Source organism: Nuphar pumila, chromosome 7, assembly GCF_984573655.1.
Source record: "Nuphar pumila chromosome 7, dmNupPumi1.hap1.1, whole genome shotgun sequence".
Taxonomy (NCBI): domain Eukaryota; kingdom Viridiplantae; phylum Streptophyta; class Magnoliopsida; order Nymphaeales; family Nymphaeaceae; genus Nuphar; species Nuphar pumila.
The window spans coordinates 108,823,993-108,950,070 of NC_143255.1; the positions used below are offsets into that span (position 1 = coordinate 108,823,993).

General features: G+C 38.1%; 3 protein-coding genes across 3 annotated transcripts; 1 reads left to right on the forward strand and 2 right to left on the reverse strand.

Moving 5' to 3' along the window:
• Positions 1-8,370: 8,370 nt before the first annotated feature.
• LOC149832861 (putative 26S proteasome non-ATPase regulatory subunit 3) lies at positions 8,371-30,424 on the forward strand. The gene is made up of 8 exons (XM_090012617.1): positions 8,371-8,471; positions 8,583-8,773; positions 28,385-28,522; positions 28,631-28,767; positions 28,942-28,996; positions 29,068-29,178; positions 29,254-29,493; positions 29,569-30,424. Exons 1-8 carry the CDS (start codon positions 8,393-8,395, stop codon positions 30,079-30,081), a joined length of 1,464 nt encoding a protein of 487 aa, XP_089868743.1. The 5' UTR covers positions 8,371-8,392; the 3' UTR covers positions 30,082-30,424.
• Positions 30,425-32,273: 1,849 nt separating this feature from the next.
• Positions 32,274-78,459, reverse strand: LOC149832862 (uncharacterized). Its single transcript, XM_090014754.1, has 14 exons — positions 78,128-78,459; positions 77,583-77,788; positions 74,930-75,000; positions 68,852-68,940; positions 53,267-53,317; positions 52,749-52,844; positions 52,591-52,667; positions 50,587-50,779; positions 49,679-49,753; positions 34,259-34,509; positions 34,018-34,087; positions 33,850-33,945; positions 33,527-33,605; positions 32,274-33,424 (listed from the first exon to the last, which is right to left on the reverse strand). Exons 1-14 carry the CDS (start codon positions 78,410-78,412, stop codon positions 33,366-33,368), a joined length of 1,698 nt encoding a protein of 565 aa, XP_089870880.1. The 5' UTR covers positions 78,413-78,459; the 3' UTR covers positions 32,274-33,365.
• Positions 78,460-80,546: 2,087 nt separating this feature from the next.
• On the reverse strand, positions 80,547-102,131 carry LOC149832863 (protein S-acyltransferase 8-like). Its single transcript, XM_090014755.1, has 5 exons — positions 101,352-102,131; positions 99,649-99,834; positions 89,362-89,664; positions 86,238-86,471; positions 80,547-81,312 (listed from the first exon to the last, which is right to left on the reverse strand). The coding sequence occupies exons 1-5, from the start codon at positions 101,415-101,417 to the stop codon at positions 80,794-80,796; spliced, it is 1,308 nt and encodes a 435-aa protein (XP_089870881.1). The 5' UTR covers positions 101,418-102,131; the 3' UTR covers positions 80,547-80,793.
• Positions 102,132-126,078: the final 23,947 nt, after the last annotated feature.

Genomic DNA, 126,078 nt, shown 5'->3' on the forward strand with positions numbered 1-126,078 from the left:
GTCCATATGCACACTAGTGGAGTACTATAGATTTTTGTCAACTCATGAATCTATGATAAAGTATGATTTTTCAACCATAGCAATTACTTTCACTATTCAAACGTTCACCATAGTTAATACTTTCACTATCCATGTGTATCATCATCATATGCAATATTTTAAATTTTTATAAGGTTAACCACCACCTGATTATTTGGGATCAATATATATCAAGATTCAAATAGTCATAAATAGAACTAAAAACATGAAAAATATCGCTTCATGCATTCATACAATAAACCATAAGGAACATGACTTATGATTATTATTTATCATTATATGCAAATAAAATATATCTACATGTGTGTGTAAAATTATAATTTGGCTCTCACTTTTTTAATGCATTGTATTTAAGCAATATATGCATTAGGTCATTATCAACTAGAAGTAATATGCATTAAAAAGAAAAACATAACATAAGTCCTTATATCCATATCTAATTTGGATATGCATCAGATCTATAATCAATGAGAGTTATCCCATTACCATTTGGATATGCCAAACCTGGTAAGCTCATTCTAAGGTTTTAATCTCATGATAATAAACAACTTAAACAATAAGTATATTATCATACAAGTTCAGATCCATTATTGGGTCTACACAAAAAAATTATATCCAAATCCATTGAATTTGCATGAGTCCATATCCAAAACCGACTTGAGATGTTATGATCAAGTCCAACATGATCCATAAGAAAAATGGATTTCCATGCAAACTTAAATAATTCATGCAAAATCATGTATCACAAGTGATTTGTTCATTGTCCAAATTCATATTCATATGTTCAAAAGTCAAATGGATTCACATCACACATCTAGCATTATACTTATTTGGATATATCCGGGTTAAACCAGAATTCATGCAGAATATATTATTAGGTCCAAATATCTGGCTTGATATTATCCAAATCTATCATAAACCTAGATCAAATCTAGATTCATATAACATATATGCTAGTATATTTTTTAGATCCGTCTGATGATCAAATATAGATGTATACAACATATCCAGTATTATACTATCTGGATAGATTCATCCAGTAAGAGGATCCAATAAGAAACTATCCAAATTATACATATATCAAACCATACATAGTTCCACATAACAAAGTTAAATAAACTTGAATATCATCCGTAAAACACATGCAATCACATAAAAAAATTTTAGATCTCGTATGAATCCAACTCACATGTATCATATACGACACGATGAGTTTTAAGTCATAAAATAGTTCCAAACTAGATTTACATAATTGATCTATGTTAAGTTATTTGCTCAACATTTAACTAACCTCAAAGCTCATAAAATGACTCATTCAAGCATGATTATAGTGTAAACATGTTAAAAAAAGTTCAACATAATCCAATAGCATTGCATGGATGCAAACTAATTCAACTAGATCTATTCAGATCCATTCAATTTCAATCGGACTCAATATGGATCCAACTAAGTCTATGTCACCTTACTTGATCCAAATATCAGATCCAATAATGTTTGATCCAATCCAAATTGATCCACTATAAAATTGGATCAATACTAGGCATATTATATCTATATATTAGTAGGATCAAAATAGGATCCACACTATAAAAGCAAAGGATTATTTACATTTGGATCCAAAACATATATAGCATGCTACTATTCAGATCCAAATAAATATCATACAAAGCACATATAATGGATCAATTGTGCCAATATAAATAAGTTTTGGATCTCATCATGTTAATCTTGATCTAAACGTACCTTTCTTAAGAAGCCTCAATCTGGATCATAACTTGATCCAAACGAGTTTTGTGTCGAAATAAAGCATCAAGAGGTTTTCAGTAAATCAAAACAACTTTTTGTAAAATTTGAAAAGTTAAGAGACTATTCTGGACAAAACTATAAACCAGAACACTAAAACAAAATTTTAAACTTTATGTGTTAAACAAAACATTATAAGTGCTTTTCTATAATTTCAAAAAAAAAATGAAAGTTCTATAAAAATATAGATGCAACAACCATGTCTCGGGTATTTTCTAGAGAGCAAACCCACTTATAAAATTACCTAAAAATAGAACATGTTGGTTGTAAGTGGGTCTTTAAGACCAAAATAGACTCTAAAGGGCGAGTGAAGAGGTACGTGGCTAGGCTCATTGCAAATAGCTTCACACAGATAGAAGATATTGATTATAATAAGACTTTTTCTCTTGTCTCAACTAAAGAATCGTTGAAAATAATCATGGCCCTCGTAGCTCATTTTAATTTAGAGCTGCATCATATGGATATGAAAACGACTTTCCTGAATTGGGATTTGAAAGACAAGGTATATATGCAACAACCTCTTGGTTTTAATATAGATGATTCAAATAATTTAGTCTGCAAATTGAATAAATCAATCTATAAACTTAAGCAAGTCTCATGCCAGTGGTATAAAAAGTTTAATTATGTGATTTTGAACTTTAGATTCACTGAAAACATTGTTGACCAATGCATATACCGTAAAGCTAGTGCGAGTAAGTTCATAATTCTGGCTTTGTATGTTGATATTTTTCGTGCAACTTATGATTTGAGTATGTTACATGAGACGAAATATTGTATTTCCTTTCATATTGATATTAAGGACATGTGTGATACCGCATATGTCCTTGGAATTGAGATTCATCATGATAGAACTAAATGTGTCCTTGCCCACTCTTAGAAATCATATATCCTTAAAGTTTTGAAAAAATATGGGATAAAGAGTTGTTCTCCTGGATCGACACCCATAGTAAAAGGAGATAAAATTGAGCTTAATGGAATGCCCTTAAGATAATAATGGAAAAGCTCAGATGACAATTGTCTCATGTACTTTGGTGGTTGAGAGTTTGCAATATGTGCATACCTGCACACAACCAAATATCGCATTTATTATGGATATGCTTGGTAGATATTAGTCTAATCCAAACATTATGCACTAGAAGGTAGTGAAGAAGGTCATGTACTATTTGTAAAAAATGAAGAACTATATGTTGACCTATAGAAAGGTTGAGCACTAGAGGTCATTAGATACTCTAATATAGACTTAAAAGGATGTCTCGATAGTAGAAAGTATACTAATGGATATGTCTCCCTACTAGCAAGTGATAGAGAAACAAAAAATAATGTACAACTGCAACTCATACCGTGAAGGTAGAATTTATTACTCTATATGAGACTTCATCTCAGGTCATTTGGATAAAAAACTTCATTACAAGTCTTGGTATTGTTGGCTCTATTGAGAGGTCATTGAAGATCTTTCGTGATAATGAAGTTATAATATCCTTCTCGAATAACAACAAGAGTTGTACTTCATATCGACACATAAAGTTAAAATACTTTATTGTTAAAGAAATGACTGTGAATCATTTAGTGTGTATTAATACAATTTATACAAAAAATGATGGTAAATCCTTTTACTAAAAGACTATTACCAAAATTATATTTTTAACATGTAATGAAGATGAGTCTGTTTGGTTCCTTTTGATATATGATAATACATTATGGTTATATGTGATTACATTTATGAAATTAAATTGATTCTCTATAATTTTATGCATTGTTGATTCTATATAAAGTACCTCTCATTTGGATAAAGAGAATAACAAAATAACAATATTAGAAATGACCAATAGAATGGGTTAGAGACCAACCCATTTATAAAAATAATCTTAACATACTAAAATACTGAAAATGAATAATATTATAGTGTATGAAAATATGGCATCTCATATAGAGGTGTTCATCTTCATAACTCATGATTCATTATTGTGATACATGGTAGCATGTGAACCCACATAAAAATTGAATTGAGATAACAGGTAAAGAACCTCGATTATGTGTTTGTCCATGTCAATGGATCAAGTGGAAGAATGTTAGACTTTTAGAGCGGGTCCAACCGAAGGTGACCTAGTTTGACACATGACACATCAAAAGACAAAGGACAGTAAGGAGGGCTGTTACGTGATCATGAAGAGCTCACATTCAATATGGGAATGTTAGTGGTTCACATGCATGAATGCCATGCATGTAACCCCACTCTCTCCCATATATAAAGAGATGCATGGTTGCTTGATGAGTGCACTCAAGGTGATGTCTCTTTTACATTGGATTCAAGGGTCTTGCTCAACTTTTGACTTAACGGCTTGGGCTCATCGAGGTTGTTGATAGGCTGAGGAGAACACTAACTACCCACATCAACACAAGCTTCGGCCGGACCAATGATGGTGACTTCCGATAAGTAGTGTTCTCCATGTTGGTTACACCAACATCTCTCTCTCTCTCAAAAGCTGGGGTTAGGCATATTGCTACCAGTTACATCCAGCATGCAAAGGTCACCAAAAATTACACTTCTTTTTTTCATCCAGGGTGCATTTGTTACATTACTTTTGGTTGGATCACATGAGATTCATTTCCTCATACATTTAAAAAGTGAATGTCATTTGTTTTTTTTTTCAAAACCAAACACAAAAAGTACCCTTATGAGCTCGTTTTAGAAAGTAAATCTCATTTGTGTGAGAACTCGAATCTCATGAGATTTAGAAAGTGAATATTATTTGCACAATCCTCCACAAGCAACCAAACTTACCCCAAGGCTCATCCTTTCATATGCAATCCTGCCCAATTATGTCTGCATTAGCAAATTTCCTAGCAATGTAATTACTTTCTTTAATAAAACCCCTCACTTAAAATTATGAAAGTTGTGCAACTACAACAATGTGCAAGGGAGCCTGCTCGTTCCACCTCTACCTTCTAAAACCATACTAACCAGGCTTACCAATGCCACTCCTTATTCAAGGATCACTTACTATATGAATGTATGGATATGGTAGATGTCTACGCACCTTTTGACCTAAAATCTAGTTTTTTTTTGAAAGCTTCTCAAATGCATTAAAACTCTGTTTGGCAGCTGAGAGTTGGAGGAAGTTTGTGGATTTGAAAAAGTGAAACCCATCAATTCCCGAACTTGGCATTTACCACCTTCTACTCGACAAATTCTAGTTTCGAGTGCAAATACAAAAGAAAAACATTGTCTCGCCTCTTTTATCATTTCTACAAATTATCATCCAAATGTCATTATCCCAAACAACTGCCAACGTAGTAGTTTGATCATATTTAGAGGAATGACTAGCTCAAATTTTTTTTTTGAAAAATAAGACATTTTTTATATTTACACGAAAAAAGATTAGAGACCTAGCTGGCTCTGCCTGCTGTACTTACTGTCACCGTCCTGAGAGTGTAAAACTCTGTGGGCTTGCCCTTTGCCCTCATAGAGTCGTCACCCTTTGGCTTGCCTAAGGAGTGACACTCATGGAATTTGAACCTAGACCGTCTGTCTAGCTGCCTAGGTCCCATCCCATTGCACCAAAACATAAATATTTTTATTACAATAATTAAAATTTATTAATAAATATCACATTACTGGCCGCACATGTCTGGATGTGTTGGAGCATGTTATAACATGTCAGATCTTGACCCTTGGACATGTGTAAGGTTGATAAATGAGCCTAATGAACCAAGCTGAGGGTGTTCAAGTTCAGCTCATTCTTGTGGTGAGTCAAACCGAAATTCAAGTGGATTGTTTACATAAAAAAGAAATTTTTAAACTTGAAAACAACAAAATTTAAACTCTAAATCTACTGAGCCAAGCTCAAATTGGCTCATTTATAAAATAAATGCATTGTTTCAAAGCTGTATAAGCAACAGGGTTTGAACTCTCGACATTCCAACGTATACACTATGATATAAAATATGTGTGGAGTCTACTTATAACCAGTTAACGAGCCTATACGAGTCTAGTCACCCTGTGTTTGGCTTGCCAAGCCTATTTCATGAGTTCAAAAAGGTTCTTTACAAGCCGAAGATGAGTCGAGCCGCAAGCGGCTTGTCTCGTCTGCGAAGCCCTAGGGACAGGAGTCCGGATCAGGTGCAATCACATGGCACAAAATTTTATACATTAAACGCCCCACAATTAGGCCTTGGGTCCACACTGACAGGCCCTATCCCCAAGATGGAGGGTGATCAGGTGCTTAATGCACAAATATTTGTGCAATCATATTGCACCTGATCTTTTCACTAGGCACAGGCACTAAGTGGCATGACACTTACATAAATTGCATGTCAAACACAGATGTATGATCAAGAATCAATATACCTCACCTAAGATGATACTTCCATGAAATCATAAGAATGGGTATCATGTAATACCATGTTTCCCATAGATCAGGTTTGGACAAGATGTCCCACCGACCAGTAAAGTTTGCATGGATCAGGTAATGGCCTTCAACATCAGTTCGCAGAATCGGTTCAAACTTTATATCCAACTCCAGAAAATTAAGTCTAAATCCGAATTGAAATCTCATGTTCTATTATACCGATTTTACAAAAGCTTATACCAAACTAAATCGTACATTTATTGGGACCCAAAGAAATACATAAGCCAGAAGAATCTGGGTCTGGTAAGCACTCTTTCCATCAAGATACTGAGTAGGGATGCACATAGAGCCGAACTCAACCCGTTTAAGCTCCAATCAAGCTCGTTTGCAAAATAAACAAGCCGAGCTTGAATAGAAGTCCAGGCTGGGTGTTGATAAATGAGTTGAGTTTGATCAAGTTGTTGAGCTCGATTGAGCTCAAAAAGCTCGATAAGGCTCGCATTAGAGTGTATATATATATATATATATATATATATATATATATTTGTTTTTGCAAATTAATAAATGGTTAGGGTGTTGGTCTATTTTCTAAGAGGTTTTGATTTTGAACATTTTGATTTTTTTTTTACTATGTGTATATTTTCTGGGCCATATTATTCTCAAAATAAAGGCTGGCTTAATGGTGGGTCGGTTATGCTCGGTCCAGAGAGATTGAAGGATTGAAACCTGTCTATTCTGGCAATTTTTTTTTTTTGAATAACGGTCAAGCTCGGCTCCGCTCAAGCTCAGAACTGAGCCGAGCCCGAACAATGCTGTTCAAGTTCAGCTCCGAGCTCGAGACAAACTTGAACGTATGCATTTTGAAGTGAGCCAAGTTCGAACATCCCAGGGTCAGCTCTAACGCGACTGGTGTGCATCCCTAATACTGAGTACCAACATGTAAGAACCATAGTCACAAATCTCGTTCTCAGGATTTATTGGCAAGCAAAAATCTTCACATAAATTGATTTTTTTTTTGTTTATCTTGATAAAATATCAGGTAAATCTTGCTACATTTATATCAAAATTTTTATGAAAACTAAAAAAAAGTATGTAAAGCATTTTTAAATATAAAAGACCTTAACAATTGCATTACTGTGGCAATGTATATGGGAATTAAGTGAGATTTTGCCCGTAACATGTTTATGTTCTCCAAGTTAAATCAAAGGGCAATGGATCAGACCTGAATATGAACTTGCGGTGTTATAGTTGTACTGTTTTGGGGTCCATGTCCTATTGATCCATCTAAGGTAGGACTAGATCCGGGTCAGGGTTCAGATAGCAAGAAGCGGACTCAGTAATCTATATTTTTAAACTTTTGTATATAGAAAAGTTCAGATCTTGATTGCATCTAAAGTTGGATCTGACTTATACCTTCCAAATCAGAACTAGGTCCATACAGTGACTCGGATCTTGTGAAATCCAGTTTAACTTTTGAAACAGAAAAAACAAAATTTACAAGATATTTAACGGGTAAGTAGGGCTGAGAAATAAGATAAGCCACTAGTGTCTCGGCTCATGTTCAACTCGTAAAGAGATCGTTCGAACTTGTGAAATAGGCTCGATAAGCCCGAGCATGAATAATAACCAAGGCTTGTACAGGCTCGTTCATTAATAATATATATATATATATATATATATATTTATATTTTTTATATTATAAAATGAAGATGGTTGAAGTGTTTGGCCTGCAAGTTATAGGTTTAGAGTTCAAATCCTATTGCTTACAAGTTTTAAACAATTATTTATTTTGTAAATGAGGGAGTCTGAGCTTTGCTTATTAGATATAGGGTCCAATTTTTTATTGTTTTTAACTTTTTAAAAGTATAACTTTTTTGTAAATGAGTTGGCTAGTCTAGCTCAGGCTTTTTATGAGCCCAAACTCGGCTTGACTCGACAAAAGAAACGAGCCAAGCTTGAACACCCTCTGTTCGGCACGTTTACCAGCCCTGCGTGTAAGCACATGGTTCTGTACCACGTGTCTGTTCGGGTATTTTGAGTGGCTCAGGTGCAGTTCAACCCAAACCCAAGATCGTCTCGGGAAAACGACGATCCCAAACCCATATTTTCCGATTCTTCAAATATCCGAGTCTTGAAGCGGTACTATATTAAAGAAACCGAGCGAGTTGCCCTCCCTTAGCTCTCAGTTCGCAGAGGAGAAGATGACTCAAGACGTGGAGATGAAGGACCAGCCCGCTCCCTCTCTCTCTCAATCCTCCTCCGCTTCCCCCATTCTTCAACGTAACGATCCCAATCTCCCCAATTTTTTCTTTTCTAGTGTTTCTTTTGTGGATTTCTTTTTTAGGGTTCCAATCTCGTCCTGCTGATTCATTTTCTGTTGTTCCGGTGAAGATCTGAAGGAGATCGGCGTCTTGATCGAGACGGGAGCGTACACGAAGGAGGTCCGCCGAATCGTTCGAGCCGTCCGCCACACGATCGCACTGCGGCGGAAGCTCACCACGGCCGTGCTCTCGGCCTTCCTTCACCACATCTTGGTTCCGGGGTCGGAGGTGTTGGTCCGGTTGTCTTCCTACCTTCCCAAAGTACGTCGAACGATGCCTTCTCCTTTGGTTCTTTGAGCTGGTATTCTCTTTTAGGGTTAGGGTTTTGATTCGGTTGTTGATTGGGCGCGTTTTCTTCTTTATTTGGTTTTATTGATGTATTATTGCTCTTTTTAGGGTTTACTGCTTGTTTAATTTTGTACTGAGATAATTCTTGGGTTTGTTTAGTTGTTGGTGAGACAAAGTTGTTGGAAACGAACTGAGATTGTGCTTTTTCATTGATTCCTGCAATGGGTGTGACCATATGATTGATTATTAACATGCATTTGGTTTACTTGTTATGTAAGTTATGTCGAATGTAATGCTAATCTGGTCCCAAAAAGGGGATCTTTTCTTTTGCTGGCGTAGAGTTTAGGCATTCTTGTTTTATCAGAATTTCACAAGCCATTTGCATTGATATTCATGGCTGAGATTGTTTGTTTGGGAATGGGGGAAAGGCACTAAGATTCCTAGAAAATTCTTTTGGCGGGTCTAAGTCGGTTGAGGTAGTACAAGACACGGAGGTTTTGAGAACTTCGGAAACATATTGTTAATTATTATTTATAGTTTATTGATATTTTGTCGGTTTGCAACATGGCGTTGGGTGTGATGTATGGGAACTCGTTGGGCTGGTGGATGGGTAGCGGGGTGTTTTCTAGTTTGCATATTCAGTGATAGCTACCAATGTCTGGCTCAGGCTTGGTTTGAGAAACGGCGCTGTGCATGGGTATCTCTGTTTTGTTCTTTTCAAATGTTTATTAGTTGTAAGATAATCCACCATCTTTGGTGTTGATCATGCTATACAAGCTTTTTAGGTTTATAATGTGGTTTGCAGCTTTGGTTCTTGAAGCATGGTTCTTCCTTGAAGCATTGGTTTTTTTAGATTGCTTTTCTTTGGAACGACTTGCAATACTTATTGATGAGTCATATCTGAGGGTCCTGTCATTTAGTTTGGTCATAATATTTAAGCTCTGTCCTTTTCCTATAATTGTGGCTCTGTTTCCAGTTATCCACACAAAAAGCAATTCTAGGGTCACACGATTGTGTATCATTTTAGTTATTGAAGATGGAAGGAAACACCTACTATATTTTCTTTCTGGTTTTATCTTTTTGTCTCTTCTTAGGCTTGAAAGTACCAGAAATAGATATGCGTAAAAATTGAAAAATGGAAGCTTGTGATATGATTGTTCATGTGTTTTCTTGAATATCTGGCCCTCTACATCTTGAAAGTTGAAAGTAGTCATTAGGTGCTCACAACCAAAAATCAAGAGAAGAAAGGGAACTGAAGAAGAGAGAAATAGGGAAGAGAGAGGAAGATGGTGATGATGATGGAGAAGTGATGGTTTCTATTGGTCGACCCTACTCATTTTATTATTAGGCTACTAAAATATTAGGACTAGAATGCCCTCTATACCTCACTACATGTTTTTACAAAAAAGGCCAAACCATACTGAGCTTGTTCAAGTCATCGAGGATGAAAATGTTCCTCTTGCAACACACTCCCTCAAGTTTTTTTTGTTTGTCATAGTTTGAGAAAGCTGTCAATTTTCTGTCTGTCAAAAATACAATTGGTTGACCCGTGCCTTGTTCTCAACATCTGTGAACGTAAAACCCCAGGTCTCCTTTGCCCACCAGGGAGAACACCTAGTTTCAATCTTGCAGTGAAGGACGTGGACCACATATTTTGAACTCATGATGTCCCTTCAACTTGGTCCCTTTATGATCCATCCCTTAGCTAGACGAATGGAGCCCTCATGGGCACACTCTCCTTCGGGTTTTGGATAAAAAACATCTGTCATCCCTAACTTTCCTACAAGTTCCATATTTCTTGCTTTATTGACTGCCTTTGTGGCGATGCCGGCTAATTGGTCTTTAATTCTTATGTGTGGAACTTTTAATATGTCATTCTCAAATTGTTCTCCAATAAAAGGACAAGCTATGCCAATATGCCTTGTCTATTCATGATGTATTAGATTTGCATCAATGTGTTATGGCACAATTATTTTCACAATAGTGGATGGGTAGTGAAACTTTGATAATCATCTCACTTAAGATAGACCTTATCCATATTCCTTCACATGCATTGTAACCCACAACTTTGTGCTCGGATTTTATACTAGATCTAAATACCACATCTTGTTTTTTATTCTTCCATGAGACGAGGTTACACCAACAAAAGTGCAATACTCAATTATAATCATTCTATACTTCTATCATCAAGGGCTTAACCCAATTCATCTGTATGTAGCTTCACTTTTGTAATGTTTATTGTTTCTGTAGATGATTCTTTTCTTGGGATTCTTCCTTCAAGTATCTTAATACACTCAACACACATTGAATATGACGATGACTCCGAGAATGTTGAATTGATATTCAACACACTGACGTCATACATAGTGTTTGGCCTTGTGATGGTGAGATATATCAACTTTTTCAAAAGACCTTAATATCTATCTTTGTTTTCATATGGTGCTAATTTGTGGTTTTTTATAGGGGCATCTATGGGCTTTAACTCCAACATATTAGTTTCCTTCAAAAAGTGTAACACATTTTCTTTGGAAGATCACTATTTCTTTATGTAACCTTAACCCCTCAATGTCAGAGAAGTACCTTAATAATCCAAATCTTTGATATCAAATACTTGCTTCGAGTAATGCTTCACCCTTGTGATCTCTACCTTGTCATGATCGATTACCACAGTATCATCCACATACACAATAAGAATGGTAACTAGTTCATCTTTCTTTATTAAAAAAATGGGTCAAATGTACTTCTTTGGATCTCAAACTCTATGGTATCCCTACTATATCTTTCAAACCAAGTATGAGGTAGTTGACATTGGATAACCTTTTTCAATTTGTACACATGTCAAATCCTTTTTAGAAACCTGGGTGGAGCCAAGTACATTTTTTCTTGAAGATCTTCATGGAAGAAGGCATTCTTCACATTTAATTGGTATAATAGCCATGGTTTGTGGGCAACTAGAGCAAGAATAACTCATAAAATTCAACTTCTCCATCGGTGCAAAAGTCTTGATATTTTTTACCACATATTGGTGTGTATTCCTTTGCAGCTAATTGATGCAGCGAGGATCGGAGTTTCGATGCTACTTAACTTGTTTATTGAAAGGAACGAATTACAATGAAAAATAATGGAGAAAATAAGGAATGAAAATAATGGCCGCAAAAGAACAAATGCTGGCAGCAAAGCATAAAACAGAAAAAAATAAAAGAAAAGAACAAATCTTCAAACTTCTTCAACTGCACGTAACCCTAGAACTGGGCACTTAATAGGTTGCGCACAGGGTCTGGATCTCTGATCCGGAACCCTTGACCGAGAGCTTTGATGCGCTCAACTCTTGTTGGGGCTGTTGACGTGGGCTGCACAGTTTTCATTCTTCGCTCGCCTGGCGTAAGTGCACAAGGGCACGCCCCTGCATCGTGGTGCCGGACTCGCGATCGGATCCATCACCTGGGTCCGATCGTCCATCCCATTGGAGCCGGGTTCCCTGGCCGTGCTTGGGTCATGCGGTATGGATCCGGGTCGGTCCTGCTCTGCATCATTCTCCCCTGGTTGGGAAGAAGTCGGCTCTGACGACTTGTTACCACAGTAAGCATATATATCAAACACATTGAAGATAGGCGAAATGTGCCAATCTTCGGGCAGTTCAAGGAGGTAGGCATTCGGACCCAATCGCCGGAGGATCTTGAAGGGGCCATGCTTCTTAGGACTCAACTTACCATAAGTACCTATTGAGAAACGCTCAAGACGCAGGTAAACCCAAACTGTCCTACTTGAAACTGGACATCTGGACGACCTTGGTCCACAAAGGCTTTGTAAGCTTCGTAACTTTCAACAAGCGTGGCTCTGACTTGTCTGTGAATATCACACATGTACTCAACGACATCAAATGCGTCTGGGGCTGGGTCTTGGAGACTAGGCACAGGTGTTGGATCTACTATATGGGTTGGTGGACGGCCATAAACCACTTGAAAATGAGACTTGCTCGTGGACCTCTTGATGAAACTATTGTAGGCGAACTCGGCTTGCGGTAAGACTAGGTCCCAAGTTTTGACATTCTCCCCAACTAGACTCCTGAGTAGGTTCCCTAAGGTGCGGTTCACGACTTTGGTTTGGCCATCGGTCTGCGAGTGGTATTTACTGCTGAACTGGAGCTTGGTTTTCAATAAGGCCCATAATGATTTCCAAAAATGACTCATGAAGCGGGTGTCACGATCTGAGGTGATCGTATGAGGCAATCCATGAAAACGGGACACGTTCTTGAAATAGTATGAGGCTACTAACGAGGCGTCAGTGGTTCGCTTACATGGGACAAAGATAGCCATTTTGGAAAATCGGTCAACCACAACTAAGATGGAATCAAAACGACGTGAGGTTCTGAGAAGACCCACAATAAAATCCATGGAAACGTGTTCCCAAGGCCTCTCAGGGATGGGCAAAGGAGTGTACAAGCCACTATTCCGACGTCGACCCTTGGACACTTGACATACTCGACAACTTTGGACAAACTTGACAATATCTTTGTGCATTTTGGGCCAAAAGTAGCGTTCATCTAACAGGGTGAACGTCTTATCATGTCCAAAATGCCCAGCTAGTCCCCCCTTCATGTAACTTGGAAATCAATTGTAGCCTAAGAGAGAATGCTGACACACATAACTTATTATCTCGAAAGAGGTAACCGTTATGTATAACGAACCGTGGGTCTGTTGTGCTGGTAGAGGAGAGGCACCCTTCCCAGACCGACCGAAAATCAGGGTCCGTTGGGTACAACTCCTTGCATTGCTCAAACCCAATGACCTGCACGGACATAGTCATTAAAAGGCTATTTTTCTTGCTAAGTGCGTCAGCTACCTTGTTCAGATTACCTGATTGATGACGAATCATAAAAGTGTACTCTTGCAAGAAACTGACCCACTTGGCATGTCTAGCACTTAACTTCTTTTGCCTATTTAAATACTTCAACGCCTCATGATCCGTGTACAAGACGAACTCTTTATAAATGAGATAATGCCTCCAGTAACGAAGGGCTTGCACAACGGCATAGAACTCAACATCATAAGTGGAGAACTGACACCTCGCCTAAGTTAGCTTTTCACTAAAGAAAGCAATGAGCTTGCGGTTCTGACTCAAGACGGCACCAATTCTCACTTTAGAGGCGACACACTCAACCTCAAAGACATCGCTAAAATCAGGAAGGGCTAGGACGGGGGCACTAATCATTTTCTCTTTGATGAGCGTGAAAGCTTTGCCCGCGGCCGAAGTCCAATGGAAACTAGTACCCTTTAGGCATTCCGTGACAGGGGCCATGAGGGTGCTAAAGTTTCCCACAAAACGACGGTAGAAAGTGGCTAGCCCGTGGAAACTACGGACCTCTCCTACAGTCCTTGGGGTAGGTCATTCTACAATCACACGAACTTTGGCGGGATCCGCCTTATCTTCATCAGACGACACAATAAAACCCAAAAATACCACACTTGACGTCATAAACTCACACTTTTTAGCATTGACATACAACTTCTTCTTCCTTAAAATCTCTAGGACTTGACACAAATGATTCAAATGATCAGACAACGAAGAACTATAGACCAAGATATCATCAAAATATACTACGACAAACTTCCCTATACACGGACGCAACACTTGGGTCATCATGTTCATGAAAGTGCTCGGGGCATTTGATAACCCAAATGACATGACTAACCACTCGTACAACCATCACGTGTCTTGAATGCTGCTTTCCATTCGTCTCCCTCTCAGATACGGATTTGGTGGTACCCACTTTTTAAATCGATTTTAGAGAAAATAGAGGCACCAACCAACATATCAAACATGTCATCCAACCGAGGAATGGGGAAACGGTATTTGACAGTGATGTGATTGATCGCTCTACTGTCGACACACATACACATGGACCCATCTTTGTTAGGAGTGAGCAGGGCGGGCACTGCGCAAGGGCTCACACTCTCACGAATAAAACCCTTTTGTAGTAACTCTTGTACCTGCCTCAACAACTCAGCGTGCTCGAATGAGTTCATTCGATAGGCGGGGAGGTTAAGCAAACTCGACCCCGGGACTAAATCAATGGCATGTTGCACCACCCTCATCGAAGGTAGGCCATCAGGAAGGTTGTTTGGTATAATGTCGCGAAACTTTTCAACAAACGGCGCGATGTCCGCGGTAACGGGTAACGACGTACTCATAGGTGGCTTAGCCAAACCATCCTCCCTACAATGGCTTAAGAAAGTCCGGTATGATAGGCCGACAAGTCGGGGAACTCGCTCGGGCTTATCCACAGTGGAAAAACCGATCTCCTTGATAGGGAGGAGGACTATTTTATGCCCCTTAAAAATAAATGATTACGTGTTCTTACAGCCATCGTGAATGGTCTTGCGATCAAACTGCCAAGGGCGTCCCAAAAGAATATGACACGCACTCATAGAGGCTATATCACACCACACCTCATCGTGGTAATGCTCCCTCATGGAGAACCGAACTAAACAACGCTGGGTAATGGGAACCTTGTTTCCTCTTTTGAACAATGCCATCTTGTATGGTTGGGACAATTTCTCCATTTTCAGGTTCAGGGTGGACACAACACTCTCGGAAACCATATTCTCACAAGCTCCAGTATCAATGATAACATCGCACGCATGTCCCCTCACAGTTGCACTGGGTCCTAAAAATGTTATTCTGCAACCATCTTGCAGGGGTCGACTCTCGAGGTGCGGTCAAAACATGACGGATGGAAAACAAATTTTTGATGTTATCGTCGAACTCTATGACTTCCTTCTCATTCTCTCTCTCAACCGACAACTCACCCTCACTCTCACTATCGGATGCGGACTCAACAATACCCTCGATGAAATGGGCGTTCTTGTTCACGGTGGGGCACTTGGACGCTACGTGTCCTAACTCCTGACACCTAAAACAACGGATGGTTGACTCACTAAGTTTGGACTTGGACCTGGTATGGTAGGCTGGTCCGAACTGGTCTGCTCTTGGGATAAACTTTGAGTCTTCTTTCCTTGGGGAGCTCGATCCCCTGGTTGGGAAACTCGACTTGGGTCGACTGGACTGGTCACTTTGGGAGACTCTATACTCTTGCCTTCTTTTCAATTTTTCCTCCACATTCATTGCATAACTACTGGCCTGATCTAATGACTCGACTGTGACACAACTTAAATCATCAAAAATAGCAGGACGGAGACTAGAAATATACCTTGTGACCTGCTGGCGGGCGGTCTCTTCGATCTGCACTCGAAGGGATAGACGATGGAACTCAACAGTGTATTCCGCCACGGTACGGGTGCCTTGGTGCAGGGTCAGGTACTTCTTGTAGGCTCTCTCGGCATGGTTTGAAGGCACGAACTTGGACTGCATCAACCTTTGCATCTCTTCCCATGTCTGCACACCCTCTTGCCTCTGCCGTTCCCTCGACCTTTGCAGCTCAACCCACCATGTATGCGTTAGGCTCCTCAATCGAGTGGACGCTAGAGAGACACGCAGTGCTCAGTCACAGTGTGGTAGTCGAAGAAAAACTGCACGGTGTAAGCCTAGTCGAAGAACTGCTCGACGTCGAATCGTCTCGCGAACTCTGGAAGGTCCAGCTTCACCCCGTATGTTGAGGGGTGCTCTGGCGCTCTGTGTTGACGAGGTTCTACCATTCCTGCAGGGTGCTCGTTCCATAAGGCTTTATCGTCCATCATGGCAGCGTCATTTTCATCACGGTATTGCTCAACTGGAGGCTGGTGTTAGCGAACTCCCATGATGTGTGGTCGGTGCTCAGGCCACACCGGTCCCTGTTGAATCTGCCTCGGTCGGGCCCACCCGTGGGTGGGAGCCATCTGCGGTCGACGTTGAGGCACTGGTATAACAGGAGGCACTACAAAAGGTGGAAGGGTTGGTCGGTTCACGGGTTCTAGGTTGGTGGGAATGGGATAATATGGGTTCGGGTTAAGGGTTGTGTCAGGGTAGAGGTAGTGTGTCGGGTAGGTTACTGGGTTCTGTATCGGGGACGGGTTAACGGACTGGGTCTGGTGTGGGTATTAGATTTGATTGGTGTAATACTGTGATGATTCACTCGATTGGATCTGGATCGAGTCAAGTCCTAAATTACTCGTCGGACCCAGAATGGGGTAGGTAGGATCAGGGATCGAGTTGTGGTGCAAAAAGGCCTGGTTAGAACTCTATCCTTGATCCATAACAGGATGGGTATGGTTTTGACCCGACTCAAATTCAAACTGGAGCTCCGTCCAGGTCCGATATAGGTTTGGGTCGGTATTGGATCTATTTTGGGGCTCAAGATTAAGGGGTTGGGTCTGATTCGGGGCGAACCGCGAACCGAACCCAATTGGGTAGGTCGGGTATGGGAGTTCAAGACTCGGACCCGCTCCTTGGAACCCAAAGTATGGTCTTCGGGATCCGGGTCCCGCTGTCATAAACTCCGGTCTGGACCCTCTCGGGTTCGGACCCATCCACAGGGATCCCCCCTGCTCCCGCTTGCGGGTGTGCTGCCACAGGGCCTCCACGCGCGGGCTCAGGAGGGAGGGGGAGTTCCTTCCTGGGTTGGGCTGACGAACCCGGGCATGCAGCAGGGCCCAGCGTGACGCTGGGGTCCTACAGACCAGGCTCGGCCTACGACACAACCACCATAGCTCATGGCCAGGGTTGTAGCACATCCGAGACGTGTGGGGGGAGGGGGGGGGGTCCTGTCGTGATCCCCTGGTTCGGCTGGAAGGTACCGGCTGTGTGATTCACAACCGCTACCGATTCTGGATGGAGAGAGGGTACCAGATGCAAAATGGTAGTGCGGATAGAATGAGGGTGCGTCGACTGGACTGATTCCGCGAGTATTGCATTCACACGATCAGCTGCACCGTCATCTAGCTCCACTCTCGTTCTTTGCATTGACGTCGCGCGTTGTTCCACCGGCAACTCAAGGGCGACAATTCGGCCTTCGATCCCATCCATACGTTTTGACATGCCGGCTACGTCTTTACTCACACATAGCAGATTTTCTTGGATCTTGGTCATCATGTCTATCATCTGCATCATCGGATCCTCGTTGTCGGTTTCCTCCCGCTCTTTCCCGCTCGTAGGATCGTTCTTCGTTTCTTGCGCCATGTCGTTGACCAAGTAGGAGGGCTGGTGCTCTGACACCACTTTGATGCAGCGAGGATCGGAGTTCTGATGCTATTTAACTTGTTTATTGAAATGAACGAATTACAATGAAGAATAATGGAGAAAATAGGGAATGAAAATAATGGCTGGAGAAGAACAAATGATGACAGCAAAGCAGAAAACAGAAAACAATAAAAGAAAAGAACAAATCTTCAAACTTCTTCAACTGCACGAAACCCTAGGGTTGGGCACTTTATAGGCTGCGCACAGGGTCTGGATCTCGGATCCGGAACCCGGGATCGAGAGCTTTTATGCTCTCAACTCTTGGTGGGGCTGTTGATGGGGGCTGCATAGTTTCCATTCTTCGCTCGCCTGGCGTAAGTGCACAGGGGCACGTCCCTGCATCGTGGTGCCGGACTCGCGATCGGATCCATCACCTGGGTCCGATCGTCCATCCCATTGGAGCCGTGTTCCTTGGCCGTGCCTGGGTCATGCGGTATGGATCCGGGTCGGTCCTGCTCTGCATCACTAATCTAACATTCTATCATTTTATAGTTCACCATTTGGCTTGAACTTCAATGTATACATTCATTTACACTGTACAACCTATTGCTTCCAGTTCTTGTCATGAATGAAGTTTAATCACAAAGTTTGATCATGTTTAGATATCAGGTCCATGAAGATTAGATATTGGAAAGCTCAAATAATCTTTCTATGTTATTGAAAATGAGTAGTTTGTGAAAAGGACCCTCGGACCTTTTTGTCAGATTGAGCTGGGGTTGTTGGGTTTTCAATTGTTTTTATCATCTTCAGCCAATGCATCATGAATTTATTTCATTTAAGAAACAATCTATGAAGCTCCATAATAAGTTCATTTGTTTTGATATTTGTAACTTTGTGATCAGTTTGTTTGATGGGTATTAAAGAGCACTCTTATCAATACTTTTAATTACAAGTGTGTGCAATCAATCACAATGTATAAGCGAATGAGTTGCTAACTGCCCTTCCAAGCTACATTTCTTGACAGCATTATTGGAATTTATGAACCATGTGGGATGCCAACTTAAAGCAAATGGATCTGTTTATTTTACCTATCCTTATATTTGAAGTGCACTCTAAAACCATGGTTTGCTCCATGTAATTTCTTCCAAAATCTCGTGTAAATGTGTATTGATATTAACCAGACAACTCATTTGTAGGATTTGATGCCACCATATGCATAGTTGCACACCTTCTCCTTTACCTAGGCTATGTGACTGGCTATATTACATTTGTTTATTAAGTCTTCGCTGCGAATAGGACCTAATGAAAGGAAACATTTGCCTTTTTCTACATACTGTATGGCGTGCATTTATTTTGTAGGTTCACTACCTGCTATACTTGCCTAAGTTGCCTTTGTCCCTTGGTATGATATCTTTGTCTTGAACTGGTTTGTCTCTTCAACGATGGCTTCAACTCATTGTCTGTGTGAATGTGCTTTCTTTCTTGCTTGAATTGGTTTGCCTTTTTAGTTTGGGGCTCAAGAATTTTGGTTAAAAGATATCTTCTTCTTGTATAGAAATTTTGGGAACAACTGAAATAATTTAATGTATCACTGAAGTGACCCACATGATGCTGCTTATAGAGAAGATTTAAGCATAACTTCTTTATTAAGGAAATGCAAGAGCACTAAATTGCCGTTTGAGATGGCTCTCTACTATCTTTTAAGCATAACCGTTTGAGATGGCTCTTTAATAGAATAATTGGGAAGAGTCCAGCTTGATGCTTACTGTTTGCTCTGGGTGCTAAAGAGATGCAATAAACAGGCAACATATTGAAAAAATATGAAGTAGAACCGAAAATGGTAAACTGAAGAAAAATTTTGTTTTTCTCCCTATTTTCATGAAATTGAGTTCTCTTAGAACTTGAACATAATCTTAGTTGCTTTAAGCTAAACCTTTGTGAAAAAGGGCAGAAAAAATCACATCCCTTTGAAATGGATACCAGGACATAAGATGTTGATGAACCCATCAAGGGCTAGATGTGTATGTTTTGATTATACCTTAGTCGCAATGATGGGAGAAGAACAATGGAAGCAAAATAAAAGGGTGATACTAGAGGATGGAGTGATAGCCTAATAGGCCACTGAGTGTGTGCCACTATGGACTCTCGTCAAAAGCCAAGATGCAACCAAAGCAACTTAGGTCATCATTAGAAGTACTTTAAGGCTATCGACACCAACTTCCTTGCAAACCTACACGTGAGGCTGTCACAACAGCCGATTCTTCACCACCTGAAGGGGATTCATTTAACCAATGCAATCTACGAACTACTACGACTCACTCAGAATCTATTTGGGGGTGGGGGGAGTCATTGGAGAATGTCACTGGAGAATGTGCTCGAGTTGTAGTTTGCAAGGTGGTGAGAGGTGTTGATTCCCAAGGTAGTGTGGTGGCTCTATGTGTTTATCCCGAATCCCAATCTTCTAGTGAATCACATGGTCTCCCTTGATCGGGTAACGGGATATTATCCAATCCAAAGTTCATGTCTCATTGTCCTAATACAAGCATTTCTGCAATTGTCCCCATCATTGGTAGAGTTTGACCAAGGGTTTAGTAGTTAAATATCATTTTGTTCCCCTTTCGAGTCCTAACTTGTCATCTTATGTTCAATCTAATGCCATGAGGGTGCTTATGTTTCTCTCTCTCTCTCTTCCTCTTGCCCCTTCTCTCCCCTTGGTTGGTGTACTCCTTGGTCATTATTGCAAGGTAACAAAGCTTGGAGTTGAAAGATTTGAAGTTCTCATATTGGGTGGCAACAAAATGGTGTTCAAGACTATTACTGAAGGAGGGCTTGTTGGTTGGTGCCTCTTCATCTTCTGACTGCAAGGTAGTAGAGGGGTACGGTAGTGGGTTCAAGAGTAAACTGTTGTAATGACCTTTCTGAAAGAAAGTAGGAGTGATTGGTAATTTCCCTCTTCCCCTTGCAGCAAATTTGATGTGACCTAGGATTTGCCCCTTTTCAGTGGCTATGATGGTTCTCTTAGACCCACTGCAACTCCAAACTCTGTAATGAGCTAGCAGGTTTTCCTCTCGCCTTGGGAGTGAAAGGCTCCAGTGTCTCAAAGGGGTACACCATGTCTATTACCGATCTGCTTGGCTGCGAGGTGGGTTGTTTCTTCAAATATATTAGGGTTTCAGTTTGACCCTCAATTAAAAGAGCTAAATGTCATGTTAAATGGCAAAGTGAGGAGGGTGGAGCAAATCTTTGTCAGGATACCAGCAAAGAAGAACTAACTGCCCAAGGAGTTGAGACCATTGAGCTTTTCGAAGGACCTTAGCAAGTTGACCAAGAAGTCTAGGGCTGATTCATTAGTTCTTCATGAAGGTTTCTACATGGATATTAGAGCCTTGAACAACTAAAAAAAGCAAAGATTCTTGGCAATTTGGCTCAGACAATTGATGTCGGCTATAATGAGTCGCAGAATACAAAATGGAGGACCTACCTACATAGTTCGTGTGTTATTATGACAGAGAGGATGCTAGTTTAAGTATCTTCTAGCAGATGCGTCCTCTAGCAATATTATTTTAATGTGGAGTGAAAAGTTGTCAAGGACTGCGTTTAAGGTGGGTGCTTTTTTTGTCTCCATTCTTTTCGACAGGGGATTAGGGTACCATAGCTTCCTTTTCAGTGTGTTGTATGGCATGGTCTTTGGGGTCAGAAAGACTAAGTTCTGGCTTGAGCTAAACTCCATCCGTGTGGCGTTCGAGGGGCTTTAGTGCATAGTGGGTGACTTCAACTTTCTCTCAATCCGGAGGATGGGAACAAATTGCTGCTACCTAGCTCAAGAATGTGTTGCTTTATGAATTTATGAAACAACGCTGTTCAATTGATGTTCCCCAAAGGGGTGGAACTTTCACTTGGTCCAACAGATCATTTCTCTGTCTCAAGGTTGGATCAATTTTGGAGCTATCCCCAGATATCCACAGTCGGATATGGCCCAGAACCATCTTAGATCGTAGTACTATTAGAATGCAGTGGGTAGTGGTATATTAGTCAAGAATTGTTTCATATTCAAGAAGTGGTAGCTCTCTGTCTTAGATTTCAGAGAGAAGGTCGTAGTCTTGGGTTGATGTAGTCGAAGGGAGGTGGGAGGGTTTAGACTAGCAAGAAAAATTTGTCAACTTAGGTCTCACATTATCCATTGGACCAGTGAGAAGGGCCAAGCTAAATTTAGTATGATAAAAAATTGGAAAGTACTTTATCAGCTTGTTCTCTTTGCCTAATTAGGATATCCCATCTCATGTTGATAGCAAAATGGAACTCTTCATTTAAAATATTAAAGATTGGTGGGCCCATGAAGAGACAAAGTGGAGACAGTGGTCTTGAATGAACTGGTTAAGTGAAGGAGACACTAATACCATATACTTTGACCAAAAGCCTCTTGGAGATGCATGGTAAATCCCTAAAATTTGGTAACTCTGTTGTAGAATGGGAAGAGATTTTACTGGCCATAATTAGTTATTACCACAGCATTTTTGGTGGTTGTCAAGGATTGGGGCCTTGGGGGTTTCTTGTATAGCTTCCTCTGCAATACCGGATTGGGCACAATCAAAGGTTTTGGAAGCTGCCTTCACTAAAGAGGATTTAAAATATGTGATTTAAGCCCTATCCAAGTGCATGACATTGGGTTCTAATAGGCTTCCACTTGACCGTTTCAAGTGGTTTTGGTAGGAGTATAGAGGTGTTCGAATGGACTTCATAGGCGAATTCCATGCAAATCACTCTTGAAGGAACTCAAGATGTCCCATTTGATTTTCATAACTAAGGATGAAGATGCTGATGATATTCGAGGTTCTGGGTGTATAATATTTGGTTGAAAGTTTCCAAGTGTATATTGGTTCTCATCATTACTGCTTCACTGGCAGCCATGGTCAATGGAAAAGTGGGACAATACTTCAATTTTGAGAGGGGTCTCCAGCGAGGATGCCCCCTCCCTGCCCTTCCTTTTAACATTGCTAGTTGCCGCCCTTTTTCAAAAAGGCTAATAATCTTCACATCCTATCAAAGTTTCTATTTATGGAAGATGGATCGCTCTTATATTCGGAGAAGCCTCAGTAACACAGATGGTTAAGATTTGGACTATTTTAAGGTCTTTTTCTATGGTCTCGGGCTTGGCCATAATGAGCATGAGTGTGGCCTTGTTTCCCATGTTGATGGGGTTCTGCCCAATGCAACAAAAACTATTTTTGGTTGTTAGTTCAGCAATTTCTCAATAAAATATCCAGGCATGACTGTATCAAAGAGTTGCTTGAGGGATTCTCAATGGGCCGACGTCGTAAGCCAAATGTCTATGAGACTCCAATCATGGACTGGCCAGTATCTCTCATATATGTATATATATATATATAATAATATATCCAGTGTGTGCATATATGTGGATATTGTCCTCTAAAGTTTGGCACCAGCATGAGTGTTTTTACAAACTTTGCAAATTGTACTTTTGCTGTTGCAGAAAGGGGGGTCCGGGGGCTCCCCGCGGGCGGGGGTCCAGGGGGGGGCGTAGGGGGGCAGCGCCCCCCGGAGTTTTTTTTCCTGGGGCTTATGTTTGAGACTCATGCTATATATATATATTTTAAAAATATATATATATAAAAAGATCATTTTTTTGTTTTTTGCCCTAAAAATGAACATTTTTGGACTCTGTTATCATTGACCGAGTCCAAAACGAGAATGGACTCGGCCTCGATTCGTTGACCGAGTCCGGGCCATGTCCATGTCCGCACCCGTGTTGACTCGGGTGCGGCGCCTCCCTAGTCGAGTCCGTGTGACTTAGCTTCTTACCTTATTTCACTATTTAAGTTGCTCGAGAAGATCAGGAGATGCCTCAGTCAACTTATGAGGACTTTTCTTTGTGGTGTCAATCACCATAACAAAAGTTGGTTTAGTAGGACCTTGTCACAAACACATGGGACCTAGGGGCCTAGGAATCAAGAGACTTGATGCATTCAAGTAGACCCTCTTTGGTAAGGGGCTGTATTCATTATGTATGGAGACAAAGCCTTGGATGTAGCTTATTAAATGCAAGTACAAATTAGTGAGATGGCCATGGCATTGGAAGCCAAACTCTAGATGGAAGCGTGGTTCAGGGGTCTGGTTAAGCTGGAAACATGTTTGGCGCCATTGAAGCAATTTATCTGAACTAAGCTGGAGAGAGCCGACCAACTGCCTTTTTTGACTGGAAGTGTGGTGTGGTGATCTGCCCCTTTCTGTCACATATTCATCCCTTTTCAGGTTGGCATCAAACTCTAAAGTTAAGGTCTGCCAATGCTAGGATAGAGGTGCCGGCTGGTCAGTTGGACCTTTCTGAGGAAGAGTTCATGATTTGATGGCTCTCATGCCAGATGATTTGGTCATGTTCTTGCTCAAGTATTTTTACAATGACATCCTTTTTTGGAACCTTGCTTGAACTTGGTATAGCATTTCTTCCTACATATATTTTGTGGGGTTGGGGCTCCTTCACCTATATCATGAACCTTTTCATGGCTTTTATCTCTTGATAAGGTAAATATTCAACTTACCAGGAGGTCCAACCGATTCAAATTGTTAGTAGATGCTTGTCTATGGCCCATCTTTTTTGGTTTTGTCAAAGTTTCCAGCACTTAGACTGCATTGGCTGAGTTTGCGAATTGTGGTAGCTGAAGCTTCCTGCATTAGAGACCTTTGGCTTAGTCCTATGGAGGTTCAAGAGGAGTGGTGGATCATGTTTGTGTGGTGGTCAGTTTGACTCGAGAAGGACAATACTGTTCTCGGATAAGTCTTTCCAGAAGTATTGCTTCGGCAGATTCAAGCTGAGATTTTTTCATGCTCTTCTATTTGATGTCCAAATTCAGACCTCCTGGATCAGCTTATCTAGTTTTGGCTCTGAGCCAGTGTTATTAAAAACGCGCCTCAAGGCGCAAAAAGCGTGCCTCGCCTCAAGGCGAGGGCCTTTGTGCCTTGAGGCGCTGGTATAAAGCGCAATACCCATGAGGCGTGCGCCTCATTGGCCTTGAGGCGCACGCTTTGAGGCGAGGCGCGCCTCGGACTGAGGCGTACACGCCTCTTTTTGCTGTAGTTCATGCACAGAAAATGCATTCAACTATTCTAATTTATTCTTTTTGTTTTCAGTTAATGTGGAAAACCATACGCCCCTTAGTAAAGGTGCTGCATCGCGCAAATTTATACCCTCCCGCAACCACACACCCAAATTTTTTTAAAGTGCCGCAACCACGCACCCACACCTATGTGACATAGATGATCAACATGGGAACCTGTGGAATTTCTGTTTAGGTCTGTCGACATGGGCTAGGTGACATGTTGACAGGCCTAAAAGAATGAGATAGCTGGATTGTAAAGTAGCACTATCACAACAAAGAGTCTCATGTTCAAGAACTGAGAGGCTAACCCCAGCCTGCATATCATAAAAAAAAGGAAAATTAAAAAGAAAGGGCTGGCTGACATTTTGCCTTCCTTCAATGGCTTTTGGATTATCAGCTTTTAACAGTGTGAAGGACTTTTGTTCATTTTAGAGCTTCTGCTACTTAAGGGCATAGTCACCAATCAGTCATGATGATGATTGTGGAGTGCCACAGCTCTTCTGCTTCTGATGAGCCTTTTGACATGATTGACTGCAGTCACCTTGGTTGAGGTGCTATTGTTGATCTTGTAGCATGTTTATGCTAAACTTTAACATTTAAGTTAAGGGGATACATAACCTACTGACTAAGATATAATTTTTGAGCTAGTCATGATATCACTATCAATGTTCAGTGAGTCGATTAGATGAGATAACTCAAGCACACCTATTTTCCATGAGAAAAGCTTAGCAATTGTGGATAGAGAGAAAAAATGGAAAAGTCAGGAAATAGAATAGAAATAGGCCGTCTTTCATGCCAAACTATGGAAAATAGAAAAAAGATAATAGATAGAAATAATATGAAATTGAGAAAAAGATGTTAAATCAGAAATCTAGGAAGGGGAAATATCACAATGTTTCATGATAATATCATTGCATGCTTCAAATTTTCATTATTTTGAAAAAATGATGACAAAATATTTTAATAATGTTTCATGAAAATACTGCTAAAACATTGTGATAGTTTGAAAATATTGGAGATATGTGTGTTGTATTTTCAAGCTTATGAAGAAAAATCCTAAGGCTTAAAGTTTTATTTTTGATGAACTCACTATTCTTGTTTGGGCTTAAATATTGGAGATATGTGTGTTGTATTTTCAAGCTTATGAAGAAAAATCCTAAGGCTTAAAGTTTTATTTTTGATGAACTCACTCACTATTATTTTTTATGAACTCACTATTTTTTGAGTTTTTTTATTTCTTGTTGGTTGTTGCTTCATCAATAAAGATTTTTTTATTTATTTATAATTTTAGATAATTTATATATATTTTTTAAGTTTAAAAAAAAACTTTGATGCTTACGCTTTACGCCTCGAGGCTTATGCCTCGCCTCAGATTTTGGTGGAGCGCCTCGCTACGCCTCAACGCTTTTCACAACACTGCTCTGAGCCTTAGCAGCTGATGTATGTTGACAACTTGTTGCCTTATTTACAATATTCTGATTAATAAATTTGATGTGGCATAAGTCCTATTAGTCATGCCTCCATTTTTTCTCCCTTTCATTTTTGCAGCATTTTGTGAGGAAAAAGGAAATTGGTAATGATGCATCCCACAGCTTGCCCATCCAAAAGGAAAAAAAGGGCTAAGAAAGTGAATGCGAAAATGGGATTGGACATGAGCTATGTCACAGGGACTCGGCAAAGTGGGTGCCGCACCCGCGTCGATGCGATGCAGGTGCGCGTGTGAGTGCGGCACCCGGTGCGGTCAACCTGACCCTGGGTGCATTGACCGCACCCAGGGTCATTTATGTCCAACTTTTGGACTATATATATATATATATATATATTTTTTTTTTCCGCACCCCCGCACCCGCACCCATGTGACATAGAACATGAGTGTGGAACCCTATGTATCAGTACAGGTCTCATTGAATTAAGGTTCTTGTTTTTGGTAATGGAGAAGGCTTCTTGGAAATGGTGGACGATTTGGAACGGACTAAGTGATGAAAAGAGAATAGGACAGAAGAAATGGCAGGGGTAGTGCTGACTGCATAATAACAAAATGCTTGATGAAAGTAATGGATACTCTGCACAATGACATGCTTCTAACCTCATCTATTCCATTTCGTCATGTTAGATGGTGCAAAATATACACAACAATGACCTGTGGTGTGAGAAGAAATGACCAAGCGATGAAAAGAGAAACAGTAGAGTACAAATGGAGCGTGGAGTTCTGTGTACATGATAACATAATCTTGTATTGAGGTTTATAAATGCTGTTATATAAGTCATTTCTAACGTAGTGTTTCTTTTCCCATTCCCTCATGTATATGGTGAAAAAAAATTGAAAACAGTGAGGAATTGTGGCGTGTGGAGGGGCGTTGAGAATCCTTTTGATTTACTGAAGGATGGTATTGGACAAGGCAACCTACTTCATGATTTTTTAGGAACAAGAATGGAATAATGATGAGAATATTGCTATATGGTCAGTCATGATATGCATCTCACGTGACCATGGCAACCAAGGCTGCACCAGTGATACTGTAGTCCTTTCCAATCGACCTTGCTTGTACAGGGGTAAGCTCGTGAAGGAAGCTTTCAAATGGTCGCCTAAAGCTGAAGAAGCATTTGCCAAACTAAAACAAGCTATGTGTGAGGCTTTGCAAAGCTGGGCCCTAAAAAAGAAAAGACTGTGGGAGTGATGGGGGGCAACCTTAGCTTAGCATAACTGTTGCTCGTGAGTCGCCAAGTACCAGTCTCGCAACAGTACTGGCGCAGCAATAATTAGGGATGTCAACGGGTCGGTTTAGTTCAGATCCAGGTGGAACCAAACCCAGACCCGAATTTGAGATGATGGTACCAGGTCCGGACCCAGGTCTAATCAGACTCACCATAAGAGAAACCATTCCTGGATCTTAATATTTTTTTTATCTTTTTTACGTTGAAAATTTGCAGATCTTAGTTGGAACTTGGGTTGGGCCTGGGTTTGGTATGAAATTTCACAAACCGTACCCGAATCCATATATTAATTGGATCCTTTGGGTCCGACCCAAATTCTAATCGGACCTTCTTGTTTATCACCAAATCCTGACCTTATAGGGTACAGGTCGGGTTCAGGTCAAACCCGACCATTGACACCCCTAGCAATAATGGATCAGTCCTTCACTTGCTGATCGTTCGCGAGTCGAACTCTCTCTTGCCACGCCCCTCATGCACTGTCATTGGCGTGTATACCCTTTATTTGTCCGTTAGAAGAAAACTGGAAAGGCGACATTGCAATTTTAGCGTGCAGGAAGAATTTATAGAACTTCTCATTAATTTTTGCATAATGCTTGTGTGTAGCCTGTTGTATCTGACCTTCAGTGTGTTTTTGTTACAGGAAGATGTTCATGATATGGAAATTGACACTGCATCTTCTGCCATTCAAGGTCCTGCAAAGTATTCAGTGCCAGAGCTTGAGATCTACTCATATTTGCTGGTCCTAATTTTTCTGATTGACCATAAGCAGTATGAAGAGGTAAACAACCTTTTTCTTTTACTGTGTTAAATGTTTTCTCAGAACTTGCCTAATTGTTCTATCTTAGCTTGTATATTGGTGTTTCCACTTGGTTTGGTCTCTCTGCAGGCAAAAGCTTGTGCTTCAGCTGCAATTGTTCGACTGAAGCAGCTGAACCGAAGGACTGTTGATGTGTTGGCAGCCAGATTGTACTTCTACTATTCATACAGCTATGAACTGACGGGTAGTCTTTCTGAAATTCGAGGGTGAGTTTAGTACTAAATCGTATGCACCTTACTAGATATATGGTCCCTGGCACTTCAAGTCCATTAAAGTTCTCTGGTTTTGGTCCAGTCTTTGCACCATTCATCACCTTAAATGTACATACTAGATAGGAGATTCTTTACCTTCTGTTTAGACACTGCTTTTGCTGTACACAGTAATCTCCTTGCATTGCATCGCATGGCAACTCTTCGACGGGATGAACTGGGACAGGTTTGTTCCCTATCACTTTGTCCTTTTTAATCAACATATTCTTGCAGATGTTAATATGTCCATTCTATCAGGAAACACTCTTGAATCTCCTCCTCCGGAACTATCTTCACTACAACCTATATGACCAGGCTGAGAAGCTTCGTTCCAAAACTCCACGTTTTGAGGCTCACTCCAACCAACAGGTGTGTAGTCATCTCAGATTTTAACTGTTGTGCAATCTTTATTGCTTGTTATTGATTTGGTCAGTTCTGTACCAGTTCTGCAGGTACCTATATTACTTGGGAAGGATTCGGACAATCCAGCTGGAGTACACGGATGCTAAGGAGAGCCTTCTTCAGGCTGCTCGGAAGGCCCCAGCAAGTGCTCGAGGTTTTCGAATCCAATGCAACAAATGGGCTGTTATTGTCCGTCTGTTGCTTGGTGAGATACCTGAGCGTACAGTTTTCATGCAAAGTGGCATGAAGAAGGCTCTGAGGCCCTACTTTGAGCTGACCAATGTATGTCCTTTTGCATTCTAATTTCAAATGCTTTTTAAATTAGTAGTATCTGTGCTGATTTCTGACATGGCACAGGCTGTTCGCATTGGAGATCTTGAACTTTTCAGGAATGTTGCTGAGAAGTATGTGAAGACTTTCAGTACTGACGGGACCCACAACTTGATTGTAAGGTTACGCCACAATGTGATCAGGACAGGGCTTCGCAACATCAGTATATCCTACTCCCGCATTTCACTTGCTGATGTTGCTGCCAAACTAAGGTTGAATTCAGCAACCCCAGTTGCAGATGCTGAATGCATAGTAGCAAAGGCGATAAGGGATGGTGCTATAGATGCTACAATTGACCATGGAAATGGTTACATGTTGTCTAAGGAAACAGGGGATGTTTATTCTACCAATGAGCCTCAGTCAGCTTTCCACACAAGGATAGCCTTTTGCCTTAATATGCATAATGAGGCTGTGAGGGCTCTGAGGTTCCCACCGAATGCCCACAAGAAGGAGGAGAGCGCAGAGAAGCGAAGAGAGAGACAGCAACAGGAACAGGAGCTCGCAAAGCATATTGCCGAGGAGGACGATGATGAATTTTAAGTGAGCATTGCATTATTCCATTGTTTTGCCTACTTATTACTTGCAACCATCAGTTTGATTTATCCTTCGGTCTAGATTTTTGTTTGCTATTGTGCCTACTTTATTACTTTATATCAGCTTTGGAACAGTGTTGTATTTTGCATGCTTTTATCTTTTCGGCACTTCAAATAGTTCCTTGAAAATGGAGCACAGGATTTAGAAAAAAATCATGATTCAGAATGATTGTAGCAAATTCAAATTGCCTGGTATACTGCTGAACAAGCCAAGATTTGGCATGCCTTGAATAGAAGGAATCTGAGTGCCTTATGAAAATGGGATTGAGTACGATTTGGATGCTAGGAAAGCGCATAGTTTGTTGCCTATCAGAGATGTGACCACCAACTGTTTGTGCTGTCTGTTCAAGAAAGATGATCTGAGAGGTACATCGTCGCTTCAGGACAGCAAGTCTTAAGTATGATCTGCGGAACTTTGATACACCAGGTAGCCATGGGTTTCAGTGGCGCAACCATCAACTTCAAATTCTGCCAATTTTATTTTTTATTTTTGAAAATATTAAAAGTATTTCAAGTTCTTACGTTCGGTGTGCTTTACTTGGTTGTTTCGAACAAAAAACTGTTTTTTAAGCTCTTTTCCTGCCTCAGAAATTTACACAAGGAAACTTTTTTTATGCGTTTTCCCCTAATTAATAGAGAAACTTACCCGTGAAAACTGAACATTTTTTCTGTGGAGTCACTGCGTTCAATTCCCGCTTGTCTTCAAATTAAATGACAATCACATGAAACACGACGATTTCAGAACTTGGAACTTGGAAGTTCAAAATATTTTGACATCGTCATGGACCTTTGCTTAAATAAATGTTGAACCTTGGACATTCAGATTGAAGGGTTTTAAGCCTAGCGGCTCCAATGATCACTTACCTGTTGTCACCATGGTTGGCAAACTCGGTGAGTCAACTCGTGACTAGGCCGAGTTGCCTCGTATCGGCGAGTAACAAAGTTAAAATCTTAGTATAACTCGTTTGAGACAAAACTCGGCCGATTTCGCTATTTGACTTGGTCGAGTCAGTCGAGACTTGGCTGAATCTGTGATATTTAATTGAGACTCGGCCTAGCCAGCCTACTCTCATATGCCTTCTCTCTTTTAATAATGACTAATTAATTTTTTTCTTGACAACAGATTTAGCACCGCCCCTGCCATATTTAGGTAGATTTAATTTCTATTTAATTTTGTTAAGTGATTCTCTTTTAAAAAGTTTGGGCACCGTCCTCACACCCAATCACGCATGCCTTATTTAATGACTCAACTTTCTGTTATTGATTGCAGTTCAACATGTTTAAGGCAGTTTTACTTTCTATTTAAATTTAATCGAGTCCATTGTTTTCAACTTATAACAGACGTAAATCCAATTAAGCATTTTTAATTCTATTTAACGTTCCATCATTTTATTTGGTAACCTCAACTTATAAAAGGTGTTTCCCTTTTTCATATTTGTTTCTGATAAATATAAGTTGTTTTCTTCTTTTTTATTATTGAAAAAATATTAAAAGTTTGAAATTATAGGTACTTGTCCCATGTATGTTTATATATATTTATATTACATATTAATTATATATACATTTGATAAATCCATATTTCAAATAAAGATGTCTTTGAAAAAAGTTTTTATAATTATAATCATCTGAGTCACAGAGTTGACTCGCCCGAGTCATCAAGTCAAACCCGAGAATGCCAACCATGAGACCTAAGATTCATCAACAGGGTGCAGATGTAATGACCCAGTAAGTCCCAAACGTTAAGGCTTTGTTTGAGGGCCTATGAAATGCCAAATCCAGAATTTATGAAATGCCAATACCTACCACAATTTTGAAGCTAGTATTTTGGCAACCGACTAGGCATTTTCTTGCCAACTTTCCACTCCCAAACAACCTATGTAAACTAAAGAGTTGAGAAGGGAGATGATAAGAGTATCACTCGTTGAATTTGCCAACTACAACCAGCAGAGGTTGTCGCTGGATTGCGGAGACAGGATGGACTTGGGGCTGCCAAATCCCAATCCACTTCTTGCAATTTGTCATATCCAAGCTCCCAAACAGTGGTGGGTGTTAGCTATTCCGTTAATCCCCTCCAACACCGACCAACTATGGGCTCCCAAACAGAGAACCTTACGGGCCTTCCAGTACTTACAGCCATTATCAAAATAAACTAGAAAGTCCAATTACAAGTTTCTAAAGAATGCTACAAAAAATATGAAAGTAAAGTCGAATTGGGATTTGCATAATTGCACATGCAGGACATTGGGGGCAAAAAGGCAATACTTTTCCGATGGATAAGTTGCTGCAGAAACTAAAGAAGATCGCATCCTCTCATCCAAATGCTGTTAAATTTGCTAAAACCGCAGTTTGAGTAGCCACCTTTGACGGAATTTGAATTTGGACAGAATCCAGCGGACCTTCTTGAATGGACTTGGAATTGAGTATTCATGGACTTGAGGCAGGTCTTCTATGTACTGCAAAACCATGCTCTCACATACTGCAGCAATCTGAGTAGTTGGGAATAGCTGGATCGTAACACTGAACTAAGTCTTCAGGTCCACGCTGGGCTCCAGCCATCCAGGTCCAACCATACAGCTGAAATAGCCATTATAATCACTGCATCAGGACCTTTTATGTACAAGAATCGACTCCATCCAAATGAGAGTAGGCATTCCAGAAAAGTGTTTTCTAGCAATTTGCTTCAAATCAGCTACTCTTCTGTTGTACCAGCTAAGCCTTCATTTTCCCACGAAGCAGCAACACTTGCATGGACATTTCCAGCACTCGATATAGTTGCTTATTAGACATTTTCTGCATCAGCATTTCACCATTACATTTCTTCCATAATGCAGCAGAGAAGCACTTGTGAACAATATGGCCTAAATAGGCAAATGACAATGCCAAACAAAGAGGATCAATTGCCGCTTACAACCCAACCCAAGTGATTGAAGCTGGAAAGTCGGGACTAGCATGACTAGGCATCTTTCTACCAGCGTTTCCCGCCTCCAAGCTGGGAAAGGTGTAATGAGTTTCAGTCATCTCTGTTGAGAATTACTGCAAACAGGCCAACAGCAGTAATTTTCTTCCCTGGCCTTTCAACATTGAGGTGCTTCATTATGGCCATACCTGCCTTTAAGTCAACATGCATTGTGGCCAAACAGCAGAGTAACTTTGTCATTTCTACCTGATACTTGCAATTGAAGCTGGCAAGTCAGGACTACTCTGATCTCTAGTTGTTTTAAATCAGCTGTGTTATCTTGTCTGCTGCTCTAATTCAGTGAGCAATTTTGGCCCTAAAGTTGTTATACTGCCTGATCATGAAAAAAGTAGAGGCAAAGATTAAGGAGCTTGATTTTAAAACTGGTACTGGCTTCAAATTTTCGATGGGCCAGAACCAGAGCTTATTTTCATACCTGCACCAAGTGTCAAGATAATAATGTCCTGATTACAATGACAAGATATCTTGGACAACAGCTTATTGATAACATCTTCCTGTCAAACATATAACGCCAAAAACTAAATTAGTCTAAGAAACGAACAAGCATTGTGTTAAAGCATCACTACAGCATTTGAGCTCAATAGCCAACAATTACCACAAAGAAAATGAAATGACTTCACATGAATTCAAGCTTGGGCGTGCAGTTCTAGTATTTAGGGAATATCTATATTCCATGAGAAAGCTGCAGTATTTTATGCTTAAACAATCAAAAAAACATTTAGGGGAAGAAAATCCTACCAGCCTAGGGATGTATTCAGAAAGTGGTTCAGTAACAGAAGCAGCGAGGTCCTGGCCATGAACATTCCAAAGATTCTTTTCTCTAGCAGGATAAATCTGTTATGGTCTAGCTGTTAGATAAATGGCAGTACTTGGAAATATATCATAGAACAAAGCAATCAGTAATACCTCTGTAACTATAACATAATCTGCACTGCTAAAGGAAGAAGCAAAGCTCTTCAATAATGCTGCCAGACGGCTGCAAAGTATTCAAGGATTGTTTATTTAATTATACATGATATGAATATTACCATTTTATTTGGTTTTAACTTTTAATAAAGATAGTCAAAAAAATTCACATTCACAATTTAGAGGACTGGTGCAACCACTGATCTAATCATTAGTCACTCAATTTGTATGAGAAGAAAACCTGAAGGTATGGGGTTGAAAAACGACCCATAGAGCTTGATGGGGGAACATCTGTCGAGCTGCTTGAAGAACAGCACGAACTTCTGTAGGATGATGAGCATAGTCATCATATATTTGGCATTTGCAAAGTTTTCCAATCAACTCAAAACGCCTAGAAACACCCATAAAATTCTTCAAATGTGCTTTAATTTTGCCAATAGTGTTGTAGACTAGCACTTTTCCATCCACTAATGATGTAATTGCTGCAATAACCTGTGATTTAAACCATTCTAATATTAGCAAATTGAACTAAATAGAAAACCTAATGAGAGCATGCAAAGCGCTTTAAATGAGTTAAACAAGAAAAGGGAAAGAGAGGAAATAGTTGGATTCAAATTTTACACCAAAGTGGCAATGACCCACAAGATCTCAAATGGCAAAAAACATTGTGCTCAGTGATTTCACTACCATAAGAAACAACAATAACCACATTCCAATCAAAGCTACCAAATGCTTTCAGATAATAACAAAAAAATTTAAAGCCAATTAGAGAAAGAGATGCAACCTGAGCAAGAGGCACCACCCTGTGAAGCCTCAGCTAAAGAGCTAAAGCTGAGTGCCTTGGGACATCAGCAGTATGTAAAAAAATGTAATCCCTATGTATATATATTAGTATGTATATATATAAAGATATATATATATGTATACATATCTATATCTATATCTATATATATACTAATATATATTTATTTTGATACCCGAAAAGGGTATTTCTGTAAATTCACTTTTTACGCATATTCCACTTGGAATATGATTGTATTTTACTTTTACTTTTTTTTTTCCTTTTCTTTCTTTCTTTTCCTTTATTCTTTTTTATTTTCTTTTTATGGCTTTTCGTGCCACCTTGGAAAGGCTCCCCAAAAAGAGTCGTCGTGACCGTTGGAGGCTCCCAACGATTCCTTTTGGGAGCCCCCAAGGTGACCCCCTTGAGGTGTATAAATAAGGGTATTTCCCCCTAGTAAATTTAAGGCTTGAGAGTCTCAAGCTTCTCTCTTTTTATTCAATACATTCGTATTACATGCATTTGTACATGTTTGCATTATTTTATGCTTTTTGCGTATTTGTTCAAGTGTTCTTTGAGTGCCTTTGTGCACATCTTTTGTGAAGTACTAGTGCTTGTATGTGTTTTGTCTCTTCGTAGACATTTTTACATGGTATCAGAGCTAGGTTTGAAGAAAGAAGGGAGTGTGATCTAGTGCCTCGAAAAGCGTGCCTTCAAAGTTTTGGTGATTAGTGAGAAGACTTATCTTCATCCAATATTTTGGAAGTCTTCCACAACAAGATTTAAAATCTTATTACGGTACGTGATTTTTTATCTCCTCTCTTCTCTCTAATGAGCGAAAAAGACTCTTATTTCTTTCTTGGCTTCAAGTTGAATGGCTCAAACTATCATGTTTGGGCTGGGAACATGGAAGCTCATATAAAAGGTAAAGGTCTTTGGGGATACATTATTGGTTCTATACCGAAGCCCGAACCAAAGATTACTTTAGTAGAGAAAGGCGAAATCAAAATCCTCGAAGGAGAAGAAAGAAATGAAACTTTTGAAGAATATTCCAAGAGACATGAGGAATGAGAAATGAAAAATTTCAAGATTCTTTCTTGGATGTTTTCATCAGTTGAAACTAAGATCAATGTCAATATTATTAAGTTCAAGAAAGCATCAGAAGCTTGGCATTATCTTGAAAAAATGTACACGTCAAGAGACTTATCTCACAAATACTATCTCCAAAAAAGGGCTTTGACCCTCCAACAAAATGAAATGTCCATAAGGGAATATTTTGCAGAATTGTCATCCATATGGGATGAACTCGCAATGCTTGAGCTTAAGTGGAGTGGAGAAGCGATTGAGCTTAGGTACAAACAATTGAAAGAGGATCATTTTTTCAATTTTTTGAATGGTCTCAAACCCGAGTTTGAGCAAATTCGATCTTCTCTCCTCTCCTCTTTCGTTTCCCCCTCGCTTGAAGATGTCATTACTAAGCTAAGTGGGGAGGAAACTCGTATGAATTCTAGCAAAAACAATTTGAGTGTTCTTACAACTTTATCTAATGAAGAAAGTGATGTCGTTAATGTTGTTTCAAGACCCGGAAATAATGTACGAGCCTATAAGCCTCCTCACTTCAAAAATCAAAATCAATGATCAAGTGGTCAAGGAGGAAGGGACTACAACAAACTTGTGTGCCATTTTTGTAAGGAACTAGGGCACATCAAACCTATTTTCCCTAAATGGAAGAAGCTGCTTGCCATGGACACCACTTCTCAAAAGGAAGAAAATGTGACTCCCTCAAATGGCCCTCTTTTTCTTCATCAAATCGTGGAAGCACTTTAACCACTTCTTAAGGGAGTTGTTCCTGTGGCAGCTACATCTACCTTTCCTTCTCCTGGTAAGACCTCTTGGCTCTTAGATTCGGGTGCCTCCTTTCATATGTCTCCCAACATATGCTCTTTATCCGATTTTCTAAAACATTCATCACAATTTTTTGTTTAAACTACGAAGGGCACTTCTCTAGAAATTAAAGACACTGGAAATTTTGAAGAAAAAAGTTTTTTTTATTCCGAAAATCAGATTTATTTCAAAACTAAATTTAAACTTGCTTTCAGTCTCTAAACTCTCGGACCATGGATGTGATGTAAAATTCTCATCTGATAAATGTTGGATACAGGATCGCCGGTCCGAGAAATTGATTGGGGAAGACTCTAGAAAAGGAGATCTCTACTATGTGGACTTTCTTCAAATTCCAAAAGATTCTTCTTGTAATGTGATGCATCACAAAGACATTAATGTATGGCACAAACGACTTGGTCACCCCAATGTCACGAAAATTTTGTATCTTCCTTTTGCCAAACACTTATGTAAGAAAATTTTTGTTTGTAATGATTGCACACTTGGAAAAATGAGAAGTTTGCCATATTATCAAAGATCCATGTTTACTACAAAACCTTTTGAACTCATTCATTCGGATGTTTGGGGACCGACACCTATTATTTCAAATGGAGGGTTCTCTTATTATGTGATATTTGTAGATGATTTCTCTAGATTTACCTGGATATATTTTCTCAAATATAAACATGAAGTTTTTACAACATTTAAGACTTATCATATGATGATTAAGAATCAATTTGATGCAAATATGAAAATCTTGAGATCTGATTCTGGAGGAGAATACCTCTCAAATGATTTTAAAAGCTATCTTGAGAAATATGAGATAATTCATCAAAAATCATGTCCCCAAACACCCCAACAAAATGATTTGGCCGAAAGGAAACATAGGCACATTATTGAGACAACCAGAACCCTGCTAATTTCTCAAAACATTCCGAAAAGATTTTGGGCCGAAGCGGCTCTCGCATCAGTTTATCTTATTAACCGCCTTCTATCCAAAAATTTGGATAAAATTTCTCCATTTAAAATTTTATATAAAAGGGATCCTCATTATAGCAGGTTAAGGGTTTTTGGGTGCAAATGTTTTATTCTGATAGATAAAAATGATAAACTTTCTCCTAAAGCCATTCCATGTGCCTTCCTTGGGTATTTTGAGACCCAAAAAGGATTTCGATGCTACGATGTCAAAAATGATAAATTATATGTGTCTAGAAATGTAAGTTTTCTAGAAAATGTCAGTGGATTTGAAAATTCTGAATCTCACGAGAAAAATATGGATTATTCTTTTTTATTTGAACTTTTATCAAGAAATGATGACATTAGTGATGATGAATTCACACAAAGTGAAAATGAAGTAGAAGAGGATAACCATCCTCCTCAGCCTTTCATCTATCAAGAGGTTGATGATCGAACTTCTAGAGCGCCTATCGTATACAGACATAGAGACCAAAGCAGTTTTAAAAGTGCTATAGAAAAATATAGTGAGCCTAATGAGACAATAAGTTCTCAAAGAACTGAGAGAAATAGGAGACCTCCCTCTAGATTCATATCCTATGGTTTTTTTTCTCCCAAACATAGAGCGTGCCTTAGCACCATTCACTCATATGTTGAGCCCAAAATTTTTGAAGAAGCCCAAAAGATGAATAAATGAGTAGAAACCATGGAAAATGAACTAAGGGCCCTTAGAAAAGCTAGAACATGGGAGTTTCAGGATCTTCCTGAAAGAAAGAAAATTATAGGATATAGGTGGGCTTTTAAAGTCAAAAACAAGAGTGATGGGACTCCTGAGAGATATAAGGCACGTCTAGTTGCTAAGGGATATGGTCAAGAATATGGGATAGACTATGATGAAACCTTTGCTCTGGTTGCTCGGATGGTTACCGTTAGATGTCTTATTACCATCGCTTCAATTAAAAAATAGAATATTTATCAAATGGACGTTAAAAATGCTTTCTTAAATAGGGATTTAAATGAAGAAGTTTATATGACTGCTCCTCCTGGCATGGATTACCATAATGGTAAGGTTCTCCGTTTACGAAAAGCTCTTTATGGTCTAAAACAAGCCCCCAAAGCTTGATATGACCGATTTAACAGTTTAATGATAGAAAATGGATTTGTCTCATGCTATATTGACATTGCCTTATTTGTAAAGAAATCTGATGCAGGAATTGTGATCTTGCTTCAATATGTTGATGACATGTTAATCACAGGTGATGATATCAAGGAAATTAAAAAAATTAAGTCAACACTAACTAAACAATTTGAGATGTCAGACTTAAGTTTTCTAACATATTTTTTGGGCATTAAAGCCGCTTTTTCTCATAGAGGATATTTTTTATCCCAAACTAAGTTTGCTTGTGAGATAATTGACAGGTCAGGCATTACTGATGACAAAATTTGTGAAACACCCGAGGTTGTGGGGTCCAAGATGAAGATCGATGATGGGGTCATTTTGGATAAAGCTACTCCTTACAAACAACTAGTTGGGTCATTAATGTATCTTAGCATCACTAGACCCGATATATGTTGATGACATGTTTATCACAGGTGATGATATCAAGGAAATTAAAAAAATAAAGTCAACACTAACTAAAAATTTTGAGATGTCAGACTTAAGTTTTCTGACATATTTTTTGGGCATTGAAGCCGCTTTTTCTCATAGAGGATATTTTTTATCCTAAACTAAGCTTGCTTGTGAGATAATTGATAGGTCAGGCATTACTGATGACAAAATTTGTGAAACACCCGAGGTTGTGGGGTCCAAGATGAAGATCGATGATGGGGTCATTTTGGATAATCCTACTCCTTACAGACAACTAGTTGGGTCATTAATGTATCTTAGCATCACTAGACCCAATATATCTCATGCAGTGCACATTGCCACTCAATTTCAACACGCTCCTACGTCAGTACATATGAGTGCAGTTCTCTGAATCATCATATATACAAAAGGGAAGGTAAATAAGGGAGTATTTTTTTCATCATCCTCTGATTTAAATTTAATTGCATATACTGATTCTGATTGGGGAGGTGACCCTAATAACCGTCACTCCACCACTGGTTTCTGTATCTTCTTAGGTGAATCATTGGTCTCTTAGAGGTGTAAAAAGCAACAGAAGGTCTCCTTGTCTTCCATCGAAGCTGAGTATAGAGCCATGGCCTCCACAACTGTTGAGACTAAGAGGCTTTTAGTAAATAAGTTTTTCTAAACTAGATGTTATTTGAATCTTAATATTTAATAAGGGACCTGGGTGTAATTTTGTTCCTTGGACTATCTCTATTTAATATAGAGATTAGCCCTAATTCATTTTAACGAGTTCTCTTATTGTGCAGTTCTCTCTCTCTCTCTCTCTCTCTCTCTCTCTCTCTCTCTCTCTCTCTACCTCGGTTTCTGCGCATCTCACCTTACCTTCTACATGGTATCAGAGCAGTCGACCTTGGGAGCGTGATCTCGTGCCCTGCGCCAAGTTCGAGTGATTACGGAAAAGGTGTGATCGATCTTTGTTTTGAAATAAGTGATACAAATCTGATAACAGATCTGACAAATGTCATGACTCAGATCTGTAATCAGATCTAATGGTTATGGTGAATATCTATATACCTGTTGATAAGTACGAGTGTTGTGCAAAAGTCGTGAAACTGATTTTATTTTGGCTGTCGTGATCTATATGGCTGGGAGCAGCTGTCGTGAATACCTTTATCCATGTTGATAAGTACAAGTGTTGTGCAAAAGTCGTGAAACTGATTGTGTTTTGGCTGTCATGATGTATATGGCTGGGAGCAGCTGTCGTGAGTTGAAAAAAAAATTCCGTGCTCATGTTATCGCTGGTTGTGCTCAGATTCTATTTGGTGAGCAGTTGTCGTGATTTCTAGTCTCTGCGTGCTCATAGTATTGATTGGTCGTGCATCTGGGTGCTGTGTCGTGATCTTTTTGACTCAGCAAGCAGCTGGGTGCTGTGTCGTGATTTTTTTTCAGCAGGCTTGAAAGCAGTCTCTGCGTGCTCATATTATTGTTGGTCGTGCATCTGGGTGTTGTGTCGTGATTTTCTTTTTGACTCAGCAGGCATGGTAGCAGCATGTTAATATAATTTTTTTTGGAATCAGCAGGCTATTCTGTTTGTGGGAATCGTTTCTTTTGTCGTGGGATTCTGTGTTGAGTACTGCTACTGGTTGTAGTAGTGGCTGATGGGTGATGGTAACACACGCTATGTCGTGTTGGATGTGTGATCTTGATTTGCAGCCTATAGCCATCCTTGGTTGAGGTGGAAGGTTTTGGTCAAGTTTCTTTAAAATTATATTTGAAGTTTGGATCTGAACAGTCGAAGGTCGTGTTTCTCAGATTTCATTGGTGAAGTCAAAACTTGATATAGTCGGGTTCGTAGTTGATTGTGGGTGTGCACGTGTGGTTGCTCCTGCATTTTGTGAATCAAGCCCATTAGTTTATATTATGGCTAAGTGGTTAAATCAGATGCAGATTCGTCCAATGATTATGTAACTCTTAGCAGGGCTGAATATGACGAGCTCCTTGCTTTACGATCATCCAATTCGAAGTCTTCTGTTGCGGAGGTTGTGTGCTCGGCAGGTGATGGCCCATCTGGTCAAGGTGGTAGGTGGATCATTGATTCTGGAGCCTCTAGTCACTTGTGCGAAAATTCGAGTAACTTTTTAAGTTTAAAACCTGTGACTGGTCAAAAAGGGGTACGTCTTGCTTATGGTAGCTCTTCCCCAATTGTAGGGCAGGGAAACATGTCTATTACCCCTACTCTTCAATTGTCGCATGTTCTTCATACTCCTTCGTTTTCACAGAATTTATTATCCGTCAGTCGAATGACAAAAGATTTTAATTGTAGAGTGATTTTTTATCCTATGGGGTGCACCTTTCAGGACTTGCGGACAGGGAGAAGGATTGGTGGCGGCTATGAGGAAGGTGGTATGTATTTCCTACACCAACCAGAGGTTTCGGCCTATTCTGCTGTTACATCATCCTCAAGTCCTCTATTGTGGCATCATCGTTTGGGTCACCTTCCAGTGACAAAACTTCGTCGTGTCATTCCTCATATACCTCCCTCAGTTTTTTTTCAGTGTGAAACATGTCAATTGGGAAAACATTGTCGAAGCTCTTTTCCCTCCAGTCAGAGTTCGTCAAGTCAAGGATTGTTTGATCTTCTTCATGTAGATGTGTGGGGTCCGAGTAGGATTCCGAATAGGTCTCAGTGTCGTTATTATCTAGTTATTGTTGATGACTTCTCAAGGCTATCGTGGGTGTTCCTGTTAAAAGATCGATCTCAAGGTCCTGTCATTCTTAAATCTTTAATTGCAGAGATAAAAACTCAATTTGACGTATGTGTTAAAATTGTTCGCATTGATAATGCTCTTGAGTTCAAATCCAAAGACTTACTTTAATTCTACTCTGTTAATGGGATTCAACCTCAATTTACATGTCCACATACCTCCCAGCAAAATGGGGTGGTTGAGAGGAAACATAGACAAATCCTTAATGTTGCTCGGTGCCTTATGATTCAATCCAATATGCCTGCTTCATACTGGGGCGATGCGGTTTTGACAGCCGGGTTTCTTATAAACCGCATGACGTCAAGCTCTGTTGAACACCAGATCCCAATTCAAATTCTCCATCCAGAGGCTCCTCTCTTTCCTATCCCCCCTAAAGTTTTTGGATGTGTGTGTTTTGTGCATAAGCTGGGTCCTGATCGAGATAAACTTGTTGCACAGTCTATTAAATGTGTTTTCCTTGGGTATCCTAAGAACCAAAAAGGATATCGTTGCTATGACCCTATATCTCATAAAGAGTATGTCAGTGCGGACGTTACCTTCTTTGAGTCTATTCCTTACTTTTCAAGTACTACTCCAAGACTACAGGAGAGCCTTGGTGATATCCTTCCTCTGCCGATTCCTCCCTTTCCGTTAGAGTCACTTTCACCTCAGTCCTTGTCTCCATCGTCAGGTGTGTCTCGCTTCCGAAACCCTCCCATAGTATACACTCACAGGGTTCCTCCTACCTCCATGTCGCCATCACCTCCTTCTCCTCAAGTAAGTATTTCTGAGCATACTGTTGTCCCTACATCTGATGATGATCTTCCCATTGCTCTACGCAAGGGAAAGAGACAGTGCACTCTTTATCCCATCTCGCAATTTGTATCAGAAGTTAATCTTGGGGCATCTATGAAGAATTTTATTTCTACTCTGTCTGCCTCCTTTGTTCCGCTTCATCACAGTCAAGCTCTAGTCGACTCCAACTGGATGCAGGCTATGCGTGATGAGATGGATGCCCTATGGTCTCGAAGCACTTGGGACTTGGTTGATCCTCCCACAGATGCAGATATTGTAGGCTGCAAATGGGTATATAGCATTAAATATAACTCGGATGGGTCGATTGAACGGCACAAAGCCCGGTTGGTTGCAAAAGGCTACACTCAGACGTATGGTGTTGACTTTTTTGAAACTTTCTCCCCAGTTGCTAGTCTTGGCACTATTCGTCTCGTTCTTTCTATTGTTGTGCACCATGGATGGCCCCTGTTTCAGTTGGATGTCAAGAATGCCTTTTTGTATGGGGATTTGCATGAAACTGTCTACATGCAACAACCCCCAAGCTTCGAGGTTCAGGGGGAGTGTCAGAAGGTGTGCAAGTTGAAGAAGGCCATTTATGGCCTGAAGCAGAGTCCGCGGGCATGGTTTCACAAATTATTTAAGGTAATGTCGAGTTTTGGCTTTGTCAAGTCAGCTTCAGATCACTCCTTGTTTATCAAGAAAACCAGTGCTGGAATTGTTGTTATGGTGGTATATGTCGATGACATCATATTAACAGGGAGCAGTGCCCAAGATATTTCTGCCATAAAAGATCATCTTCAGAAACACTTTGTTACTAAAGATCTTGGTCACCTTCGATATTTTCTGGGTATCGAAGTTGCAAGAAACAAAGAGAGCTTAGTGTTGTCTCAAAGAAAGTATGTGTTGAACTTATTAAAAGAGACTGGAATGCTAGGAGCTAAGCCAGCTAATATTCCAATGGATCCCAAAACTCACATGTTCAATGAGAAGTCTGAGTATGTGGATAGTGTCAGCTTTAGATCCTTGGTGGGTAAGTTGCTATATGTGACTGTTATTAGACCTGACATTTCATTAGATGTGAGTAAAATCAGTCAATTCATGGACAAACCTACAAAAGTTCATTGGGATGCAGCTATGATGGTTCTTCGGTACTTAAAGGCATCTCCTGGTAAAGGTCTGTTGTTTCAACGAAATCCATCTTTGGACGTTGTTGCTTACACTGACGCAGATTATGTAGGATCTGTTGAAGATAGGAAGTCAACATCTGGATTTTGTGTGTTTGTGGGAGGAAATCTTGTTACCTGGAGGAGTAAGAAACAAACTGTTGTAGCCAGGTCGAGTGCTGAATCTGAATATCGAGCAATGGCCCAGACTGCAGCTGAGATTATGTGGGTAAAATCAGTCTTGACCGAACTTCAGGAGAAAGTATCCCTACCTATGTTGATGATGTGTGGCAATAGGGCTGCTACATATATTGCCAACAACCCAGTGTTTCATGAAAGGACTAAACATATTGAAGTTGACTGTCACTATATTCGCGACTTAGTTCAGGCTGGGTATATCTGCACCGATCATGTATCTTCTGAAGATCAAGTAGCTGATGTTTTTACCAAAGCCCTGGCAAGACCAAATTTCTCAAAATGTTGTGACAAGCTGAGCATGATTGATATCTATGCCCCAGCTTGAGGGGGAGTGTTGAGACTAAGAGGCTTTTAGTAAATAAGTTTTTCTAAACTAGATGTTATTTGAATCTTAATATTTAATGAGGGACCTGGGTGTAATTTTGTTCCTTGGACTATCTCTATTTAATATAGAGATTAGCCCTAATTCATTTTAACGAGTTCTCTTATTGTGCAGACGTCTCTCTCTCTCTCTCTCTCTCTCTCTCTCTCTCTCTCTCTACCTCGGTTTCTGCGCATCTCACCTTACCTTCTACAACAACCATGGAAATAGTATGGATTTGGCGTTTGCTAGAAGATATGGGAGTTCATATTCAAGAACCGACAAAGTTATGCAGTGACAATAAGAGTGCGATATACATTGCCAAAAAATCATACCTTCCATGAGCGTATGAAGCATATAGAGATGGATTGCCATTATATTCAGGAAGAATATTTGAAGAAAATCATTGATCTTCCATATGTGACATCGGAATATCAACTGGCGGATTTCTTCACTAAGGCGCTTTGCTCCCCTCGGTTTCATTTTCTTTTGAGCAAACTTGCGGTTATCACACCGTAAGTTTGAGGGGGGTGTTACAAAATGTAATCCTTATGTATGTATATATATATATATATTTATTTATTTATTTATTTATTTTGATCATAATACCCAAAATAACTTTGTCGAGTTAGTAGATGTTATGTGAGCCACTTCGAACATAGGATCTTTAACTGGTAAGTTGGTAGAGTTAGTAGATGTTATGTGTAGGAGAAAGATTGATATTTTATGTCTACAAGAGACCAAATGGGTAGGTGAGAAAGCGAAAGTGATAGAACCTTGGGGATATAAGATTTGGTATACAGGAATAAATAGGAATAGGAATGGAGTAGGGATTGTTATGAGTCGTGAGTTTATAGATAATGTAGTTGAGGTCCGTAGGAAGGGTGATAGGATTTTACTTATTAAATTAGTATTAGGTACGAATATTATTAATATTATTAGTGTTTATGCACCTCAAGTAGGTTTAGATGATTCCATTAAGCGTCAATTTTGGGAAGATTTAGATGGAGTAGTACAAGGGATATCTTATGGAGAAAGGCTTTTCATCGGCGGTGACCTTAATGGGCATGTAGGCATTAGTAGGGATGGATTTGAGAGTATCCATGGAGGCTATGGTATAGGAGAAAGAAACGAAAGTGGAGAAAGGATTTTAGATTTTGGTTTGTCCTATGATATGATCTTAGCAAACACTTGGTTTAGGAAGAGGGAGTCTCACCTAGTAACATTTAAAAGTGGGGTTAATACGAGTCAGATAGATTTTTTCCTACTTAGAAAGAGAGATAGGGGTTGTTGCATCGATTGTAAGGTTATACCGGGAGAAAGTGTAGCTACACAACATAGAGTCTTAATTTTAGATCTTAGAATTAGACAATACCGCAAAAGGGATAGACATATGATAGATCCTAGAATTAAGTGGTGGGCACTGAAAGACGCTAAACAAGGAATGTTTGTAGAGCGGGTAGTTAAGGAAGTTGATTGGTGTCTCAAGGAGGATTCAGAATCTATGTGGAATAAGATAGCGGGTGGCATGACAAAGGTGGCTAAGGAGGTATTGGGTGAGTCTAAAGGCGGTGCACCGCTAGGTAAGGATACATCGTGGTGGAACGAGGATGTCAAATTAGCTATTAAGGTTAAAAGAGAGTGTTATAGAAATCTAAGTAAAAATCGTGATAATGAGAATTTGGAGAAGTATATGATAGCAAAGAAGGAAGCTAAAAACGTAGTTCGGAACGCGAGGGATAAGGTATATAAGGAGGTTTATGACAAGTTGGATACCAAAGAGGGTGAGAAGGATATTTATAGGCTTGCAAAGATGAGAGATAGGAAATCGAGGGATCTGGGTATGGTTAGATGTATCAAAGATGAAACGCAAAGGGTTTTAGTCAAAGATGAGGAGATTAAGGAGAGATGGAAAGATTATTTTGATAAGCTATTTAATGAAAGTCATGCTCAGGATCTTGGAGACTTTTCAATTCTTTTTCATGAGATGAATCGTGACTTCATGCGCAAGATTCAAAAGAAAGAAATTGCAGAGGCTTTGAAGAAAATGAAATCAAGAAGGGCAGTTGGCCCAGATGGTATACCTATCGAGGCTTGGAAATGCTTGGGAGAGAAAGGTTTAGAATGGTTGACAAATCTTTTTAACAAGATTTGGCGGACAAATAAGATGTCTAATGAGTGGAGGAAGAGTACTTTGGTGCCTCTATATAAGAATAAGGGTGATATACAAGATTGCACAAACTATCGTGGTATAAAACTCATGAGTCATACTATGAAACTTTGGGAGAGGGTGATTGAGTCTAGGTTGAGGAAGATTGTCATGATATCGGAGAATCAATTTGGTTTTATGCCTGGAAGATCAACTATGGAAGCTATACATCTTCTTAGACAACTTATTGAGAGAAATAGAGAGAGGAACAAAGATTTGTATATGGTTTTTATTGATTTGGAGAAGGCTTACGATAGAGTACCTAGGGACGTTCTCTGGTGGACAATGATGAAGAAAGGTGTTTCTCTCAAGTACATTAGTATAATTAAAGATATGTATGAAGGAGTAGTAACCAATGTTCGCACTTGTGGAGGGGTGACAATCAATTTTCCTATAACAGTTGGGTTACATCAAGGATCTGCTTTAAGCCCTTTCCTATTTGCTATAGTGATGGATGAGCTTACGAGATCAATTCAAGAAAATGTGTCGTGGTGCATGTTGTTTGCTGATGATATTGTTTTGATTGATGAGTCTAGAGTTGGGGTTAATGCTAAGTTAGAATTATGGAGACAGACATTGGAAGCAAGAGGTTTTAAGTTGAGTAAGAGTAAGACAGAATACATGGAATGTCGATTTAGTAAGCAACGAAGTAGTGATGGGAGTGTAGTGAAGCTTGGTGAGCACGAAATACCGGTGGATGATTCTTTCAAATATTTGGGATCTATCATTCAAAAGTATGGAGAAATTGATGGAGATGTAAATCATAGGATAAAGGTTGGGTGGATGAAATGGAAGAGTGCAACTGGAGTGTTGTGCGATCGTAGAATGCCATTGCGGTTGAAGGGAAAGTTTTATAGGATGACTATTAGGCCCGCTTTACTATATAGTACGGAATGTTGGGCTGCCAAGAGACATCACATTCAAAAAATGAGTGTAGCTGAGATGCGTATGCTGAGATGGATGTGTGGAAATACAATAAAAGATAAGATTCGGAACGAGAAGATACGTAAGAAGGTAGGCATTGCACCCATTGAAAATAAGATGAGAGAGAATCGTTTACGGTGGTTTGGACATATTCGACGAAGGCCTAATGATGCTTCAGTTAGAAGGGTGGAGAAATGGGAAAATATATTAGTTAAAAGAGGTCGAGGTAGGCCTAGGAAGACATGAATGGAGGTGATAAGAAAGGATATGAATGCTTTGAACCTCACCGAGGACATGGCATTGGATAGAAATGAATGGAGGAGAAGGATTCATGTGGAAGACCCATAATGATTTTCTTTGTTGGTTCATATCGCCGACCCCAATTGTTTTGGGATGAAGGCGTAGTTGTTGTTGTTGTTGATCATAATACCCAAAAAGGGTATTTCTGTAAATTCACTTTTTACGCATATTCCACTTGAAATATGATTGTATTTTCTTTTTACTTTTTTTTCCTTTTCTTTCTTTCTTTTCTTTTATTCTTTTTTATTTTCTTTTTATGGCTTTTCGTGCCACCTTGGGAAGGCTCCCCAAAAAGAGTCGTTACTCCTTTTGGGAGCCCCCAAGGTGACCCTCTTGAGGTGTATAAATAGGGGTATTTCTCCCTTGTAAATTTAAGGCTTGAGAGTCTCAAGCTTCTCTCTTTTTATTCAATACATTCGTATTACATGCATTTGTACATGTTTGCATTATTTTACGCTTTTTGCGTATTTGTTCAAGTGTTCTTTGAGTGCTTTTGTGCACATCTTTTGTGAAGTACTAGTGCTTGTATGTGTTTTGTCTCTTCGTAGACATTTTTACACAGTAAACATGTTACCTCCACAAACATGATCTATGAGTAGTTAATTATGGGAGTGGATAACCAAGCACCATTGCCTTTGAGTAACTTGCCCAGTCTTGATAGGAGCACTCTCCAAAACTAACTAACAAGAGAAGATCCCAAGGTAGACAGGATCATCCTCCCTTGAAGATAGAGACCAACTTTCACTCTAGTTTTTGTTTTGCTTGTTCCCGAGTAATATAGAGATGCAGCCAAGGTTTTCATGTTATTGATACCATACTACCCTAGCATGAAATCATAATTGTGAGCTTTATTCACTGAAACACATCATGTGGATGCGTTTAGCATGTTTTGCTTAGTAGAAGACAATGAAAAACCTACACATTGTGATAGCATGTCCCAAAAACAAAACCTACACATTGTGATAGCATGTCCCAAAAACCTGTTCCTCACTAACAAGCGATGTACATTATATATGCAGAGCTTGGTCCAAAACAATGGAAAAAAAAACTGACAGAATCCACTAGATAGTATGGTACTAGTGACAAACATATATTAACCACACATATGTATATGTGTTTTCTTATAATATCATCCAAGTTCCTTCTCATGAGTTTAGAAATAACATGAACATGTGCATAACAGTAGAATCATGAGTGCCACAAAAAGAAAAAAAATGATAGAATCATGAGTGATTTGTGGAATACAATCATTACGGAAAGCATGTTAGTAACTTGGACCACCATTCTTTATCAGATTTCATAATCTTAAATACATAAAGGGAAACCATCATGATATCGTCAATATCATGAAAGGGCTAAATCATGAATTTTATTTCACATATGAGATGTTGCCAATAAGCTTAGTTTGATAGACATTTTTTAAGAAAGATAAATTTATGAAAATCAGAAAGCAGGTTGACAAGGCGACAGACACTAAGCACGACATAAAACGCATTCAGTACAAGAAACTCGGCCTGATCCAAAAGATGACTAAATCCAAGCCATTTAATAGTTTGATATGTTAGACATCATCTTATTGCAACTTAAGATCGACAAAAGCAAATTTAGAATATGACATGCAGGTGATGATAGGCCACAAATAATTATTGTTGTAAAAGGAGCTAAAATACTTTATTTACTTATTAAACTAAACAAAAAATATTCAGATGTCCTAAAGTTATTTAAGAGTACAAAAGTACAACTTATTCCAAGTAACTTTCACAAAGGTAAGTGCTTACAGCCAAAGAATTTAGAACATTGTGAACTCCAGGTAATTGAAGGCTGATGTTGGTGACTGGCTGGCCCATATAATGCTGCAGGCAGGAAAAAGACTAAATTTTTTCACTCAAGGAAAGAAGTAACTGGCTAACACATAGTTTTTCTGCTTGAAAAGTTTACAACAAGATTCATAGTTTGCCTGGAAAAAGACAAAAAATATGTTCAAATGAACATTTAGATTTAATAACAATGATTATCCGTTAGTTGTATGTGTCAATACAGGTCATATGTATATAGATATGAGAATATTGTATATCACATAACCGGTATGGCATGGGAGTTTTTGAAAAAAGGGGTAATTTTTTTCCTTTTTTGTGTATTACAAAATGGATTAGTCAAAAGAAAAAAAAAGGATGACATGTAAATGTATGAAGCAGTCATCGAGAAGTATCAGCCTTGACATGGGTACACTAGACAATCTGAAGTGCCTAAGAATCCGTGGTTGTAATATTGGTTTCATACAATTGTGTCAAAACAATGAGACCATGTCCTTCACAACTTATGCATAATAGTTACACATGAATAGTATTAGAAAAAATACGTTGGGCAGTACCTATTAAATATGATGTTAACAATATATGTAAAACTTAGACAACAAAGTAAGGAGAGTACTAAATGCATGGATGCATAATTTGTCTACTAGAAGACAAGTAGCAAACAAAATAAGAAATGAAAGATAAAAGACAAAATAAATCAAATAATTGGCATACCTATGAATAATGAAAACCAAAGAAATAAATCAAACATGATTTGATTTGGAAAAAAAACACAATTATTCAACAATAAAAGAAAGTCCGTGTTGACTATGATGCTAACATGGTACAAATTCAAACAAGTTTAGTTTAAAACATGAGGCATGGAAACTTGCCAGTAGATAATCAATCCCTCCTTGCTTGTTTGGATGAATGGAAGATGCATGCCATTGATTTGTATTGGAGATTCCATAAGTTGTTATCCTATAGCTAGGATCAAAAGGCTGTGCATTCAGGTTTCTGTTTAGTACTCGATCCCTTATAAATAACTCTTGCCTTCTACATTTTAATAAAGCACGCACTCCTGCACTGGACACCCAAGTACATGAGTTACACTTACCAATGTTTTTACAAAACAAATTGTAAGGAAACTGAAGGAAAGTATTAATTAAATTTAAAAATAAAGATAGACATCTCTTGATCTCAAACTGAAACTCATCAAGACCATGTTCCCCTGTCACACGTAAGTATGGTTCATTCAGATGTGCTACATGGTCCTCTGAATGCCTTCTTCAGTTCAAATCATATAACTGTTTTTCCCCATTTATATGGTGTGCTTGCTTATTGCAGCTATTAAACTGCCGCTTATGAAATGCAATATGTAACATTTTATTCACAGAAATCTTGCATACCACTGCTTAGTAACTTCTTGCATTGCTTCAGTTATTCTTTGTCTCTGATTAAAAACTTTTTATAAGACAATGGTTAGGCCTATCGATTGATTTTTGGGCTTTTGGTAGTCTGATTTTAGGGTTTTTCTGATAATGTTTTATATAAAAGTCTTTTGAGATTGTCATATAGAATTTCTGTAGAAAGCAGAATCAAGATTTATTCAATTGTTTAGAGGGCTAAAACTTGAATGATGAGCAACAAATAGTGAAATCTGATCATGTATAAGGTAAGACAAATTCTTGTTGCTATTTTACACTTCACAAGTTGTATCAGTGCATCTACTGTTGCAATGGTTCCTACTGCATAAGGCATTGATCAAACCTTGCAATGGTTCTTGGGCATGTATTCTTAGTGCTTGTTAATAATTCTTGCTGGTTCAGGTAACACTTTGATTTAGAAAAAGAGCGATTTCTACATCTACATAAAAGCCTTACACATTCAATTCTGCTGCCAAAATTTCTAGGATATCTATCATTGAATCAGTGCATCTACTGTTGGCACTGTACAGAATGCTCTTACTAACAATTCCAAGATGAATATGCTTACTGATGATGTTCGCACCTCTGCCATTCCCATTGCTTCTAGCCTGCCTCACATCATGTACGGTCATGATGCCACATGAAAAACCATAAATCTGTTACCGTGAGCACAACTGCCTTTTGCTGAGATGGTTCCTCTGCGTAGCATAACTCAGGCTCTGTTGCATCAACAAATAAGCTCTAGGTAATCCATTCTAGTGACATCTAAATGAACCTGGCTTGACTGTGGGCAGTGTTTAAGCATTTTAGAAGCATAATTGACTGAAACTCTTCCATCTCCAAATGACATTCATATAGAGCAAGGTTTGCCCAAGAGCAATGTTATAAGCATTTTAGCAGAATAAGCACTGTCTCACTTTCACTATATTGGTCGGAGACTCGGAAGACAAGTTCAGGGTTAGAACATCACAGAGCAAGCAATTCCAGTTTGTGGATTGGTTGAAACTTTTGCCTACTATGCACAGAAAATGTTCTCATCATATTTTATAGCTTCTACATGGTTGTTTCAATATAAAAAGATGGTTTGGAAAAAATGCCAAACCGTCCATATTCATATCCAATAACAATTATATCAGAACCAAACTAATGAGAAGTAAACAAAATGTAAATATTTTTAAAATCCATCTCCTTATCAGAAGGTTTGAGCACATACCCCGTAAAATGGATATTTTTCTTTATTTTATCACATGCAAACATCATCTTTGTGAAGAATTTCATCAATATGAACTAAGAAACCTAAAGAACATCTGCAGTAATGTGGCCTTGTTTCTCTCAAGTCTCAACTATAGTAGCAACATGACTACATAAATGAGATAAATGACAACTGATTCCAGTGTATTTTACTATCATACAGAAACATCACAACATGCCGCATGATATTTCTAGCTAGAAGCAAATAACAGCATCTACCAATCTCCGCATGCTATAAGGTGCCCTCCTCGTCTGATGCGCAACAGAAACCTCTTGAAAATATCCAATACTGCTCCCTGATAAATGAGAAGAATTATTTTTCAAAGAAATCTGATTAAGCATTAGACAATGATGCTTCAGGCAAGATATTAGCAAACCTCATCTTGAAAGAGATCAACATGCTCCCACTCCACATTTGTCACCACAACAACAGATGGCAACAGACCAAGGAAACAACCATCATATTCATCAGCCTGCAATACATCGAAAGTCACATACTAAATGGAAGTAATCTGTTTTATTAGTATGGGCAGTTAAAGATAATAAATTAACCATAGTAACAATAGCGCACATTATTTAAACAAAACATGAATTAGATGGCTGACTTTCCAGTGAAAATTTCTATGTGCATTTGATATAGGTATTCGAAGGAAATAACTTTATCCAAGGGAAACCCAAGAACGAACATCTCAAATCATAGTAATATAATATATATCATGCATTGCATGATCATACATTAAATTTTTGCCTTTCTGCATGTTATCAATCAGCAGTAATATGTTTCCCTTTTTGCTTCCAACTTTTTCCTTTGAAAAGCTACAGTTGAATAAAACATGGAATGTCAATGTATAGTGTGAAGACTACAAATCAAACTCTGCCAGATACAAATGCATACCTCCAATACAAAATGGCCACCACATCCTGAGAGGATGTTACCTCCTGAAAACTGAAATAAAATAAAGAAACATTAATTTTACAGAAGCACAAGCAACAATTGTAAAGAAATCAAGTTATAGCTGCTGGTCACAGATTCAGAGGCTATATAACTATATTTCAATCAATATGATCAATTCAGAAAGGGTACTAACTGTTAAAATATGTTTTATATATAGATATAGATAGATTATGACACATACACACACACACACACACACACACACACACACACACACACACACACATATATATATATATATATATATATATATATATATATATATATGTGTGTGTGTGTGTGTGTCTATCTACATATATAAATATATATATTTCTTTTGTAATACCCAATCAAATTAGTCTTTTCACATTGTACACACATATTCTAAAAGATATGCTCTTTTTCTCTTTTCTTTTTTTTCCTTTTTCTTTTCACCTTTTTTTCTTTTCTTTCTTTATTGGTTGAGAGGGGTCCACAAAGAGTCGTTGGACCCCTCCAATGGTCATAAATATGACCGTTGGAGGGGCTCCAACGACTCTATGGGAGCCCCTCCTTGGGTCCCTTAGCGTGTATAAATAAGGGGTTTGGCCCCATGTACTCTTCAAGCTTGTTGTGAAGCCTTATGTGAGTGGAATATATTTTTTCACCTTATTTTGTGTGTTTTACCACTTTTGTGGTTTGTTGCAATCTTGCCCATTAGTGGCTTCTTGTGTATCTGCGTGCTTTTGTGCTTGATCTTGGAGATATCGCCTCACTCATTTGGCACTTCATTACATGGTATCAGAGCCTTGGTTGAGGAAGCTTCATCGGATCCTCTCTTGACAAGTAATATCACTCATCTTTCTTGCTTTCAAACTCTTTTTCTATAAATGGCCAACAAGGATGCAAAAATCGACCTCTCATTCAAATTGGATGGGACCAATTACCGAATGTGGGCGGCCGCTATGGAAAATAACCTCAAAGGTAAAAAACTTTGGGGTTATGTGTGTGGAACCATTCTGGAACCACAATTGAAGTTAACTAAGTTTGAAGGAAATGAGGAAAGAGCATTAAACGAAGAGGAAAAAGAGAAGGTTATTCTTGACTTCTCTTCAAGAATGGAAGATTGAGAAAGTGAGCATGCTAAAATTCTAGCATGGTTCATGAATAATGTCGAATTAAAGATTTGTGTAAATCTTGCAAAGTTCAAGAAGGCTAATGAAGCTTGGTTATTTATGAAAGGCATGTGCACTCAAAGAGACCTTGCTAGGCATTTCTTTCTACAAGAAAAGGTAAGAGCTACCAAGCAAGATGATATGAGTATTAGGGACTATTAGAGTGCCCTATCTTCTTTATGGGATGAACTTGTTCTTCTCGAACCTCAATGAGAATGTAGTGTTATTGCCATGAGGCAAGAGCAAATGAAAAAAAAGAGGTTTTTTCAATTTATTTATGGACTTCGTCCCGAATTTGAGCAACTTAGAGGATCCCTTCTTCATAGGGCTTCTAATCCTCTAAGTGACATTTTGGCCGACTTATGTCAAGAAGAAACTCGTTTGGCCTTAAAAAGAGATGTTGATGAAGTTTATGTCGTGTCTAGACCCGGCAACAATGTAAGATCATATAAACCACCCCATTTTTGAAAGAATAATGGTGGTGGAGGAAGAAAAATTATTTGTCATAATTGTAATTAACCGGGCCATATTCGTCAGGATTGCCCCAAATTCAAGAAGAAGGTGGCTTCTGCTGGTGAAATTTCTCCAAACACAAATGAAGATTCAAAGAAGGATGGAGACATAAAGGAGTCCATCGCTCATCTTACCGAAACACTTCAACAATGTATAAAGATGAATTACTCTACATCCTCCTCCTCACCTTCCAGTTCCGGTGCCGCCATCTCCTCTTTTCCAAGTATGACCTCTTGGATTCTTGACTCGGGTGCCTCCTTTCATATGACTCCAAATGCATCATTTTTGTCAAAACCAAGTCTCAATAAATTCAAATCATATGTTTCCACCGTCGATGGAACATCCTTGGATGTTGAAGGCATTGGAAACCTTGAGAAAACATACGACCAAAACAAATATTTTTTTGTTCCCAAAATCCGAATTATTCCAAAACTTAATTTAAATCTTTTTTTTGTTTCTCAAATTACCATTTTTGAATGTGATGTCACTTTTTCACCTACCCATTGCTATGTGCAAGATCTCCAGTCCGGGAAGCGGATTGGGCAAGGCCATAGAAGAGAGGATCTTTATTATATGGACTTTTTGTCTTTGCCATCCAAATCATTTTGTAATAATGTTCAATCCAAAGATATTGAGACTTGGCATAAGAGGCGTGGACATCCTAGTATTTCCAAGTTGTATCTCTTTCCTTTTTTGAAAAAATTTTATAATACAAATACATTTACATGCAATGATTGTATTCTTGGAAAGATTCATTCGATTTTGTATTCGCATAGTAATTTTGTGTCAAAAAGACCTTTTGAACTTGTGCATTCCGATGTATGGGGGCTGACACGCGTTATGTCCAAAGGGGGATATTCCTACTATGTTACTTTTATTGATGACTTTACTAGATATACATGGGTATACATTATTAAAAACAAATCTGATGTCTTCACTAATCTTAAACAATTTCATGTTCTTATTCAAAATCAATTTCAAAATAATATAGCTATATTTAGATCCGATTCTGGAGGTGAGTACATGTCTAAAGATTTTCAAAATTATTTCAAAATAAATGAAATTTTACACCACCGATCTTGTCCTAAAACTCCACAACAAAATGGTCTTGCGAAAAGGAAACATAGACATTTAATTGAAACTACAAGAACACTTCTTATCTCTAAAAATGTTCCTAAAAACTTTTGGGCTAAAGCTCTTCTTACCGCAACATATCTTATCAATTGTATGCCCTCTTCTTCTTTAAAAAATGTTTCACCTTTTGAAAAATTATTTAAAATTACTCCAGATTTTAATAAACTAAGGATATTTGAATGTAAATGCTTTGTGCTTGTTCAAGGACAAGATAAATTATCACCCAAAGCTTTTGAATGTGTGTTCATTGGCTATGGTGAAAATCAAAAAGGCTATAGATGCTATGATATTCGAAACAATAAACTCTATGTGTCAATAAATGTAAACTTTCTTGAAGAACAAAATGGTTTTGATATCCACACATCTAGAGAAGGCATTGATTATTCCTTCTTATTTGACTTAGCTCTTAGAATTGAGTTCCCTGATACAATTATTTGTGATGATACTTGTGATGGCATTTTACATCATAATGATATACCACAACATGGTAATGTTTCTCAAGATGAGAACCTTAATGATATAAATGTATATACATGGCGGTTAGGAAATGAACATTAACCTGCTCTTGAGAGATATTTTCAAGACTTCTCTTTAGAAGAACCTATTGATCCACCTAAGAGATCTTCTCGTGTAATAGTAGGTCACCACAAAAATTTGTGTCTTATGAATCTTTTTCACCTAATTATAAGACTTGTCTCATGTTAATACATTTGTATCATGAGCCTACTTCATTTAAAGAAGCTAAAGATCATCCATATTGGATTGAATCCATGAAAATTAAATTAGAGGCTCTTAACAAAGCTCAAACTTCGAGCATTATTCTTTAACCATTAGGAAAAAAGGCAATTGGGTGTAGATGAATATATAAAGTCAAAACCAAGTGTGATGGATCTCTAGAAAGATACAAAGCTCGTTTGGTTGCAAAAGGCTACACCCAAGAATATGGGATTGATTATGAAGAAACATTTGCTTCAGTAGCTAGAATCACTAATGTGCGAACATTAATTGCCTTAGCCTCCATTAAGCAATGGCCTATATATCAACTTGATGTTAAAAATGTGTTTTTAAATGGAACTCTATGTAAAGAAGTTCTTATGGATCATCCGCTAGGTCTTGAAATTGGTAAAGGAAATATGATAAAGTTAAATAAAGTTCTCTATGGTCTTAAACAAGCACCAAAAGCTTGGTATGATCTTTTTAGCAAAGTAGTTCTCGATAATGATTTTTCCTCATGTTATACTGATACTGCTTTGTTTGTTAAAACTTCTAATGAGTACATAACAATTTTGTTGCTATATGTTGATGACATGATTATCACAAGTCATGATAAAAAGGGTATTGACCTTATTAAAAATATTCTAAAAAAAAAACTGATATGTCTGACCCAACGTTTAAAAACTCGCCGAGTCAACTCGTTGACTCGGCTGACTCGGCCCTCCAGCGGGTCAACCCGGTAAGGCATACTCGGGTGACCAAGACTCGGGCATGACTCGGCTAGACTCGGCCTCACTCGGCCGAGTCACGTAGAACTCGGGCGAGGTCTGTCGTTTTCCTTCTTACAAAACTCGTTGGACGACTCGCGCGACTCGGGACGAGTCATGGGTCAAAAAAAATCGGAGAACTCGGAGGGTTTGTTTTAATGGCAGTTTCGCAATATTAAATATTTTACCCTTTAAATGGTTAACGAAATGTGAAAACCTAAAGGGTTTTCACTGTTCATTGCGTTTAACCCTCGACTGAAGAGGGGAAAAGCCGAGAAGGTGCGGCTGCAGCTCCAGCCATCCGGCGAGAAAAGCGACGCCGGAAAGGAGTTTCCGGCGTGAGCAGTGACGCCGACGTGAGCAGTGACGCCGGCGTGAACAGTGGGATTTTTCTTCGTTTTGTATTTGCATCGCGAACATTAACTCCGACGTGAACTGTGACGTCAGGTCGCCGACGAAGGCACATCGACGGCGAAGGCACATCGTCGCAGCTCCGACGTGTCTTCTCCAGCAAAAACAGTCCATCGGCGACATTTTTCGACGCCACCAGGTATGTTTTTCCGGCAAGATTTTCCGGCGAGTTTTTAAACGTTGGATTCAAGGTGGTCCTTCGGCTGCTGCGACATCGCCTGCGAGGCGTACGCCTTAGTATTTGAAGCGTACGCCTCACAGGTGAGGCGTACGCCTCACCTCAGTATTTGAAGCGTACGCCTCACAGGTGAGGCGTACGCCTCAGTTCTTGAAGCGTACGCCTCACAGGATGTAGTCTGATATACTGACCAAGTTTCACATCTTTGTAACATGTATTTTCTTATTGAATTGGATTTAGGCCCTTGTTAGTTTGTGATCTTTTGTATGAAATGGTAGTTTGTCAGAATGTGCTAGTTCTTTCATTAACATAGGTTTTGCAATCCTGGAAAGTATATTATGTCACAAAGTAACAAGGGCGTCAACAAGCGTTGCAAGTAAAGTACTCTGAATTCTGTGACAGCTCAGTCACGTTTTCCACCATATGTTCAATTTTTTTGGGAAACAACAATGTTCTAGTTTGGTACTAGATGTAGCAACATTCTTCTAGTTCTTACTTAGACACCTGATTCATACCTTAAAATGTTGTGTTACTACTTAGTACACATCTTGGGGAATTGTTATCCCTGATGACTTCATTTGCATATGCAAGGGTGATAAACAGATTAAATGTTCTAATTTAGAAGTTAGAACACTTTATTTGCATATGCAAGGGTGATAAACAGATTAAATGTCCCATAAAAAAACATTCAAGCCTGATTGGGGTTTAATACTGGGTGACCTACGAAAAAAGAGTAGAATTTCTCCACACCAAATTCTGATGACTTCAGGAGCTGAATTGTTATCCCTACACACTGAAATACACATTGAAAACTAGGCACAGACACACAAATACTGCAAGTCAAATTCCTCAACCTTTAATAAATATATGACAAGTTCACTGGATTTTTGCTTTGAGAACTTTCACATGGTTACCAGGGGTACTTTTTTCCATTTTGAATAGCAGCCTGTCAAATATATAAATATCGTTTTGAACATTTCTATTATCTATGTTTGTACTTTGTATAAGAGATGCAGTTCTATTTTTTCTGCTTGTGTGTATGTCAATGTTGTAGACCTCTTCTTTTTCTGTGGACACTTTTCTTTGAAGGCTTTTGTTTATTTTTTTCACCATCATATTCTGGAGAAATTCAATGTGGCTATTTGGTAGTTTGTGTGCAAATCAATAGCATTGCATATTTCTTGTTCTTATCCTTGATAGATGCAGCCAAGATTGGGTTTGCTTTATTCTCACTGTTGAAGATGTAGGTTGCTGAAGTTGTGACATAATATGCCATCATTTCTTTCGCTATTTTAACCAAACAAATTTGACAAAAAAAATTAGCATGGATCCATTATTTATTTTTTTTGGCAACGAAGCATGCACTAATGGTTTTTTTTGTTGTTGATAACTTTATCGTGCTAGTGTTAATAGTAAAAAAAAATGATAACTTGTTTATGCTGATGAGCATATACAGTGTTCAGTTTGTGTGCATTATGTAGTGTATCATGTATAGTTTTAGTTTTATACTTGTATGACACTATGTTTTTAAGTTTTTAAATGTTGTTCCTTGGTGGGTTTGTGCATAATCTACTAACCGTGCGTATGTTTTTAACTTTTCAAATTTAAAAGTTTTAGATTTATCAAATCATCAAAGAAATGTCAGAAGAAGGATCTTCAAGGACTCCAATAGCATTCACTAAAGGAAATGACCCTGTGTGGGATTTTGGTTTACCACTTGATAAGAAAAAGAAGAGGGTACAATGTACTTGGTGTACAAAACAAATGAGTGGTGGCATTAATAGACTTAAGTATCATCTTGCTGGTATTAAAGGAGAGGTGGAACCATGTGACAAAGTCGAAGAATCTGTAAGAAAAAAAATTCGTAAGAATTTGGAGTCATTTAAGGAACACAAAATATATAAGAGAAATATTGTAAATGAGATTGGTTCCTTTGTTGAAGTAAATGATAATGATATGGACTTGTCAGATGAAAGTGATGAGTCTTCTGAGAAAATATATATAAAGGGAAAAAAATTGATGAACGATGCCCCAAAGCATAATCTTGATGCTTTTGTTAAAGTGAAGGCAGGGTCTCCATCAATGAAACAACTTGGAATAAAAGCAGCTTTGGATAAAAAAGCTAGAGATAGGTTATGTTTAGCTATTGCGAGATTTTTTTATCATTCAGCCATTCCTTTCAACGCAGCCAATTCTCCTTACTTTACGAAGATGATTGAAGTTTGTTCCTCAGTAGGAATGGGATTGAAGCCGCCTTCTTCATCTGAGATTTCTGGAAGATTGTTACAAGAAGAAATTAAAAAAATTAATGATTATTTCAAAGAATACAAGGAGTCTTGGGCTGAAATGGGTTGTTCTATTATGGCTGATGGTTGGAAAGATGCAACACAAAGGACATTGATAAATTTTTTTGTTCATTGTCCAAGGGGCATTTACTTCTTGAAATCAGTTGATGCAACAAGTATCGTGAAGAATCGAGAAAATTTATTAAAATTATTTGATGAAGTGGTGGAAACAGTAGGTGCAGAGAATGTTGTTCAGGTATATTATTCTGTTCTTTTGTAATTTTCTATTAAACATTGATATTTATAATTTGTCTAGTATGTTAATAATGTTTTGAAATTTAAAAATGACAGATAATCACAGATAATGCAGTCAACTATCAATCAGCTGGAAAGATGTTGGAGGATAGGAGGAAAACCATATTTTGGACTCCTTGTGCAGCTCTTTGCATAGATCTCATGCTTGAAGATTTTTCTAAGATAAAAAGCATAGCTGGATGTGTGGAAAAAGGAAAAAGGATCACGAAGTTCATCTACAATCATACTTTTGTTTTGAACCTAATGAGGACTCAATTTTCTAATAAGAAAGAAATTCTAAGACCGGTTACTACAAGATTTGCCACTAATTTTATCATGCTTCAATCTTTGCTAGAACATCGAAGTGGTCTTAGAAAAATGATGGCATCAGATGAATGGAACAATTCAAAATATTCATCATTTGCTGAGGGGAAAGAGATGGAGGATATTATATTGAATAGTAATTTTTTGAGAGTCGTAGAATCAACTGTTAAAACTATAGAACCTTTGGTCAAAGTTTTGAGAATGGTCGATGGTGAAGAAAATCCTACAATGGGTTATCTTTATGAAGCTATGGATAGAGCAAAAGAGGCTATAAAAGAAATTCATGACAATGACGAGAAAAAGTATAAACCTTATTGGAAAATAATTGACAATCGTTGGGAAAATCAACTTCATCACCCTCTTCATGCAGCAACATACTATCTCAATCCCAAATACCACTATAGTCCACAATTTTCTAAGGTATGTATTTGTTTATATCTTTTTATTAATTGTTTTAATTTTTGAATATGAAATTTCTTTTATCAATTACCAATTTAATGTATTTGACTATTTGCACTATTTCATGTAATTCACAAAGCATCCTGAAGTAAGGCGTGGTTTAATTCAATGTATTGAGAAGTTGGAGCCAAATATTTCAGCTAGAGTAAGAGCATGCAAGCAACTTGAGTTATTTGAAGACGCAAGTGCAGATTTTGGTACTTCTATAGCTGTTATGACTAGAGATGAGCATAAGCCAGGTGATTTATCTTTAACATTATTGTTGTGTTGTGCAAAAGAATATTTCTTTAATCAACTTTTCATTTTTGTGTGTTTTGGCTTTATGCAGCAATGTGGTGGAAAATGCATGGAATATGTGCCCCCGATCTTCAAAAAATTGCTATTCGTATACTTAGTCAAACATGTTCTTCATCTGGATGTGAACGAAATTGGAGTACCTTTGATCAAATTCACACTAAGAGAAGAAATAGATTAGCTCAAAAGAAACTTAATGACTTAGTGTTTGTCCATTATAATTTACGTCTGAGAGAAAAGCAATTAAAGAGAACACGTCTTGACCCAATTTCTTTGGACAATATATATTTGCAAACACCAATGGATGAAGGGGTCATGCAAGAAGGAGTTTTAGATGGAGATGAGGTAAAATCGTAAAAGTTTGTTGGATATTTTAACTTGATTAAAATTGTTTTAATTTAGTTTTTTGTCTTTCTCTATTGCATGTTAACTCAAATGTGTCATATTTTATTGAACGAAGGATTTCTTAAGAGACTTGGAGATGGAAGTTGAAAACATTGAAGAAGCTAATCTTATTGATGACGAAGGTGGTGATGGAGTTGAAGATGAAGATGCAAGGGAAAAATGCAACCACTAGTACTCCAATTCAGCCATTAATTTCTACTTTCAACTCAAGAATTGATTCAAATGAAGTTCCAAATAATAGCACTTCGCCTCTATTTGAGATTTGAGTCATTGACTCTTGACTTGAGAATTGAGATATCATATTTTGTAAAAGTGGATGCATTTTGGATGAATGAAATTTGATTTTGTCATTGTGTTATGATCATTAACTTTATATTTATGAACTTTGTAACTTAACTTTACTTTAGGGCTTATTTCTATTGAAATATTGAATTATTGTTTTGCTTGGTTGTTCGATTTCTTGCTATTAGATGAGTAATTATAAGTTAGATATAGTTTTACTTGATGTTATTTTAATTATTAATCAATTACACTAGTAATTAAGTCATTCTACAAACTTTTATATGTTTAAATGATAATTTATATATTGTTTTTCTTTTAAAATCAAAAGTTAACAAAACCCGGTCCGAGTCACCGAGTTGACCCGCCGAGTCACGAGTCCATAAAGAACGAGTCGAGTTCCGAGTCACGGGTTTTAAAACCATGGTCTGACCTTGGTTTTCTGAGGTATTTTTTAGGAATTGAAGTTGCATACTCCCCCAAGGGGTATGTTCTCTCTCAGATGAAGCTTGCCTCTGACATTATTGCCCGGTTTGGGCTGACAGATGACAAAAAGGTGGAGACTCCAGAAGTGATCAACGCCAAGATGAGAGTCAGTGATAGCACTCCTTTAGCAAATCTCACGCATTACCGTCAGTTGATTGGGTCACTAACATATTTATCTATCACCAGGCCCGATATTTCTCATGTGGTTCATAGTGCAAGCCAATTTCAGACTGCTCTTTCTACCATTCACATGGCCGCAGTCATGAGGATTATCAGATATTTGAAAAGCACCATAACTAAAGGATTATTCTTACCCTCTTCACCTCTTGCTTTACTTGCTTATACTGACTCTGATTGGGAGGGTAACCCCGATGATCGTATTTCCACCACAGGTTATTGTGTGTTTCTTGGAGAATCACTTATTTCATGGAGGTGTAAGAAGCAACAGAAAGTTTCTCTCTCTTCTACCGAAGCAGAGTATCGTGCGATGGCTACCACCACCACTGAGATTGTATAGTTAAGAAGCTTGCTTAAAGATATGGGTGTCTCATTCTCAACTCCTTCGAAGATGTGCTGCAACAACAAGAGTTCTATCTACATTGCCAGCAATCACACCTTTCATGAACGAACAAAGCACATTGAGATGGACTATCATTATGTTTGTGATGAGTTCTTACGGGGCACCATTTGTAATGAAGTGGATTGAATCTGATACACATGCAAGAACACACTTTCAATCAAGTAAAAATACTTGATTGAATCATGAAACCACCCACACAAGGGTCTACAAACTTGTTATTGCATAAAAGCACTCAAGAATGAGTTGAGAATATAAGGTCACAAGAGGCCAATATATAATACAATGGAGCCAATAGGGGTGCAGCTCCATTGAATCTTTTTCGTATACATACTTTTTCGTATGTTTTTCTTTAAAAAATTTAAATGATAATTTCTAAAAATCGGTGAACTTATTTTTCGAAAAATTAGATATATGATTGCTCAAAACTTGCTTTAATAGGTCGGTAAAAATTTATGATCATTGGAGCTTTGAATTTATATTTTATACCTAACTTTGTTTGTAAGAATACCTTTTATATGAATGATAAGTCCTTAAAGAAAGGTATGTTAAGATTAAAATGTTTGTGAGATATGTAGTTTTTTTTTTTGGAAAAATGCTTGACATATATGAAAAATTCCTTATTAAGTTTTGATTCACTTACCTAATGTGTCATTTTCATATGAGCAATATTTGATTAAGAAGGCTTTTTATAATACCGGTTGAATTAAGTTTTAAAATGGTTTTATGGAATATGGTGATTTTTTTTGCATCTTTATACTCTTAAAGATTCTTCAATTTGATTTAAAGAGTTTGTCTCATTGTAAAATTTATGGTCTTCATTAATGTTTGTTACGTACTTATTGCATTAGGAGTTGGTAATAACCTATTAAGTCATGTTTTTTATCAACTTATGAGTTTTGAATTTTTCCTCAATAAATGTTTAATTTTATAAATTTATGCCATAGTACAATCTTATTTTGTCATAAGGTTTTTTAATAAATCTATTATTCTTCTTTGTTGGGATTTCTCCCACTTTAAGGAAGTTTTTCCCCCTCATTTGGGAATTTTGTGTGTTTTTGTATTTGAGCTCTCTTTAAGGAGCCTTTCGGTCCTTATAATCTTCTTGTGAGTATATACTCTTTTGTAAAGATTTCATGGTTGTTGTGAGAAGATTTTTTTTTAGTATCTTTCTCTTGCATAATATCCTTCAAAGATTCATTAATACTTGTAAACCTTTGTGGATCTTTTGAGATTGGTTGTGAACATCATTTTTAAGTTACAATAGTGGATTTCATAAGATTTTCAAACTTCATAATCTTACCATCTTTATGAATGCCTATATTGGCCTAAATTTTTTATTTGTTCATTCAAAATTATCGTCATTCAACATCTTGTATTGCATAAAAGTGCATCTATTATCATTTGGTGGGAATGTAATTGCACTTTATATCTATCATAGTTGAGGCTTGTTTTGACTCTTTGATTATTCCAAATCGGTTCTTACACATGATGTTGCTTAATATTTCATGTTGTTGCATGATAAGCCTTTTTGGTATAAATGACTTCTTTTGAAGAATTGATCATGATTAAGCATAATTTGTGTTTAAGCAAAATTGTTGTTATAAGGCATATTGTTGTGATTGATTATATTGAACCTTTGATTTGATTTGTTTTCAAATCAGCCCTCTTTGTAAAATCACCTATTTGGAAAAATGATTTCCTTATGTATTCATTGTCTTTTTATGACATTTATATTTATCCATCACAAGTTGTTATATGATGCATCAATCCTTTTGGGCCTTGTTATTGTTATATTAAAGATGTTTGTTGAAGTGAGTTATGGGTACCTCGTGTTATGTCATTTTAAGTTGTCAACTTGTAGTTTGACTCTAAAATGACTTATTATGTGATCTCTAATTATGAGTGTGTCACTCATTTGTTTGTGGCCGTTGTTTTTATGGATGCTTTTAATTATGTATACTTGTGATGAATGTCTAAAGTTTGAAACCTTAGTGTTTTAAGGTATATTGAAAAATTGATGTTCTTTAATTGTATTTCCATTACAAGTTTTCTTGCCTCAAAAGTCTTCTCCTTTTATACCTCTTATCTAAGTGTCATCATATGTAGACAAGATTTTTTATTACACCTTTGTGTGTTGGTAGCCTAGCCCTTTGTTGGCGTTGTTCTCTTCGTCTAGTAGCTGAACACACTTGTCTTGAGTGTTATTATATGTAGACAAGGCACGTTGATTCATACCATGGTGTGTGATTTTAGTCCATGTTGGCATTTGTGTCCTTATTCTAGTCGCTGAGATGTATGCTCATGGTTGGCTTCTTTCACTCATTTCAAGTGTCATTTTATCTAGACAAGAGATGTATTGTGTTTTAGCCCATGGTTGGCTTGATACTCTTGTTCTAGTAGCTGAACATACTTGATTTTGAGTGCCTTTTTATGAAGACAAGAGATGTTTTTGGTTCATATTGGCGTGTATTCTCTTGTTCTTGTCGTTGATACACTCATTTCAAGTATTATTACATGTAGACAAGAGGTGTTTATACACACCTTTGTGTGTGTCTTTTGGCCTTTAATGACATTATGATTATGTTCTTGTTCTAGTAGCTTATACACTTGATTTATGGGTTTTGGAGGACTAATGAGGTAGTTGCTTATAATGGATGAACTATTGTTGAAATTTGTGAAATTTCATTCATATTTTATCTTTTAAAGATACAAGTGAATCATATCATTAATATGCATATTTTAAAATCAAAATGATTTTTTGGCATTTAATCTACATATTAAGTGCTTATGGTTTTGGCCACCTTTGTATTTGATATGCAAAATGAGTTTTTGTAATTTCAATCATTTGAGTGAGATGTTCCTAAATGTGTAAGGTTCTCTACTAAAATAACAATCATTATTTTGCCTCTTAAGTGGACTTAAATCTTTTTGAACTTTTGTGTTTTATACACTCTTTTTATGCTCTTGACTCTTGGGTGGATGTTTTTTAGATCATGTCCTTGCAAGTTCACATATGGCATTTGTTTGGCATAGAATTTCTTCTTTATGTGAGAGAAATCATTAACTCATCTGTTGATCAAATGTCTCCCTATTGGTGATCTATGTGTGTTAAACATGCTTTCTTTCGTATGCTCTTGTACACATTCCCTTCGGAGCAATTTGTTCTTATGTGAATATTGTCTTCTTAGATATATTTCTAATATATGAAAATTTTTACTTGATCTTACTACAAATCTCATATTTTGTGTGTCTTGTGCACTTGTGAGTGTTCTCCGTGCACACACTCCTTACTTCCAAATATTGATAAAACCCTTGTAAGAATGATTTTGGGAGCCTTAGTGCTCACCTATTCTAAGAAATTCAATCTTTTGCATTTGTGGGTGTCACATTTGTACCTTTGGATACTTTTATTCAAGTGTTCTTGGTGTGTCCTTGCACACGTATTCCTTTGTGGTGTTGGTGCTTGAAGTGCACATCTTTGAAGGCATTTTTACATGGTTCTTGGAGATATTTTTGGACAAATGTTTTTAGTGTGGCCTTTGTGCACTTATCTTTCTTCAAAAACTTAGTGTGTTTTATCAATGTTTAAGCTTAATTCGTGTTTTGCATAAATACTCAATCAAAATGCATAAATTATCTTTTGAATCATTGTCCTTCTTAATCAATGTTATGGTCTATTATCCATTTTTTGATATCTCTTATTTGATTAAGATACAAAGGTACTTTTTACTTGGAGTTCTTTTGGCTTGTTCCACAGGATCTTCAAGATGGGATGAATGAAGCATCTATGATACATCGTGAAAGGAGCTTGGGGATGATCATTAAAGACAGTTAAAGGCTGACAGATGCAAAGTTCTTTCATGTATTATAATGTTGATGACTTCCATTGAAGATTTTTTTGAAGACTGGAACACTCCTTTTGTATCTTCAAACTTATTGTTATGCCCACGCAAAGTTTTTTTTTTTTTTGGGGGGGGGGGGGTGTTAAAATATATGTAATCATATATACATATATATGTATTTATCTCATCATACCCGAAAAGGGTATTTTTGTAATTCTGTCCATTAGGGGCATTTTAGTCTTTTTACATCTTTTTACATGTATTTTATTTTACATTTTCTTTTTCCTTTTTATTTTTCAATTGTTGTAAAATGATTGGAGGAGAAGGATTCATGTGAAGGGCCCAGAATGATTTTCTTTTTTGGTTCATATCGCTGACCCCAATTGTTTTGGGATGAAGGCGTAGTTGTTGTTGTTGTATTGTAAAATGCATTTAAGGCATTGCATTGGGGGTCCCAACCAAAGGAGTCGTTGGAGCCCCCAACGGTCACAATGACCGTTGGGGGCCCAACGAGTCCCCTTTTGGGCCTCCCAATGTTCTCTCTCTCTCTCACTGCTTTGTGTATAAATAGAGGGGTAATCCCCCATGTAAGGCATGGCCTTTTAGGCTCTCATTTAATAAAGCATATGTAACTTATGCCTCTTTGTAGGCTTCTTGTGGTGCCCTTTAGTGAATCATTTTGTTATTCCCCATTATGGGGTTGTGTTTGTCCAATGTTGGACCTTATGAATGCATTATGCATTCTTGTAATTCATTTCCGTATACTTTCTAACACAGCCATGGTCACCAATATCAGCCTCAATAGCGTCCCAATTCTCAACCAGGCAATTTCTTGGAGGTACTTTCAAATTTTCTCAACAATATTCATGATTTTTTTTTAATATAAAAAAAACTAGATCCACTTTTTTCAATAGTATAAAAGGTAGAAAGTTTACCAAAATTTGTGAAAAATAGAATAATAAAAAGAATGATAGCCAAAATGAAGAACATAAAAATAAAATATCAATGAAAATATTCTGCAGAACGTCTGATATTTTGCCTATAATATCTGCTACGAAAATATGAAATAGATAACAATTGACCTATAATATGAACCAAAATAATATCATGATGTTTTCAAGCTTTCAGCCACATTTGTGGTTATGAGATAAACAAACAAGTCCAACAAAACAAGTGATCATAAGCTCCTGAAAATTTTGTTGATGCATTCACTTAAGTTTTATACAGACAATATAGCATCTTAAATTAGTGGCCGTTAAAAAAGACATGGAAAACATTTTTTATCTCAGATTCAACATCCTGATGCTTACAAACTTACAGATCAACAAAAGTAAGAATGAACATCAATGGCAACCATGAACAGCTTTCAAGCAGAGTTCTAAACCCATCTTGAGCACAACAGAAAAATTAAGTTTGTTTAAGCCTACCTGTGGCACGTGTGCACCTACTAGAGCAGTAAGGTTTTCACCCATTGCACTTAAAACAAATGCAAGCATAGCAGTGGTTGTACTTTTTCCTAAAAAATAAAGGATAACAATGATATAAAGGAATAAGTAGATCCATACTATCTGCATAAGAAAACAAGGACAACTATTCTCAAAAACATGAAGAGAATATGATCCAGAACTCACAACAATAATTCAATAGCTATCGAACTTAATGTGAATAGAGTTCTTTACATAAACTAAATATTTTGTGTCTACTTACTAACCCAAAAGAAAGTGCATAAAGCTGAACAATAACCTTTAAATAACTTTGAAAAGCTCTCAAAAAGCTTTCCTCCACTCTTATCAACAAAAGGCCTACATGAATAGGACCAACCAGATAATGTATATAATCTCCACAATATATGGGTTTCAGATAATGCATCAAGGGAAAATCTTGGCACTTAAAAATCGAAAAAGTACAAAAAAATAACGCAAAAACAAGAAAATAATAGGTTTTAGTAATTATTTCTACAAATTTTAAAGAAAATATAAAAATAAAATAAAATATGAAAAAGATAAATGAAGAGGAAAAATAATGCTAATAGAAGAGAAATAAAAAGTAAACTAGATGAAAATATAATGATAATATTACAAATTTTCACATTTCTAATCTCCCAAAAGTATTGTAATATTTTCAAATTATTGATGACTACCCCTCCTATACAAATGGCACTCCAAATGATGGATTTCATCATTGATTCAAGATGCATAAGATGATCATTTGATATAAAGAAGGACATTGTAAAACAAGAAAAAAAATAACTATGAATCAAACGTGCGATAGACGGAATATTAGGCAATATCATTACTCTCTCTCTCTCTCATGCATGTCGCAGGTTCGATTCACCTAAGATACTACAAAGTGTTGGAGACCAGACTTTTTCAAGAATGACACATGAACCAAATGGTGTGTTATTAACTTATTGTCATTCTTTCAAATAGTTATGAGCAGACATTTTTAGTGCACAGTTTCTCTCACTTCATGTGTGCAGATAGAATCTAGTCGAAGTGACAATCTGTCACACAGACAAGAACCCAGGTACAGGACATGCCACAAGCACACTTGGTATGATACAAAAGTTCTGTAAAACTAGGACACAAAGTGTAAGATCTCGTGTTTTCGGATCTTAGTCAATTCATGAAAATTTTGAAATTTGGCTAAGTCTGGTAAGAAAATCGTTTGAGGCTCGAGTTTTAGACCGAGGTCTTAGAGTTTGGGTTTGACCCAAGTCTCATCAACAAGGTCTAGACAAGCCAATCGAAGTGTGGCAAAGAGTTTTAATTTCAACTTTTAAATTCAAGCAAAATTCGAGTTATTTTCGAGCGAAATTCGGAATTTGATATTCATGTAATATATCATTGGATGCGCCTCGAAATTCTGAGCGCAATGGTATTTTACTTTTTCAAATTCGAGTTCTGGTTGGCTCGAAAATCACGTTTTTCTAAAATTTTAGGAGTTTGTTGAAACGGATCCGAAATTGGATCGGATTTCATCCAAGGCCTAGGATCCAAATTTTTATGGATTTGGGTCCTAGTTAGGTCCTATAAAATCTGGACTTGATCCAAGTCTTAATCCAAATTTTTGTATGAGTATGGGTTTGGATCTTGGATCTTGGATCCAAATTCGGATCCAAATCCAAGCTCAACATTTTTATGACTTTAAATTCAGCTAGGAGCTTTAAATTGGGGTTATTAGCATATAAAAAGTCTTCATGGTCAACATGACCAATTTTGGGAACCTTTGAATATTTAAGAATAAGTAAATTCAAAAAGATAAATTTATTAATTTAATTATTCTTATTAATTTCGGGATTTGGGTTAAGAGGGTTTAGGGTTAACCCTCTTCCCTAATTAAAAAGGGTTTAGAGGTTTCCATATCTTTTAGGAAAGGAGGGTCAAAAAGTCAAACAAAATAATAATAAGTAAAGGAGTCCAAAAAAATCTGGAAACTCCCTAAAGAGAGAGACCTAATTCTGGAAACTCTCATTAAAAGAGAAAGGAGGGGGGGGCAGCCCTTCTCCCTCATTTTCACCCTAGAGAAAAAAAAAAGGGGGGAGAGAAGAAAAAGAGAGAGGAGAGAGAGAGTGGGAGAAAGAAAGGGAGAGTGAAGGAGGTAGAAGAAGAAGATTGGAGGCATCGTAGCTCAGCCCAAACGCCTTCCACAGCCTCTATTCATATTTTTTTCCTCTAAAGGTACGGGTACTCTTTCTTGAAACGAATGAAAAATCGGGTAAAGATTGGATTTCCATGCATCTTTTGATGGAAATCCATAGAGGAACAGTAGACCCACGATTTCCATTGTTACCCATTCGTATATTCTGTATTTTTATTGTTTCTTAACAAAAAAAAAGGGTATATAATATAACTAATAAACAGTTTTTGCGTAAACTTTTATGTTGTCGTTTTTTACAGCATACACAGGCCCAAACTGGACCTGTGTATATGCTGTTGAGCCCAGCCGACAAGGTCGGCTGGACTGGGCATGGCTTTAACAAAAGAAAAAAAATCTGTTTTCTTTTGTTTTTGGGGTTCGGTTGTTGGCTGGCTGGCAGCCAGCCGAGTGGCACTCGGCTGACTGCCAGCTGCTGGCCGAGCTGGCAGGCCCAGCCAAGTGATTGGCTGGGTACGATGCTGGTTTTGGCAGGACCGGGGCAGGCCCAGTCGACCCAGTCGGTTGGGTGCTGGCCTGTGGTCTTGGGCATTGGAAAAAAAATTTATTTTTTCTGTCTGTATATGTTGTGGTTTCCTGACAGCATACACAGGCCCAAACTGGGACTGTGGATATGCTGTCAGACCCAGCCGACAGGGTCGGCTGGGCTGGGTGACTTAGATAAGAAAAAGAAAATTTTAATTAAGGGGATATATATATATAAGGTGAGATATGTATAGGGTTTAAACATTTCTGTTAAACTCCTATGCTGCTGTTATGTTGTCCATCTTCGATAGGCTACACAGGCCGGACTGGGGACTATGTACGTGTTGTATGCTGTCCAGCTTCGACTCCTATGCTGCTGGGACTGTGTACACGCTGTCATAACCATCCGGGTGTTGGCTGGACATGGAATGGATGTTGAAGTACTGACAAACATAAATTTTTCCTTAAGGCATGCATGTTACAGTTAATGATAGACACTTACAGACATGCATTGATTGAATCAAATCATGTGACAGCAAGCATGCACTTATTTAAAAATTTTGCATTTGATTGTCACGTAGAACGGTAGTAGTTGTGTTAATGTGCCTATGACTATTGTAAACAAACTCATTTCCTTGTTGGCTGCATACACGTGAAAATACATATATGTTGATGTTTCTTTTAACGTAACAATGCATTTACTAGTGGGCATGCACATGATATGAACATATAGTGACATGCATATGTGACTCTTGTTAAGGTTTGCAACCAACATGAGTAGATACACAGTTGGAAAATAGGTATGCACATAAGGAAGTTCACTTAAAAGAAAACATGCATCCACTTGAGTTTGCATATAGGGAAATTCTGAAAATTTCTGTGGTTATGCTTATGGGTTGTGAGCTTGTAACTAACTTGAAAAATGTGCAAATTGAAAGTACATGATTTACTTCACATACCATATGTTATGGTTTACGCATAATGTACCTCGGTGAACAAAGTGAATTACTGAGGGCTTGAAAAGCCCGAGTTGAGGGTTGTTTTTCCTTATTTCTGTCAATGCAATGCAAAAATCATGTTTTTCTAATATTTCATTTTATTGCACTGTTCTACATGTTTCCACGGGCCGGAGTCCTGTGATGGCTCTCGCGAGATAGACGCGAGCTCTTATCTTTCTTTTTTTGCATATGGTGTTGCAAAACTTATGGAATTGATTTTTAATAAAAGATAATAATAAAGCACAGTGTAATATACTTTCTGAGATCACCCATCTGGAGAATGGGGATCTTAGAGATCCGGTCTTGGGGAGACTGTGAGGATACAAAACTCTATGTGCTTAATTTGGTCCCCTGAACCCGATATTGAGGTTCTTTCTCCTGGCCACGGTTTTAGGGAGAGTCCGCCACTTTACCTGGGGGTGGTGTGTTTTGACACAGCTGTTGTTTTTGGTACCAAGGAAGCAGCACTTGTGGGCGTGGGGTGTCCCTTGTGTCCCCGACATTAGATGTGGAGGTCTAATGTTTCGAAGGTGATTCGGTCGAGGGCTAAGTTTGAAACTCAGTAATAAAATACAAATTGTGTGCTAAGCTACTCTGGGATCCTAACTTGACCTCGGGGTTTGTACCCGTTTAGTGTATCCGCGGGCAACGGTAATTAAAAAGAGAAACTTAAAGTTGTATGCATTTAATAGAGCATGCATAGGGAAACAAAAAACTTAAATAAAAGATAATAAAATGATTCATGCATTGCACAAAAGTCATGCATTTTCCTGTTATGCATTAGATTATGCATACTTTAATGGTTCCCTTAATCAATACAAGATGGTAAGTGTTGAATGTTTATTTCTTGTTGCATGTTGAAGTTTTATTACATGCTACTGCTTTACTGTCTTTGCATGCTTAGCATTTATGATTGTTGCATGATATCTTATCTTAACCTTTTATCTCACTTGTTTCATTAAGAAGTAGTTGTGCTCAGGATTTCGATTATGACACCCTACTTCGTTGGTTTTTCGCAGGAACAGGTGATCAGTGAAGTCGACAGCTACTGTGAGGGCGCGGGAGTCACAATGAGTTTTCGATAGTTTCATTTGTAGACAGAGTGGCTCTTTATTTTGGTCCTTCAGTCTAGTGTTCTTTTCATTTACTTATTTTTCATCAGTGGATACGTTACTTTCTGTTGAGTGAAACACTGTTTTTGAGATTAGTTCTTAACTCATGAATAAAGCTATTGGTTTAGTTTTATGGATGATAATTGCAAGTTCGTTTGTGGTATCTGGCTATCCAGTTGGAATTGGAACTGTGAGGACCCCGGGTCTCTGGGAAGTTTTCCGCACTGTTTTGAAAAAAAAATACCGCATTTTCAAAGGGGATGAGTTGGGGTCGTTACACAAAGACACAGGCACAGTTGTACTATATGTGTGTTTTTGTGTGTGCGTGTGAAAATATTGGCTACATTAGTGGATTTCATACCTCTTGTTGAAACTCATAGGGGCAGGGATCATGTTGACCAATCTGATCCCATAGATATGTTCAGTGTGATCAAATAGTAGGAATTGACCCTTGAATTGCATTTCTTTGATGTAAAAGTACATGTTTTTTTAGGATGAAAATTTGGTATCATTGTATTGTAGGTCATTGATTTTCCAACCCCCAGAAAATACTACATGCACGTTGGAAAATCATGATCCAAGGGCCGACCCTATTACACCAAACATGTAGATCACATTTGAAGGGTGCGATCTAAAAAATAATAAAAAACAATGTTTTTCACTTGTAAGTTTGGAACCCACAAGTGTAGCCATCTTTTCTATACACACACACACACATATCTCTGTGTGTGCATTCAAAATTCTTAATCCAAGGCAATAAAGATCATCTTAAGTGCAACTTCTTGAACCACAATCCTAGGTCATTATGATTAAAAACATTAAAATAATAAATCTAAGTGGAAATTTGAAATAATAATATGATTAATGACAAATTTTAAATGAAAAACAGATAATTAATTAAAAATTAAATAATCAAGATCATAAAAGAAATAAATAAAAATTAAGGATATGTTGACCATGTCAGATACAAGTTTCACAGTGTCCATGATGTGTCAAGATGTCTCTGGTGTTGTGCCATATCAACAGGGTGCATGCATACTAAGTGGACTGCCTGTGTGACAGATATGAAATATAGAATGATTACTCAGAGAGTCAGACATATGAGAAAAAGAAAGTACCAAAATAACATTTTGCAGAATTAAGTATAAAAATAATACTCTGTAGAATTCTGATACACCAAAAAGCTCATAATTGTATAACAAATAATAAAAACAAGGACCAAACACTCCCTAAAACTGTGGCAAGAAGCATTCGTATAGCAGTATATGATTACCATGAGTTCCACTAATTGCAATAAGATTATGATGATCTGTTATCTTTCCCAGCCAAGCACGTCTGCCATGTCTGAAACATGCAAACAGAAAACCTAACTTGTGAACAAAATCTGAAAATTATTACAGATTATGCAAAAGCAGTGTACCCTTTAAACTAGATGCTAGGGGATAGATATAATCATTAAGAAGACTGCAACTATTTATGCTGCAAGAAACAACTTATTAAGATGGACACTTCAAGGGGAGCATAAAAAAGAGAGAGGACACCTTTTGAAGAATTATGAACTTGAACCATTTCAGCACTAGAAGTAGGTAAGTCCCAACTAACAATCAGGCAAACAAAAAAATTGAAATGATCTGACAGAAATATCCAGTTAACAAGGTCATGAACTTGAATTGATAAGAAGTGGAAGAAAAAGTGAAAAACAAAACCACTAATATAAATAGATGAAAGCATGTCGCTTTCTGCACAAGAAACAAACATTTGATTGCTAGATTTCCATATACAAAATGAAATGCTTCATCTAGGTTATTCTTTTTATTATGAATAAACTATTGTGTCTCCAAGTTATCTGGTTTCAACTGTCACAGAAAAGGCCATGAAAATATAGCTGCTAATTATGATTGATGAACCAGAACTACAAACTGCCAAATGGGAAAATTTTATAAGGTATTAATTGTATTTACATCATCTGAACTATGTGGTCTCCATTTCACAATGTCTTATTGAACAAGGACAAGATTCAATAAAAAGTTTATAGGTACCAAATAATGAAGACACTAATTTAGACGTAGATCACTAATGCATATTAGATGTTCCTGATACAATTTGCAACTATTATTATGCATACAGGTTCTTCTGTTGTATATGAGGTGCATTAATAATGGAAAATCATAATCATTCTACAATTTGTTTCCAAATTTAACATGTATTAGAATCATAGATTATTATCATTGATATCATTAGGGATTCATTTCCCCACAAATCAAGTACTAGCTGAAGGATTATGACAAATAAGTGGAAAACCCTGACCAAATAGAAATTCAACAAGTCTCATGCACTTGCTTCACGACCACAAGAAACAAGCAAGATGTGTTATTAACGATAAATTTTCTACAAGAAATTTCAAAGGAAACAACAGAAACGTTGACAAAAAGGGACTATGACCATCCACCTCAAAAATTATGATTAATTTTCAAAAAGATACCTAAATTATTAGCGATAACAATAAATACAAGTAAGTTTTAGAAACTAAAATTAAAAAAACTTATGTTTTTTATTTTAAATTCAGCTTTTCTAATTTCTTCTGTATTTTAAAAACTTTAAAAACTTGTTTCTTTATATATTTTTAAGAAAAATAAAAGAAAATCTTTTTTTATTACTATTATTTATATTTTTTAATTTTTATGCTTCCAAGATTTTCCACCTTTTGAAAATATTTTCAAGAAAAAACCTCGCCGAGAAATTACCTTGTAAGACATAGGTGACTGGTTTAGATGTGTTTTTATTATCGCTCATGATTTAGGTGTGTTTTCAAAACTTTCCTCCATAAATAATAAATTAGGGTGCATAAATGGCGTTCAAGAGCTTGGACCAAGGACCTATTGTGTACAGTTTTAATGGGTTTCCTTCAATAAGATTCTGCTAAGAGATCTATGAAGATTCTCCTAGCTCTTGCATTCCTTGATATCTGCTGCACTAACAGCAATCACACCTCCTACGACTTGCAAAAATACATATCTAGAGAGCAATATTCAAGTAGAGGCCATTTTGTCATCCAGACATCCCTTCCACAAATAATTCACATCCCATAAGGAGGAATGACCGAATCGATACCTTTTGTTGACCACTTTATATGCCAATAAGAGGATCGTCCACCTGGACTAAAAGATGAAATCCAGTTCAACGAGTCAATTGTAAGAGCACAAGCCAAAAAGCAACCAAATTTCTCTAATCTCTATAATAAAGTTTCCCCGATCTTTGGCAGCCTCTTTTGGAATAGTTGTGCAGCTGAAAAGCTATTTCTTTTCCTCTTCCGTAATTGGGTGATAATTCATCACAAATCAATGGACCATGTCAAAATTAAGAATGTCCAAGATGCAATGCTTGATTACACCATGTTCCTTATGATGGATTTAAGTCAACAAAAATTATGCACTTCATACAATCCTAGGGACCAACAAGAGCAGAAAGATTTTCCATCTTTCATAGTTAAGTGGGAGCCCAAGCTTATTCATTGACTCCAGTCATCGCCAGAACTCTTGCAACATGCTTTCTCAGGTAAGAATACTAGAATAGCAAAACATATTGTATTAAATGTTCAAGTAATTCTCATAATTCTAATGCAAATATCAAACTTTATTTCGCTGGTAAACAAATGTACCAATGTGCAAAACAAGATTTCAGTAGCCAAAACGCATTGTAGCCCATTATCGCAAAATAATACTTACCGCTAGGAATCCTTAGAATATCCAAAGAGTAAAAGAAAAAGAAGAAAGGAAATCCTAAATTTACGGAGACCACGTTTACAATTGGCTTCATCTATTTCCACAAAACAACACCAGAGAAACCTCAATTCATTGCAGTTGTCAGCAAGAACATACGACAAAAAGAGAGAGCGAGACAAAAATGAAATTACGAGTAACACTAACATAGGTATGTCAGATGCCTCTGCGTGCAAAATCTCCTCGTTGTCAGCAGGAATTGCACTTGACTTGACGACAGCTGTAGGCGCAACCAATCCGTGGTAATCCCTCAAATTCGACCATGAGTGGCCTAGGTGCAACCTCGCCCCTGCTTTCTCCAATCTAGACATATTGTTGCTCCATACCAGATCCGAACCACTCACCTTGAAACCCTGCAATTCCCAACCAACATTCTCTCTTAACAAGATTTCTACTTCACATCCAAACCATCAAAATCCACAAGCCAGAACAGAGAAGATAAAATTTGTCCAGAAACCCTAAAACAATAAAACCGATGCATTTATGACTTCGTAATTCCATCGATTTCATCAGAAAAAAAACGCAAACACAGACGCTAGACGAGAGACTCAAGAATCCAACGATCAAACAATCCGGAGCATTCAACACGGTAGCTTTCTGTTCAAAAGCGATTACGTTTAAGCAACATAGAAACATTTAGTTCCGGTAGAAAAGAAGAAGAAAGGAGGAAGAGGAGGAAGGAAATCTGTTGCCTGTTGCAGAGCGAGCATCGCAATCGCAGAGAGGCCGTTCCCTCCGACGCCGACGAAATGAATCCACTCCTTATTCTCGAGGCTTCCATCTGCAGCCTTGTCCTTCGCTTCAATGGATTTGTCCTCCTTCGTGCTCAGTGACGCAGAGGAGGAGATTTCCAGTTTCCGATGCCTCGACGCATCAGGGCGAAGCCTCCGAACGAAGAGGGCGCTTTTCCCGCGAAATTCCAGCCGATTGCATCGGAAAGCAGGAGGGGAGATGAGCGGATGGATAGCGGTCTCCATAGAGAGAGGAAGAAGAAGAAAGGGGACTGCGATCGCTCGGACCACACTGCGCGCTGTTCCCTCGTCCGGTGAAGCGGCGCTTTTGTGACAACGGCAGCGTTTTCGTCACATTTTTTCATTGTTTTTTACTGGATCGGATCATAAAGTCAGTCCAGATCTAGGTCCAGGTCCAGTTTAAATCACGCGGATTGGGTTCGAAATTGGATTTGCTCAAAAGGGTGAAATCTGAGGAGGGTGTTTGATGTCACGAACTGCGTTCGTCTTTAGTGTCTGTGCTTGACGCAAACATCAGATGCCTGGAAGACAATGTCCCACACCATGTGTTCAGTGAGACACCTTTTAGGTGTTCCACCCCACTCCTAAGAGCAGTGGCGTTCCGAATACCTAGGACAAAAACTAGACTTGTTCAAGACGGGACTTGTTCTGTGCTCAGCCAGCAGTGTTCAGACGGGACTGTTTTACACAGTTATGCAAGGTTTTGAACGAGAGAAAGAACGAATCGTGTTCAATTGAACTCTTTTACTCCGGTTGTTCTTTTCTGTTCCATTAAGGCATGTTTGATGCCTGTTCAAGATTGGACAGTACAAATGGATAAAACATACAAAACACGTTTTGTCGGTTCTATAACAGTTGTCGTAAGGCCAGCATTTATTTCGACTGCACAAGAAGTTGTGCTCCTTGTGTTCAACGTTTGTTTTAAGTTGTGTGAGGACAACATGAACACACTGATAATGGGTCGGATAACTTTGTTTTGAATCGTACGACTCAATCTGCCCAACCATACGAATATTTTAACATGTTTATTACGGATTTTAGCTCCCTGGATATGAATCTAAGATTGGATTTAAAAACTAAAAAAATGTTTAAATTTTGAGTCATTTGAAAAAAACAAAAATTGATACTTTTTGATATATAAATGCTTTAACCAATGTCATATTCATCTAATTATGAAAGTTTAACATAAAAATATTAAACTATAAAATCAAATTAACTATAACTAATTTGATATATTTTTTCTAAAAAACCCTACAATTTGACGTTCAAAATCACAAATACTCAACCTCGTTAGGATCTTTTTACCTTTTGCAATTGAGAATTGCTGAATTATTGCAACAAAATTGCATCTCGCTAGTCGGCTAGTGCAAACTCTCACTTAAATATAAAATTGTATGTTTTCTTATGCGGACCTAAGGAACTCGCATAAATTTATTTGTGAACATTCGGTGAAACTTAAAATCGCAAATATCCTATGTATTTGCATATACTGTACATTTTTTCATAAATATATTTATACATATTTGGTTAGACTGAAACCGTTAAAATCACAAATATATTACTTATTCGCATATACTTTAAGAATTCGCATAAATATATTTGCAAACATCCGGTTAAACTGAAACCACTAAAATCAAAAACTGCTGCCATAGATAATTGCCAGAACAAGGCGCTGTTGTTTTTGCTACACATGCTGCCTTTGGAACTTGTGGAATCAGATGCACTGAAAATGTGTCCAATCCATTGATTTTCATGTGGACATTACCCAGTAGGGATGTCAAATTTGATCAGATTGTATCCAATATCCAACCAAATCCAACTATGTTTAGTCAGATCTGGTAAGCCAAAACCACATTATCCTATTATAATCAGAAGCCAATATGGTTTTGATTTCTAGCTACAGAAACCAAAAAATATCTGACAGATATCCAAATCCATTTACATGTAAAAACATCAGAAATGGTAAGAGCTTTATTGTCTAGATTCAAATCCGCATCAGAAATGGTATGAGCTTTATTGTCTAGATTCAAATCCGTTTAGCTAACATCTGATTTATTAGGATATGGTATCGGCTACATCCAACCCAAATATGATCCTTTTACGTCCCTACCACCCAGATTCGATACCATTGGTGGGATCTGCAGGGTTGAAACTGACCAGTTTGCATCCCTAGTATAGGGCCAACCGTACCCTGTTATTAGGGATGTAAAGTTAGTTATATTTTATATAAAACGAATGTAGTCTGATAAAACTAGAAGCATCTGTAGCAAGGACTACTTAAACTCTCTCTCTCTCTCTCTCTCTCTCTCTCTCTCTCTCTCTCTCTTCAAAGTACAAAATGCACAGTAGACCATACTAATTGGCCTATTTAAAGTTATCTTTCTTGCTAGCAAAGGACAACACCATGGGACGTGTCACAAGTTTCATACAGATACATAATACATCAACAACCAAAATGGCACAAGATGGACAAAATGGAGGACCTCCGGAAATAAGGAGAGGTCTTCACTTAATTATCAAATAAAAAACCCACAACAGTTGCTACAATGCAGCAGGAAACAAATGAATACTCAAATTCTCCTCTTTCTTCTTCATTTTGTAAAAATTTACCTGCTCACTGGAGTGGCCCCTTCACCATCAAACCTTCCACTCTCTGTGACCGCTGAGCTCATCGCAAGAACTTCCGGAGAGATCTCCCAGTTTCCACTCCTCCTACCCCAGCTTGAGTGCCTGTGTGACCCAACATGTGTATCAGATGGAAGATGTCCGCCCATCCCTTGTTCAAGTGCTGCAGGGTAGGTCTCTGGACCGATATCCCGACCAGTGCTGCTCCGATCACGTATATCGCTCTCCTCTAAGCTACGTTCAGAAACTTTGGACAGAGCCCCACCAATCTCCAGATCGTCTTCCACTTTGGTGCGTACATAGTCGACTGGCTCTTCACTCTCTTTGTTTTCCATTGGAGGTGGAGGTGGTTTCTGAACATCTTGCTGTGCCTTTGCACGAAATCTGTTCTTTGAAGGTGGTACACTTGTGCAGAATATCTCAGCAAAATTACTCACACAACCTTGGTCATACACACTCAGGCGGTTCTCAGCTCGGTATCGGAAATTTTCATACGTAGTCTGAAACACATAAAACAGTAAGATTGAAAAGGGAAAGAACGGACTGTTAACCGCAAGAGTAGGTGTACCAGAGGGAACAAGAGGTTATACAGATTGACACTATCTACCCACAAAACTGCAACAACAAACAACAACAACAACTACGCCTTCATCCCAAAACAATTGGGGTCAGCGATATGAACCAAAAAAGAAATTCATTTTGGGTCTTCCACATGAATCCTTTTCCTCCAATCATTTCTATCCAACGCCATGTCCTTGGTGAGGTTCAAAGCATTCATATCCTTTCCTATCATCTCCATCCAAGTCTTCCTAGGCCTACCCCGACCTCTTTTAACTAATATATTTTCCCATTTCTCTAACCTTCTAACTGGAGCATCATTAGGCCTTCGCCGAATATGTCCAAACCACCGTAAACGATTCTCTCGCATCTTATTTTCAATGGGTGCAACACCTACCTTCTTACGTATCTCTTCGTTCCGAATCTTATCTTTTATTGTATTTCCACACATCCATCTAAGCATCCGCATCTCAGCTACACTCATTTTTTTAATATGATGTCTCTTGGCAGCCCAACATTCTGTACCATATAGTAAAGCGGGTCTAATAGTCGTCCTATAAAACTTTCCCTTCAACCGCAATGGCATTCTACGATCGCACAGCACTCCAGTAGCACTTTTCCATTTCATCCACCCAACCTTTATCCTATGATTTACATCTCCATCAATTTCTCCATACTTTTGAATGATGGATCCCAAATATTTGAAATAATCATTCACCGGTATATCTTGCTCACCAAGCTTCACTACACTCCCATCACTACTTCGTTGCTTACTAAACCGACATTCCATATATTCAGTCTTACTCTTACTCAACTTAAAACCTCTAGCTTCCAATGTCTGTCTCCATAATTCTAACTTAGCATTAACCCCAGCTCTAGACTCATCAATCAAAACAATATCATCAGCAAACAACATACACCACGGTACATTTTCTTGAATTGATCTCGTAAGCTCATCCATCACTATCGCAAATAGGAAAGGGCTTAAAGAAGATCCTTGATGTAACCCAACCGTTATCGGAAAATTGGTTGTCACCCCTCCACAAGTGCGGACATTGGTTACTACTCCTTCATACATATCTTTAATTATACTAATGTACTTGAGAGAAACACCTTTCTTCATCATTGTCCACCAGAGAACGTCCCTAGGTACTCTATCGTATGCCTTCTCTAAATCAATAAAAACCATATGCAAATCTTTGTTCCTCTCTCTATATCTTTCAATAAGTTGTCTAAGAAGATGTATAGCTTCCATAGTTGATCTTCCAGGCATAAAACCAAATTGATTCTCCGATATCATGACAACCTTCCTCAACCTAGACTCAATCACCCTCTCCCAAAGTTTCATAGTATGACTCATGAGTTTTATACCACGATAGTTTGTGCAATCTTGTATATCACCCTTATTCTTATATAAAGGCACCAAAGTACTCTTCCTCCACTCATTAGGCATCTTATTTGTTCGCCAAATCAAGTTAAAAAGATTTGTCAACCATTCTAAACCTTTCTCTCCCAAGCATTTCCAAGCCTCGATAGGTATACCATCTGGGCCAACTGCCCTTCTTGATTTCATTTTCTTCAAAGCCTCTGCAATTTCTTTCTTTTGAATCTTGCGCATGAAGTCACGATTTATCTCATGAAAAGGAATGGAGAAGTCTCCAAGATCTTGAGCATGACTATCATTAAATAGCTTATCAAAATAATCTTTTCATCTCTCCTTAATCTCCTCATCTTTGACTAAAACCCTTTGCGTTTCATCTTTGATACATCTAACCATACCCAAATCCTTCGATTTCCTATCTCTCATCTTTGCAAGCCTATAAATATCCTTCTCGCCTTCTTTGGTATCCAACTTGTCATAAACCTCCTTATATACCTTAGCCCTCGCGTTTCGAACAACTTTTTTAGCTTCCTTCTTTGCTATCATATACTTCTCCAAATTCTCACTATCACGACTCTTACTTAGATTTCTATAACACTCTCTTTTAACCTTAATAGCTAATTTGACATCCTCGTTCCACCATGATGTATCCTTACCTAGTGGTGCACCGCCTTTAGACTCACCCAATACCTCCTTAGCTACTTTTCTCATACCACCCGCTATCTTATTCCACATTGATTCTGAATCCTCCTCGAGACACCAATCAACTTCCTTAACTACCTGCTCTACAAACATTCCTTGTTTAGCTCCTTTCAGTGCCCACCACTTAATTCTAGGATCTATCCTATGTCTATCCCTTTTGCGGCATTGTCTAATTCTAAGATCTAAAATTAAGACTCTATGTTGTGTAGCTACACTTTCTCCTGGTATAACCTTACAATCGATGCAACAACCCCTATCTCTCTTTCTAAGTAGGAAAAAATCTATCTGACTCGTATTAACCCCACTTTTAAATGTTACTAGGTGAGACTCCCTCTTCCTAAACCAAGTGTTTGCTAAGATCATATCATAGGACAAACAAAAATCTAAAATCCTTTCTCCACTTTCATTTCTTTCTCCTATACCATAGCCTCCATGGATATTCTCAAATCCATCCCTACTAATGCCTACATGTCCATTAAGGTCACCGCCGATGAAAAGCTTTTCTCCATAAGATGTCTCTTGTACTACTCCATCTAAATCTTCCCAAAATTGATGCTTAATGAAATCATCTAAACCTACTTGAGGTGCATAAACACTAATAATATTAATAATATCCGTACCTAATACTAATTTAATAAGTAAAATTCTATCACCCTTCCTACGGACCTCAACTACATTATCTATAAACTGACGACTCATAACAATCCCTACTCCATTCCTATTCCTATTTATTCCTGTATACCAAATCTTATATCCCCAAGGTTCTATCACTTTAGCTTTCTCACCTACCCATTTGGTCTCTTGAAGACATAAAATATCGATCTTTCTCCTACACATAACATCTACTAACTCTACCAACTTACCAGTTAAAGACCCTATGTTCCAAGTGGCTAACCTAATTTTATGGTCTTGGACTAACTTCTTTACCCCCACCCGTCCAACAAAGTGAGGGAACCCTTGCCTATTTGACACCACACCCGGGCGCCGGTGTGACGCGTCGCTTCTGGGCGACGACCTAGCAACCCTTGCACATTTATCACTGCCTCCGGGCCTAGAGAGTACAGCGCGTCGCTCAGTAGGGAACGCCCCAACGAAATTCTCATATTGGTTCATTTTCATAGGATATGACAAAGTTTTTATGCTGGCTGTCACAGGCCTACCGCAACCCTCCTCCTTTATCCGGGCTTGGGACCGGCAGTGTATAACTACACAGGCGGAAATAACAGAAAACAACCTTCTTATGTGTCCGACCATAGGGAAACAAAGACCACAAAAAGAAAAAAATCACCCCAACACACAAACACCAAAAGCAGTAAGTGTTCAACACCCAACAATCACAAATAGTAAATGAAGCTTGCAGACCCAAATATCAAAATCAAGCTGTAAAAGTGAAAAAAACAACCATCTCCTCTTTTTTTCTTTAGCGTACCAAGATCAGCAGGTGCATAGATAAACAAAGACATTATCAACAAATAAGGTTCTAAAAGAAAAGTAGAACCAGGGGAAAAAATAAAAAAAACAAACCGGGCTCCAATTGGCTACAGAAATGATCTTCAACTCAATTTTATACCAGTTGAAAGCCACACTGGGTTAGCAATCCGTCACTTAATGCAAGCAAAATTTCATTATCTATTCCCCTTTAGACAAGGCCAATGTGTGTCTTGTACTCGTGTAGTCTTTTAACATACAATAAAAAGTTCCAAACTGTAGTCCACAATGAACAGTACACCACAATGGACTTGGAGCTTAACTTTGCACTTGGGAAGCAAAGGTTGGTAACTCCGTCTGAATGCCCCTCACCGAACATTGCCTTGTTGGCATACAGCATCATGATTATAGCAACTTTGCATATTCGGAGGAACTACAAAGATCCTACTTGTACAGATACTCCCAGTATATATCAGCTATCTTGAGAACTAAAATAATACCCATCTATTCAAAAAGTTGTATAAGCAGAATCAACATCAACCAACAAAACATCTCAAGCAACTGCTTGTGCTCAATTTTGTCAATTATGTCTAAACTTGCAATTATCTTAATGACTATGTCAGCAATATTATCATCGTTTTATTTGAATTATCCAAGAAAGAAATATGGAATAAAATACTAGTAGTCAGTTGACTTTAGTCTCTACATTAAGAGGATGTTTGCATCACGGACAAGTGCATCCGTGATGCATTTGCCCAAAACGCAGTCAGAGAAGGGACCTCTGACCCTTGCTTCCTGCCCAAATAGGACACAAGGCATTCTTGCATCACATTTTGGGCGGGATGCAGGAATTACCTGTTTGGTGCAGGGCATGGGGCCTGCCACTGTGGGATGCATTGGTCCCAGTGGACCCCATGTCCTGCAATTCAAACACGCTGTAAGTGACTAATTTGCCACCCTCTCTCTTTTGCAGCTTTGGTTCAAACATGTTTTACCCTTTCTCTTTGTAGTTTGATGGCCAAGCATGCTTCACCATCTCTCTTTGTAGTTTTCAGTTAAAACGTCTGTCACTATTTTTGTGTGTAGTATATATGCCCACGTCAAAATATGTGGATTATTTAAGATTTAATGTGTCAAACACTGACACCTGCATTCATGTCTAGGTAACATAGCTAGCAGTGGAACAAGTTGCACTGTAAAGCATAAACCAGTGACAATGACATGTTCAGAAAAACTCCAATACAGCAAGCAAATATTTGAAAATGATACCATCATATAACAGAAAAAATCTGATAAAACTTGCAATAGATAACCAGAGAGAACATAGCACTTTGAGATAAAAAAAAAAACACTGACCTGGTTGGTACCAATAAGATACAAATGGAACACGGTGAGACCTCCAACAAACCACACAGAAATGAAGCAGTAGATCATAAGTATCAGGGATGCTGGAGAATGCCTGAGCGCACTCCAAACTGTGTGATAGTCCCCATCCATGAGAAACTTAATGTTCAAAGCTGACATTGCAAACACGTATATGCAAAGCATGGTTGCTGATGAAACAAACATGAAGAAGAAACGATAGTTCCGCTGCAATGGGGGAATAGAGAAAGAAAATATGTACCACTAGTTAGCATTTGAAGTTATGGTAAAAAGGAATTTCCATAGAGTTCCAATACTACCAGAAGAGGGAACCAAGAGTCATAAATTACAATAATGTGTTGACAAGAGGCACCTGAAACAGCTTCAATAGAATGAATACTACAAATGAAACACCCCTATGAAAAGAAAATGTTAGGGAGTATGGAAAACAAATGTGAGATGACAGACTCACCCTCACAAACTATATAAGTTAGCATCTATGATTTGCAAAGAAACAATTGCATGTTTCTCAACTGTGGTGAAGATGTTCACCATCTAATCCTTCCCTCTTCTGTAGGGGCATTGACAATTCATTTCATCACATATCCAAGAAATGTAAATCAACTCCTAAACTTGAATCCCTTTAAGGGGAATCTTCTAAGCATGAGAGAAAAAAAGACTGTATGTGTGTTTTATCAGAAAACATTAAGTACTGGAAACACTTTTTTTAATTTTACAGATATTTACCAGCAGTAAAGGTAGTTTAGATCACCTATTTAGTCATCGATCTTATGTGTCAAAGAAGGGACTGGCATTCCATCACAGGTTGTCGATAAAACATCCAGAAGATCAAACTGATCTGTGAGCACGCAAAGACAACTGTTTCACATGTGTTCATGTTGATAAACCTGATATATCCATCATTACCATAGATATAGAACATCCCTAGAGAGGCCAATATACTAAGCTAAAGAATTCCTTTAACTGGCCGAATATGATGGCTTCTAAGAAAATTCAGAAAATTTACATTAAGCTGTTAAAATCACCCCTTCAGTACTTGACAACTGTCACACATTCATTTGAATAGGTCGGCAATAGTTTTTTATTATTATGGACTCAGGATATTTTATTGGCTTCAGAAATCAGGTGCAGAAAAACTAACTTTAGGCTATGCACGTATACTTTTTTTCTCAAGAAAAGATGCATGTACACCATTTTCATTTTCCTTATTTTGTCTATGGGAAATGCAAACTGCAATGTCTAGGCAAGGAGGAACTGTCCTAAGGTGCCTTGTCTCCTTTGAACCATTGAGGCAAGTAGACCAAGGTTGGGAATATTTGACAACTTATTTGAGCATCACATATTGTTCCCTTCTTCCAATTTTTGGACATAAACAGGGTTCAACTGATGCTGAGGGGTTCAAATACGCTCTTCTTGCTTGCTCTCTGTCCTGGATTGTCAAGAACTAGACATGAACTTTTCAGGCTTGACTTGTAATTCATTTATATCACTTAAGAAGATATTCATGCTTTGAGAGCCTCTAGACCTCTTGTTGCTTACGCTAAACAATAACTTATTCCAAATTCTTCAGATTTGTTGTCTACCGTAGATTATCAGTTTGATAATTGATGGATCAGGTAAGGGACTTTTAAGGGATACGAAGGTGGGTTCCTAGCCCCATTTCACTATAGAGCAGACCAATTATAGGATATGCAGAAAACAGAAGATATGAAATCAATTAAGAAAATGTTGCCTAAAAGCATAGTCACCAATATTGTTCTCAGCAAGGTTTTTCTCAGAATTTTTTTTCAAAAAAGTTGTTTTCCTCAAAAAAAATCAGGAAAATATGGGAAGTTTTAAAATTTGAAAAAAACAGGTTAAGAAATAAAAGATTTTATAGTATTTTTCTTGCAAAAATATAAAGAAACGATTAGAAAAGTTTCAAAAATGTAAAAGAAACAAAAAAAGATACTTAAAATATATAAAAAATATTTTTTTTTATCTCGAGTATATCTCAGAAAAATATATCACGATATTTTGAAGATATCAGAAAAATCTCGCGAACATATCTGTTGACCTTGAAATACAGATGATGTCACGATATTTTCAAAACATTGGCAATATCGATGACTATGCCTAAAAGAAAAGAAAACAGGATGGTGACAAGGCAGCCTGCAACCTTGATATATAAAGATGACAAAATAAATGGAACTTCAAAGGTAGTGGCAGAAAAAACTCTACCTTCCTTAATGTGGAGAAAAGCCTTTGTCATAATCTAGACAAAGAATCCAAAAGAGATCAATGTGCTGTGACTCATGAAGTGAGCTCAAGTGTAAATCTCACTTTGCAAATGGCTGTCTACCATAAGTACATCCCACCAGACATGAATACTTCTTCAAAAATATCCAATGTGGTCATGAGAAACTATTTCCAAAATTTATACAATATTCTTTTCCAACCTTGGCTCTTACAGCCCTCCACAATTCAGCAATATGCAACGCCTTTGACTTTCTTATTTCCCAAATATACATTTTTCTTTTCTATTAGGACCCATTTGTTTCACTTTCATGAGGTGGGAAAAGGCTGAGCTGCCAGGAAAGCTCAGTCCTTTCCCACTTTGAGTGAAACAAACAGCAATAAGGGCTGAGTTGGCAACTTTTCCCATCTCCCACACTTTTTCCTGTCATTTTTCAGTCACACCTCGCCCCATATGAAAACATTGTCACCCCTCCTCCATGCTGGTAGTTGTGTGGGCACCAAGCATGGAAAGGTTCGCTTTCCCATGTGTGCTGTATGTGTGAAGGAAATATGTGACTTCTTAAGGGCCCATTTGTTTCATGCATTTCGACAAGACACAGAATTCCCTCCATCAGATCCAAAAGAAGATTTTTAAAAATATGCTTCCATAAAAATCAGAAAGCTTGAGGTTCCTTAGTTAATGTATTTTGTTCTCTTATTCTACAGTGCTCCAGTGTGGTTTCACTTTCACCTATTGATCTGATAGATCCAACCATAAACAAAAAAGAAGAAAGGAAAAGAAACATATGAAAATATAGGTGATAAAACAGCCCAACTTGACCCAATATTACCAACCAAATGAAAAGCCTCAAACAATTACCTTGCCAATACATTGCCCTACCCAAGGGCAGTGATGGTCAAAACGTTCAACACAGTTGTTGCAAATGGAGCAATGGGAGCAGCGTGGAGGGCGATACAGCATGCAAGTATCACAGTATTTGACTTTCACAGTCATGCCATTGTATGAAACTTCTTTAATACGAGGAAATCGAAGTCTTGGAGTTTGTCCAGCACCACCATCATTTGTAACTGTTGATTCATATAGCTCTTCTTCAGGAGGATGCAAAGCTCTAGGAACAATCCCAGGATCTTGAGCAGAAGTCAAGAGAAGAAGTAACAATACCTTGATTAAGTTTTATCAGGATAAACTTGTCAACTTTGAGAAGAAAAAATAATGGTAGAAATCAATTAATGAGGCACATTAATGTGAAAGCATTTTCTAGAATATTGGAAACTATGACAAGCAAGCAGAGCATGATCAAGACCTAATCATCCTTTATGCAGTAGCACATGCACTGGATAAAGAACCCGTGTCTATGCTTAGATGCAAGTGTTTTGCTGATTGAGCAGGCAAGCTGTGCATAGCCCACTGTGGGGTTCAAACTTAAGAACCCTATTAACATGCACTCTGATTATGTTTCCTCTTGACAAAAGTAACAAGAAGAACCAAAATTATGGTTCAAATTAACAGATTCAAAATTAACTTCCATACTTGCAGTACCTTCTTATTTATTTTTGGGGGAGAGAGAGAGAGAGATCTTAAAGCTTGAAAATAGTTAACCAAAATTTATGATTGCCATTGCAATTGGAATAACACAAAAGAACCATCTCCACAGAGCTTGACATATTCCCTATGAAAGGTGGCACTGTGCAAAATATGGTTAATTTATTATGCAACATTTACAGAGTATGTGTAAGGAAACTAACCATACTTTTTAATGGCAGATGTCTATTTTCTTGAAAAACTATCTTGGTAGGTTGAGAACAGAATGCTATCATACGATCACAAATGATAAAAATACTGTGAAAAAGTGAACAGACAACCATCTATAAAATGGTAAAAAGATACTAAAAGAATGCCAATTAGGGTGGTAGCAGCACTGTCACAAGCACCATCAAAAACAGAAAAGTATTAAAATGCTCTTATATGCAACCAACGCAGATATGAATGCAAAAGAAACAAGAAGGTACGTGTATCAGTTAGTACACAATATCAGAAAATAAATAACACAAATATAACTTAATAAAGGGAATGATCATAATATATACGAGTGCTAAAAAGCATGTAAAGCCACAAAGAGGTTCAGGCTTCATCACAATACATTTACAACATGAATAAGCGGTCAAAATGCAGTATGAAATCTCGCAATTGTGGACCGACCCACAAATAATTGGTATTTTAGAATAGTTTGTTCTTGGTCAGGAAAGTAACAAATTTATTCATTTAGATCTTTTTATTGATCGTTTTTTCACATTGGTTCATTTGAGGACCAAGCATCTCTTGTTCGTATGAAAGACCTTCATGTTCATCACGTTTCAAGAGGCAGGAGTTGTGAGATGATTCCTCTTAGAAAACGAAAACAAAAGCTCTTCCCTTTCACGAAATGTGCTTCGGGATTCAATAAACCACTATCTAATTACGCAATTGGAGAAGATATTGGCAGCACCATTGTAGTCATTTCATGGCCATGTAACGTTATGAATATCATGCACTTTGACAAGTCAGAATTGATTAAGGAACAATGATATCAACTAAGAGACCATATGATCAATCCTATAGTTAAACCTGTCAAGGACCCTCCATCCCAAGGGAAAAAAAAAAGATAAAATTTGTTACTACAAGGTTTGACATGTGTACATGTATGCATGTATGTACAAAACTACAAATGTATATAAAAGCTACCAAAAGCACTACCTACAGTTGGGATGTGAACTTTCAAACCAAAAGACAAAGCACTTCTACAGTGCAAGGGAAGTCATTGCGAAACAGGAAGTCCACTTCAGAAAAACATAGGAAATTAACTCCCCATTCATGTGGAATTATTTGGAGTAAGAGTATTTCAACTTTGGGAAAATTCAATTTAGGGGCCAACCTTTTGGCCCTAATTCCAAAAATGGGCCTCATGTTTCTGAATTTCATGATATGGCATCTGTTTTCATGGAAACTGTTAAACAGGGGCCCACCTTTATTACTGTTGTTAACTCAAGTTAAATCATAAGTCAAATTACAATAATAACCTTCATAATCAAACTTTTAAAATATTTAACCTTTTCTTTCTTAAGAGGATGAATGAGTATTTTTCAATTTCAAAGGACAGTACAGGAAACCACAAAGAATCACGTTTTCCAAGATGGAAGTCAACCTGAGATCCCTATTTGACAGTTTCTAGGAAACCTATGGCCCATTTCAGGAATTTAAAAAAAGTAAGGTCTATTTTTGGAATTATGGGTACAAGTTGACCCCTAAATGGAATTAACTTTTCAACTTTTAATCGCAAAACTGAGGCATATATCTTATTTAATTTCAATTAATTTAATAAAATTTCATACAGAACTTCACGAGTATTTTAGCAATCCAAGCTATTAGGAAGAGACATGAATTAAAATTTATATCGGCACAAAATACATAAAAACCTGCTTTTTCTACAATGATATGGTTACTATGGTTGGGCCGATCAAGAATCATCATTCTAGAGTTACAGATTATTATTTTTTTGTTCTTATCATAGTCATCATAGGCGCTTAGAATAAGGATGAATCCTAATTCCTAGAAAGCAAGAAGCAGACACGTTCAGGAATCCAAATTTCCAGCAGGAATCAGATTCAGTCACAGGAATCCCGATTTCCAATCATGTCACATTTGGAAGTTAGATTTTGTTTTGTAAAATGATAGTGATGCAAGTATGACACTACTTGGATGTTTAGATTTTTTTTGTAAAAATTGAGATCATAGGAATGTATCATGTTATTACTTCATAAGTTTGTATTTTAGATGAAATAAATCAAAGATTATCTACTTTACATAGGCATGATATCACTTTATAGGTATGAATCTATAAAACACTTTCTACCCTTAGTTTTTTTTTTAATTGTTCAAAAGTATCACAGTAGCTAAAGTATGTTGTTATGCTTAATTGAAGCAGATTTGCAATATACGTGATAGAGTATGCACAATTTGCTGGACAAATTCTTTATTCTTTCACAAACTAGAGGACCATACTAATGGATTCAAGTCCATAACCACAGGTTCCAATGAACAAGGTCATGTATCACTTGCCAACGAGGTTCTATCAATTAGTATTATACAAAAGAAGTCAATTATAGACACTAACACAATTAGAACATCTCTTCATAGACAAATGATTTGTGTGGGATCCTTTTCTATCAGACAGGAAGGGTTGCTGCATCAAATGTACTTAAGTAATTTCTCCATAGATTAGACTTTATATCCATCTATAAGAAGAAGAAATCGTGCAAGGGGATTCTATTATTTCAATGTGTGGTGTTCAAATTAAGCTTATTAAGTTGCTGATTTTGAATATTTTGTACTTTTATTGAATGTATATTTGTGCATTATTTTCTTAAGTGATATAGAGATTTTCTAATAGAATAATATAATTAATGATTCTGATCTTGATTTCTTAAAAGTCCATCAATTTGTTAGCATCACTTCCAACTTGTTTCCCACTTCACAACTCCTCTAAAGATTTGAAATGACCACCTTCTGATTCTAATTCCCATACTGCTCCTTGTTTTCGATTCCCACTCTGCAACTATAAATCCTATTTGACAATAACACCCTATCAAGTTGCATCATCCAAATATGTAGTGTAAAGCAATTTCCAACTCATTCAATGGAGAACATGTAGGTAGCAAAGTCATTGTTGTAAGTATCGTACCGTACTGTATGATATATATAATTACTTTTGGGTTTTGTGATATGATACACACTCGTATCGTGATACAAATGTGTATCGCACTTGTATCAGGTGTATCGTACAATACACCTTTGGTACACTTTAAAAAGGCCGAAAGTTACTTTTTTCATTTTGGGTTTTAAATACCTTTTGAGGGCCAACTTCTCCATTTATCTAGAGGCCATTAGAAGTGCATTTCCACCGTTTTTTCACCTAAATAAGTGGGTTAAGGTAAAAAAAATGCATTTTCATCCTTTTTTCACTCAAGAAAATGAGTCAAGGTAAAATATCTTTATTATGAGTAAAATTACAAAACTACTTTCCAAAAAACTTCACCTCGGAGGTAGGTTGCCCCCGTACAACCCCCCCGCAAAAATTAAAGATTTATATTAAGGTAGAAATCAAGCTCCGCACTCCAACAAAGATGGCATAAGATGATTCGGCATGGCAATGACACACTCAAGTAATTAGTGTAAACCAATTGAAAATTGAGTGCAACTATTGTCCTTAGTTGTCAAACATGGAGCCTAAGCGCAGTCCCACCACCTAGGTGACTAGGTCTAGGCGGTGGGGCCCTATTTTAGCGCATAGGCGCCGCCTAGCTCGCTTAGGTGGTGCGTAGGCTTGGACCGCCTAGGCTTAAGCCTAGGTCCAAATTTTTTTTTACGTTGACTACATATAAAAAGGGGAAAAAGGAGAAACCTTTTCCCCTTTTTTTTCTCCTTTGTCTCGCTCAGTTCTCTCTCCTCTCTCTCACTAAGGCAGCATAAGAAGAAGAAGATAACAAGTACGTAATAGGTCTCTCTCTCTCTCTCTCTCTCTCTCTCTCTCTCTCTCTCTCTCTCTCTCTCTCTCTCTCTCTCTCTCTATAAGGAAGAAGAGGAGGAGGAGGAGGAGGTGCTTCGCGCAGGTGTCAATAAGCATGGGGCAGGCAAGTGGTGCACGTCGCTCCAACATCAATCCGAAGGTATCGCCCACTTCCCTATTTGTCCTTCGTCATTGTTGCCTCGTTGTTGCATTATTTTGGTCCTATGGCTGGCCTTTCTATGCTTTTTGCTTTTTTCTGCATGAGATTATGATCAATGGTCATCCCAAATTTTCGTTCTTTTTTCTTGGTGGTGCGTTGTTGGTTTAAATATGGGAATTTCTTCCACTGTTCTCCATAGGAGGCACATGATCGTGGATGGAATTGATCTTTGTTTTATTTATTTTTATTTCTATCGGTTCAAAGGAAGGAGGGAGTTTGTGTATCTCGCTTTTCCTTCTTTAACCGTATTTTGTTTCAATACAACAACAACTACTACGCCTTCATCCCAAAGCAATTGGGGTCGGCGATATGAACCAAAAACGAAAATCATTTTGGGTCTTCCACATGAATCCTTCTCCTTCAATCATTTCTATCCAATGCCATGTCCTCGGTGAGGTTCAAAGCATTCATATCCTTTCCTATCATCTCCATCAATGTCTTCCTAGGCCTACCCCGACCTCTTTTAACTAATACATTTTCTCATTTCTCCATCCTTCTAACTGGAGCATCATTAGGCCTTCGCCGAATATGTCCAAACCACCGTAAACGATTCTCTCTCATCTTATTTTCAATGGGTGCAACGCCTACCTTCTTACATATCTCCTTGTTTTGAATCTTATCTTTTATTGTATTTTGTTTCAATGTAAAAGGAAATTTTGAGTTTGGGTTAGGTTTCACAAAAAATGGCACTTGTAGTCTTTGTTGAAAGCGGGTATGAAGTAATCTTGAATATATTTGAATTAAGTTGCTTGATTCCTTCTTTTCTTCTTTGTTAGGCATTCACTAATTGAGTGTTTGACCAACAGTCGTGCGAACGTTGCTCTTTCATGTGTCCTGGATAAGAAAAATTATTTGAGAATTAGGGAACGGAGTCAGTCGTGCCCTTGTGAGTTGAACATGTGGATGTGTAGTTAATTGGAAAATAAATAAATAGCTGCAAGCTCCAAATTAGGTACCCACTTTGTTAGACAAACCTATTGTAAACTTATAAAGGCTTCTTGAATGTGATAAGACCAATCTAGAATTCCCTGTTTAGATGTCCTTTTTGAAGCTAAAATTCCAGTATAGCCCACATTGAAGACAAGAATATCAGTATTTTGCCTGGATCAATTAACAAGGCACCCATGAAAGAACTAATTTATGACAGTAAAAGGCATGTTACTGGTGACAAACATGCAGGTGCTTCTAAATCTCAAGTATGTGAAAACTATGCTCGCTTGATTAAAATCAAATCTTCTATTGCTTGTATTCTATGTCACAGGGATTCGGCTAGCAAGGTGTCGCACCCGCATCGACGCGACTTGAAGCGGGTGCGGGTGCAGGTGCGGCACCGGGTGCGGTCAACCCGACCCTGGGTGCGTTGACCTTTCGGCAAGGAGCAGAGGAGGAGGGAAGAGCGCGATAGGGGGCCATCGGCTCCTTGTCGGCCTTCCGGCGCACCACGAGAGAGAGGGAGGGAACGACAGGGGATTGCCGACCCTCGGGCGACACAGAGAGAGAGGGCCAGGGGCGGCATGAGCCACCGACCTCCTGCCAACACCCTGATTGGAAACAGAGGAGAGAGGGAGGGCACGACAGAGGTTGTCGGCCTTCTACCGGTTCTCCGGCGACCCAACCGAAAAGGAAAATTGCAAGGAGAGGCTTTTTACTTGCGAGGTCACGGCGACGACGGCGGCAACGACGATCGGGAGGAAGGAGAGGGGATGGCGCTGAGATCACAGACGCACGCAGGGGCTGGTGGTGTTTGGGAGTATACCGGTTCTCCGGCGAGTCGAGGGAGATGAGGCAGAGGGAGAGCGATTGAGAGAGAGATGAGGAGGGCGATCGGGAGGGGAGATGAGTCAGAGGAGGGAGGCGCAGGCGGTGAGGGTCCCCCCCCTGCAATTATTTGAAGGCTCAAGGGACGCCCAATTCAAAAAAACCCTTTCTCAGAAGAAGGGGAGGTTGCGGCGGTTTGAAATATGCGAGGGTTTTAACCCTCGCATTCGCATGCTAATAACCCTAATGGGTTACGAGTCCGGACCGGATCAAGATCCGACCAGGGTCCGAAAGGATTTTTTAACGTGGGATTTTACAACAGAAGCTGAGGTTTTTGGATTTGTCTGATTGTTCGTGTTTCTCAACTTTTCCTGAAAATACAGGCTTGCTAGGCTGCTTGCCAAAGATCGACATGAGGGGGGTTTTCAGCAACAAGAGGCAGGCAGGGCTTTAAAGGGGCCTGAGTCTAGTTCGGGCCAGACCAGGTGGGCTCAATGTCTACTCCTAGATCTTGTTCAATCTTGAATATAAACGCTACGTTTCATGGATACTTCAACTTACACTTGTGTCATGTCCTCATCTGTCTCATTTGCTTCCAAAAGATTCTTGCTGAATAAATTTCTCCAACTCTCCAACTGTTGATGCTCGAGTTTTTTCATATAAATAATATCATATATATATATATATATATATATATATTTTTTTTTTTTTTGCCGCACCCCACACCCCCGCACCCAAGGTTTTTGAAAGTGCTGCATCCCCGCACCCATGTGACTTAGTTGTATTCTATGTCACAGAGATTCAGCTAGTAAGGTGCCGCACCCGTATCGACGCGACGCGGGTGCCGCACCCGTATCGACGCGACGCGGGTGCCGCACCCAAGGTCATTTTGGTCCAATTTTCAGGCTTAAAAAAAATTGCCAAGAAAATTTTTTTTGCCCTATATGTCACAGGGATTCTCCAACTAGGTGCCGCACCCGCACCCGATGCGGTCAACCTGACCCTGGGCGCAGTCAACGCACCTAGGATCATTTATGTCCAACTTTTGGACTTATATATATATACAACAACAACAACAACTACACCTTAATCCCAAAACAATTGGGGTCAGCGATATGAACCAAAAAAGAAATTCATTTTGGGTCTTCCACATGAATCCTTTTCCTCCAATCATTTCTATCCAATGCCATGTCCTCGGTGAGGTTCAAAGCATTCATATCCTTTCCTATCATCTCCATCCAAGTCTTCCTAGGCCTACCCCGACCTCTTTTCACTAATATATTTTCCCATTTCTCCAACCTTCTAATTGGAGCATCATTAGGCCTTCGCCGAATATGTCCAAACCACCGTAAACGATTCTCTCGCATCTTATTTTCAATGGGTGCAACACCTACCTTCTTACGTATCTCCTTGTTCTGAATCTTATCTTTTATTGTATTTCCACACATCCATCTAAGCATCCGCATCTCAGCTACACTCATTTTTTGAATATGATGTCTCTTGGCAACCCAACATTCCGTACCATATAGTAAAGTGGGTCTAATAGTCGTCCTATAAAACTTTTCCTTCAACCGCAATGGCATTCTACGATCGCACAGCACTCCAGTTGCACTTTTCCATTTCATCCACCCAACCTTTATCCTATGATTTACATCTCCATCAATTTCTTCATACTTTTGAATGATGGATCCCAAATATTTGAAATAATCATTCACCGGTATTTCTTGCTCACCAAGCTTCACTACACTCCCATCACTACTTCGTTGCTTACTAAACCGACATTCCATATATTCAGTCTTACTCTTACTCAACTTAAAACATCTAGCTTCCAATGTCTGTCTCCATAATTCTAACTTATATATATATATATATATATATATATATTTTTATATTTATATTTATATATATTTATATATTTTTGCCGCACCCCCGCACCCAAGTTTTTTGAAAGTGCCGCACCTGCACCCATGTGACATAGCTTGTATTATGTCTATTGTTAGTTTTTTGTATACATGATTTTATTTTGTGTATATTGTTCATTCACATTGCTAGTTATATGGTTTGTTTATTCAATTGTTAATTTGTTTGAGCAGGTTATGTAATACAATTGCTTTACAGTGTTCAACGACATATTATTTCTCTATTGCTTATAGTTGATTAATTTTATATTGTATACATGTTTGTTATTAATTTTAGTAGTTTGTTTATAGATTTTGCATGTTTTTTTTTGTTTTTTTTTTATTTGGGGTACTGCCTAATCCACCTATGCCTCGCCTAGTCTTTTTAGAGGCTCACTGCCTAGGCTCCACCTAGCGCTTTTGACAACTAAGCTATTGTCATAATATTTTTGTTTATGTAATATGAAAGTATGATTCTTTTGGCATGTTCTTAATTGCAAGATATTTAATATTTTGCATTGTTCTTATGAGATATGTATAGAATATTATCTATGATTCTATGAATCTATATTAGTTGATGTTTGATGATGTCTTATGCGGCTCATAGAGACATAAATGCTTCATATGTGATTTTATGGTTGTATTTTGTGCAATTCATCCGTGTTTCATGTGATACTATTTTTTACAATTTTTGCTGATTTTTCTTGATTTTTTAGAATTTTGGGAATTTTTTATTAAAAATTCACGATACGAAACGATACGATGTTACTTTGGGCCCGATTGATACGAGTAACGATACAATACTTACAACCTTGAGCAAAGTGGTTATCCCTTTTTAAGTTTGAAGTACCCATCCATGTTAATCACTTCCTAACTCATTCTAGCAATGCCTAATGCATTTTTTCCCACTGGCATTGAACATTTAACTATGTGGGACTCAGCATTACCTATATATATATATATATATATATATATATATATATATATATATATATATATATATATATATATATATATATATATATCTTCTACCCTTAAATATTATGAGTAAAAAGTTCTAGGAATGAGTTAAAAGGAAAACAATATGTCTGCCCTTGCACATGGGTGAAAAAGCTAGTGGCTGTAGTAAGGTTTTAAAATAAACTTCAGAATCTATTGTAGTTACTAGAACTTCCTAATACATCTTGGAGGTGAACAGGAAGAGTTTCTTAATGTCAAGGTATGCCTCATATGCCTCTGAATTGTTTGTTGACTTAAATGGTAAAACTCTTGAGCATTAGTATTTTTCTCCCATATATCAAGAGTTCTAGCCTCAGCCCTCAAGTAATCATCATTTCAATTAAATGCTGGTTGCATTGTATTCCTTCATGTTCAAGATTGAAAGTCCCAAAAAGATAACCTAGAGCCAGCAATATAAAATCATACTTTCATCACACCCCATCCCACCAAAAAAAAGCTCAAGTAACTAGAAATTGTGAATGACTTCAAGCATGTTTTAAAGGAAATCATATACTTAAACCAGACAAGAGAAAAACATAAACACTACAAGGAACAACAAGATTCCATCACCACAACAAATTGCTGTTAAGAGAACTTGGCCAGAAACAATAAAAAGCATATCCACAAAATGTGACATCCAAAGATCTAGAAGGTGAAAAACAAATGTTCACATGAAAAATATTTCTTTCAATCACCAAAATGAGTAAACGAGGGAAAGAAGGACTAACATAGATTGTGAAGACTATGGCTACCACCAGAATCGTATAACCAGCATTGTATGTAGGAAATTTGTGTAGAAGATTTCTTGCAACAAATACACAAAAGACCACCACAGGGACAACAATAAGTGATATGGTGATAAATAGAGATCTAACATCAGGTCCAAATATTAACCTCCCACCCAAGAAAAATATCTGCAGAAGGGAAAAATGCAAACAAAAAATTAGTTCCGGCTAAAACAGTTCAAAAATAATTAGCCTGATTGAAAGAAAACTGCTCCCATGAGCTAAACATAACAAAAAGGCAACAAAAGGAAATTCATACACACCAAGCCTTTCCTCTTTTCAAAGCTGCTATCCACTAATATGCATAACAAGAATTTCAATACTATTCTGGTAGGGAAGAATGAATTGTGATGAACAAAATTTAAATTCAAGTAGGGGAAAAGGCGCAACATTGCAGATCTATGTCACACGGACTCTTCTAACAGGGCACCGCACCCGCGTCGCACCCGCACCCAGACGGGTGCGACACTTGGACACAGCTTCCTTTGTGTTAGGTGAAGTCAACCACACTGAGGTCCATTTCTATCCAAAAGTAGATTCAGTTAACCCTAATCAAGTCCATTTTTATCTATATAATATATCTAAATACATAAATGCACACAAATACACGTAGTGTTTAACTTAAAACTGACATATATGTATATATACTCCCCGCACCCAAGTTTTTTTAAAGTGCCGCATCCGCACACGCACCTATGTGACATAGTTGCAGATATCTTATATTGGTTCTTCTAAATGTAGTCCTTTTTTTTATTTCATTTATCTTGGTAACATCCTCTTCTTTTTTTAGACAAATCCTCGTCATACACTTCATAGTATTTAGCTGTTTGATTTGCATTCCATGCACCGAGTTGTGTATATTGAGGATAAACTTAACCCTTGTGCTTTTCAAGGAAAGTTCAAATCATAAACGTGCCACAAAACACTGAGGCTATGGAAGTTTTCCAAATGACTAAAAATCATATTGATTTGCGAGTAATATATACATAAGATCTTCACTGTATAATGCAATCCTGCAGGCTCTAAAGCAACTCTACAGCAAATTACTGCCATGTTATATGAGATAATCGTTTAAACCACATGATCACACGGACAACCACACAATCACAAACACATGTGCATGCATTCTGCATGTACGTCAGTATGTATAATAATGCAGGCCATGAAACTCTCTATAATGTCAATAAAATGTAAAATGATTCACTACAAACTTCACTTAACAGCATCATTTCACCATTCTGAATAACACTTAAAAAAACAAACTACTAATTCAAACAGATTTAAAAGTATTCTCACCAAGCAATACGATTTGGGGGTGTTTGGATGCACCCACTACCCAAAAAAAGTAGGATAAGCTCGGAATTTGGATTATTCTCCAGAAAGCAATTTGGTGTTTGATGGACCCACTTATCCAGAAAAAAAAACATGATAAGCTGGGAATCTGAATTGTACTCCCGAATGTACTTTCCCAAGATATACCACTTATCTGGAAAAGTGGGCACATCCAAACACCCAACAAGAGACTAAATCAAATAATCCACACAGAAAAAGCTGGAAACTATAAACAACCAAAAACACACAAAACACTTAAAAGAGCATGAAACGAGAATTAATCTCAGGTAAAAGGCAGTGGAGAGAGTCACTACATTGTTCCCCTTCCAACTCTGATACACGAGGTCGGCCATCAGGCTTCTCGGCGCCGCCAACCCCATTCAGAACTAAAACCACTCCCTCAATTCCGACACCTCCGAACCCCGTAAACATCACGCTGCTTCCGATCCATTCCCCGCCGAACTCCCCTAAAAACCCACCATAATTCAACCCACCAAACGCCAGATCCGCTCCAACCCTGCAGAAAAAATCTAGCACTTACAAAAGCTCCACCTCCAGCGAACCATCCCACGAGTCAGACTTTTCCGAACCAAACACAATAACTCACGAACAAAATGCCCTACGGCATCAACCGAGTACCAAAATCACACCGTCGAAAACCCCAAAAAACGAACCAATTTTTTCCAAGGAAAATAAGAACTAGCCCAGATTTTCCAATGTAAAAGAGAGAAAGAGAGGAACCAAACCCTAGGAAACCTCCTGGGCTAAGTTCCACAGAGAAGGGAAAAATCTAGGCACTGAAGAAAGTATGAACAACAAGGAGAACTGATTCAGTTTGGGAAAGAGTTCAGTGGGTGTGATGGAAATCGAATTTGGGGCCCAGTGAGAGATTTTTTTTTCTTTCTAGGGAAAAGGAGAAAAAAAAAGAAGGGTTGCAGTTTTTCAGAGAAGCAAAGGGAGGATTCGATTCGAGGGTGCGGAGGAAGGAGGCTCGGTGGTGTACGGCCACCCGAGAGTGAGAGAAGAGGAAGAAAAGGGAAGATTGGAATGATCGAGGGGGGCGGTGTCACTTTTTCTTTTTTTAGTTTTTTGGGGCTGGAAAGGATTGAATGAACTCAAAATTTGAAAGATTTCTTAAAATAATAATATAATAATTAAAAATAATAACAAAATTAGCAATGGCTAAATATTGCAACAATAAGCTTTCTCACTTTACACTTTGCTAGCTGAGGGCTGAAAACGGGCTGGATCTTGTTAAATTCGAATCTGAATCTAAACCGTATAATGTAGATCTGAATCAGGATGTGGATCAGATTCTAGATGGTAGTTTGAAACTGGGTCCCAAATATATAAGGGAATACTCGAATTTGTTTTTGGGGGGGAAGGGGAGAGAAAGAGGAGGGGAGAAGCTAAGCTCTTTATATGTAAAAATTGAAACCAGTTTTGAGTTTGATCCGAATTCTAAAATAGATCTGAACAAAAATACCATTCTGAATCCAATTTTAGCAAATATGGAACTGATTGGAATCCATTTTTGGATTCTACTATTGGGATCCGAGCCTAGAAGTAATGTGTCGGATTTGGATAGAATACCCGAAACAGATCCATTCACGACTGCTAACTAAAGTAGTAATTTACAAAGGCCCGCCTAACTTATTTACAAATGTGTGCATTTCGATTGTTATGTTTTGCTGATTGCTTTTATAATTTATGTTCAAAAGACTTTGATGGCCTCCCATGACATTTGTATAGTGAGAGAGTGACCAATTTGTTGTTGATTTGTTCAGCAAATATGCATGAGATGCTAAAAAAACTAGTTTTATTTAAAAAATGATAAATATATTATTTTTATACAAAAAACAACTAAGATAAATACATCTAAATAAAGTAGATGCTTAGATATAATAAAACGTGAGAAGGAGGATGACCCTTCCCACTAGGACCTTCTGAAAATCGGATTTTCAAGTAATTTTTTTATTTGATTAAGATTTTTTTATGCTCAAAATCAATGGTTGATATTATATTAAAATTTGATGATAATATTTTATATTTTTACATAAATCATTTTGAAAGAGAGCTTTTTTCTTAGTAAACAAGCAATGATAAACAACATCTAATTGTTCAAATCTAACAAACAATGCTTGAAAGTACATTTTTTACAGGGCAACGGACCCTAGCAAGAAATATCAGTGCTTTTTAATGTGAAGGAAAAAAATGCAATAAATTCCCTACCCAATAAAAGCAAATATCGCAATAAATCCAAAAAAATTATTTTTAGTTTTACTTTTTTTAATTTTCTTCTCTATGAAACCTAGTTTTTTATTTTGCTTTTTTTTTTGCCAATATTTTGCCTAAAAGCATACGAGAAATATAAAATTTTCCAATTTCCCATGAGATTTTGGCTGCCCATATTTGACTTCTTAAATAGTTTTGTGGATGAAAGAGAACTTGATTTTTAGGGTTTTCGTGTGTGAACGGATCTAGTCTCTCTCTCTCTCTCTCTCTCTCTCTCTTGCCAAATGCGTTTTGTTCAGCTGTTTAAAGTATTAGTTATTTGACCAGCACGCGAGTTGATACACTAATTTGAAAAAGGCGATCAAGTGGATGGCCTACTGCCAGAGTTGTCACTTGTTTTCGGGTTTTTTTTTTTTTTTAATGCTTTGCTATTTGACCAATTTTCAATTTCCAGTTTCCCATCATAGTCACAAATCTCGTTGGAAAATCCTGATATCAAAGCAATGTTGTCAAAATCAAATCTGAATCACCAACGGGGCTCGGCTTCTGTGGTAGAAGCAGCTAGTGCAGGTCACCTTGTGTTGGGAGGTTGCAGGTTCAAAACCCAATGGTACACGGTTGTATAACTGGCAGGGCTCTGACTAATCCAGCTTTCCCTGTAGAAAAAAAAAATCAAACTGAATCACCAACCGGGGTAAGAAAATGCGAAGTTAGTCGATTGCCAAAATACTAGCTCCAAATTGTGGTATGTAATATCAATGCGGGGCTCCGTTTGTCTGGCTGGAGGACTTAGTGCACGTCATCTTGTATTGGGACGTTGCAAGTTTGAATCTCAGTGTCAGTGGTATGGTTGTATAATTAATGATAGGGGTCTGCCTAACCCCAGCTTTCTTTGTCAATCTAATTCAGCCCATTCAGATCCGATCCGCTTGAATAATCTGGATTAGATCGAATCGACCCTTAAATAAAACAAAATGAGATCGATTTGGCCCTCTTAAAAAAAACAGCTGATTCTAGTTCTGCCCCCGGAATGCTTTCCGCAGAAAAGGAGATCCAGCATGCATTTTGATTAGGGGTGGCAATCGGGTCGGGTTGGCGGGTTGGCATAGCATACCTCAACCCGAACCCGACCCGTTTATTAAATGGGTCGGCTGTGGCAAACACTAACCCGACCCATTTAATAAACGGGTAACGGGACATGACCCGACCCGTTTAATAAATGGGTTGGGTCGGGAAAACGGGTTGGTGGGTCGGGTTAGCGGGTTGGTGGGTTGACCCGCACGCCTAACCCGTTTATTAAATGGGTCAGCCGGGTTGGCATACCCCCAACCCGAACCCGACCCATCTAATAAACGGGTCGGGTTGACCCGTTTATTAAACGGGTTGGCTTAAGCCCAACCCGAACTCGCCTAAGAGGCGGGCTGGCGGGTCGTGTCAGGTTTTGCCACCCCTAATTTTGATAGGCCCGTCAATGCAAATTCATCATCCCATGTTTGTTTTGACATTTTGAGCCCTGAAAAAACGGACACCCGTGGATAAGTTTCCGCAAAAAAGGAGAGTTTTCAGTGACAAACAAACGCCCCCTAAGTAGTCTGATTAAAAATGAAACTGATTGGATCATGACTGATTTCATCTGTTTTCTTATTTCTTTTGAAGAAAATGACTTTAACATCATTGAATTAAAGTAAAAAAATAGAAAAATCACATCATTTCGAACATTTAGAATATGAAGAAGGTCGTGTGGTCCTATATTTTTTTTCTTTTTCTTTTCTTTTATATCCGTTTGGATTGCTGGCACTCAGTAAGTGGATAATCTTAATAGTCCGCCACCTGTTGATTTCTCTTCCAATTTTTTCTTAATAATACGTAGTGATTACCATGCTTTTGTTATTAGCATACTTAAAATTGCACAAGCATTATTTTAGTATGATTTTTTAATAGGTAATAGGGATGTAAATGGGTTGGATCCAGGACGGGGTTTTCTCAATTTTTGGCTGTTTCGGATCCAATTCTCGATGAATCCCCATGTATTTAGATGTTCTGAATCTAAACCATCCTGTAGGATTCAAATATGCAACCTTGCGATTGTGATGCACAAACAGGACGGAGTCAGGTCAGGTCAGATCTTAGTATTACCAAATCCTACTTAATCGAATCTGACCTAATCAGAATTTGGAGTTCGATAGAATCAACTAAAACCAAACTTAGATCCGTCTTAGCTTAAAATCCGACTTTTGCACATAATCGGATTTGGATCTTAGTCAGACTCGGGCTCAGATGCAAAACTCAATACCTAATCCAGATCCGGCTTTGGCTACTGAATCTGAGTAAATGGATTAAAATTCAGTATAATGTTGGATTACTATCTTAGATCGTTGTCATCACTATAACTATCCCGTCATTCAAACCCATTTGTTAGTAGTTGGGTCCACAAGGGCACCCCTCATTTGGTAGGAGCAACTTTGTAAAGATTGCCAAGTTGATGGGGGCGTCACAAGTTCGAAACCGACGGAATATGTTGTATATACATATGGGGACTACTTTAGGATATGTAGTATTTTTGTTGACTGATAATCATAAAACTCGCCTTTAGCTAAGTGGGTAACTTGTTTGCGGTATATGTGTGAGATTTTGGGTTTAAATCCTGCCCTCTACACAATTAATTTTTTTTCTTAAATGTAAGTCAATGCGGCTCGAGCCGATTCGATCCTAGTTTGTACACATCCTTTCAAGGTTGGCTAGATTTGAGCCGAGCTTTTTAAGCCTAAGATAGGCTTGTGTGCACCCCTAAATTTGAGTACTACAAGACCCAAAAAAAAATTTGAAAACCACAAGGCACTTGGCATGAGCAATGAACGGCTTAATGGAGATCAAAACCATCATTAGTGATTTGTGAGAGTAGCCTTATTTGCATTGGTGACCGTCATCCTAAGATTGTTGCAACTTGGCATCCAAGACCAATTCTTTTATAATCTTATTAAATAATAAAATTTAAATAAAATAAACAGCACAAACTACTATTAGGAATTTTGTTTAAGATTTATCAAGTTTTATATAATTTTTTCCAATGCAACAACTTGTTCCCACAATCAGTCAACAAAAAATAAGAAAAGTTTGAATCATAGTTGATGTAAACTTCTTGCTACACAAAGAAGTTCGCTTCCTTGGAAGTTCACTTTAGAAGCACGAAACTCCTCGCTTTGAAAAGGGTAAGCTTTGAGTAACTCGCTTCCAAAATATGAGAAAACTCTATTCTCTTTATTGGGAAGCTCGCTTCCTCTTCATTGTCCAAATTGATTTCCTTTTGCTTCCTTTACACCCTCTTTGGTTTCTTGACTCTTTTCACTGGTTTCTCCTTACTTTCTACATTTTTTATATTAAAAAATATATATATATATATATATATTTATAACAATCTTGCATGATAGTTTTATATCTATTTTATATTTGTGTTTACAACTTTATATTGCCTTCTATGTGTTTCCTTTTAATTTTTCACTAGCTTCCTTCACAACAGTGTCCCACTTCATACTACTTTTTACATTGTATTCTAATGATAGCTGTCATAGCTTCTAAAAACATTGGCCCAAGTGTAAGGCCATTATCACAAATCTTGTTCACTGAAAAATCATGAAGAGGGAAGTATTTTGTTATTTGCAAAAATATGTTTTTCAAGAAATCTCAAGAAAATGTTGACATATATAAAAAAATGATATACATACCATGGCTATATGGTAAACATATAAATAGAATAAAATTTGCAAAGGACATTTTTAATGCATTCTAACATGTAATAAAAAATTGCATTATTTTAAAAATATGTGATTTTATGAAAATACCACAAATTTAATGATAAAATAATAATTAATGAAAATATCTCACCAAATTCATGATACTTTTAAAATATCAGTATCATTTATTTAATGTGTAAAACCTCACACTTTTATGCTTCCACAATTTTATGAAAACCTCACTTCAATATTATAAAAAGTTAGATTTTTCCAATATAAAGTGCAAGTTCTTTAATGTTAGAGAGTACCATACTACGAGGCTTTTGAAGGGTTTTTTTCTATATTTTTTCTTGAATCTGACCATGCGTATATGATCTATGTGTTTGATTTTATAGAATTGGATTCTTGCATCATTCAATTAGGACGGGCAGGTAAGTTTTTATAAGGTTTGAAAATCAATGGTGTAAAATTTTATAAACATCATACATATTTAAGACTAAAAAATATTTTTTTTATCAAAAAAATACCATCCAAGCATCCCTTTCGAACCCATCTGTGTAGTCAGATTTGAGAAAAAAAACCCGAAACCCGCTTGTGGTAGACTGTCATAGGCAGCTACTACCTTCTCTCTCTTTGTATGTATATATATATATATATATATATATATATATATATATATATATATATATATATATATATATATATATATATATATATATATATATAACATATTTGTTCAAAAAATGCACATGCATGATCATTGTTTTTGGTAAAAGAACTAAAAAATTATGTATTTAAGTGCATATATTACATTATCGAGAAGCAATTATCGAAACAAGAGAGCTTAGCAAATAAAAAATAATACCCATTCCTTGGTTTAAGACAAGCGACAGAAAACAAAGTACTTGTCCGTTTTGGTTTGTCTTGAGAGGTGGTTTTGGGTTATTCAAAGTCAAAACCTAACATTGTCCTTTTCTTCCTGAATCGGGCATTCTTGTAAATTGTGCTAAGACCCATGATGAAATGGAAATCCAACTTTAACACAAGAATACGGGTACGTGACACGAAGGGACGGGTAGCGAGGAACTCAAATTACAAAAACAGGATTTTTTCTAATGTAGATTTACTAAGGTGCCACTCCAAATTCACTAAGGCTATGCTTGAAAGTAGGGGTGGCAATGGGGTCGGGTTGGCGGGTCGACCCGGCGGGTTGGTGGGTCAGCATACCTCAACCCAAACCTGACCCGTTTATTAAACGGGTTGGCTGTGGCAAACACGAACCCGACCCGTTTATTAAACGGGTAACCCGACACGACCTGCCAACCCGTTTAATAAATGAGTTGGGTCAGGTAAACGGGTTGGCGGGACGGGTTGGCAGATTGACCCGCCCTCCTAACCCGTTTATTAAATGGGTCAGTCGGGTTGGCATACCCCTAACACGAACCCGACCCGTTTAATAAATGGGTTAGGCGGGTCGATCCGTTTATTAAACGGGTTATTTTAAGCCAAACCGAACCCGCCTAAAAGGCGGGTTGGCGTGTCGGGTTGACGGATCGTGTTAGGTTTTGCCACCCCTATTTAGAAGCCCATAGATAGAAGCATTTCGAGTTGATTCTTTCGAAACCGGATCTCAAGAATGAACTATTCTTCAGATTCAGCCATGGGAGAAATCTGAGCATGAACCCCATAAGGGGGGGGCGACAAGGAGGAGAGAGAAATTTATTTTCTCTTAAGTTGGCATCCTACTTTATAAAAGTGGTAGGGGGTACAAGGAGAGAATATTGATCCCTCAAGGTTGAAAATCACAAACAATTAAGAAAAATGCTAATTAGCGACGGAAATTTACGACGGATTTTTTTCGTCGCAAATTTATGACGAATTAGTGAGAGAAAACTATTTGTCGCTAACATTCAAAATATTTGCAAAATTAACAACGGAAATATCTCCCTCGCTAAATTTCTCGCTAATTAGCGATGGATTAACGACAACATTTTTCCGTCACCAAAATACTATAAAAAATGCTAATTAGCGACGAAAAATTTCTCTCGCTAATTTCGTCACCAATTTTTTATTTAAATTGTCCCACCTGAGACACAAAATTTTTCCTCCCCCGTTCAAAATTTTCCCTCCCTCCATTTTTCCCTCCCCTCGTTCGATTTAAACTGTCCCCACCTGAGGCGCTTCTCAGGACGCCAGAAGCCCCGCCCTTCCTCTGGCGATGTGCAACGACCTCTCGCACCCTCCGAGCGGGACAATGGCGTCGGCCCCCGAAGGCCAAAGGCTCGCGAGATTAACTCCCGCTACCTCTCCCCCGCGTTGTCCTCCTCCTCCTTCTGGTGCCCCTCGCCAGTCTCCACCGCCCGTCCTCCCTCTCCCTCGTCGGATCCCGTCTCCACTACGACCCCGAAAAGGTCACAGTCGGCCGATCGACGCCGCTCCTCTACCCCCTCCCGCGCGTCCACTCCTTCGCCGACAATTTATTTCGTGAAGTGGGCGTCAGAGGTCCTATGGTCGTCGACACGGAGCTTGTCGGTCTCCTTCCAGGGGGAGTCGTTCTCCCTCCCAATCGATCGCCGCGAGAGATCGCTTGCAGCTGCCCACATATCTTCTTCCGTCGTGACTGACTTGTTGCAGAAGAGCGTCCCAACGCCGAAACGCGTCGGTTTTGTGAAAAAAAAATTGCTCCCTAACGAAGAGCACATCGGCAGAGAGCAAATTTTTTTATTTTAAATTTAACGACGAATTAGTGATGGATATTATCCATCGCTAATTTAAAACAGCTAAGGACTCACGGTGGATCATGCCTATCGCTAATCTGTCGTAAATTAGCGACGAAAGTAGCAGCAGATAAGTTCTGTCACTACTTAGCGTAGAAAAATTTGCGATAAAAGTTATTTGTCGCTAAGTTGTTTAGCGACGGATTAGCATCGGATTAGTGACGAATTTAGATCGTCGCTAATCCACAGGTTTCTTGTAGAAAAACAAAGAATAAATATCCAATGAATAAACTTCATTGAAAAAACAAATTAATGACAAATACCTATATGAGTCTATCTTAAAGTCCAAAAGAATCAGGAATCCAAAGAAAATAGACTCTGAAAGAGAAAAAGATTTCAAAGAAGTAGGAATCCTACGAGGGTGGGGTATCCTCCAGTCCTGGTCTAGCTGAGACTATTGGACAAATCTGGATCTAGGTTGAAGAAATCAAGTCTCCATCTTGGACGGACCAAAGCGATCTCTAACAATTCACCCTCTTAAACTCACATTGTCCCCAAGGCAAATACTTTAGAAAGCGAGTCAAGATCTGATCATCTTCTCCACGCGTCGCCTCGTCCACTCTGCTCTCTATCCACTGCACTAGTACCTCTATGATCAAGCAACCATCCTGTATGCATCATCGTTTCAACAATATGCGAGTTGGTTGTGGATGTGATCGATGCTTCTCTCAGGTTGGGCAGGATCAAAAGTTTATATGGTGTCTCTCCCTTGTAGGTTTTCAAATGTGAAACATGAAACACGGGGTGGACCTGAACTCTTCTAGGCATATCCAAACAATATACTACTGTATTGATCCCCTCAAAGATGGAAAATGGTCCATAGAATCGAGGTGTCAGCTTATGGTGTGGGACCTTTTGAATTGTGCCTTGTCGATGAGGTGGCAATCAAAGGAGCATGCGGTCCCCCACCTAAAACGGTTGCAGGCGATGCTTTCTGTCATACGCTTCTGGGCGATAGTCATGTTGTATTATAGTAACTACAACAGTTGATCTCTATCCAACAACGATACTTTTACAACATCTATTCATACAATGCCACCAACATACTCCATAATGTTTGGAGGAGACCTGCCATACATGGACTAAAACAAAGTCTTATGTATCGTTGAATGATAGGTTGTGTTGCATGACCACTTTACCCATGGCAGAAGCCTCACCTAGGGCCTGCTCGGGTCAATCACCCACGAACATGTGAAGGTAGTCCTTTAAGCAACAATTCAATACTTTCGCCTCTATGTTCGTCTAGGGATGGCACGTGGTATTCATAGATAGCTTTGTCTCTTGCAAACAGAAAAACTCTACCCAAAATGTGATGACAAATAAGGGATCATAATAGCTGACTATAGTGCGAAGCATTGCAAACTAAACACCTCTCATATAAACAACTCGGCTATGGTCTTGGCAGTGTTGGGATGGGACACCTCAAAGAAGTGCCCATACTTGGACAAATGATCTACTACCACCAAAATCGTGAACTTTCTCTGTACAGACAAAAGTCCATCGATGAAGTTCACGAAGATGTCCTCCCATACGTTGTCGGACATCAACAAGGTCTGCAATAACCCTATGTGCAAGGCTACTTCGTACTAGATCTTCTGATACACATCACACTGGCCCACTACCTACTACACTTGGTTTTTCATACCCGTCCATCTGAACTCCCGACCATAGTGACAAATATCGCGAGATTTATGAAAATCTTGCTATAATATCCCAAGAAAATGCTTGAAAGTTTAAAACAACAAATTCTTGCGAGATTTATGAAAAAACATAAATGTCATGATTTAAACACGATATTTATGTTTTAAATGACTATTTATCATAAAAAAACATGTATTTTTTAATGGTTTTTATTAATATTTTCTTATAAATTTTTTTGATTTTTTGATTTATTTTTTTATTACCAAGATTTTACCAAAAATGCGATATTTATGGAATTTTTTTAATTTCACTCAAGTTTTTGAAAAACAAGATTTTGCCAAAAAAAATGTTTGTCGTTATGCTCCCAACTCAACTGTCGATGCATTTGTTGAACCCCCCCCCCCCCCCCCCCTCGTGTCCCGCTGATGAAGTGGTGTGGTACTACTCAATCAGTAATCACGTAAGATCTGATTTGGGAGGGACTACTATCCACTCATGGTGCATTACCAAGTTTCCCTGAATCTCAATTCTAAGAGCCTCCCCACTGAATTTGTGTGTGGATAGTGGAGAGAAAGTCATGCACCTCATATTTTTGTTGAAGATCGTCCAAGAACGAGAATGTCACCAACGTTATGCTGAAGCACGATAGCTCATCTTCACAATTGTGTTGCGAGAGTGCATCTTTCACCCAATATTGTTAGTGCCCTTGTGATACTTTATCTCAAAGTTGTAACCGAAGAGCTTTGAGATCCACTTATGTTGAGTAGGGGTAATCACCTTATGCTCGAGCATGTACTTGAGGCTTCGATGGTTTGTTTGTACCATGAATTATCTGTCAATCAAATACGGACACCACTTGCTCTCAACCAGAATAATGGCCAAGAACTCCTTCTCGTACGTTGAGAGTCTATGCTTTCCCGTTGCGATCACCCTACCGAAATAGGCCAATGAGTTCTCCTCCCACGTGAGGATAACCCCTACACTCAACCTCACATCTATCTCCACCACAAAGGTCTTCATAAAATCGGGTAGGGCCAATACAGGACCTTGAGTCATGGCGTCCTCCAAGGACTCAAAGGCCATAACAACCTCTTCATTCCAACATAAGGCCCCCTTCTTCAACATAGTATTAAGTGGCTGAGAGATATGTGTGTACACCTGCACAAACTTACAGTAGTACCTTATAAGGCCAAGGAAGCCACACAATCCCTTGGAAGTCTGAGGTACCGACCAACTCTACATGGCCTTAATCTTTTTTTTATCGACTTCCACCCCCTAACTAGAGATAGCGTGTCCTGAGTACTAGACATGTGTTTTTACATGAGGCACCCAATGAAACAGTTTTTATGAAACAACCACTGGGGTGTGAGGATTCCAAAAACCCAAAGCATGGGTGTCGCATGAAGAAGGCGTTCTATGGTCTTAAACAGGTTTCACGAGCCTAGTTTGATCATCTAAGTATTTTTCTTTTCAATATGAGTTTCTTTTGCAGTGTTTCCGATCCGTCTATGTTTATATGTCATCGGCAAGAAGAAACTCTCATTTTACTCACCTGTGTCGATGATATGATACAAGTAATATCAAAATGTTCATTGAGTTGTTCATATCAAAACTTCAAAAGGAGTTTGCCATAAAGGACTTAGGACAACTCCGCTACTTTTTTGAAATTGAAGCGCAATCTACCAACGAAGGAATCTTCTTATGTCAAGCTAAGTATGCTCAAGACATACTTGAACATCAAAATTCAAAATGCCCATGGCTACAAAAGTGACTCAAAGCAGTGGAAAAGATAGTCCTTTTCATGATCCCACTCATTACCGAAGTATCATTTATAACCCGACCGAAGATTTCTTTTAGTGTGAATTACATCAGTCAATTTATGCATAATCCTACTGTTTCACGTTATCAGGTTGTCAAACAGATACTTCAGTATATTCATGGAACTGTAGATTATGGATTACAAATTCTTGCCAAAAGCTTTGGGGATCTTTATGCTTTTTTAGATGCAAGCTGGGCATGATGCCCCACCATTCAAAGATCCATCAATGGTTTTTGCGTTTTCCTTGGCAACTGTATTTCTTGGAGCGTCAAGAAGCAAAATACAGTTGCTCGATCTAGTATGAGGGCAAAGTATTGGTCAATGGCATCTATCCCTGCAGAGCTCACCTGGATCACTTTTATTCCTGTATTGCACAGTGACAATCTAAGTGGCTTGTATACGACTATTCCTGTATTGCACAGTGACAATCTAAGTGGCTTGTATACGACTGTTAATCCAATTTTTCATAACAGGTCCAAACACATTCAAATAGACTATCACTAGGTTTGGCAAAAGGTGGCTCAAAGAAATCTTATCTTCAAGTACGTGTCATCATCAAAACAACTTTGCTAATATTTTCACCAAGCCCATGTTCAAATCTAAATCTCTCAGTAATCGAAGCAAACTTGGCCTATGTTCACGGCTTAGTTTGAAGGGAGCATAGTGAGAAGCAGATCTATTATCCTCAATGAAACGGAAAGCAACAGAATGGAAACCTGCATACACGGCATCAGTAGAATGGAAAGCATCTCTACTGTGACGAACAAGTAAAGCATCAGAATGAAAATCTGCATACAAGTTATGGTTACTGTGATGAACAAAATTGAAACCTGCGTACACGTTATGGTGAGCAGATTACATGTTATCTTCAGCAAGTCAAAGAAGATGGAAATGAAGTTAAAGATGTGTAAAATCAAGAATATTATGAACATGGCAGGAAAACTAAAAAAAAGAAACACCAAGTATTGGCAAGAGGAGAAGAATACTAAAATTGAATCCCTTGGAGGAAAATTCGAAAATGTACAGAAGCATGGATTATGTGTTAAACAAGTAGTGAATTTCTTTCTCTCGTAAACGTAGACCCTCATGGACCGAACAACGTAAACCCCATTGTGTCTTTTTTCTTTTTCTCTTCTCGCTTTACGTATATGATATAAATGTTATAAAAGTTTTAAAATTGGTGATTTCTTTCCACAAAAGTGCTTTAAAAAGTTCAGTCTCATATCTAAGAGAAATCAGTTTTTCTAGTGGTTTAAATACAGGCTTTGTTCTCTATTCTTTACTTTGGTAAGCCTTGTGTCTTTGGGTGGCTTGCGGGCGTTGCTGCACATCGTGCAGCAACGGACGCGTCGTTCGTGCATGTGTGCGCAAGGGCGCTTGAGGCGCAATGTGGCGTTTTGATGGCGCACTTTCGCAGCGGTGAAAGATGCAAACTGTCCGTTTTGACTTTTTGGTTCTGAGTTATCTGGCCGTTTGAAAGACTTTAAGTTGCATGTATATCGAGTTAATGTTGCATTGTGACTGTTGAATGGTTTTGAAGGCCTTTGATTGACAGTCAAAGGTGGGTGACCGTTCAGGTACCTTTTCATCATTTTTCAAAACGTCAGATTTATGGCCATTAATCTCATTTATCGCAAAATGTTTTTGCCTCTCTAAAAGTCTATAAATATTTTCTATTTTCGTCTTTTAAAAACACAAGAATTTTCTGGCTCTCCAATCTTCTTCTTCCTTCTTCTCGATTTGGCTTGCAGAGTACAACTGTGGTGGAGATCATCTGTCCTTGCAAAGCAATGACTCTCTTGAGGTCCAAGCCTAGTTGTATCCTGAGAACTCAGTCGCAATAAACCCCTTTTCGCTTCTTCGGACTTCCCAGAGTGGGGCGGCTGAAGTTCTAAAGATAGTGATCTTAAGAACGTGCCTCTAGGCTTGAGATCTCTTTTCTTAAATCCAATTTTGTCACAAGGTTGGTAAAACAATTTTAGAACTTCATTATGGCCTCTGGTTCGACATCCAACTCCATCAATCTGCTTAACCGTGACCTTGAAAAACTCAATCGATTTGATGGGTCAAACTTCAAGCGGTGGCAATCAAAGGTCTTTTTCTTGCTGTTCGAGATGCATATCGACTATGTCCTCAAAAAGCCCTGTCCCACTGTCGTTGTTGGAGAAGTTGAGACAGAAGAACAGAAGAACAAAAGAAAGAGCGAGAGAAGTGGCATACTGACAACTACCGATGCAAAGGGCATATCCTGAACACTTTAGCCGATTCTCTCTTTGACTTGTATTCACCATTGAAGTCGGCTGGATAATTGTGGAATGCTCTCGAGATCAAGTACAAAGCAAAAGATGCTGGTAACAAAAGGTTTATCGTGGATCAGTATGTTATTTTTTCTATTGTTGATAATAAGCCTATACTTGCTCAAATTCATGAGATGCAAATACTGGCTTGTAAGATCAAAGGAGAAGGTATGTATCTTGATGATGACTTTCAAGTTGCTGTCATCATTGGGAAACAACCAGATTCCTGGAAAGAATATAGGAATCACCTAAAACATAAAAATGAGAAAATCACTTTAGATGGTCTTCTTAAGGACATCCAAATTGAGAAGAAGATTCTTCTTCGTGACAAAAAGAATTCGAGTCCTAAAGAGGGTTATCCTAAAGTGAATTTTGTTAGTAACAAGGATGACAAAATCATGAAAACACGAAAAATCAAAAAGAATTTCGTGAAAGGAAAAAAGCCAACTGATAAAATAAAATTAGTTGCTATGTTTGTGGCAAGTTTGGTCATTTTGCTAGAGAATGCAGAGAAAGGAAGAGGATTGGTCCTAAACCAAATGAGTCAGAGGAGAGGCTTGCTGTTGTAATCTCTGAAACCTTCATGGTGGTTGCAAATAAGGACTGGTACCTGGATACTGAAAGCACTATTCATGTGGCAAACAACATGAACTTGTTCAAGTCGTATGAAGTAGTGGGGGAGGGATGCAATTTCTTTATGGGAAACTCTTCCTCAACTAAAGTGCTGGGAAAAGGGAGTGTGGAGATTAAGTTCACCTCCGGGAAAATTCTAACACTTGAGAATGTCCTCTATGCTCCAGAAGTTCGAAAAAATTTAATCTCTGCAGATCTTTTATCACGAAATGGTTTTAAGATTGTTATTGAGTCTGGGATTGTAACTGTGACCAAAGGAAAAATCTTTGTAGGAAAAAGGTTTGCCACTGGTGGTATGTTCAAGATGAGCATAAATGAAGTTACTACTTCTATTTATATGGTTGACTCCTATTTTCTTTGGCATTCACGATTAGGACATATAAATTCTCGTTGCATTCATAATATGAATAACTTTGGTCATCTTCCTTGTCATGTTAGAATAAAACATAAACATAAGTGTGAGACATGCATTCAAACTAAGCTAACTAGACTCCCATTTCTTAGTATAAAAAAGAATTATAAATTGCTTGAATTAGTGCATTCTGATGTGTGTACGATGGATAATGTTTTGAGTCGTGGTGGCAATAGGTACTTTATTACCTTTATAGATGATTACTCAAAATTCTGTTATGTTTATTTGATGAAACATAAATCTGAAGCATTTTCCAAATTTCTTTTTTATCTTGCTGAAGTACAAAATAGGTTTAAAACAAAGATTATACATTTAAGAACAGATAGAGAAGGTGAATACTTAGGAGGAAAATTTCATAAATTTTGTGGAGATAATGAAATTATCCATCAAACTTCAACGCCTAGAACTCATGAACAAAATGGAGTAGCAGAAAAGAAAAACATAATACTTGTAGAAATGATGAATGCTATGCTTCTTAATACAGGTTTGCATTCAAACTTATGGGGAGAGGCTATACTTACCGCTTGCTATATTCTTAACCGAGTTCCTTATTCCAAATCTGAAAAAATTACCTTATGAATTATGTTTTGGTAAGAAATCTAATCTTAATTATTTTCGTGTTTAGGGTTGTTTAGCATATGATAAAAATCCAGAAAATAAAAGGAAGAAGGTTGGACCTAAAGCATTTAAATGTGCATTTATTGGGTATGCTGAACATAGTAAAGCATATAGATCTTTGGACATTGTTAATGGTGTTATTTTAGAATCTAGAGATGCATCTTTCATGGAACATAAACATGCATTTGATTCTCTTCTTGATGGCAGTCGTATCATAGTAGATGAACATCTTGTTAATGACATGATTAAATATTCTAATGATTGTGCTGATGAACCAGAAACTGAAGTTAGACACAGTAAACACATTAGAAAACCAACTAATTTTGGTTCTGACTTTAATACATTTCTAATTGAGAATGATTTTGTGTCTTTTCAAGAGGCGATGTCTTCTCAAGATGTCGCCTTTTAGAGAGAATCTATTAATGATGAAATATAATCAATTGTGCCTAACAATGTTTGGAAATTAGTGGATTTATCTGTTGGTTGCAAAACTATTGGCTGCAAATGAATTTTCAAAAAGAAATTAAAAGTTGATGGTACAATCGATAAATTTAAAGATCGTTTGGTTGCAAAAGGTTTTAAACAAAAAGAAGGTATTATTATTTTGATACTTTTGCCCCTATAACCAGAATATTTACTATTAGAATTCTGATTGCCATGACTGCCATATATAAGCTTCAAATCCATCTAATGGACGTGAAAACAACATTTTTGAATAGAGAATTAGATGAAGAGATATATAGGGAGCAACCTGAAGGTTTTGTAGTGCTATGGTAAGAGCGCAAAGTTTGCAAACTTGAGAAATCCTTATATGGATTAAAGCAAGCCCCTAAGCAATGGCATGAAAAATTTGATAGTTCTCTGGTACATAATGGTTTTAAAATTCATGATGATTACAAATGTGTCTACAGTAAAGTAGATAGTAGCTTAATTATTATTATCTGTTTATATGTTGATGATATGCTTATTTTAGGTAACAATAGTGAATGCATAAATAAAAAAAATAATTATTTTCCTTTTTTGTATAAAAGACTTGGGTGTTGCAGATGTTATTTTAGGAATCAAAATTGTAAGAAATAATAATGACATTGTATTATGTCAATCACATTATATTGAGAAAGTTCTTACAAAGTATGAATATCTTAATAGTTCACCAACATGCATCCCATATGATCCAAATATGAAATTGACTCCTAATGTTGGTGCAAGTGTTCAATAATTAAAATATGTCAGTGTTGTGGGTAGCCTTATGTATGCAATGAACTACACAAGACCTGATATTGCCTATGCAATGAGTAAAGTATGTAGATACACTAATAATCCTGGTCATCAACACTGGAATGCAGTGAACAGGATTCTTAGATATCTTAAGCATACTTTAGACTATGAAATTCACTATACCGAGTTTCCTGCTATTATTGAAGGGTATAGTGATGCAAGTTGGAATACCGACTTTGAAGATTTCAAGTCTACGAGTGGTTGGGTTTTTACCCTTGGTGGAGGAGCAGTTGCATGGGGGTCTAAGAAACAGACCTGTATAACTCATTGTACAATGGAATCTGAGTTTATTGCTTTGGCATCTGCTTGAAGAGAAGCTGAATGACTTAAGAATATGCTAGTGGATATTCCACTAGGTGAGAAGCCTATACCTGCTATATCAATGTTCTGTGATAGCCAATCAGCTATATGTAAAGCAGGTAATATGCAATACAATGAGAAGTCTAGACATATTAGTCTAAGACACAATTTTATAAGACAAATGATTGATGACAATGTTATATCATTGAAATATGTGAAGTCATGTCAAAATTTGACAGACTCATTTACGAAAAGCCTTTCGAGAGATGTCATCAGTAAAATATCGAGGGGAATGAGAATTAAGTCAATTAAGTCATCACCTAAGGATACCCAATCCAGAGCGTTGGAGATCCCACATGCATAGGTTCAATGGAAAACTAATTAGAGAATGACAGATATTGAGCATATTAATGTAAGCCCATTATTGATGTGTGCTTATGAGCTGTAACTAATATGAGGGTTGAGCTAATAGCTCTTAAAGAGTTTGTAGGCCTTAAGGCTAGAGTGTGTGTTACAGTACATCTAGACAAACTCACCTATATGAGTGTAGAAATGTGAGTCATTTTTTATGAGAATTGGCAATTCTCTAGAGCACTCATGAATCCAGGAAAGCACAAGGCTCTAAATGTGCCAACATGAAATCCACACAATTGAACTTTTGGAAACATATGTATGATTGAAAACTCCATTAACAATATAAGGAGCTAAGTTCAAGGTAAGTCCACTTAGCACCTTGGTTAATTTATATTTTCTTTCAATAAGTGGGGGTTCAAGTCATGCAGACACTCTCACTGATGCATAAGTTTCTATGCGAGCCAAATATATTTTAAAACTAGTGAGAGATTGTTATAAAAGTTTTAAAATTGGTGATTTATTTCCACAAAAGTGCTTTAAAAAATTTAGTCCCATATCTAAGATAAATAATTTTTTCTAGTGGTTTAAATACAGGCTTTGTTCTCTATTCTTTACTTTGGTAAACCTTGTGTCTTTGGGTGGCTTGCGGATGTTGTTGCGCATCGTGCAACAACGGACGCACCATTCGCATGCACATGCGCACGCACGTGTGTGTGCAAGGGCGCTTGAGGCACAATGTGGCATTTTGATGGCGCACTTTCGCAGTGGTGCAAGATGCAAAATGTCCATTTTGACTTTTCGGTTCTGAGTTATCTGGTCGTTTGAAAGGCTTTAAGTCACATGTATATCGAGTTAATGTTGCATTGTGACTGTTGGACGGTTTTGAAGGCCTTTGATTGGCAGTCAAAGGTCGGTGACCGTTCAGGTACCTTTTCATCATTTTTCAAAACGTCAGATTTATGACCATTAATCTCATTTATCGCAAAACGATTTGGCCTCTCTAAAAGTCTATAAATATCTTATGTTTTCGTCTTTTAAAAACACAAGAATTTTCTGACTCTCCAATCTTCTTCTTCCTTCTTCTCGATTTGGCTTGCAGAGTACAAGTGTGGTAGAGATCATCTGTCCTTGTGAAACAGTGACTCTCTTGAGGTTCAAGCCTAGTTGTATCATAGGAACTCAGTTGCAACAAACCCCTTTTCGCTTCTTCGGACTTCTCGGAGTGAGGCGATTGAAGTTCTAAAGATAGTGATCTTAAGAACGTGCCTCTAGGCTTAAGATCTCTTTTCTTAAATCCAATTTTGTCACAAGGTTTATATAACAATAAAAAAGGGACATTGGCCATATGATGCACTAAGCAAGTTTATGCCCAGGCGGGCATAGTCAGAAACTCTCTCTCTCTCTCTCTATATATATATATATAGCGGGATGGATTTTAGAATTTCCTTTGTTTAAGTAACCATGAGGTTTTGCCATCGAAAAAATAACCCCGAGATTTTTAAATATATGATGCATTGCTTGCCTACCTTTCTGGTTTACTAGGCATTTTAATATAAAAGGATGTATTCATAACCCATACTTAGTGTTGAACCACGGTTGTACTTTTAATTAAAAGGATTTCTATAATTAAAAGCTTCCTTAAAAAGCCCCGAAGGGGGGTTGGGAACTTGGGGTAGTGGGGTGGGAACTTGGCTGCTAGACGGTCTATCAAGGTTTGACTCTCATGGGCGATGCCCCTCTCCGCAAGCCCACGCATAGCATAGGCCCCAAGGGGTTTCTAGCTTCGAAGTTTTATGCTGCCAGTAGGATGACCGTAGGTATGGCAGGCTGAGCCAGCACCACTGTCTTCATGCCAGGTGCGGTTTCTTCCGGTTATAAATAATAAAAAAAAAACTTAAACTGCCTCAACTGATCAAATAAGAAGCACAGTTGTACTGTTAAAAGTCTATATTTCTATAATTAAGACTTTCTTAAAGGGTAAAGAACTCCCCTAGATGGAGCTCAAGGGAGGTTGTTTTGACCCAATCTAGAAAATTGACCCTTACAACATAATTTTTTATGTAAAAACATGTTTTTTAGGTTTGAAATTTTGATTCATTGTAAGCCATTGTTTATTCAACCTTCAGAAAATATGACATATACGTAAAAAAAAAAAGGTGATCCAAAGGTCAGTTTTGACTAAACTTCAGTGACATCTGCAAAAAAACTGAAAATTGAAAAATATTTCATATTTTCACTAGGGGTTCCTTTAGCAACTACAAACATTACCCCACTCAAATAAGTTTCTTATTTTTATCTTTTACGGTTCGCCAAGCCCAAGGGGTTCATACATATGGCTAGGTGGGTCAGCATGAAAGTATCCAAGTTGAAGGCGAGCTCGATATGTAGGGTATGCATCCTTTGCCACAAGAAAGATATTGGTAGTACTGCTAGTTGGCCTCGTGGACCTTATGGGTTTTATCAATGAAGGCCTGCAATAGAGCCATCTCGGTTCATACCCATCCCGGTCGCTGCCAATGAGAACCTAATTTTCCCTTGTCTTAGCCCCCCCCCCCCCCCCCCCCCCAAAAAAAAAAAAAAAAAAAAACTTTTACAATTAACTATTCATAGCAGGGCATGTCAAATTTGATACTTTATAAAAACAATATTACTTGTTCGTCTAGACGGAGTAGCAACCAACGGGGGCTCCTTTCACATGCTCCAAGGGGGCTTGGCGTAGTGGGGTGGGGCCTTGGCTGCTCGACGGGCAGTCAAGGTTCGATTCACATGGGTGTCACCCTTTCTGCGCAAGCCAATGCGTAGCATAGGCTTCAAGGGCAGGGGTCGTAGCCTCAGAGTTTTACGCTGCTGGCATGATGACTGTAGGTATGACAGGCTGAGCCAGCACGACAAGGTCTTTGTAACGGGTGCAGTTTCTTTGGGTTATGAATTAGAAAAAACAATGGGAGCTCCGCTTGTCTGGAAGGAGCAATTAGTGCACGTCACCTTGTGTTGGGACATTGCAAGGTCGAATCCCAATGGTATAGTTGTATAACTAGTAGGCGTCTGCCTAACCCCAGCTTTCTTTGCCAAAAAAAAAAAAGACAGAGTAGCACCATTCTTACATTCAACCTCAAGCAACCCAGATTCTAAACTCTGGGATGGTGCAAGACATGCAACTATTCACTTGATAAACTTGAAAATTGGAATCATTCCTTGCGTCGAGGCAGTAACAACTAAGTGCCTTGGCTATGAATCCAACCCTCAGCTAAATGTTTGGGGGGGGGGGGGGGGGTAGGAGCCGTCAGTGTGCGCCTCCTTGTGGTGGGATGTTGCAGGTTCAAAATCCATTGGTACCATAAATAATGACTGGTGGGGTTTGCCTAACCTCAGCTTGCCTTTCAAAAAAAAAAAGTTCCCTTTTTTACGTGAATCTCTTAAGAAATTCAACAAAAAAATTTATGGGCATAATCACATGAACTACAAATAGCAAGCCTTATGCAACCACCACCACCATCACAAATATTCAATTTAATCTATGCAATGGAAGCAGAGAAAAAACAAGGAAATCAAGATAAATGAAAAAAACACTGATTTTACCATAAAAACATTTTTAAAAGAAGAGGGAAAACCATGGGGCCAATAAATACACTATGACAAAATTGGATTACTGTGTTTCATTCTCAAGCTCTCAAGCTTGAGAATGTGCTCATCTTGCATAAAAGAATCTTCCCTTTGCACTCTCTTGGTAGTTGGTAGTTAGAAGATCCCTCCCTCTCATTCACTCATACAATGTAAATTGCAAAATTTGAAGAATAAATAAAACAAAAATAAAATAAAAAATTAAGGATGAGAAAGAAAAATAACACATATATACATGGTTCGACCATAGGCTTACATCTATGGCAAAAAGCTCACACTCTAGCTTTTTTTCATTCAATCTCTCAAATCACATATTTATACATGTTCCTTACATACATAAAAAAAAATATATATCTATAACAAATAGAGAAACTAATCAAGATAAGATCACGATGGGCTGGATCTCTTTTAATTCAAACCATAAATCTTTTATAGATTTAGGTAAATTCATTCCATATTGTTATAGATTCCAACATAAAGGAACTCTCTGTCTTTCTTATCTCTATGCAAAGAATATATAACTAAAGACTATATTATTCTCGGTCCATTTACTTTGCCCAACAGAATCATGACGAGTCCCTCTGAATCTCATGCTGATTTAAGCAAGTTCAACCTAAGTGTTAGGTTGGCTTGCCATCCAAAACCTAAGGTGAGACGTGGCCCAGGAACTTTTTTTTTTTGAAAGTCAGGCTGGGGTTAAGCAGAACCCCACCATTACACAACATACCATTGGGTTTTGAACTTGCAACTTCCCAACACACACGGTGACGCCCACTAACAGCTCCTACCAAACAAGCGGAGCCTTTCAAAAAAAAGAAAAAAGTGGCAGCTGTTAAATCTTAGATTTGCTGCAAATACAAATGGGGGACACTCTTACACCTCCGTTCCCAAATGCATAAACTCTCATCCAAGAGGTAGTTTCCAAACATCCATGACTAAGGTAATTTGATTAAGTTTTTACCAAATGTATTAAACTATCATTCAGGCTACCAATTCTGAAAGAAAGCCTTGTAATTTTCATGAGAAATTATTGAACTCACATTCATGTTGCATCCATGACTGAAATAGATACCCAAGCACAGTAGTTGTGCAAAGTGTCATGTTGGCACCAGTGGTGATTTTAGGGATGGCAGTGGACCCGGGCCGGGGACAAGGTCTCCACCTTCGCTCCGTCTCAAAATCCTGCCCTCCATCCCCACCTTCATCCTTGTACGGGTTTTGATTTTAACCTCTATCCTCATTTCATGTCCTCCATCCCCAATCCAAACAGGGCGAGGCTCCGTTTTTTCAGCGGTCCATTGCCATCTCTAAAGAAGGATTGAGGACAGGGTGGGGCGGGGATCAGGATGGGAACGGGGTGGCGCGGGGAAAGCATAAGTTCATCCCCGCACAGGACCACCAAAATGCGAGGGAACCCAAATGAGGAAGCCTAAAAGACTCCCCATGGTGGTGCTCCTTGTCACCATAATAAGGGTGGATATTGAAAAAATCACCAATGGTGGTGATTTTTTAAATATCACCTCATCTCAAACCTGTTTGCCCCCGTGAGTAAAAGGAGATGCCATAGTTTTTCCCACCACTTTTCTCTTTTCTTGTATAAGTCCCTTCAGACCTGCCCCTTGGGGTGGGGCCTTGGCTGCTAGACGGGCAGTCAATGTTCAATTCTCAATGGCGTCGTCCTTCTGTGCAAGTGAATGCATAGCATGGGTCCGGAGGCGGGTCCTAGCCTCAGAGTTTTACGCTGTCGGCACGACCACCGTAGGTATGACAGGCTGAGCCAGCGTGACCAGGTCTTAGTGCCGAGTGCGGTTTCTTCAGGTTATAAATTAAAAAAAAAGATCCTTCAGACCTCCCTTACATGAAAGAACTTTTATGAGAAGTTTGACCTACAAAATGCCGTTTCCGTTGAAGAACACTTCCCTTCCATGAGAACAAAAACAAATGGGTCCTAAATGAAAATGGTGAATTCATCTTGAAATAAGACTGTCAGCGAGTGGGATTTGTATTAACCAAACGAGACCGAATTTCTGATGTGGGTATAAAAAGTGCCGACCTGAATAATATTCGGATCAACCTGAACCCGCAATATGCCAGTCCAGATTTAGGTTATGATTTTTGCTGGGTACCTGACCCAACCTGGAATTTTTGTTGGATATCCGACCCGAAACTAAGTGTTTTATATAGATTTTTAATAGAAACAAACTTTTGAAATTTTATACAAAATCTGAAACCAGCAAATTGTTATTTGGGCGGGTTCCGATGCACCCTTATTGGACGGGTACCCAACCTGTTGACAGCCCTATCTTGAAATATTTGCTGTTTAGAACACAAATCAGCATAAATGAGTCAAGGCGTGTTTCATCTAGGGGTGGCAAAACCTGACACCACCCGCCAACCCGACCCGCCAACCCGCCTCTTAGGCGTGTTCGGGTTTGGAAAAAATGAACCCGTTTAATAAACGGGTCGACCCGCCTAACCCGTTTATTAAACGGGTCGGGTTCGTGTTAGGGGTATGCCAACCGGCCAACCCGCCTGACCCATTTAATAAACGGGTTAGGCGGGTGGGTCAACCCGCCAACCCGACCACCAACCCGTCAACCCGTCAACCCACCAGCCCGACCCGCCAACCTGAGAACCCGTTTACCCGACCCAACCCATCCCATTTATTAAATGGGTTGGCGGGTTGTGTCGGGTTACCCGTTTATTAAACGGGTCGGGTTCGGGTTGAGGTATGCTGACCAGCCAACCCGTCGGGTCGAGCCGCCAACCCGCCAACCCGACACGATTGCCACCCCTAGTTTCATCTTCAGTTCATAAGATCTAGTTTGTATCTGGTTCAGATTCAAACTTGTTTCATAAAAAATGGATTTGGATTTGGAACCATCCAGATCCAGATCCAGATCAAATGTGACCCGGTTCTGCCCCTGGTTTAACTTTAAGGATGCTTAAAAGTTTACGCGAACATGCAGTTTCCAATTTCGGCACTGCTTCACCTTTTTTTTTTAAATATTGGTGATGTATTCAAAATATCGGCATTAAGTTTGGATATTAAAAAACATAACGTTGTTAAAACATCACCCATTTTGGCGATATCTTTTAATTTTTAATATTTTCTCTGCAGTTTTTATATACATTTGTTAAGTGTTTGCATACGGTAAGACCTTTCTAGATTTCTTTAAAAATAACGTTTTTTTTCTTTAAATATGTCGTCAGATTTTCCCAAGAACTAGATTTGTGAATACACGTTCTAAGGGGAGTCTAGATCCCATCATACGACATATTATGAGATCCAAAGTACATCAATCCTGATCGTCCAACTACAGCT

Coding starts and splice junctions, on each gene's coding strand:
- LOC149832861 (XM_090012617.1), top strand. CDS start 8,393: ATGACTCAAGACGTGGAGATGAAGGACCAGCCCGCTCCCTCTCTCTCT. Junction 8,774..28,384: donor TGTCTTCCTACCTTCCCAAA/GTACGTCGAACG, acceptor TTTTTGTTACAG/GAAGATGTTCATGATATGGA. Junction 29,494..29,568: donor CCTACTTTGAGCTGACCAAT/GTATGTCCTTTT, acceptor GACATGGCACAG/GCTGTTCGCATTGGAGATCT.
- LOC149832862 (XM_090014754.1), bottom strand. CDS start 78,412: ATGGAGACCGCTATCCATCCGCTCATCTCCCCTCCTGCTTTCCGATGC. Junction 34,510..49,678: donor ATGTTCTAAATTCTTTGGCT/GTAAGCACTTAC, acceptor TTTAAATCACAG/GTTATTGCAGCAATTACATC. Junction 33,425..33,526: donor TATCTTGACACTTGGTGCAG/GTATGAAAATAA, acceptor TTTCATGATCAG/GCAGTATAACAACTTTAGGG.
- LOC149832863 (XM_090014755.1), bottom strand. CDS start 101,417: ATGGGGTTGGCGGCGCCGAGAAGCCTGATGGCCGACCTCGTGTATCAG. Junction 99,835..101,351: donor AGAGTTGGAAGGGGAACAAT/GTAGTGACTCTC, acceptor TCCCTTCTGCAG/ATATTTTTCTTGGGTGGGAG. Junction 86,472..89,361: donor TAGGGCAATGTATTGGCAAG/GTAATTGTTTGA, acceptor CCCCCATTGCAG/CGGAACTATCGTTTCTTCTT.